Source organism: Muntiacus reevesi, chromosome 2 (assembly GCF_963930625.1).
Source record: "Muntiacus reevesi chromosome 2, mMunRee1.1, whole genome shotgun sequence".
Classification (NCBI taxonomy): Eukaryota; Metazoa; Chordata; class Mammalia; order Artiodactyla; family Cervidae; genus Muntiacus; species Muntiacus reevesi.
The window spans coordinates 182,921,488-183,052,488 of NC_089250.1; the positions used below are offsets into that span (position 1 = coordinate 182,921,488).

General features: G+C 51.3%; 5 protein-coding genes across 13 annotated transcripts; 2 read left to right on the forward strand and 3 right to left on the reverse strand.

Moving 5' to 3' along the window:
- Nucleotides 1-1,543: 1,543 nt before the first annotated feature.
- NMRAL1 (NmrA like redox sensor 1) lies at nucleotides 1,544-13,159 on the reverse strand. Of its 3 annotated transcripts, none has more exons than XM_065924234.1 (6): nucleotides 13,121-13,159; nucleotides 7,331-7,398; nucleotides 6,944-7,182; nucleotides 4,206-4,455; nucleotides 2,862-3,052; nucleotides 1,544-1,835 (listed from the first exon to the last, which is right to left on the reverse strand). In XM_065924234.1, exons 2-6 carry the CDS (start codon nucleotides 7,368-7,370, stop codon nucleotides 1,656-1,658), a joined length of 900 nt encoding a protein of 299 aa, XP_065780306.1. In that variant the 5' UTR covers nucleotides 7,371-7,398; nucleotides 13,121-13,159; the 3' UTR covers nucleotides 1,544-1,655. The 3 variants fall into 3 exon arrangements, with proteins under 3 accessions (XP_065780306.1, XP_065780304.1, XP_065780305.1); XM_065924232.1 differs by lacking the exon at nucleotides 13,121-13,159 and adding an exon at nucleotides 7,565-7,755; XM_065924233.1 differs by lacking the exon at nucleotides 13,121-13,159 and adding an exon at nucleotides 7,528-7,589.
- A 46-nt stretch (nucleotides 13,160-13,205) lies between these two features.
- HMOX2 (heme oxygenase 2) lies at nucleotides 13,206-40,576 on the forward strand. 2 transcript variants are annotated; one of them, XM_065924230.1, is made up of 6 exons: nucleotides 13,206-13,327; nucleotides 36,650-36,760; nucleotides 37,826-37,943; nucleotides 38,288-38,779; nucleotides 39,568-39,748; nucleotides 39,830-40,576. In XM_065924230.1, exons 2-6 carry the CDS (start codon nucleotides 36,675-36,677, stop codon nucleotides 39,955-39,957), a joined length of 1,005 nt encoding a protein of 334 aa, XP_065780302.1. In that variant the 5' UTR covers nucleotides 13,206-13,327; nucleotides 36,650-36,674; the 3' UTR covers nucleotides 39,958-40,576. The 2 variants fall into 2 exon arrangements, with proteins under 2 accessions (XP_065780302.1, XP_065780303.1); XM_065924231.1 differs by lacking the exon at nucleotides 36,650-36,760 and having other exon boundaries at nucleotides 13,212-13,327.
- An 806-nt stretch (nucleotides 40,577-41,382) lies between these two features.
- On the reverse strand, nucleotides 41,383-61,540 carry CDIP1 (cell death inducing p53 target 1). 6 transcript variants are annotated; one of them, XM_065924237.1, is made up of 6 exons: nucleotides 61,421-61,540; nucleotides 44,212-44,294; nucleotides 43,649-43,753; nucleotides 43,390-43,545; nucleotides 42,823-43,096; nucleotides 41,383-42,714 (listed from the first exon to the last, which is right to left on the reverse strand). In XM_065924237.1, the coding sequence occupies exons 3-6, from the start codon at nucleotides 43,731-43,733 to the stop codon at nucleotides 42,603-42,605; spliced, it is 627 nt and encodes a 208-aa protein (XP_065780309.1). In that variant the 5' UTR covers nucleotides 43,734-43,753; nucleotides 44,212-44,294; nucleotides 61,421-61,540; the 3' UTR covers nucleotides 41,383-42,602. The 6 variants fall into 6 exon arrangements, with proteins under 6 accessions (XP_065780309.1, XP_065780313.1, XP_065780308.1 ...); XM_065924241.1 differs by having other exon boundaries at nucleotides 44,168-44,294; nucleotides 61,421-61,534; XM_065924236.1 differs by lacking the exon at nucleotides 61,421-61,540 and adding an exon at nucleotides 61,068-61,207.
- A 17,978-nt stretch (nucleotides 61,541-79,518) lies between these two features.
- Nucleotides 79,519-120,738, forward strand: C2H16orf96 (chromosome 2 C16orf96 homolog). The gene is made up of 18 exons (XM_065919277.1): nucleotides 79,519-79,941; nucleotides 89,235-89,339; nucleotides 90,521-90,601; nucleotides 90,815-90,901; nucleotides 91,011-92,358; nucleotides 96,579-96,664; nucleotides 96,972-97,082; nucleotides 101,508-101,582; nucleotides 103,219-103,383; nucleotides 106,453-106,571; nucleotides 107,282-107,344; nucleotides 109,756-109,848; nucleotides 110,843-111,023; nucleotides 111,127-111,229; nucleotides 114,982-115,062; nucleotides 115,889-116,102; nucleotides 118,565-118,702; nucleotides 120,585-120,738. The coding sequence occupies exons 1-18, from the start codon at nucleotides 79,519-79,521 to the stop codon at nucleotides 120,736-120,738; spliced, it is 3,627 nt and encodes a 1,208-aa protein (XP_065775349.1).
- A 3,151-nt stretch (nucleotides 120,739-123,889) lies between these two features.
- On the reverse strand, nucleotides 123,890-128,796 carry UBALD1 (UBA like domain containing 1). Its single transcript, XM_065924242.1, has 3 exons — nucleotides 128,567-128,796; nucleotides 125,196-125,258; nucleotides 123,890-124,940 (listed from the first exon to the last, which is right to left on the reverse strand). The coding sequence occupies exons 1-3, from the start codon at nucleotides 128,684-128,686 to the stop codon at nucleotides 124,587-124,589; spliced, it is 537 nt and encodes a 178-aa protein (XP_065780314.1). The 5' UTR covers nucleotides 128,687-128,796; the 3' UTR covers nucleotides 123,890-124,586.
- Nucleotides 128,797-131,001: the final 2,205 nt, after the last annotated feature.

The following is a 131,001-nucleotide window of genomic DNA, read 5'->3' on the forward strand; positions in this document are numbered from 1 at the left end:
ATCTGTAGGTTTGGGTCCCCTCGAGGCCTGGCTGGACTGGGTTTGGCTCATTCCCACAGTTAGCTCCTGAGATCTGTCTCCTGACCACCTTGCAGCCTGAGGTGGGGCTAGAGCATGAGCCGAGCCATTTAGAAACACAAGAGAGTGTCTCTAGGCCCCTGGGCCTTTGTGTTTGGGAGGCAAGCACTTGCTGAAGTGCTGGGAGCAGGATGGACAGGGGAAGGCACTGGAGGCTTGCAAGACCTGATCACGAGGGGCCCAGGGAGCTAGACGCTGCTTCTCCCCAGTTCCCCTATGTAGTCGTCACAGCAGCCCGGCCAGAGGGCACCAGGTGAGCAACCCACCCCCAGAGGGCTGGTGAAACGGAGAGCACCGGCTGGAGCCTGCCCCCAGCTCCCTGCAGCTCGCCCTGGAGCCAGCGCAGCGGGCCCTCCCCAGGCTTGGTGCCAACCGAGGGCCACTCCTGGATCCCGACATCATGAGTCAGGGTCCAGCAGGCGAGTCTCCCCTCCAGAGGGCCCACGGCACTTGGGCATCACAGGGCTGGATACGGATGACCTGTTGGGTTCTCCTGCTGATATGGGTGGGCTTGGAAGCCTGGGTCATCACGTCTGTTCCCTCCTACCCTCCTGGGAGGCTGCTCCCTCAGGCTGTCGCTGTGCCCCTGAAGTGGGCCCTCCTCCAGTGTTCTTCATCCCCCCTGCTCCCTGCAGCCTGATGTCGGTCCTGCAGCCATCCCACACATTGGTATCTGGCCCTCCTGCTAAACCAGACTCAAGACACGGTGTATAACTTTCCTGATTAACATTGTATTTAGGATCTAGCACACTGGATAAGTTGTCGACAAAGTACTTATGAATCAACAGATGGAATGAATTTGGCAGCCCTGCTACCCTTTCAGTGCCTCTGCGGGTCCCAAGGCCAGAGCAGGGTAGCAGAGACTGCGGTAGATGACCCACAAGCCCGGAGACACCAGTCTCCCCACCAGCTGTGTCCTCCAGGCCTGCGCTTCTCATCTCTATAGTGAGTGAGAGAGGGAAGCCATCCAAATGCCCGGGGGGCTCTGCCCACCAAGCAGGTCTGGGGGGTCACTTCCCTGGTTTCCCTTCCCTGCCTGTGCTGTGGACAGCATCACCTCTTCTCCACAGTGCTCAGTTCTCATGGCCTGGGGTCCACAGCTCGGTAACGTCCCTTCAAGGGTTTCTTTCTTACCAGCATGTTTTGAGATCACCACATCTCAAGGCTACTGCACACGGGAGCCCAGGAGGCAGGTGAAGAGAGAGGAAGAAGGGGCTGGTCTTTCCGCCCTGAAACTCAGAAGGAACACGCGGATGACCGGATGTTCTGGAGTGGAAGGGTGTGTGTGCAGGGGTGTCAGACGTCGCCCCTGGCTGCAGGGCTGGGTCGGGGGTCCTCTTGGCCCCCGCCACCACTTGGCTGGGCACTTGACGCTTCCTATTGGAATTTTCATGTCCTTGGTGCCCCAGCATCTGCCACCCCTACCCCAAACCATGAAACAAAGCGCTTTTCTTTGGAAGCCATCTGTGAGAACAATGGCCTTTATTTAAAAAATAAACTTTCTTGTAACACAAGAGAGGGTCACTGTGACCGCATCCCCCGTTGTCCCCCAAGACGGGGTTGAGAGGTGGGCAGGGTCACAGCCCTGCAAAGTCCCCTTTGTGCTGCTCTAGCCACTGGTCCAGCGTCCTGGCCTTGGGGTTGAGCTTCAGGGTCAGTTCGATGTTGCGGTCAGGTTTCAGGGCATAAAAACGGAACATGTTGGCCAGGTCCCAGGCGCCGGGGAAGCCAAGCTTCTCGTAGTCCTCGGGGCTTGTCTGCAAGCAGAGGAGCGTCTCTTAGGGTCGGCAGCACCCCGACTACACTGTCGGTACCTCAGCCTCTACTTTGTCCCCCTGAATTCATCTGAAAACCATTGATTACTAAAGAGATGAAACTTCAAAAACCACTGTTCCAGGGCAATTTATATCCTGTTCTTCCAAGATCACGAGGTGAAAACGTCTCAGTCCCTTCCACAGCAGGACTCTGCTTTCATCACTTTCTCGCTTAAAACACCAAAGCTGTTCCCCTTTCCTAACCAAACTGAACCTTAACTCCTTGGCTCCCAAACCCTCCATGACGGCCTCAGGCTTTCTTTGTTTAGATAGTAATACACAGCCATTTAGTGCACATTTTCTAGTGCATTCATTGTGTCAAGGGAGCGTCTACATCAGTTATCCCGTTCAGTCTTCACAGCAGCCCGAGGATGGGATACGTTCCATACACCCACTTTACAGATGAAGAAACCAAGACAGAGAGGGGCCATGGGCTGGGCCTCTGGTTACACACAGGTGGGTGTTAAAGGCTGGGAGCAAAATCTGAGCCCAAAACGTGTCCTGCCCTGGTCTCTCCCCATTTACTGCTCTGTTTGTGTCTGGGAGGCTCTGTGGGTGGTTTCTGTCGTTTAATGAGTCTGAGTATCCCATAATCTCAAACTGAGAAGAAACAACAAACCCAGGGGTCTGGACAGGAGGACAGGGTAGGTGAGGGAAGGAGGGGACTGTGCCCACTCCAGCCTCCTTCCCCTCCACCAAGGAGCCCAAGACACCCTGTGCTCTCCCTCCTTGCTTTGGCCCCTACTGGGCCCTCTTCCTCAAGCCCTTTCTTGCCACTTGGCCCTCTGCCAGAGCCAGACATCTCACCCGGCAGCCACACTTCACTCCTGAGAACCGCACGACGTCAGCCTTCTCTGAGGATGAACTAGGCTTTGTGATGCTCAGAGCGCGGGGCAGCCCAGGATGCCACTCCCCTGCTACCCGCAGAGCCGCTCGGATAGGGCTTCCATGTCCCGCCGGGCCTCTCACCTTGGCGTCGCGCACCGCCTTGCCTGTGTGCTTGGAGAGCAGGGCAGCATACTCCTCCGCCGTGTGCCTGCAGGTGCTGAGCCCGATGTTCCGGCCGACGTACTCCTCTGGGGTCTTTAGCAAGCTGAGCACCACGGGACCCAGGTCGGCCACGGCCATGCCGTCTATGGGCACGTCACCCATGGGCAAGCCTGGGAAGGGGGGAGGGATGTGCTGGCCCCTGTCTCTTGAGGGGTCGGTCTCTACCAGCTGGTTGGCGCACAGGTCAGCACCTGGCCTAACTCAGACACCCCAGGGTCAGCAGCAGAACTGAGTCAGGAAACGGGACATGATGGAGCTCTGCCGCTGGCAGGCCGTTCAAATCCTGGGAGTCGGGCTGGGGAGAACTCCAGGCCTGCCACCCATCAGGCCTGAGACGGGAACAAGCAGAAGGAGGGGAAGGGGCTTTGAAAGGCGCCCTGCCCAAGAATGGGTGCAAACCCCAGTTCCTGACGCGGATGCCCACGGAGGGTGCTCCAAACGCCAACAAGAAAGCTCGGCTGGCCAAGGCTTGGGCCGAGCCCAGAGCAGCGTGGTGGGTGCTGACAAACGTGTTAACAAGTGACTCTACCGGCCACGGTGTGGCTCTGGGGATGGAGAGGCAGAGCTCTGGCTAGATGAGGCACCTGGAGCCCTCCAGCCCTGCCTGTAAAGTTTCCATGGCTGCCCATTCAGACCACCCAGGAGCCTGTGGGGATGGAAATCCAGCTCGGGGATGGAACTCCAGCTCAGTGATGGAACACAGGTGACTCTCTGACGATGGCTCTGCAAACTGTAAAGGGTGGTGTCAGGGTGCCAACACCAGGCCCAGACTCTGCCCAAGGGAGGGTGAGCAGGGATCACGCAGAGGTGAGGAGCCAGGGGAGGGCTCTGACCCCTCCCACTCTGCCTGCCGAGCCTCCCCTGCTGCCCCACCAGCGTCAGGACACAGGCCGGACACGGCGCCCTCCACGCTGTTTGGAGATGTGCAGACGGGCAGAGAAGAAAGTGCTTTCCTACCCCTGGGAAATCAACTGGACCTAGCCCTCCAAACCCTCTCCTCACTGATGAGGCAGAAACAAGAACCATGCTCATTTCTGCAAAGCTCTCCAACAGACAGCACAGCATCCCCGCACTGGGCAGATCTTCCCTGGGGAAGTCCAGGTCATGCCCGTCTCACGGGACAGGACACGGAGGCCTGGCAGGGTCATGGGTCTACTGTGAGAGGGCTGGGGCTCAGACCTGGAGCCCTCGGAGGACAAGCCCACTCTCTGGGTCACCGTGGCTCTGCACGGTGCCAGCAGACGCCCGAGGGAGCACACTCACTCAGCAAGTAGCTCCTTCCATCCGGGGCTTTCTGGGGCAGGAAGTAGGAGAGGAGGTTCTCAAAATAGCAGGGCAGCCGCACGCTGGTCATGGGGACGCCGATGTCCCGGAAATACTCCTCCACCTCCCCTTTGCCGTCAAAGTGTCCCGCTGTCAGTCTCCCCCCGGTTAGCTTCTTGATGTTCTCCAGGCCACTGTAGACCACGTAGCACAGGCCCAGGCGCTTGGCCAGATCGGCCAGCAGCTTTCCCTGGTGGGCAGGCAGGAAGGGAGAAGCCACAAAGCTCAGAGGAAGGGTGTGTGTCCCCATCGAGGCCCTGGCTCTCCCACCCCAGAGGCCACTCTGCCAAGAGCCACAGGCCACTAACCCCTCTGATAAGGCTCCCCCTTTCTTGTGCAGCTCCCACAGCATCACATCCTCTACCCCAGGATTATAGGCCTCCCACCAGCCACACAGCCTTAGCGCCCCTTCTCTAGATCATCCAGGTTGTTCCACCTTCCAGGGTACTAGACCAAAGTCCTCCATGTGCCACCTGGGAGGGGGCACACAGAGGCTTCCCGTCTCTGCCTGTGCTTAGACAGCACCTTGTCCCCGTACTGTGCCGTCTTCCTTGGAGAGCCCCAGCCGTTCCCTAAGGAAGCGCTATGGCTCAGACGTTCAGCACAGAAGACACGCCACGTGGGCTTCAGACTGGCTCTGCAGCGCCCTGGCTCTGCCTTCCAGGACAAAGGGTCTAACTGCTCTGGCCTCGTCGGTTAAATGGGGACCTTGCTGCACAAGGCTGTGTAAGGCGCTGGATGGTGGCCTCCCAAGAGACATGTCCACCTCCCATCCGCCAGAACCTGTGAATGTCACATCGTTTGGGAGAGGGTCTCCGCAGATATTTTTTAAGTTAAAAAACTTGAGATCATCCTGGATTACCCTGGTGGGCCCTCAACCCAATGACAAGTGTTCTTATGAGAGATGGAAGAGGAGACAGGGAGAAAAGGAGAGGCCGGGTGAAGACAGAGGCAGAGCCTGGAGTGACGTGACCCCACGAAGAGCTGGCACCTCCGGACACCAGAAGAGGCAAGCCTCCAGACAGCGCAGGGCAAACACCTTGCTGTTGGACTCCTGGACTTAGAGCTGGGAGAGAATAAATTCCTGCTATTTTAAGCCACGTGGCTTGTGGTCATTTGTTATGGCACAGGCGGTCAGGTTGACAGGATCTGCATGAACCAGAAAAGTTCTCTTTGTCCACCCGCTGAGATGGGCTTCCAGGTAAGACAGCAACTGAAGGCTCGAGGTTAAAAACAAAGAGACCAGTGGTCCAGTCCAGCTTCCCTTTATGGACCAAAGTGGTCCCTTTACATAAGAGGAAAAAGAGACCAGCTCAGGGAAGTCACGTCCACAGCCAAGGCAGTGGGGAGCTGTGGACGAGGCAGGACTGAAAGCCGATGGCCAGGGGTCTCAGCCCCGGAAACTCGGCTGTGCCAGTCATACCTTCTACAAATACCCAAGAGCCTGCTATGTGACAGGCCCACTGCAAGTGTCTCTACCTTCCAGGAGATTTTAAAAAGATACATGTTCGTCTCACATCCCTCCCACGGCAGCCTGGGCTCAACAGCCACCGACCAGAGAGAAGCTGGGTGGAAAACAGAATAAAGAGAAACATGACACATCTAAAAAGGGACATGGCAAATTTGGGGAATGATGGTGATGGATTATACTTTGATTGTTCAGTTGCCAAGCTGTGTCTGATTCTTTGCAACCCCGTGAACTGCAGCATGCCAGGCTTCCCTGTCCATCACCACCATATTTTGATTAGAATGGTAGTTCCATGGGTATGTGTGCTGTGTGTCTGCTAAGTGGCTTCAACTATGTCTGACTCTTTGCGACCCTATGGACTGTAGCCCGCCAGGCTCCTCTGTCCAGGGGATTCTCCAGGCAAGAATACTGGAGTGGGTTGCCATGCCTTCCTCCAGGGGATGTTCCTGACTCAGGGATCGAACCCATGTCTCTTATGTCTCCTGCATTGGCAGGTGGGTTCTTTCCCACTAGCGCCACCTGGAAAGTCAGTTATATGTGTATATTTATCTTCAAATTTCATCAAATTGTACAATTAAAATATGTACCTTTTAAGAAAATTATGGGTCAGCAGGGAGAAGGTAATGGCACCCCACTCCAGTACTCTTGCCTGGAGAATCCCAGGGATGGCGGAGCCTTGGTGGGCTGCCGTCTATGGGGTTGCACAGAGTTGGACACGACTGAAGCGACTTAGCAGCAGCAGCAGCAGCATGGGTCAGCAGAGTTGTTTAGAAAATGTGAAGTCACTGGATGACATAAAGCAGATTGTGGTTGCCTGGGAGGGGGAATGGGGAAGGACTGCCAACAGGTATGGTGTTTTCTTTTGGGGGTGATGAAATGTTCTGGAATTAGTAGTGGTGATGGCGGCCCAACTTTGCAAACAGGTGAAAAAACACTGAACTGTACATGTCAAAAGGGTGAGCAGTATGGTACATGAATGATATCTTAAGTCACTGGATGAAAAAGAAGTCACCTCCTGCCCTTATCAAAGTCTAGGAGGGCTGCATGGAAGAGGAGGAGAAAAGCTGCAGTGTCCGTCATCACAGGCAGGGGACAGCCCCTCTCTGACAAGTCAGAGCTGCCCTGCAAGGAGGCTGGGAGCTCTTTGAAGATGTCCGGCTCCTGCCCTGGCCTCCCCACTCCCTCCCGACGCCCTGCGGCCTGCCCTCACCTGCTTGACCTCCTGCTCCTGGCTGCAGTTCTCCCAGTAGTTGGTCACAATGAAGGTGGCATGAGCGCCGCTCAGGGCCAGCTCCATGCTGGCCTCGTCATCCTGGTCTCCCTGCACTACCTCTGCACCTTGCAGCCCCAGCTGCTTCGCTGCCCTCTGCCCAGGGTCCCGGGTCACCACTCGGACCCTAAATGTCCCATCTTCCAGGAGCGTCCGGGCCACTGAGCCCCCCTGGGCACCTGTGGAGAATCAGAAAGACCTGCAGGGTGGAAGCTGCCTGGGAGGCCTGCCGAGGGTGGCGCCCCTAGCGCTGGGGGGCGGGGCCGGTCGGACCCCCAGGTTGTCCTGGGTGAAGGGTTCAGCGCCTCCTTTGGGGGTTTCGCTTACCTGTGGCTCCAAACACCACCACCAGCTTCTTGTCCGCCATGCGAGCGGGAGGTGTGGTCCCGAGAGGTCTAGGGGCAGTGAGAGGCACACAGTGGGCGAAGGGGCGCGCACGTCGCGTAGGCCCCAAGGGGAGGTCCGGCCGGGAAAGATAGGGACCCCGCCACCCCCGTCCCCTCGGACCGGCTCCCGGGCCCTACCGACACCCCGCTCCCGGGTCCCCCAGACCGGCTGTACCTCCCAGTGGAGGCCTAGGTGTGAAACGGTCCGGGAACTGGGGACCCACTGCTCTGCAGCCGAGTCCACAGCTTGGGGGGATGCAAGCCTACATGTGGCGCCGACCCTCGCCCTTAGCTCCAGTTGCAACCCGGAAAAGCCACGCTTTCCCAGGCATCCTGCGTGAAGGGACCCCAGGCTGGTCTGCTTCCGAATCCCCGCCGTCCGGGCCCTGACTCTGCGCGAAGCGGACATGCCACCCCCCTCCGCGGGCACAGATGGTTCGTCCCAACTCGGGCGAACTCTGCCGAAGGTCTCCAGCCGCCGGCACCGGGCCTACGTAAACCGAATTTGCGTCAATCGGGTCTGACCGAAATGTACTTGCAGACGAGGACTGCACAGGCGAATGCTGGTGGTGACGACTGTGCCAAGCAAAAACGAATAAGTAAATAGTTTTTATTTTGCATGAACATCTGATCTTTTGAAAGACAAATCTATATTCGTAGCTCTTAACACCCAAGGCTCTGTCTCAATTCTTGTATGCCTGACTCATACTTGAGGTTGCTACTACTTGCCCAGGTTTGAATTCTTTTTAATAGAAAAGATCTCTCTCTCTTCTCTTTTTCTTTTTTTTGGGGCCACGCCCCAAAGCATGTGGGATCGTTCTCCGACCAGGGATGGAACAAGTGTCCCCCCGCAGTGGAAGCAAGGAGTCCTAACTGCTGGACAACCTGGGAATTCCGCAAATTACATTGATATATTTCTTTGTTGTTCAACTAAAACTCAAAAATGACCCTCTCACTCCTCTTCTGAAATTTTATTGCTGACTCGGATAAAAGCATTTTTTCCCCCTCCCTTCATTCCAAAATGTGTACTGACCGCTCCAGGAATGTCAGTTTCGTAACAGGAGGCACTTGTCTCTATTCATGGCTGAATTTCCCAGCACCTAAAACAGTACCTGGCACAAATAGTGGCTCAAAAAATATTTGCTGATTGATTGTCTAAACATTTACTAGGCACTGGAGTTACAGGGAAATCAAACTAAAACTGGTGCTATTTTCCCAAATTTAGTGGTGGAAATGACCCACGAAATAATGTGTATTTTATATATGTAAAATAGTCGTCATTATGTATTGTAAGATGCATGTATTTATTTTAATAAATACACATTTGTGTCTACAAGTGAAGGTGTCATCTAAATAGAATGTTTATCTTGCATAAACCTTGCATTGCCTCCTCCACAGTCTATTACGTTATTCTCAGAGCTCAGGCTGTATACCTTCCTCCCACCACCTTAGATAGGGCTAACTCCTACTCATTCCTTAACGCGTCACATACCCATCACTTCCTCCAGGAAGCCCTCTCTGACTCCTAGGCTAGAATAGCTACTATTTCATTCCCATCTCTATTCCACTGGCAACATGGTCTCTACCATATTAGACTGTGGGCTTCCTAAGAGTTGACCCCATGTCTTTTTTATTTCTGTCTCTCTCCCTCCTGGCACAATGTCCAGCATTTAGTAGGAACTCAATAACATACTGAATGGAACCCAAGTGCATATTATTCTGATAAAAGATGAGACTTTTCTTCAACTGTGTGGGTTAAGCCACAAAACTCGATATTCTGAGGTCTCCACTTTAAGGAAATAAATCCAAGCAAGAAGATCCTCAATGGGACCAGCTGCAGAAATCTTTTTTTTTTTTTTCAGCTTCACCCCACAGTATCTGGAATCTTAATTTACAGACCAGGGAACAAACCGTTGTCACATGCAGTGGAAGGGTGTGTCTTAACCACTGGACCACCAGGAAAGTCTCAGGACCAGCTGCATATTGTGTAAGGCTCAGTGCAAAAAAAAAAAAAAAAAAAAAAAAAAGCAGGACCCATTGTTTAAAAATTACAGAGAATTTAAAGACTGTGGTAGCAGAACCTAAACCAAGCCTGGGGACCCAGTATGACTGCTCTAGTTACAAGCCCATGAAGCGGCTCGGCCCTGGTCACTGGGTTTGAGAGGAGCCTCCCACAGTGGGACTTGAACAATGCCCTTTGGCATCACTGAACCCAAAGCTTGGAAATCAGTGCAGACAGTGAGTGGCAGAGAAGAGCATCTCTGCCCTCGGCTTCTGGTCAGTGGTGCTGGTACCAGGGAGCTGTCCCTAAGTGGGTGGGCAGACAGGCAGCCTGGGCAAAGGTCTCGTTTCTTGAAGCCCCAGCTACCCACCTCAGGGGGTTCCCTGAGGCCTAAGGGAAAAGATTTGGCGACTGACTGGCATTAGCTCAGCCATGACTCAGCACCTCCTGTGGGACCTTATATCTGACAAAGGACTTCCTGCAAAGCTCCTGTCAGTCCAGTCAGCCCATGTACTAATGATGATAACAGGGAGAACTCTTCTCTGGGCTTCGTCTACATATCAGACGCAGACTTAGGACCACGTTATCTCATTGGAACTCTTGAGGCAACCCCTCCTCCAATCACTGCGACTCAGTTTAGTTCAATTTTATGTATGCCTGTTTGGGACAGCAGGCAGTCTTAAAATTCATTCTTTTACTTATCTATTTTAAAATATTTGTTTGGCTGTATCAGGTCTTAGTTGCAGCATGTGGGATCTTTCGCAAGGACTTTAGTTGCGGCATGCAGGTTCAGGAGTTTCGTATTAAGGCTTAGTTGCTCTGCTGCATGTGGGATCTTGGTTTCCCAACCAGGGATTGAATCCACGTCCCCTGCAGTGGAAGCTCAGTCTCAATCACTGGACTACCAGCAAAGTCCCAAGATTCATCCTTTTAAATTTGATTTTGCATGACTCAATTATTCATTCTCATAAAAAATTTAAATAGTACAGATACATAGCACAAATGAGCTTTCCCATCCCTCTGTCATTCTAGTGTATAAACCTTCCCTCTTTTGGATGCATTTACACGCCTAAACACAAATGTGTAGAAAGATAACATTTATTTGTTTGTTTTTTAAAGAATGTTATTTAGCTGCACAGGGTCTTAGTTACGGCATGTGGGATCTAGTTCCCTGATTAGGGATCGAACCTGGGCCTTCTGCACTGGGAGGGTGGAGTCTTAGCCAGTGGACCACCAAGAAGCCCCAAAGATAATGTTTTGTAGTTAAAAAAATAAAAACAGAAAAAATTTTAGATATAAAAAAATAAAAGGGATTGTTGACTAAAAAAATTAAACAATGGCCAGTCTAAGAAAGAAATGGAAAATTTTATCCCAGTCAACCTGAGCTCTGAGAACTGTTCTGAAGAGATGAGGGTGTGATTTTGAGAAAAGGTTACAGGTTACAGGCTTCCTACATGGCACTAGTGGTAAAGAACTCACCTGCCAATGCAGGAGACATAAGAGAAGCAGGTTCAATCCCTGAGTTGGGATCCCCTGGAGGAGGGCATGGCAACCCACTCCAGTATTCTTGCCTGGAGAATCCCATGGACAGAGGAGCCCGATGGGCTACAGTACATAGGGTCAAAAAGGGTCAAACACAACTGAAGGGACTTAGCACACATGCACAGGTAATGAAGCACACATCTTGGGAGAAAGTTACTGTTATTCGTGAGGAAAAAATCTTAGTTAATGGTTTTAGTGCATTTCCAAGTATGGGAAGATACAAGAAACTGGGTTCATAAAAATTTCTCCTGAAAATATCTACCTGAGGGCCATTTCTGCCAGTTTTCCTAGAGCACAAAGTGCCTCATCCCGATCTTCACCATTTCAGGGTGTGTTGTAAATCAGTGACTATTGTGACTAATGACTCAATTCCTGTAGAACTGGATGGTGGGCAACATTCTTTATTTTACAATTCCTTCCCTTTTGATCTCAACTTTAAAGTTCAGGAGGCACTTCGTGAACAGTTTGTCTCCCGGTACTAGGAATGCTTATTCTCAGGTCAGAATTTCATCAATAGGCCATTCAATGCGCTATTACTGGACGAGGCCCTATTGGTGTTGTTCAGTCGCCCAGTCATGTCCAACTCTTTGTGACCCCACGGATTGTAGCACGCCAGGCCTCCCAATCCTTCACCATCTCCCAAAGTTTGCCCAAGTTCATGTCCATTCCATCGGTGATGCCATCCAACCATCTCATCCTCAGACGCCCTCTTCTCCTTCTGCTCTCAATCTTTCCCAGATTCAGGGACTTTTCCAATGAGCTGGCCGTTCCCATCAAGTGACCACAATACTGGAGTTTCAGCTTTGGCATCAGTCCTTCCAATGAGTATTCAGGGTTGATTTCCCTTAAGATTAACTAGTTTGATCTCCTTGCTGTTCAAGGGACTCTTAGGAGTCTTCTCCAGCACCACAGTTTGAAGGCATCCATTCTTTGGCGCTCTGCCTTCTTTACAGTCCAGCATGCACAACTGCATGTGACCACAGGGGAGACCATAGCCTTGACCATATGGACCTTTGTTTGGCTACTTTTAACAGGGCCCTTTGTGGGCTGACAAAGGGCCCTGTTAAGAAAAGTCATAAGCTTCTGGACCACCTGTCATACCGTTGGTCATGGTCAGGGAAATGGTTCTCGCTTGCTGCTTCTTCCCATATCTAGAGATACACTATTACAATCACTGATCTCATAGAATCATCTATAAGGTCAATTGTTTCAAGTTGTTTAATTGTCATTAATTTTATCTGAGGCTCAGTCACACATCTGGTAATGCAAGAAACCTCAAGCTGTTTAATTGTCATTAATTTTATCTGAGGCTCAGTCACAGGTCTGGTAATGCGAGAAACCTCAATCTCGTAAAATAGGCAGAATACAGTAGTATATCTAGTAACATTAATAAGGTGCAGCCCAATACTGCCCTAATATATCAACATCCTGACTCCTTACAGGATTGAGAAAGGAATGCTATTATCTCAGGAGTTTCATGGTCAGCGGCAGGAGAAAAATTGATCTTTATGGTTGAGCAGGTATTTCTGCCCCTGGGGAGGTCTGGTCAATGCATAATGCAGATACACAATGCAATATTAGAGGACCACCAGGGAAGTCCTCTGAATGTATTTTTGTATTCTCCTACAACTTTCTTTTCTAATCCCCTTCTACTTGATTGCCTCCCTTAAGGCGGTGTCTGCCCTTCACACCCCCCCCCCCTTTTTTTTTTGCGGGATCCTAGTTCCCACTGGACTGCCAGGGAATACCCTGCCATTCCTTATTATCCGGCACAACTCTTTTGAACAGGGAGATGTGCCTCTGTCAACCAACCATCCCACATTGTCTTTTCATATACGTTCAGGCTCTTTCAAGGTTTTCACCCAAATGCTGTTGCAGTGAACTTGCTTGTTTGTGTCTCTTTGGGTTCTTGCGTTTCTCTAGAAAAAGCTACCCAGAAATGGAAGTACTAGATCAAAGAGAATGCCTATTGCCAATTATAACATTCCCCACACCTTTGCCAATACCGGACAATATCAGTCCTGAAGCCAGTTGGATGGTTAAAGAAATGACAGGAAACCAGTGTGGCTGAAACAGATGGGACAGGAGGAGAACGCGCGAGATAAGCCTGAAGCGGTGGTGATAAAGGGCAAGAAGGGCCCAGAGAGGCGTTCATGAACACCCCCTCTCACGAAGGGAAGAACTCACCCGCCCTCACTTCGACTTCCGCCGCAGACCAGCACGCGAGGACGGCTGCCGCGTGCCCGCCGCAGGGGCGTGTCCTGCGCAGGCCCCGCCCCCGCTGCGTGCGCACGTCGGGCCGCTTGCTAGGCTGCGGCGGTCGCGGCGCCCAAGCGAGTCGCTGAGTGACGCGCGGACGCGGTACTGACGGACGCCGGAGCGGACCCGCGGCGGGTGAGTGTCGGTGCCCTGCCTGGCCTCTCTTGGGGCTCCTCCGCGAGCCTGGCCACCCCCGGCTCTCGGGAACTCCGCTCGGCCGATACGGCCAGCTGTTCCCCTGCGCCCGCCTGAGGAAGCCCGGACGGGCCGGGGCGAAGGGCGGACGGTAGGCGGCGAGCGGGGCAGCAGGGGGCCGGGAGGGAGGACCTCGCTTCCCAGACGGCGTTTCAGAGGCCTGGGGAGGCCTGAGCCGCTCGTTCGCGTCGGTCCTCGTGGGGCACACCCCCCTGCCGGCGTCTCCTGCGCCCCACAGGAGGTGACCCGACCCCCGGGTCGCCGCGGGAGGACTTGGCGTTCCCATCAGGCCTGCAGCCTCTGGCCGCCCAACCCGCACGTCGGTCCACTTTGGGCCGGCGAGGACCCGGACTTGACCCGGCGTCCGAGAGTCGTACCCGGGCTATTGGCGCGGACCGGGTTCTGATCTTCCTCCTCCTGACTCACCTCTGGCTGAAGGGCCCTTTGAGTCACTTCCCGAATTACCCGCGGCCGCCAGGTTGCAAGGGACCAACGTCAGGGGCAGCTGGTTAGTCTGGCAGGGAGTCCACCTGTCACCTCACAAGCGCGGTGCCCTCGGTGTGTTAACTGCCCTGTAAAAGCTGCCAGGACCGCCTTGCACAGTCTTAGCACAAGGCCTGTCTGCGTCTTGTCATTTTAATGACTTCTGGTGACCTGGTTGCTCTGGCCTGTGGCTGTTCATCCTCATCATGTTGTATCGTTGGCTCCCATGTCCCACACCAGGTGGAGCATGTTTGAAAAAAGAGAGACATCCTGTAGTGCTCTAGAGCTCAGGAAGCCCTTTCACTCTCAGCCCCTAACAAAACTGGTGAAATGGGGTTAATGATGAATGGAATTAAGACGCTTAACCTGCCTCCCACAATCAGGAAAAGGGCATAGGTGGTCTTGTACCTGGTTGTCTGCCCCCAGATCCCATGCTTTTTCCTAGAGTATAAATAGATTTATGTTATTTAAACTAGACAGTCTTCCCCCTCCCCCTAAACTGTCCTCCCAAATAGAAGGAAACAGGAACTTACTGGTTTTATGTGTTTGAATTTCTGTTATGGCATTAACCAGGGTATTTTGATTAAAATTTTAACTGCCACATTAAAATTTTTAGTTTTGCTTTTGTGAGGAGGGGGAATAAGGAATATAAATGAGTAAATCTGTGCTTTATTCTTTAGTTTTTTTTTTTTTTTAAAGAAACATCACAAGACAAAACATCGCAAGCTTACCAGAAGCTCACAGTTCAGTTGGTCATTTCCAAGTTTACTTGGTGAAACTGGGAAAAGTTTTCAAATACAGTAGCTAAGCCAAAGGCTTCCCAGGTGGCTCTGTGGTAAACAACCTGCCTGCCAAGGCAGGAGATGCAGGTTCTATCCCTAGTTTGGGAAGATTTCCTGGAGAAGGAAATGGCAACCCACTCCAGTATTCTTGCCTGGGAAAGACCATGGACAGAGGAGCGTGGCAGGCTAATAGATCTTGGAGTTGCAAAGAGTCAGACTTGAATGAGCAAATGAGCACTCAGGCAGATAAGCCAAAACACTGGTGAGGGTGTGGGGATTTGAAGGACACACTCGTTGAGTGACTTCTGATTAGGGATGTGAAGAGGAAGAATCTGTGATTTCCCCATTGTCTGACTGGATTTCCTTTTTTCCTTTGCCTGGGCCAGTAAAATGATAGCCTGTGAGTCTCCAGAGTCAAAAGAGTATGAGCTACTCCAGAAATGACAATGCCAAGGATAAGGTGAAATACAGAAAGTAAAGTATTCATCACCTTTGGTTTACACTCGTTGAGTCTGTCAAAAAGCAAAACAGCCAGGGCCTTTGACTATCTTGATTTTTTGGTTTCTTTTTAAAAGCTGACTCTCTTCAGAGAACAGTTGGGCTGTGTATCAAGTTTGCAGCAAAAACCAAAATACCATTCATCTAGGAGGAAGACATTTTTGAACATTGGAATTGTATATTTCAGCATAGTTCCCTGACCAGGATTGGAATCCATGCCCTCGTCTGTGAAATTGTGTTGTCCTAATCATTGGACCACCAGGGAATTCGCCAGTATAAAATTTAGAATTTAGCTATAACTCCTTGGAGAGAAAAGATGAAAAATTTGAACCATAAATTACCTCCTTGTTTATTACTGGCCATAGTTAACTAAAAATTTTTAAGTACACACTTAATTCAGTCTCTTATTCTGACAGTAGTTAATGGGAGAATTGAGAGATCTGAGTCACATCTCTTTTTGTATTGAACACAGCGAAGGTTATTTGTTTTTTAACTTTATTATATCTGTTAGGTTTGTTTGTGTAAAAGCAGAGGATGAAAACTCTTTTGTTGTAACCTGTCTTTTGTTGTAACCTGAATAGTCTCTCAGGATGTTTTTGCCCTGCTGAGAAGCAGTGCCATTACCAATTAGTTCTTGCCAACAGTGAAGGAGGGGGTGCATATCTTTAATTGGAACAATTAATATAACTGCTTATACTGGGGTCTTTCTGTTTTTTATAGTGAAGATATTTCACTCTGGTGACCATTCAGGTGCTCTGTGATGTTGTTCACTCCAGTTTGGTTTACTTTTTCATATTGACTTCATTTATTTACCATAAAATGTCTCCCATTATATTACACATTGTAAAGCCAGTGAAATTTAGCAGTATTGTTGATGGTCTGGTCTAACAATGTTATATATGTTTACAGAATATGCATTACATTTCTTCATAAATCCTTTCTATATGACCAGCTTCTTTCTATTTAAGAAGAATAATGGTTTTGGAATTGACTGTAGATACTTTAGAGGTGCATAGCTATTGTAAAGGAAGTTCATTTATAGTCAGTCCGTTAGAGGACTACATCTTAATTGTGATCTTGTCTGACTCCAGTGGAGCAAAGGACGCTTTCTGGGTCATCATATCAACCACATCTATAGTCAGACCTTCCTTACAAGATAACATTCTGAACCTTAACTATTTGTTTCAAAACAGCAGTTAAATTCATGAGGCTCTTTTTAGTGAGCAGGCTTTAATGTCACTTTGATGTAATTTTAGAAGACTTTTAGCAAACATGCATTTCCCTATGTGACAGTTTTTTTAAGCAAATATTTTAATAGTAATTCAAGGGCTGTTTCGTCAGTTTGTTGTTGTTCAGTCACTAAATTGTGTCTGACTCTTTGGGACCCCATGGATTGCAACACACCAGTCTTCCCTGAGTCGGTGATGCCATCCAACCATCTCATCCTCTGTTGCCCCCTTCTCCTCCTTCCCTCAGACTTTCCCAGCATCAGGGTCTTTTCCAGTGAATCGGCTCTTGCAACAGGGTGGCCAGAGTATTGGAGCTTCAGCATCAGTCCTTCCAGTGAATAGTTGGCTCATGGAGTAGGAATTGCATCAGAATTGCATGTCTTCTTGCATTCATTGAGGAAGGTTCTTTTTTCAAATATGTGCTTAAGTATCTCTCTGTGAAAGTCTACAGATCCACTGACTTTTTGTTTGCTCTTCAAAATGATTGAATTGTTAAGTACAAAATTGAGCTGATTAATCGATTTGTAACCATTATTTTCACTCATAAACAGCTATTCAGCACTAGATAATGTTTTACATATGCATGTATGTTTTCCAAATACATACGTGTTAATTTATATTAGAAAGAGTGACAAATAAATGGTTCATTTCTCCCCCAAAGGAAGCTGTGGAGTATTTTTGATCATGAGAAAAACATTTAAACCCCTTGATGTGCAGTTTCTGTGTCTGAAAAATGAAGTTAATACTTGATGAGCCTTCAAGTCTTGGGTGCCTAGAATGCTGCTCTTCAGTCTAAGGGGTTTCCAGACCTTTCTGTTTCACTAAATTAGGGGTTGGGAACTTGTGTTTTTAAAATTTCCTGCATGCTTCTTGTTTGGGGCCTCCCTGGACATAAGAGAGAGCAGACTGGCAGGAAGGCAGAGAAGTAGTGACAGGAAAAGGATGGATTGCTGCACACAGTGCCTGCCATCTGCTGTTCTGCCAGAGGCCCAACAAGTGAATGCTCTCTCCTGTCTGTTGTTTAGTTGCTAAGTTGTTTACGACTCTTTGCGACCCTGTGGATGGTAGCCTGCCAGGCTTCTCTGTCTATGGGATTTCCCAGGCACAAATACTGGATTGGGTTGCCATTTCCTTCTCCAGTGCACAACAAGAGCAACACACGAATAGATTTGTTTCCTTCCCAGGAATATCAATAAGTCTAATTATTGTCATAGTTCTCAGTAACTTTAAAAGGGCTTTGGGGAAGAATGGCCTAAAGAGACAAATGTCTAGCACCCTGCCAGCCTGACTTCTGCTAAATACCCTCAGCTTCCAACCATTCTCCCAGTGAGCTCTCTCAGTCTTGGAAGCCTCAGGTTTCACTGTCTTGTATTATGTTCAATTCCACAATTACCTGAGGGCTGTGGGAAGGTGCTGGCATGATTAAAACAATCTGCCATCATGCTTTTAGTTACTCTAGTTGACTGGCCTGCCTCATCAGTCACTGAGGTGATCCTGTTTATTATGACAAACACTGGGACCCATAGTCTAAGCATAGAGGTGTACTGAAGGAGTTGGTGAGACAGGCTATTTGAGTCAGAACAGTCCTAGAAAATCTGGAACATAAACCTCTGTCTTTAGCACCATTTTCTGTAACTGCACAATTAGCATTTATAGTATAACACACCTGTTCTATTATCTTTCTGTTTCTCTTTTTCTCTCTCTCTATTGAAAGCTGCTTAAAATCGCCAACAAGATCTTAGGCCTCTTTGTAGTCAAGGAGCCCCATGAGTATTATAAGTGTTTGTGGATGATAACATGGCATGTCACATGCACAGGCGTGTTCATCCCTTCCTTAGTACTGCATCTGCTGTTCTCTCTGGTAAGACCACTTGGAGCTTCTGTGGAGGAACTGTTGTCACCTGAAACTATTTCCAGAGCAGCTTGGGGGAGGGCAGGCAGAGGAGGGGAAGGATCAGTGAGCAGAACTGAGTTAGAGTGTGAGGGGGTCCTGGGTAGCAGTGTTTGAAGGTGATGAGAAAAGCAAAGACAGTGAAGGGATGGTACAACTTTGCTCCTTCAGTTTTATAGAAGGAGACAAGGGGAGGGTTAGTCTTTTCTTTGCTTAGTAATCGCAGGTGTCCCACAGAAAATAACTTTTAAAACATTCTATTCCTCTACCACACTTGGGTTTTGTCAGCCTCAGAGAAATCTCTTAAGTGTCTGTGCTCAGTGTCATGTTTGTTTTGCTTTGTAACATTTTTTGTGTTTGCAGAAGGTCTTACTGGTGCACCCAAAAGGAACAGTGAGATGATTGGCTGCTCTGGGTTATGCTTTCTTCCCTTTTGCATGTGACTTTTCTGAGACACATGCCCAGATTTAAAGTCAATACGTTCAAGTTCAAATGCTTACAGGTAGAAGGACAGAGAAACAGCGCACTCTCTGCCCACTTGGCATACTTGTATTGCCTCTGTAGTGTGCACTGAGGGGGTTACAAAAACAACAAACCCATGGTCCTTGTTCACCAAGAGTTGGCAGTCACCTTGAGGAGGTGCCAGACAGTAAATTCACTTTGTAAGGTTTGTGATTGTTGTTTTGGCACTCAATATTCTGGGAGGTCAGGGAAGTGAAGAGCTGAGAAATGGAAAAGACAGCCACTTGAACTGAATCCACTGGGTTGCGTAAAAGACAGTAGGAACAGAAGAGCAGGAAGGAGGGGAACCATTGCTTAGTGAATGAGCATTCAGGGAGTTACTGGAAACATGTCACCCACAAAAATGTCTTTCATAAATGGCTCGTCTAGAACAGGGATTCCTGAACTTGAGGGGCCTGTGGGTGCTCTGGAATGGCATAGGTAACATGTATTTATTTATTAATGAATCTGTTCTCTCCAAATTTATTTATTCTGTATCTGCAGAAGTTCAACACAGGAGGCAATAGCCACATGAGGCAATGTTTTTTTAACTTATGATTGTCCTGGAGAGAGAGTCAGAAGCCTTCCTCTGATTTTCAGAAGGGTTTGCAACCTCAAAAGGGTAATGATTATTATAATCTGACAAATAGCTTTGCTACCCATCTTCAGAAGTACACATCTCTGAATTTGTATCTTCAGATGAGGAGGTAACTGGGTGGAAGACTGGAGAGAGAAACCCAAGGATTCCTTTGTAAACAACCTTCTACCCAGCACCAGGTGTCGTGGGACATACATGAGTGCTTGTGCAAAGGACAGCATGTTCCCACATACACAGTGGTCTAATCTGGTTGCCAGGCGTGGCACAGCTAAAGTGTGCTTATTGACTAGCGGGGGTGATACTCAGCTCTGCCCTCGGGGGCCTTATGGTCAAGTGCAGCTGTTTAAAGTGTGTGCCTCTCCACAATACAGAGTTAGAGCCAAGTAGGTGGAGAAGGCAATGGCACCCCACTCCAGTACTCTTGCCATGGATGGAGGAGCCTGGTAGGCTGCAGTCCATGGGGTCGCTGAGTCAGACAGGACTGAGTGACTTCACTTTCACTTTTCACTTTCATGCCTTGGAGAAGGAAATGGCAACCCACTCCAGTGTTCTTGCCTGGAGAATCCCAGGGATGGGGTAGCCTGGTAGGCTGCCATCTACGGGGTCACACGGAGTCGGACACGACTGAAGTGACTTAGCAGCAGCAGCAGCAGCAGGAGTGTTGGGAATGGGGTGAGAAATCATGTGCTTTTTGGAAGGTCAGGTCATTTTTTTCAAAAATGACTGGCCTATTGGAAACAAGATATGAAAGAGGGAGGGAGCCCTGGGCAGGTTCGGGAGTGGTGACTGATTCAGAACCAGGTTCCCTCTGCTTCTTTTGACATACAGCCTGAAAAGACTGTCCCAGAACTGCCGTCACTTAGCACACACAGTGGGACATACAAACCATCTGTTTTAGAGTGAGTGCCTTAGCTCCCCAGAGCTTAGCCAGCCAAGTAGGCCAAGCTTGTACCCCTGCCCCACACCCCGCCCCCCACCACCCTGCTTTAACTGTAGATGGTCCACTGTCCTTTCTTCTGGTATCAGCCTTTTGTTTAGGGTTGGGCTGGGGAAAAGGCGTTCGCATACCTCAAAGCAAGCCCTGGAGCGCATGATTTTCTGCCTTTCTTGTCAGTTGCCCTCCCCATCTTGTCTACCTTTTCCCCTAGTTACTCATTCACTATTGCCTAATCAGGTCCTTAGTCAGCAATAGATGTTCTGGGCCATTTGAATTTCTTCTCAGTAATGATTAGTGCTGACAATGATGTTTGTCATTGCAGTTCTGGAGTTCTGGAGACCTCTTGGGAATTACAGGCACCCACTTCATGTATCTTCATGTATTTCGTGGGGGCTGCCTCATGCACCAGGAAGTTGCTCAGTTTTACAGTGGCAAACTGCTGTTTGTTTTTTTAAATTTTCTTTTTGGTAAACTGGTATTTTTGTAGCATTTTGCTTTCCCTCCTGCAGTAACCATAACAACATATTGCCTTGTTGTATTTCCTCCAAAATGTTCTAAAGACCAGATCTGGGCTTGTTAAGAGAAGCTTGACCCCCCTTCCCTAGAGTAACAGACCTGAGAAGAAAACTGCTGTGAAACCCCTTCCCTAAAGCCAGCTGGGGGAATAAAGGGTTCTCTTAGGTGGACAGCAAGAAGGGCCAGTGCTTTTTGCCTGCATTGGGTGGAGCAGTGCTGGCAAGCATTTGTTACCTGGACTATTAAAATTTTGCCTATCCATTTCTTTCTTTTTTTTACCCCCTTCTTTTTCTCCCTTCCTCACCTCCCAGCCCACAACCTTTCTTTTTTTTTAAAGTACAGCTGTGTCTGCTGCCTCATCCTACACTGCTAGCCTCCTTTTCTTTTTTAAAAATAATTTTTTAAATTTATTCACTTTGGCTGTGCCGAGTCTTCATTGCTGCTCTGGCTTTTTGCCAGTTGTGGTGAGTAGGGCCTACTCTCTAGTTGCGGTGCCTCAGCTTCTCACTTCAGTGGCTTCTCTGGTTGCTGAGCACAGGCTGAGTCAGGCACTTGGGCTTCAGCAGTTGCCGCACACGGGCTCTAGAGCACAGGCTCTTTAGTTGTGATGTACGGGCTAAGTTGCTTCGAGGCATGGCTTCTCCTGGATCAGGGATCAAATATGTGTCTCTGACACTGGCAAGAAGATTCTTTATCACTGAGCCACAAGGGAAGCCCTCCATTTCCTTTAAAAAAAAAAAAAAAAAAGAAAAGGTAAGGCAGTGTTCTGTTCTTAACCAGGCTTTCAGAATCCTTAAAATATAAAAGGTATGTTCTTAATAGCTGTATCTGTGGAATGTGATGGAGGCAGTTGAAAACCATGCAGTGCAACCTTTCTCTTTCAGCCCCTCTACAAGGCCCATGTAACAACCCCCTCACCCGCAACTGCTCATCAGTAGGAATTTTTGTAGTAAATATAGTGCTCAAAGATACTTACTAGCCAGCCAATTTTCTTATGTCTGGGATTCACTTTTAAATGTTCTCTTTGTCATCTACTCTTTGAGAATACCTCGATTTTGAGAATACCTTACATTCTGGAAATCATCCAGTCACTTAACAAACCCTGATTAGGTAGGTACCCTGTGTTGAAGTAAGACACAAAGATAAATGAGCTGTAATCTGGAAAAAAGACATATGTACAAAGACAAATGCTGCAGCAGGATACACGTGCTGTAATAGTTGATGAAAAGCTTGCTTAGGTGGCTCTTAATGTAATATCAGGCCTCCAAGATCATCCAACTCATTGTTATCTGACCTTATTTTTAGAAGCGGCATAACTCCATTTTTGGAGGAGTATGCGGGTTGCTGTGTCTGAAATGGGTGGGGGAAGCCCACGGTCTTTCCTGCTCTACCTTCTGTTAAATGCCATCCTCCCTGCAGCTCCCTGAGAAGTGCCTCTTATTTTATAAATGAGGCTGTTGGAGTTCCAGAACAGTAGTGTTTGTAATACAGCTAGCTGGCGCAGACCTGGTATTAGAGCTTAGTTCTCTTCCTTCTTAGCCTACATGTCAGTCAGACACCAAACTGGTAAACGATGATTAGATTTTCTCCCAGTTCTGTGTTCTATTCCTTCAAGAAGTCAGTGAACATGTTTCTGTCAGGGGCTTCTCCTCTGCCTGGCTTTGTTAACTGAGCCTGCTTGAAAGGTTTTGCCTCCTTGTGATCTAAGTACATATCAGTTCTCTTCCCAGGAAGATACTGTGACCCTTTTCCCTGTCATCTGTGGGTAGTGAGTGCCAGGTTGCCCCACTTACAGCCTCTTTTGTTTTCTGGTGGAAATTCATTTTCCCCAGAAATTGCTGTAAAGGGTATTTGATGAAGGTGTGTGATGAATGGCATGAAGCTTACTGTGAAAACAGACCTCTTCTTGTCTCTCTCTAAACTGACGAAGGAATGAAAGGTTAGAGCAGGGCTTCTCAACCTTAGTGCTCTTGACATTTTAGGCTGAATGATTGGTGGTGGTGGTGGTCTGGTGTGTGTGTTATGTGTGTGTGCACACGTGTGCTTTTGCTTTCTGCGCGTTGTGGGATGTTGAATAGCATTCCTGCCTCTATACACTAGATGCCGGTAGCACAGCCCACCCTCCAGTTTTCACAAGCAGAGATCCCTCTGGGCATGACTGATGTCCCCTTGAAAACCACTGGGTGGGGATTGATTGTCAAGAGAACTAACTGCAAATGAGAGTTATCATATTTATATAAAGTCAAGTTTTCATTTACCTAAACCTTTATTTATAGTGATGAGCTGCTCTGAAGAAACAAAACAATAACATGTCCCATCCTGTATCCTGACCCATCTATAGCATGGAGGGGCCTTCACCTAACTCAGGTTCAGAGGCCCCTGAAAAGAATTTGAACTCCGGAAATGATCTTCCTTTGGGTTCTTTGCAAAACTTATTTTGCTAGATATGCCCAGGTTTTTCTGTTCCTTCATGGTATTAGAAATGTTATCAGAATGAAAACAGGTTCTTCTTAGTGAGCATTCATCTCAGCCTGTGACCCTGGAATAGATTTGATGCTACTTACAGAACCTTTGATAGAGAAAAGGGTTTTCCATTTCTTGATTAAAAATATTCAGAAACATTAGTTAACTTTAAGTGACACTTGCTTTAGTTTACTATTCAGCATCATGTGGCAAGCTAAAAATAATAAATAAATGAAAACAGCAGTTTCATAAATAAACTAAATAATAGACTAAAACAGCAGTTTTATGGTTATCTCATTGAATTGTCACACCTGCCATGCAGAGCTGTTATCACTCCCCTTACAAATGGAGAAACTGAGACTCTGAGAGTAACTGGTCTGAGGACCCTAGTGGGTGTGCAGCAGAACCGGGGCCCGCCCTGCAGTGCCTGACTTGAGCCTGTGCCTTGATCACATGCCTGCGCTGCCTCTCGACCTATGTGGCAGTGGACTCTTGGCCAGTCATAGTTGAGGTCGGGTTTGTTGGGCTCCTACACAAGCTAGCAAAGTAATGCTCAAAATTCTCCAAGCCAGGCTTCAATAGTACGTGAACTTCCACATGTTCAAACTGGATTTAGAAAAGGCAGAGGAACCAAAGATCAAATTGCCAACATCCTCTGGCTCATAGAAAAAGCAAGAGAGTTCCAGAAAAACATCTGCTTTATTGACTATGCCAAAACCTTTGACTGTGTGGATCACAACAAACTGTGGGAAATTCTTAAAGAGATGGGAATACCAGACCACCTGACCTGCCTCTTGAGAAATCTGTATGCAGGTCAAGAAGCAACAGTTAGAACTGAACATGGAACAACAGACTGGTTTCAAATTGGGAAAGGAGTACATCAGAGCTGTATATTGTCACCCTGCTTATTTAACTTATATGTAGAGTACATCATGAGAAATGCTGGGCTGGATGAAGCACAAGCTGGAATCAAGGTTGCTGGGAGAAATATCAATAACCTCAGATATGCAGATGACACCACACTTATGATGGAGGGTGAAGAGGAACTAAAGAGCCTCTTGATGAAAATGAAAGAGGAGAGTGAAAAAGTTGGCTTCAAACTCAACATTCAGAAAACTAAGATCATGGCATCTGGTCCCATCACTTTATGGCAAATAGATGGAGAGACAATGGAAACAGTGACAGATTTTATTTTTTTAGGCTCGAAAATCACTGTCAATGGTGACTGCAGCCAATGAAATTAAAAGACGCTTGTTCCTTGGAAGAAAAGTTATGACCAACCCAGACAGCATATTAAAAAGCAGAGACATTACTTTGCCAACAAAGGCCCGTCTAGTCAATGCTATGGTTTTTCCAGTAGTCATGTATGGATGTGAGAGTTGGGCTATAAAGAAAGCTGAGTGTCAAAGAATTAATGCTTTTGAACTGTGGTGTTGGAGAAGACTCTTGAGAGTCCCTTGGACTGCAAGGAGATCCAACCAGTCCATCCTAAAGGAAATCAGTCCTGAATATTTTTGGAAGGACTGATGCTGAAAGTTGAAACTCCAATACTTTGACCACCTGATGCAAAGAACTGATGTTGGAAAAGACCCTGATGCTGGGAAAGATTGAAGGTGGGAGGAAAAGGTGATGACAGAGGATGAGATGGTTGGATGACATCACTGACTCAATGGACATGAATTTGAGTTTGTGATGGACAGGGAAGCCTGGCGTACCGCAGTCCATGGGGTGGCAAAGAGTCCAAGATGACTGAGCAACTGAACTGAACTGTAGGCCAGCTCTAAAGATGATCACACAATTCAGTCATTGTCTCAGCCCCTTTGGTGTCCAGTCAGCCCATTAGCATTGTGCTGTGCAGGTGGGACTTGTGTATGTGTGGCTGCTGTTAGCCTTGTTGAGTCCATGTTCCAGAAACTTTGAGATGGAGGGATTTGGTCTCCATGTCCTTGAATGTATACTGAAATACAGATACTCATGTTTGTATCTAGATAATGGTCACATTTACACAGATGCTGAGTTACTGCCAGCAACTGCTGCACAGGGAGACTGTGATCTGGGCATCTTGTACTGATGAGGAAACTATACCAGACGGAGTAGTGTGTTCAGTTTGGTTCAGTTGCTCAGTTGTGTCTGACTCTTTGTGACCCCATGAACCACAGCATGCCAGGCCTACCTGTCCATCACCAACTTCTGGAGTCCACCCAAACTGATGTCCATCGAGTCGCTGATGCCATCCAACCATCTCATCCTCTGTCGTCCCCTTCTTCTCCTGCCCTCAATCTTTCCCAACATCAGGGTCTTTTCAAATGAGTCAGCTCTTTGCATCAGGTGGCCAAAATATTGGAGTTTTAGCTTCAACATCAGTCCTTCCAATGAACACCCAGGACTGATCTCTTTTAGGACGAACTGGTTGGATCTCCTTGCAGTCCAAGGGACTCTCAAGAGTCTTCTCCAACACCACAGTTCAAAAGCATCAATTCTTCTGTGCTCAGCTTTCTTTATAGTCCACCTCTCACATCCATACATGACTACTGGAAGAACCATAGCCTTGACTAGACAGACCTTTGTTGCCAAAGTAATGTCCTCTGCTTTTTAATATGCTGTCTAGGTTGGTCATAACTTTCCTTCCAAGGAGTAAGCGTCTTTTAATTTCATGGCTGCAGTCACCATCTGCAGTGATTTTGGAGCCCCCAAAAATAAAGTCTGACACTGTTTCCACTTTTTCCCCCTTTATTTGCCATGAAGTGATGGGACCAGATGCCATGATCTTAGTTTTCTGAATGTTGAGCTTTAAGCCAACTTTTTTTTTTCATTTATTTTTATTAGTTGGAGACTAATTACCTTACAGTATTGTAGTGGATTTTGCCATACATTGACATGAATCAGCCATGGATTTTCATGTGTTCCCCATCCTGAACCCCCCTCCCACCTCCCTCCCCATCCCGTCCCTCTGGGTCATCCCAGTGCACCAGCCCCGAGCACTTGTCTCATGCATCCATCCTGGACTGGCGATCTGTTTCACACTTGATAATATATATGTCTCAATGCTATTCTCTCAGATCATCCCACCCTCGCCATCTCCCATAGAGTCCAAAAGTCTGTTTTATATATCTATGTCTCTTTTTCTGTCTTGCATATAGGGTTATCATTACCATCTTTCTAAATTCCATATATATGCATTAGTATACTGTATTGGTGTTTATCTTTCTGGTTTACTTCACTGTGTATATTGGGCTCCAGTTTCATCCATCTCATTAGAACTGATTCAAATGTATTCTTTTTAATGGCTGAGTAATATTCCATTGTGTATTTGTACCACAGCTTTCTTATCCGTTCATCTGCTGATGGACATCTAGGTTGCTTCCATGTCCTGGCTATTATAAACAGTGCTGCAATGAACAACTTTGTCAGTCTCCTCTTTCACTTTCATCAAGAGGCTCTTTAGTTCTTCTTCACTTTCTGCCATAAGTGTGGTGTCATCTGCATATCTGAGGTTATTTATGTGGTATGTGCTGACCTGTTATCTCTGACCTTGGATCCTAGAAGATTTCAGCGAACAGCTGGAGTGTCTAGAAAGAGAGTTTAAGGGTGTTTTGTTAAGTAATCACTCTGCCACCTTCATTTTTCTGCTTCTCAAGTGTGGTTTCGAGGAGTGTTGCAGGTGGATTGTTGTTGTTCAGTCACTGAGTCTTGTCTGACTCTTTGCGACCCCATAAACAGTAGCACACCAGGCTTCCCTTTCCTTCACTGTACCCCTGAGTTTTACTAACAGTGGAGTCTCTGAATGTTTTGTCTTTTAAGAAAAATCAGTTTTATTGAGTTAAAGATTATCCTTGTAAGTCAGCTTTCACTCTGAGAGGCTTTTTAGAGTGGAAGAGAGGGCTGCTGTCACACCTGACTACTGATACTTTCACATCACCTGCAATGTATTTTCTCTACCTTCCCGCTCCTGGCTACTCCTCAGGGACATTTTCATCCATGTACAAATCAGGCCTGATACACCAAGGGAGGAAGACAGTTGCGCACCCCTATTCCTTGAGCTGTTGCTTTGTTATTAGTACAGGGAACCAGAGAGCAGAGTGGCAGCGGGCTGCCTGCTCTGGGGCCTGACTGCTGCCCCCGGGGAGGCCAGGCCTACGGGGAGCTGGGGGAAGCCGAACCTCTTACTCTCGGAGAAGCCGGTAGCTGTTGCTGCTGGTCTGCTGCCACCACAAACGTGAGTCTGTGAGGACAGGGCAGCCTCTCGGGAGTTACCAGTTCCTGGTCAGGGCTTCTTTCTTTGCACCCACTTCACCCACCCCTCCCCTCTACTGCCAGAGTCTAGGCAGTTGTGAAAAAGTCTGAGAATAACACCTAACTCTGAGACCTGTGGAAGCATGTTAGGGTCCCAAACAGGTCCAAGGTGAGCCAGAGGAGCCGCCTCACTAGATTGACCAGTGCCTTAGCCTGTGGAGTTGCTGGTTTTATAAGACTTTTATGTTGATATGTTTTCTGTCCATCACACTCCTGTTGCCAAGGCAGGGTATATTTTCAGTAGACAGGAAGATTGGACTGAATAGATTTTAGACTCTCAACATGTGGAGGACACGCTTTCAGATTCTTAAAACCAGCTCTTCTGATTCTCTGTAGTTACTATGGTAATAGGTACTATAGCAATCTGCGGGCCTTAGCTGTTGTGACCTCCCCATGGGGTCAGGATGCCCAGAGCCTCGGCTTCAGCATCGGCCAGGACCTGGCAGATCTGGCTGCTTCCCTCCAGGCACCGAGGTGGGAGGGTGGGGCGCCACCCTCCCCCTTGGGACCAGCCGTCTCCAGCCTTGGCCTGCCCTGCTAGTCAACAAAAGCATGGCCCGCCAGAGGACAACCTTCTTGGGTTGCCCTGTAATCTGAGTGAGTCAAGGTGAGTGTGTTACGGGTGGGCGGTATAGTCTTCAAATGGGAACCTGAGCATTTACGTCTCAGAAACCAAAGGATTGAGCTCACTTTTCTTACTAAAAAACAAGTGTCACTCAATGGTTTAGCCAACCCCTCCACTGTGAGCATAAGTGCAATGTAATATAACCTCAGTTTCCATGTGGCTAGTAGTCTTGTCAGTAGACACCATACTAATTTCACCTTTGTGTACCACTGAGGATTGGCTGTGGACACAGGAGGCGTCACCTTGCATTCAGAAGGACTCAAGTTTGGTTCCAGCTCGACTGTTCACTCTGAGTGACATTGGCTGTATTACTTAATTCTCTTGATTTTAGTTCCTTCATAGTCATGGGACCCTGCTCAGAAGTGACTTAACATGGCGTGTCCACATCTGTTAGACTTTAGTTTGGTGGTCTTTCTCTGCATCGCCCTCTTCTGGGTGAACCTGAGGGCCTTTGGTCCCTGCTGGGAGGCTCTATTGAGTCTATATGTAGAGAGGAAAGGGCTCCCAGGTGGCTCAGTGGCAAAAGAATCCATCTGCCAAAGCAGTAGACACCCGAAATGACAGTTTGATCCTTGGGTCGGCAAGATCCCCTGGAGGAGGAAATGGCAACCCACTCAAGTATCCTTGCCGGGAGAATCCTATGGAAGGAGGAGCCTGGCAGGCTACAGTCCATGGGGTCCCAAAGAGTCAGACATGATGCATGTAGAGAGGACACAAGCATGTAAAGAGGAAATCACCTGGAAGTCCATAGCACTTCTAGGTTTTCCAAGGTGGAAATTCGGCAGAAGCATCCTAAGCCCTCACGGTTTCCCGCCACTCCGAACACTGTTTATGTCATCATTTGTGAGAGAAGCTGAGGTCACAGTTGACAGTTGTTGCACCTGAGTGAAAGGAAATGTGACTGAACACTTAATTCATAAGACCTGTGCTTTCAAGATTGTTCCAAAGTTGGAACGATTTTTGCTTGATTGTACCTAGGGGTGACCCACAGTCTCGTCAGAATTTACGCTGTTACAACCAGCCTTGTGGATGTCTGCTGCCTAAGCTTTTGTTCTTATAAAATCCCAGCCTGACTGTTCTAGAATTCAGTCAAGGCTTCAGCCCCCACCCCTCAGGTGCTTCTCATGGGACTAAAAAGCCTTGTCTTCTCAGCCCCAAGACCCAGTGACATTCAGGAGACAGAGCAGGTCTTGTGTTTATTTCATTTGTAGTAGGAAGTGGCGTCTTTGGTGCCAGCAGCCAATGGACTTCCGGCCCATTCTCTGCTCTTTTCAGTGTTCAGGTACCGTCGCAGTGTCTGAATTCTTGCTCAGCTGTATTTGAACATGCTAGAGATGAGCCCACCGCCCCCCAGTGAACACAACCTGCCTGAGAAGTCTTAGACTTCCTGAGTCCAGTTTTTAAAGTTACTAAGCGGTTAGTGCCCTTAGTTGCTTTCTGGTTGCTTGTTGCCAGATATGCAGGTGTGTGTTGAGTAAATGTGACGCCAAGAGCTTTATGTCCCTAGACTCCTCACTTTTCCAAAATTGCTTGTCTGAACTTGCTCTTTGTCAAGAGGTTAATAGTCATCCATTCAATGAGCAGTGGAATTGAATTCACCAGTGACCAAAATGAAAGGGGTGAAGCTTGTGTATAAGAATTCCTGAGTGTCATTCATTCTATAGACTCAGAAAGTGGTGACCTAGAGGATGTGGTCTCCTCAGGGTTTTGGGAGGCCACTCTTCTTCAGTTGCTTTGTTGGGTTAGAGCTGAGTCAGCCCTCTGCACTGCTCCCAACATCCAGCTCAGCGAGCGTCTGGCAGCATCTGCAGTGAGAATTTTCCAGCTGCAGCGGTCACAGGCCTCACCTCAGAAAGAACAGGAATTCCCTTTTCCTGAACTGGCAGACGAAAAGGCCTGAGTCACAAGTCCTCACGTGTAACTGACTGCCGAAAATTACCTGTGGACACATCATATTTCACATCCTTCATCAGTGTTTCAGAATCACCCACCTGTTCACTTTTTCCAACAACTTTGTCAAGAGATCATCAGCACTTTTCAGCCACGTTAGTTTCATGAAGCACTTGTACACATGTTAGTCCTCACAGCACACTCCAGAATGTGGAGTAAAGAGAGTTTTGTTATGCAGTTTTATGGATGTGGAAACTCAGCTTTTAGAATGGTATGCCTTACCACTAGACGTGGAACTACTAAGCATTGGAACTCCAGCCCAAATCTTTCTAACTCTAAAGACCTTGCCCTTTGGGCAGGGCCCAGCTACCTTTCCCTTCCTGAAGGTGAGCTGGGTCTCGAGCAGTAATCAGCAGTAGGTGGGAGCCCGGAAGTGACCCCTGTAAACTGACAGGTTTCCTGAGCTCCCTCCTGCCCCCCAACTTCCAGCCCTCCCTGAGGTCTGGGAGCAGCGCAGAGATGGTCAGGTGGCAATTAAAATTTTTATTGTTTTGTTTGGTATTTTAGAATTTAATCCATAATTTACTGTCACTATCTCACTACCCCCTTTGTTTAGCTAACCTGATCAGTAGGCAATTCATTTAGGCGATGGCATCCATTACAGCTCAGGCTGGAGACTCCCCAGGGCACTGCGCTGTACGTGATTTGGAATGTGCTGTTGGATTTGGAGCAGCTCAGTCTGAGGGAGTCTAGCTCTGTCTTGTAGGATATGCTTCCAGCTTAACAGGGAAAACAGGATGATGACCCTTGTGGCTGTGATGCCAGTTCTAGACTGGAGTGGACTCTGAGCCTCACACAGCCCTCTTGAGGCAGGCAGGGCCTCCAGTGCCCAGTAGGGGCCTTTCTGCAAGAAGGGAGCAGCCCCTCACCTTCCCTCTGGCCGCCATCTCCTCTGTGTACAGGAGACCAGCGCCAGCTCAGGTCGTGGGCCTCCATCCTGTGCTCTGTGGTAGTTGGTGTCTGGTCACCGTCAATTCCAGTAGGCGGGAGAACTGTTCTAATTTCCAGCCGCTGGTCACCCTGCCTTTCCTCACTTCCCCCTTTTTCCTCTCTCGTGCTGGCCAACTCCGCAACCTGCCCCTTGCCCTGGTTGTGGTTTTCCAGGGCAAAGAAAAAATGGGAATGAAGAAAAGAATTGTTACAGCTGAAGTCCCCATTGCGCCTTTGGGGGAGTGACTGGGGGTCACATTTCTGTCTGGCAGTCAGGCTGACTGGCCTGAAGTTTGCTGACATGAGTTTGTAGAGGAGGACTTAACGTCTTTGAACATGTTTGTACTTTAAGAATCCCTAGAGTCTTCAGCCTGTCACTCAACAGGGCAGAGACTTTGTTCTAGATCTGCTGGGCCAGGCCCACCAGAGAGAACACTGGTAATCAGGACAATGTTGCTGTTTCTCTCAGAGCAGGTGTGGGAGTGAAAACCAGTCATGATCAGTGAACAGCTAGGAGTATAGGAGTTACCCGGTCCGGTCGTGGAAGCAGATTTTATAAACAGGGTCACAGTGTTGTTGGGAAGTAGAAGAAGAGGGCCTGACCTCTATAGATAGACGTTCCTGGAATTAGTAGGAGCAAAGTAAAGGGCCCTGGGGACTTCTGGTGACTGGTTGGTACAGCACAGAGACTTAGGTGGTTTGCCCAGTCCTGTTCTGTCTCTCTGTCCCCCTTTCTCCTGCCTGTCCCTCCCCCTTTTCAAAAGACTTTAGCCACTTTACATAGAAGGAGCCAATTGGCTAAAAAGTCCAACAAATAACAAGTATTTATAGTTTTCCAAAGTCCCTTCCTGCCATCACTGGTATACTTAGTTATCCATAGTCCTAGTCAGTGTTTGGGGTCTTTTTTTTTTGTTAAGATTTTTTTGGTTTTGATGTGGATCATTTTAAAAGTTTTTATTGAATTTGTTAACAGTTGCTTCTCTTTTATGTTTTGGTTTTTGCCTGGGAAGCATGTGGGATCTTAGCTTCCTGACTAGGGATTGAGCCCACACCTCTTGTGTTGGAAGGCGAAGTCTCAGTCACTTATTTTAAATAAAGAAGTTGATGCAGACATTTTCATGCATGGGTACTGCCCATCAACTTGTTGCTGTGGTGCCAGGATTCCATTGTTTGCTGCTACTTGAGTAGCCCTGCCCTGTATTGTTAGGCTGGGTGACTTTTTTCAAAGGTTATAGTATAGCTATTTATCATTTTGGTACAGATTACTTACTGTTAATACTTCTTGAAGTATATTTTTCACAGTGGACTATTTGGGGATCTTTTTGTTTTTGTCGGGTGCAGGGTGGGGCAGCTTCTTATGGATTACAAGAGATTGCAGTCTAGAAAGGTTCCATGTTCATGATTTGATCTTTGATTTTCTAGGATTATAGTGGTTCCTGCAAAGAGAAGGGACTGGAGTGTAGAAGTCAGCCTGACCAAGTTTGACCATGAAGCTTTTCAGAGAATGAAGTGAATTCTGTTTCTGACATACTAGGTGGCTCCTGAATGCTGCCAACCACCGCCCCCGCCCCGCCCCCTGTCGGCCACTCCCTCGAGGAATAGTGGCCAGGCCTCCAGGCGGCCCTCTTTCTGGAACTCAGCCTGTGTGGGGTGAATATGCTAAGTGAGCCTTCCTGAGAATGTTCTCCTTCCGGCCAGATGGCACTTTCGGCCTGCGTTGTGTGCATGCTTGCTAAGTTGCTTCAGTCGTGTCCCCGACTCTTTGCCACTCCATGGACTGTAGCCCTCCAGGCTCCTCTGTCCATGGGGTTCTCCAGGCAAGAATTCTGGCATGGGTTGCCCTCCCCTTCTCCGGGGATCTTCCTGACCCAGGGATTGAACCCACGTCTCCTGTGGCTCCTGCATTGCAGGTGGATTCTTTACCACTGAGCCACCAGGGAAGCCCTCAGCCTGCATTTGGGACTCAGTATAATTGCTGCTGGGATGAGAAAACTGGTATCTACCCTTCCTTCAAAGCAAAAGTTTTCAACCCTGTTCTGAGTTTAGAACCTATTGAGGTGGTGGACTGCAGAGTGTGCCTTGCTGTCCACTGGCGCCTACTGTTGGTGGTATGCTTTACAGCATTTCCCGTGTGCCTTCTTTCCTTTGATTTGTTTTCAGCAAGTGTTTGTGGAGAGCCTGTTATTTCCGAGGCCCTGGAGCTACAGCAGTGAAGCAGACAGATGCGGCCCTGTCCCCGTCCCCGAGGCTAGAGTCTGGCCTCCTGGGAGTGGGGAGGTGGGAATTCGGGGCTATTGGGCAGGACCAGTGGAAGAGGGTGGGCGGAGGGTATGCCTGAGGAGGGACTGGCACAAATAAACTGCTGCTGCGGAAAAAAATGCCGAGGTGGGCACTGGTGGGAGCTGGCTTTCTCTTCCTCTGTTTTGAAGAGAAGCAGAAGCCTTGTTGCTTGAGTGACTACACCTCCCAGAGTGCAGTATCATCCAGTAGACCAGTTAATGGTCAGATTGAGTCACTCACACGATCACTGCGTTCACCATGGTGATCAGGTGCTGGAAGTTTACCTGTTACCACAATTGGTAACCTAGGCAACCGGATGACAATTGTTCTGTCTTTGCCTGATACTAGTTTTTCCTGTAAGCAGCCTGGGGCTGCAGGCCTCAGGTGCCTGGGGTGTCCTCAGCATAGCCACATACCTGCCTAGAGCTTCTGGGGCTTTATTGCAGCCTTCTCTCCTCTGTGAAGCCCAGAACTTTCTTCCCAGCATCCTCTCCTCTCTGCATTCTGAGTGCTGAGCAGATGGAGAAAAATTGTGGCTCTTAGGGTCCCTAAGGGAGTGGAGCTCAGATGTTCTTTCTTAAAAGTCTGGGGAATTCCCTAGCAATCCAATGGTTAGAACTCTGAGCTTTCACCTAGGGCCTCGGTTTGATCCCTGACCAGTTAGAGCTAAGATCCCACGAGCTTCGAGGTGTGGGCAAAAAATCAGGTCAGAATGAATGACCTGGGGGAAGCGATGTGGAGCTTACTTCAGGGTTGGCAAAGTCTACCTTGATTCCTAGGAAAGTGGACACATAGAAGGCAGCCTTTCACCTGCTGTGTTGTCCCGTTTCTAGCGTTGTTCATATTCTTCCGAAATCTAGAGGCACTTCATCTCCCCCACCCCAACTCCTGTCTGTCATTGACAGTCTGCACCACACCGTTCACCAGCATTTTTATAGAGGAGAATATATCTGATTTGTCAGGAGAAGGTCCCATTTTCTGTATTCTGCTATTTCTTTTTTTTTGTATTCTGCTATTTCTGTTCCCTCTTTTTTCCAGCATTAGTGAAGTATCATTGACAGTAAAATTGTAATATATTTAAAATGTATAAAAATGGTGATTTGGTATATGTATACATTGTGAAAGGATCCCCACAATTGACTTAACACATCCGTCACCTCACATATTTACCCTTTTAAAGAAGTGAAAACCATTCAAGATCTGTTCTCTTAGCAGATTTCAGTTATGCAGTTCAGTATTATCAACTATAGTCCATATAGTCAAAGCTAGGGTGTTTGCAGTGGTCGTATACAGATGTGAGAGTTGGACCATAAAGAAGACTGAGCGCCAAAGAATTGATGCTTTTGAACTGTGCTGCTAGAGAAGACTCTTGAGAGTCCCTTGGACAGCAAGGAGATCAAACCAGTCAATCCTAAAGGAAATCAACACTGAATATTCATTGGAAGGACTGATGCTTGAAGCTCCAGGACTTTGGCCACTTGATGTGAAGAGCTGACTCATTTGAAAAGACTGTGATGATGGGAAATATTGAAGGCAAAGGATGGGGGCAAAAGAGGGTGAGATGGTTAGATAGCATCACTGACTCAATGAACATAAATCTGAGCAAATTCTGGGAGATAGTGAAGGACAAAGGAGCCTGGAGTCCTGCATTCCATGGGGTCGCAAAGAGTGGGGCATGACTTAGTGACTGAACAACAATTATCAACTATAGTCACCATGGTTTTCATTAGATTTGCAGACCTTATTCACAATATAACTGCAAATTTGTACCATTTTACCAGCCATTCCCATTGCTTCCACTCCCAGGCAATTCCCATTCCATTGTTTTCTCTGAATCGAACCTTTTTTTAAAAAGATTGCACATAGAAATAGTATAATGCCTTGTCTGGCTTATTTTACTCTCTGCTATTTTCTAAGAGTTCCTGGAACAAGTGCACACCATCATATCTAATATTTACTGAGTGCTTACCACGTGGCAGGCACTGTGCTTCTGTGTTCTTACTTAATCCTTCCTATCATTAATTCCATTGTATAAATGCTAAATCTAAAGTTGAGAGAAGTTTCAGAAAGACTGCTGAGTAAAACCAGGCCTTGTAATATCTCCAAAGATAACAAAGGAGATATTATCTAGAGAAAACTCAGAAAGGAAATGTAGTAACATACTAATGGTGGTTATCTGCGGGCTGAGATAGAAGTGGTTTTTTATCCTTTCAGGGACCATTTCTTATACTTCTTTGTCCCCCTAGACACCTGTTTCTGGGCAGAGCTCAGTAACACTCAGTAAGAAGACACTGGTAGAGGTAGAAAGTTCAGGTCTCTTCTATCAGTGATAGTAGCTCTGGTCCTGTGTTACCACTGGTTGTTGGGCAGCTGTGCTGCTGTTCCCAGCAGGACTGGAAAGGCCTAGATGGGCTCTCCCCGTTGCCCCGTCAGGTGGCAGGTGAACCTGTTGTCTTCTAGGAGCCAATCTCCAGGGCTGACAAAGGCAGCGGCAGTGGGCATTGACTGGCTGATGTGTGTCACTTCCTCTAGCTCGGCAGTCTGGAGTGGGCTGGAGGCAGTGTGCCTGCGTGGTGACTCAGCACTGCTGGTGCAGCTTGTCAGACGCTTTTGGAGCTGCCCTGAGGGGGTGCTCTCTGCACAAGGGCGCCCGCCTCTAGCTGGAACCAGCAGGCTAGCTGGTTCCGATCACTCGCTGCCACACTGAGAGCTGCTGCACCGCTGCTTTTTTTATTTAAGTCATATTCCTTTGTTTATGTTTTAGGTAACTTTTAATTTTGATATAATCTCAAAAATACAGAAAAGTTGTAAGAATGGTACGTAGAACCCTTGTGCACGTGTTATCCAGGTTCACCGTCAGCACTGACTCAAGGGCTTCACTTGTATGTCCCCCCCACCACCACCGCAGTGAATGTGCCTGTACACACAGACACGCACACACACTCTGTCTCTGAACCATTTCACAATAAGTTGCAGGTAATATGCCCCATTACTTGTGACTACTTGAGTGTGTGTTTCCTAAAACAAGGACATTCTTGTAAATAACCACAGTGCAGTTATAAAAATCAGTAAGTTCAGCATCAATACAGTGCTGTTACCACTGTCCATATTCACATTTTGTCCAATGCAGATCCAGTCCCCGTGATGGCAGAGCTTTATTTTTATGAAAACGTCCCTGAGGCCTGTGGCGCCTCCTGGTGGTGTTGCTCAGGGGCGAGCAGAACTGGCAGGCGCCTGGGGAGTGACTGCCACGGGTGCCACATCCCCTGCTCCTGTGTCTCCGCAGGACCAGAGGCGTGAGAGCAGCAGCCATGTCAGTGGAACTGGAGACCTCAGAGGGGCTGGATGAGCCGGAGAAAAAGATCTCCGGGGTCCCAGAGCAGAACAACCACACCAGGTGAGCGGTGGCGGCCGTGGTGCAGTCAGGCCGTGCTGCTGGGGCCCAGCCCGCTGCCTCTTCACCCTCCCCCCACGCAGGGAGGCAGGACAGACTGCTCAGTGCCAAGTGGTGGGATTTGATGATGGTCCTGGTCGTTTCTTCTTCCTGGAATTCTGAGCGTTATGTCATCTGGGGTGAGAGAGGGTAATCAGAAGCAAAGCTGGCACCTTTCCAGTGTCTTCCACCCCTCAGATGTGGGAGCAGCTCTTACCTCCAGGGCTTTCCTTACTGGGTTGAGGGCAATTCACTCGAAGCCTCCAGTCACCCAGGCCTGTTCTTCATTGTTCTCAGCCTCTCCTTATAGCCCTGTCATTGGCAAAGTTCTCTTTTTACATCTTGGAATAATTGTTGAAAATAAACTATTGGCAGCACGTGAGTGATATGAGCCAGTCTCCTAAGGAGGCCAGCAGAGACTGGGCCATGGGAGGACAAGCTTTTCTCACTCGCGTCGACAGTTGTGTGGATGCACACAAGTCCCTGCCCAGCACCTTCTCTGCCTTGTCTGGTGCTCGCACCTGTCACTTGATTTTGTTTAGCAGCACAGGCCTCGGTCCTGGCTCTAGCCTCCCCAGCCTTGCTCTCACTGCCATCCTCTTGTGCCGGGTCCCAGCCTCATGTCGTCCTCGGGCTGTGGGTTCAAGGTGGGAGGAAGGCAGCTGGGCCACCCCAGGAGCTGCACGGCTGGTTCTTCTCCAGGGTGTGGATCCTGGGAGACACGTTCCCCAAAGTCGTCTGTGCCCTGAAATCAGCACACACTGTGGTAGGATCAGAGGTGTGCGTTTCTTCACGCGGGCACAGAAGCCAAGCGTCACTCATTTGGGTGGTTCAGAGAGACCCGGACACAGTGGAGGAGTGGGTAGGGTTATCCAGAGTGTCGCCTGAGTCCGGGAGCAGACCCATGTCTGCCTGTGCTCTGCTCCCTGCTGAGAGGCTGGAATCACATTTCTGAGCAGCCTCTGCCTCGAGCTCAGTGAGTGGTCAGCCTGGAGTTGGAAGGCTAACTCACACATGCTCTCTCCATAGGATGGCAGACCTTTCTGAGCTCCTGAAGGAAGGCACCAAGGAATCACATGACCGGGCGGAAAACACCCAGTTTGTCAAGGACTTCTTGAAAGGCAACATCAGGAAGGAGCTATTTAAGGTTTGTGCCCTTGATCATGAAATGGGTCGGGCTGAGGGCCCTTAGTCCCACAGGGTTGACCCCCCCACCCCCCTAGCCTTCCTCCACGCCCCATGTTTTCTCAGCATCAGGCTGTGGTTTAATGTCTTAAAAGGAATAAGGTAGTGATGTAAAGGAAGTGATCCGTGTTCCAAAGAATTCACCCTGTCATTCCTTTAAGAAACAAACACTTCCTGCGCACGTGAAATAACTCACTGTATGAAAGTGGGGAATGGAGGGGGTGCTCAGGAGTGTGGGCAGTGGGCTTGGGAGTTGCTCGCCCAGGCCCTGGCCCTCTCTCACGGTCTCCCCATCGCCCTTGGCAGCTGGCCACCACCGCACTGTACTTCACATACTCGGCCTTGGAGGAGGAGATCGACCGGAACAAGGACCACCCAGCCTTTGCCCCCTTGTACTTCCCCATGGAGCTACACCGGAAGAAGGCACTGATCAGGGACATGGAGTATCTCTATGGCGAGCACTGGGAGGAGCAGGCGAAGTGCTCCGAGGCCACCCGGAAGTATGTGGAGCGGATCCACGAGGTGGGGCAGAATGAACCAGAGCTGCTGGTGGCCCACGCCTACACCCGCTACATGGGGGACCTCTCGGGGGGCCAGGTGCTGAAGAAGGTGGCCCAGCGGGCCCTGAAACTCCCCAGCACAGGGGAAGGGACCCAGTTCTACCTGTTTGAGAATGTGGACAACGCACAGCAGTTCAAGCAGTTGTACCGGGCCAGGATGAATGCCCTCGACCTGAACCTGGAGACCAAAGAGAAGATCGTGGAGGAGGCCAACAAGGCCTTCGAGTTCAACATGCAGGTACTGCCAGGGCCAGGTAGGAAGGGCCTCTGCCGGCAGGGCCGTCCCAGAGCCACTTGAAGGGGCAGCAGTTCCGTCAGACAGATAGGCTGCCCGAGGGCAAGTCTAGCAACTAGACAGGCCATCGGGCATGACCCCACTCAGGGTTCCACCCTGTTTGATCAATAACCTGTGTGTGGTGCTTTGAGAAGGCGACACCCCGGCACGTTGAAGGGTCGGGAAGGTGGGAGTTATCTCCGTCCTTCTCACCCCAGGCTTCTGGTCTGAAGGAATGTGGAGTTCCCCCTATTTAGCAAGGGTTGCTGTGAAAAGTCCTGCTTGGTAAGTTCGGGGAGAGAACCAAAGAGAGAATGATTCAGTTTACAAGTAGCTGTTAGACAGGCCCGAGTCTGGCAGGCTAGTTCTGTGTCAAGCCCAGGCCCTGCCCTCCACTCCAGGGAAGTGCTGGCCTGAGCACAGGCCTGAGGGCCCCTCAGGACCAGTCAGCCCTGCCAGGGCTGCCTCCTCCCACGTCCCTCATTTTCTCCTGTTTCTTGCTAGAAATACCCAGCACCTGCAAACAGGGACGTGCTGGGGATCCCACGGGGTGGAGGGCAGTGCTTTCTGCTTTGTCCTGTCCACCCCCTGGGGGTGTCCACCTGGGCTCTCAGCCTGGGCAGCACAGATGCAGCCACACGTCCCAGAGCTCCCCCTAGGGGAGGTGTCCGCCCTGTACACTCCCGCCCCTGCCTGCTCGGCCCCTCTGGGGACACACGCCGGTGACGGCTGTCGATCCTCTGCACCTGCAGGTATTCAATGAACTGGACCAGGCTGGCTCCTTGCTGGCCAAAGAGACCCTGGAGGATGGGCTCCCTGCGCATGATGGGCTTCCCACACACAGCAGACTTCCCACGCAGGACGGGCTTCCCGTGCACGACGGGAAAGGAGACGTGCGGAAGTGCCCCTACTACGCTGCCCAGCTGGACAAAGGTAGGCCTCACGTGTCCTGTGCACCCAGGGCGGGTATGTCGGCCCCCACTCATGGCGTGTCCCCTCGGTGCTGCCGTGCAGGTGCCCTGGAAGGCAGCAGCTGCCCCTTTGGAGCAGCCCTGGCCATGCTGCGAAGGCCCAGCCTCCAGTTCCTGCTGGCTGCCAGCGTGGCCCTGGCCGCTGGCCTCCTGGCCTGGTACTCCATGTGAAGGACCCACCGTTCCACGCTGCGCCATCTCCCGTCCACCGGCCTGCCCCACCTCCACCCACGACCAAACTACCACCTCAGGTGACTTTTCTAATGCTGGGCTTGAGAAAACAAGCAACCAATAAAAGTCAGAGACTAAAGCCTTTGCCTGTCAGCATCCTGCCTGCAGGCCAAACACTGAACTGGGTGCAGGCCCACCCGAGCCCCCGGCCCCAGCAGCAGGAGCAGTCCGCAAGCTGGCCTAGGCCTCTGGGACCAGCGCTGCTGCTGGGGCCCCCGCACCTCTGACCCAAGGCTCGCTCGCTCCCCGCTTCCTTGTTGCGTCCACTTAGCTGGGTGTCTTTCCCGTGCTGGGAGTGGATTGCCACCAAGTTCAGGCCCCAGCGCTGTGGGAGGGTGGGGGTCTCCCCAGATGGCGCTGCTCTTTCTCTGGACTTCTCCTGGGGTGGGAGCCATAAGTCGGGCTTTCGCCTCACCTCAGAGGTCCTGGAGCTCCGTCCTGGGCAGCCAGTCCTCACGCCTCTCAAGCAGACACCCAAATCGGGGTCAGTTTGGCCGTGGCCTGTCTCCTCTGACCTATGAAAACGCTTCTGCACTCAATAAAGTGGATTCTGCTCGTCGCCTCCCTCCTTTTTGGTGTGACGTTGTCCTTGTCAGTGCCTGGCAATCCCTCGCGCTCCCAACACTGCCTGGTCCCTGCCCAGCACCCTCCTTCCAGGGAGTCAGTGAGCCACCTCTCAGGGACCTGGACATCCATGTGGTCTCTCAGTTTTCTAGTTCTCAGAGTGCTTTAGTTTTCCTGCTTTTTTTTTTTTTAAATACCTAAGATAAAAGAGCATATACTTGCATTATGTAATAATTCATTGTCTAAAACAGAAATGAACTTAAGTATTTATTTTAATAAGAGTTTATTACCTATTCTATATATTGAGAATCTGTGAAAGTGTTACTTAAAAAAAGAATTAAATGGTGGGAACACTTTTCAGTAACTGACCAACCCCACCCGCCTTCACAAGTCAGATGAGGGGTGGGGGCCCAGCTTGCCTGCCCGCCCCAGCAGCCTGCAGACCCGATGCCTCAGCCCTGGTGGCTCTACCCTCCTCAAGGGAGTGAGGGTACCTCCCCACAGGGTTGATGACCCCAAGCTCTGGCTGGGGGGTGTCTCCAGGTTTGCAGACCCCATGGGCAGGTGTGTGCTGTGGAGACAGGTGACATTATCAGTAAGGAAGCCTGATAGTGCAGTCACAGTTGGGCTCCGGTGGGTTTAACCAGGGACTGAGACACCATCATCGTCCTTGGGTAGTGGGTTCAGCAGAAGCACTGAGACCCTGAGGTCTTGACCCCCTGCCTTCCAACTACCTGCAGGCCCCCCACCCTCTTTCCCTCACAAAAGAAGGAAGCCAGGCAAGAGAGCAGAGGCCTCAGGCAGGGGAGTGAAAGGGCCAATTTAATGAGGAACTATCAACTGAGACTGGCCACGGTTCACAGTGACAGGAGGCCATGCAGTGGCCGTGCAAGACCAGGAGAGGGCGGCAGGATACAGCGGTCCACGGGAGCAAGTTCACAGACAAACCCTTCAGGAAACAGTGTGTGCTCAGGCCCAGGGCAGGGCTGGTGGCCACCGGGGCACCTCTGCCACTTGTGGCTGCTCCTTCATTGTCCCTAGCCTGTCCCCAGTCCAGCGCCACGGCTGCTCCTGCTGCAGCGCCTGTGGTTGGAGTGAGAGCAGTGATGGCGAACCAGCCGGGGTGCAGGGCCCTGTGGGCACTGGGAGGGCCCGTGGAGCGTGCAATGCAGAACCCAGAGGGCCTGCAGGGAAGCCCCACTCTGTCATCTCTGGTCCCACCTGGCACCAGGCAGAGGCTGTGCCCACATGTGGCAAGGACACGGTATATAGCCAGATGGCTGGGCTCCTGGGCATTCCTTCCAGCCCCAGCAAAGGCCGGGCTTCACAACAGTGTGGATGAAAGGCAGCTGGGCAGGGGCCAAGGAGAATCCCTGCTTGGCAAGCTAGGGTCCAGTCCCTCACCCCATGGCCTGCAGGTGTGCTGACCTCTATTTACCCCAGGTGATTCCTGGGCACAGTTAAGAATTCCTGAGTTCTGAGGGCCAGAGTCATTCCTTCTGACCATCATGCCTGCCTCTAGCATCCACAAACTCAGGCCTGCCTGGGTCCATCCGCTACTCTCAGCCCAGCAGATCATAAACGACAGTGGCTATGGGCTAAGCCCCACCGCAGGCCCTGGTCTGGGGAACCAGCTGCGGCTCTGGCTGCTTTTGGTCCCAGGGAGACTCTGGACCGAACCTGTACCTGGTACAGAAATGGAGGAAGAGACCCCAGCAGGGAGGACCATGTGAGGAGACCACTCCCTCTTGTCTTCTTGATCACAAATACCTAGCACGCCAGCAGCACACAAGCTCAGTGCCAGCCCCCACCACTCGCTGACCCTTGGCCTGAAATCCAACAGAATTTTTGCCACAAGAGTCAGATGCTCAGGGAAGGGCAAGGCGAAGAGGACAAAGACTTCCAGGGGAGGACCAGTGGAACGGCTTCCACCCCCAAGTGGGAGCAGGGAGGTGAGCCACTGAGTGCGGGGGGCGAAGCACGGGGGCCAGACGGACAGCGGGGAGTCCAGGCCCAGCCCGTCAGCACAGGCGCTTGTACGTGTAGATGTAGGCCTTGCAGCTAGGGCACGTGTGCGTCACATCCTTGAAGTCGTTGATGAGGCAGGGGATCAGGCAGCAGCCCAGGTCACACCTGCATCAGGAGAGATGGAGGCCTGAAGAGCAGGGGCTGAGAGCTGGGCCCCCTCCAGGGCAGTAGAGGTAGGCGCGGCCCCACCCCGCGGGTGCCTACACCACCTACCCCATGAAGCAGCAGAAGAACCCCAGCACGAAGTTCATCAGACCGATCTCGTAGGAGATCTTGGTGGTGATGGCCTGCTGGCAGTGGGGACACACCGTCTGCACCGGCGCTCCCTCGAAGATCTCTCCCTGCAGCACTGTCACGGTGGTGGCAGCCCCTGAGGGGACGAGGACCGTGGCCGTGTGGCCCCCAGGGCCAGCGTAGGGCCCAGGTGGGTAGGGCCCCGGTGGGTAGTAGCCCATGGGTGGATGGGGACCCGGAGGAGGGTAGAAACCTGGAAACAGAAGACGGAGCAAAGGCGGGTCACTGGCGGGCTGGGCCGCTGGCCCCACGGAAAGGTGAGCACAAAGCCCCGAGCCTTCAGCACCCAAGGACATGGGCTTGGAGACAAGGCCCTGGGCCCGAGTGACCATCGTCCTCCCAGCCTTTCCTGGTCTCTGTCCCAGAGGACAGAGAAGCTCCCTGTACCGTGCTCTTGGGCGCCTTCCCGTGTTTCTGACCTTAATTAAACACCCTCACAGCCTGCCCGCTGAAAGCACAAACTAGCCAGGTTCCTTTCCGTCTTACCTGGAGGCATGTAGGTGCCATCCACGTTCACGTGTGGAGGGATGAAGCCGGGCTGGGGTGTCGGGTGACCGGGCGGCTCGTAGGGAGGGGGGCCGATGTCTGCAGGGGGCAGCGACATGCCTGGCGGGGGCTGCATCACAGCTGGGGAGGTGCGGCCTGGACGGGGCGGGGGGTGGGGGGGGAGCGCAGAGGCTTAGTTGTTGGAGGGGCGCTGCTCCAGGTGCAGCTCCCAGCAGCTGGCAAGGGCATGGGACCCTACCTGGTGTGGGTGGAGCACCACTTTTCTCCTCCAGAAGGGGGGCTGTGGGGCCCCCAGGATAAGGAGGGGGAGGATCATTCGACATCTTCGCTGCTTCTCCTGGGCCTGGAGGAGAAACCAGGGTGCAGGCTGGGCTCCAAGCTACCCCCTCCCCCCGGACACAGAGCCTTCCGTGGCTCCTCCCGCAGGCGTCCCTTGCTTTTGGCCTCAGGTCACCTTCACTCGTCTCCTCCCCACACAGATCTCGTTGCTTGGCATGGGCCGGGGCCAATCCTTCGGCAGCACAGACTCAGCTGCCCCCAGGTCCTGGAGATGCCCCACCACAGCCCAGAGCCACCATCCTGCAACCTCCAGAAACACCATCCTCAGGAGTCACCCACACTTCTGTGTGGGAGCAAGGGCAGGGGCGTGGCCTGGTGAAGGGGGCAGAACCCAGCAGCTTGGGAACCTCATCTAGGGTGTCTCAAGGGGAAGCCGCCTGGGTCCTTGCCACCCCTCCCGAGGGAGCACCAGGCTGACCTCCACGCCAGGGCCTGCCTGTGGAGGGCTGGGCGACACTGTACCTCTGATCCCAGGTACTCAGAGGAGACAGGCAGCTGAGGCTCCTTCCACCGCCGGCCTGGGCGAACACGCAGGGCTCTGGGAGCTGTTTTGGGGGGAGACCCACAAGCAGTGCCCTCAGCAGCGGGGCAGAGCTGGCCCTGGGCACCTGGCCCCATGCAGCCACACTGCCCTGGCACCGCTGCCCAACTCGGTGCCATCCCATGTCCCTACCCATGCCCAAGCTCCCCTTCCCCTCCCCACAGATACTGTCCCCCCAGGACCACGGCCGGTCCTCCATCCTCTCTCCACCAGCCCAAAGCAGCCCCCGCACGTCCACATGCCCTGCAGGAAGCAATGAAAACCGAGGGCATCTCTCCACAGCAGTGGCGCGGTGGTGTGGTCAGGGAGGATGGTGAGAAGGAAGGAGGCGCTGTCGGTCTGGGGACATACTCTCCCTCATTTCCTGTGCAAAGTTCACTAAAAGCACCTGCTGCTGGAGAAGCAGGCCAGCTTCCCGCCCTGGGTCTGCATTGTCTCCTTTAGTAAGACACATCCTTCAACTCTCTTCAACAGCATGAAAGCTCCTAAATTAGCAGCATTTTAAAGTGAGACTTATTATTTTTTTTAATTGAAATAATGTGAACTAGGAAAAAGAGCTACAGGAATAGGGGGTCCACAATATTGTCACCCTGCTTATTTAACTTATACACAGAGTACATCATGAGAAACGCTGGGCTGGAAGAAGCACAAGCTGGAATCAAGATTGCCGGGAGAAATATCAATAACCTCAGATAAGCAGACGACACCACACTTATGACGGAGGGTGAAGAGGAACTAAAAAGCCTCTTGATGAAAGTGAAGGAGGAGAGTGAAAAAGTTGGTTTAAAGCTCAACATTCAGAAAACTAAGATCATGGCATCTGGTCCCATCACTTCATGGCAAACAGATGGGGAAACAGTGGCTGACTTTATTTTTTGGAGCTCCAAAATCACTGCAGATGGTGACTGCAGCCATGAAATTAAAAGACGCTTACTCCTTGGAAGGAAAGTTATGACCAACCTAGACAGCATATTTAAAACCAGAGACATTACTTTGCAAACAAAGGTCCATCTATCTAGTCAAGGCTATGGTTTTTCCAGTGGTCATGTATGGATGTGAGAGTTGGACGGTGAAGAAAGCTGAGCACCAAAGAATTGATGCTTTTGAATTGTGGTGTTGGAGAAGACTCTTGAGAGTCCCTTGGACTGCAAGGAGATCCAACGAGTCCATCCTAAAGGAGATCAGTCCTGGGTGTTCATTGGAAGGACTGATGTTGAAGCTGAAACTCCAATCCTTTGGCTACCTCATGCAAAGAGTTGACTCACTGAAAAAGACCCTGATGGTGGGAAGGATTGGGGGCAGGAGGAGAATGGGGACGACAGAAGATGAGATGGCTGGATGGCATCACTGACTCAATGGACATGGGTTTGCGTAGACTCCAGGAGTTGGTGATGGATAGGGAGGCCTGGTGTGCTGCGATTCATGGGGTCGCAAAGAGTCGGACACGACTGAGCAACTGAACTGAACAATCCTGCTGAGGGAGAGGAGTCAGTCAGTTTAAATATTAAATGTAACAAACCAGTGGCAGGGCCAGAAGGACTGAGTCCAAGCAACAAAAGTGAAAAAAGATAAAATCAGTTTCATCAAAATGTAAGATTTGTGCTTCTAAGGACACCATCAAGAAAGTGGGAAGACAGCCCACACAATGTAGAACAATTCTTTCAAATCAAGTATCTTAGGGACCTGCACCATTTAGAATACATAAAGAACTTTTCTAACTCATTAACAGAAAAAATGACTCAGTTTTTTAAAATGGGCAAAAGGATGGGAACAAACATTTCTCCAAAGATAAACAAATGCTCAATAAGCACATGAAAAGAACCTGAACACTGTGAGCCAAAAGGCAAATCAAAACTACAAGGTACCGCTTCCTACCTACTGGGATGGCTAATATGAAAAGGACAGTAATGAGTATCATGTAGAGAAACTGGAACCTCTCCCCCACCCCACTGCTGGTGTAGCTGCTCTGGAAGAGAGTCTGGCAGTTCTTCAAGAGTTACCCAGCAATTCCACTCCTAGGTATATACCCCAAAGAACTGAAAACTCATGTCCACACAAAAACCTGTGCAAGAATGTTCAGAGCAGAATTACTAATAATAGCCAAAACATGTAAACAACTCAAGTGTCCATCAACGGATGTTGTAAAACTGGAATGACGGTTGCATGATTCTGTGACTATACTAAAACCCACTGAATTGCACACTTTAAAATTTTTCAGCTGAGGCATGATCTTAATTCTCTGACCAGGAGTTGAACCTATTCCCCCTTGCACTTGGAGCATGGAGTTTTAACACTGGATTGCCAGGGAAGTCCCTGAGTTGCACACTTTAAATGGGGAAATCATATGGTATGCAGATTATTGTACGTCCATAAAACTTATTAAACTGAAGGAAAACACAGCTGCCCAACCTTATCACCCTAATGCAGCCAGTCTCTGCCTGTCCCTGCCAGTCTGCACAGGCAGCTAGGTTTTTATACAGTTGCTGTTGTGACAAAGTTAAATCCTTTTAACACTGTGTCACGTATATTTCCTCTATCCTGTAAGACTCCATGTTCATAGATTTTAGTATTTCCAAAAAGGGGCCCATCCTTGTTTACTTGACCAATCCCTATTAAGTCATTTAGAAGGTTCCTTGTTACTGTCATAAAAACACAGCAACACCTTTGACTAGCGCTCTTTCCCTTTCTTGGATTATTTCTTCGGCCTAAACACACCAGAAGTGAAATTATTAGGTCAAAAAATACATTTCATACCTTCTGGTGAAGGATAATACTGACTTACAGTGCACACTTTGAATACTGTTAATCACTGATCTGTAATGTTAAGATGACACTTGGTTTCGTTTGTCTCCTGCATCAGTAAGAAGGAAGACACGGCCCCCGCCGTCACCAACACCGAACCTGGGGCAGGCACTGCTTCCCCCCAGGCCCCGCCGCTCCTGTCTCCTCTCCTCTCCACACCCACCCTGCAGCTGCCTTTCTAAGCCATGGCAGAGCCTGGGGGGCAGGCCCCTCTGCACCTATGACCAACACAACCTAGCACAGAATATTTCAGTCACCTTAAAGTTAGATTCCCCAGTGGCTCAGCGGGTAAAGAATCTGCCTGTGATGCAGGAAACGCTGGGGACGCAGGTTTGACCTGTGAGTCAACCAGATCCCCTGGAGAAGGATATGGTAACCCGCTCCAGTATTCTTGTCTGGGAAATCCCATGGACAGAGGAGCTTGGTGGGCTACAATGCATGGGGTCCAAAACAGTCAGACACATCTGAGCGCACGCACACACAGTGGGATGAAGCCCATCTCCATGTCTGTCTGTCTTTGGACCCATTTCCTGCTGCAGTCTCATCTCGTCTTCCCCAGAACAGCAGGTGCTGGGGGCCTCTGGGGTGGGACACAGGGCCAGGCACTTTCTGCAGAGCCCAGTCTCCCTACACCCCTGCACAAGACTTCTGGCCCCGGGAAGCAGCCCTGGCGTCCTCCTCTGCTCCCAGCTCCTCCTCATTCACTGCAGCGCGCGCAGCTGTTGAGCCAGGGCCAGGGCCTGGCCAACTGGCAGCAGCCAGAGGCAGCCTGGGGTCTCCCCGAGGAAGCCGGGAGGGTCTGGGCCCGGGCCAGCAGGATGCTCTCCTCCTTGGCTCCATCCCCTGCTGGAAACTCCATTCTGTAGTCTGAGCCGACAGTATGAGCACTCTGCACGGGGAGGGTGCTAACCCTGCCTCCGGGGCCCCCACCCCACACAGGACCTGCTGAGGAAACGCCAACACCATCTTCTGGAGGAAGGCAGGGAGGGCAGCGTGGGGCTGAGCTCCGTCCACGCACACACGCAGGTTCCTGGAGGATGAGGAAGGGCATGGGGCTGAGACAGAGACAAGGGGGAGCGCGGTGGCCAGACGGAGGACGTTCTGACATCAGCTCCGCCAGGGTCGGCTGCAACAGCCGTTCTCAAGTTTTTTGGTCTCAGGACCCCTTAACCCTCAATTACTAAGGACACCAAAAAGATTTTGTGGATTATACCTAACAATACTTACCTTATTAGAAACCAAAAATGAAGAACTGTTAAAAGTATTTGTTCATTAAAGAGATTAACTCATTACATGTTAACAAAAATTTAAAATAACTACTTTCCAAAACAAGATTTAAGAAGAAGACTGGCATTGTTTTACATTTCTGCAAACCCTTTACAAGTCTGGCTTAACATCATTAGAAAGTCTACAGGTAACAAATACTGGAGAGGATGCGAAGAAAAGGGAACCCTCCTACACTGCTGGTGGGAATGTAAATTGGAGCAACCACTATGGAACAGTATGTAGGGTCCTCAAAAAGTGAAAAATAAAGTTGCTAAATGAAAGAAGAAAAAAATAAAGCTGCTAAATGATCTAGCAATCCCACTCCTAGGCATATATCTGGACAAAACTATAATTCAAAAAGATGCATGCACCCCCATGTTCACAGCAGCACTGTTCACAACAGTCAAGACATGGAAACAGCCTAAACCTCCACTGACAGATGAGTGAATGGACAAAATGTGGTGCATATGCACAATGGAATACTACTCAGCCATAAAAAAGAATGAAGTCATGCGATCTGCAGCAACATGAATGGACTGAGAGATGATGGCACTAAAGGAAGTGAGGATAAATACCTCACTTATATGGTATCACTTATATGTGGAATCTAAGTGAAAGTCGCTAAGTCGTGTCTGACTCTTTGTGACCCCATGGGCTTTACAGTCCATGGAATTCTCCAGGCCAGAATACTGGAGTGGGTAGCCTTTCCCTTCTCCAGGGGATCTTTCAAACCCAGATCTCCCGCACTGCAGATAGATTCTTTACCTGCTGAGCCGCTGGGGCATCTAAAATATGACACAAATGAACTTACCTATGAAACACAAGCAGACTTACAGACAGACAGAACATACTTGTGGATGCCGGGGGAGGGGGGCCAAGAAGGACTGAGAGTTTGGATTAGCAGATGCAGACTATATAGAAGGGATAAACAACAAGGTCCTACTGTAGCACAGGAACTATATTCAATAGCCTGTGATGAGCCAAAGAATATGAAAAATAATGAATATGTATGTATAACTGAATCACTGCTGGACAGCAAAAATTAACAGTGTTATAAATTAACTATGCTTCTATAAAATAAAAAAGTCTTGCTTAAGAGAGGGCAGCTGGATGCCTGTATCTGCTTCTCCATCCAATCTGTTGTGATGTTTTGGATGAAGTATGAGAAAACCCAGCCTCCTACAGTAAGCAGCTGGAAAGGAGGGAGGGACTGAATAGTCTTTTCAGCTTATTGTGGATATTCTTCAACACCACACCCAAACTTGACAGTTCTTATAGATTATCTGCAATATGCCTGGGTCATTTGGAAAATTCTGGTCCACATTTATGAGCCTGATTATGTAGACGTGGCAATGTTAAGGCATCTCACTATATGCCCCTCTCAAAAAAAAAAAAATCACATTGTTAGTATCACCACCAATCCCATCAGAAAAGTCTTTACTACTGGGAAGTTGTCAAGCTCACAGCAGCAAAAACAAGTTCTACAAGATTTTAACATTTTCACTTGAAAGCCCAAATTTTATCACTGGCAACAAATACAAAAACAAAAGGTCAGTTGTTTTCCTTGTAGGCTCACCTTGTCGGCTGAATCCCCAAGTCTGAATAACTGGAGTCTGTGTCAGCTGTTATTTTAAGTAAGTGTGGAGCGCCATGAAAACACCCGCTGAGTGGCTGGGCTCACAGCTCCAACAGCTGCACCCGTGCTTCCCGAGGGACCCAGCATGCTGCATGCGCCTCCTCTCATTTCACCACACAAAACATTAACAACGTGCACCCAAGGGTCCAGCTAATACACTCAAGTCATTTTTACTGCTGCTTCTTCAGTGAAGCCTGCAGGAACACAACCACAACAATCGCTGGCACAGCAGGTACCACACCTTGAGCTAAGTCCCACTGCTGCAGCACCACCCCTTCGAATGCCAACACGATGGAAACAGGCAGAATAACTTATAACCTCCAAGTGTCCTTATAAACACAGCTCTGACCTTCAGCCCCTGGAAGATCTCAGGAAGCCTCCAGGCGACTGCAAGTCACTCTTCAAGAGCTGCTGGGCAAGAGGAGCCCCCAGCAGGTAAGAGGGTACCTGCAGGCAGAGCAGGTCAGGGCTCCACAGCCAGAGGGACCGAGAGGGGACCGTCCCAGGGGGCCTCCGAGCGGGTGCTCCAGGGATGTGCCTGCTGCCACACGCACCAGACTAGTTCAGACGCAGCTCTCCCACTGTGCAGCGGTGTGACCTCAGTGAGCCTCAGTTTCCTGTCTGTAACCACACCTACCACTCAGGGCTGGAGCAAGTTTTATAGTAAAGACATGCGAACTGCCCAGAGCAGTATCTTGAGGCCTCGCACACAAGAACACTGAATAAATGACCCTGGTTATCGGGGTTGATTACTGTGAACAACATCCAACAGGAAGGAAAACAACACAGGCACTGCCGCCTCTGCCATAGCAGCCTCTGGTCCCCAGCATCGCGGGCACCGGTGAGCCAGTCCAGCCTTAGGGCCTGGCCCGCAGAGGTCACTGAGGCCTGGCAAGTGGAGGCCAACCTCGGGGCCCCTGAGACGCCTTCTGGAAAGGAAGACAGCCCAGCAGTCCTCCTGAAGGGCCAGCGCTCTTTCCCAGCAGCTGCCCTGGCACTCCATGGCTGCAGTGCCCAGGGAAGGGTACTGGGCCTGGACCCTGGCATCCACCTGGAGCCCTGGAGGCAGCAGCTGCAGGGCCGAGTTTCCCAGAGCTGGGCTGGCCTGCCGGCTGCTCCAGGAGCTCAGCCCACAGCTCCCACAGCCACCGCACCATGATGCCAGCTGGCCCTGGAGGGCTCCTCTGTCCCCGGGAGGCAGGTTCTAGGCAGCTGGCCAGAAGGGCTTGGGGCTTTGCCGGGAAAACAGAGAGGCAGCTTTATGCCTTGTCTTCAGCTCCTACCTGCTGAACCAAGGAGGCGCCCACTGCTCTGTGAGGGGTAGAGGCCCACGGTGAAAGCCAAGCACCCGGCTAGGGGGGGCCCGGGGTCCGAGGATGGAAGCACTCGGGCCCTGTGAGCAAGCAGACCTTCCTGGAGCCCTGACCCACGCTGTCCACACACCCCCCCCCCCGCCTCAGTGGGGGCGTCCCTCTGCCCAAAGGCTGCTCACCAGGGATGGCCACTGGCTCCCGGGGCAACGCCACGTAACCCTCCTGTTCTCGCAAGTCCCGAGGGGCAGGCTGAAGGACAATCTGTATGGTGGCCACTTAACAGAAGCCCCTGGAGGGGATGATCCTTCTTTTGGGAATAACCAGCGGTCTGTTGGTGCTGACTGCTGTGTAGCGCCTACTTCACGCTGGGCACAGGCTGGGAAGTGGGAGGGAGTGAGAGGCTTGGTCCTGCCTTCCAGAAGCTCACAACTGAGTTAAGGAGACTGGAGTCAAAGACACACCCCAAACCCCAACCCCAAGGACACAGCGAAGACCAGTGGTGCATGAGAAAGTATTCTGTGAAAGTATAGGCGGACCAGACTCTTTCCAGGGATCAGGAGACATCTCTCCAAGTGAGCCGGGTGAGGGGAGGAGGTGGGGTCAATGCGGGCCGAGGCGGGGACAGGGACAGTGGCAGGACAGTGTCACAGGCCTCAGGAAGGAGGCTGTACTGGGGTGGGCAGCCAGACAGCGGCCTGGAGCTGTCAAGTCTCAGGGCAGCCTCAGAAGCACAGGCCCAGGGGCTGCCCTGCAGCGCTCAGACCTGGGAGCCGCTGAGGAGCAGGGCAGCAGTGCCTGTATGAATTTGCTCTCAGCCCTTCTAACGATGGGTGCCCACGTGGCTCAGTTCTGGCCAATGAGTCACACAGGTCACAGACCTTCTTGGAAGGTGCCGAAAGGGAGCCGCCTCACCAGGAGATGGACCCTGTGCCCTCCGGCCCTCCTCCTGCCTGCCGCCAGAAGGCTGAAGGCTACAGCCCCGCAGCCACACTGACCACGAGACCACCTCGGGAATGGAAGCCGTGCTGAGGACAACTGAAGGTGCCCGGGCCCCGGACGACCATGGAGACAGCATCCCGGCACTGACCGCTTCCCCTACCCTGCAGTGAGAAAGAAGCGCACTTGTTTTCACCAGTCATTTTGGGTTTCTGAGTAAATGCAGCCAGACACAACCTCAGTATCGAAGGGAAACAGAGAAGTTGGTTTACAGCAATTCTCAACCTACAGCAGCCAGAATCTACTCGTGACTGGTACATTTCCAGTTGATTATTTTAACAGGGAAGGAAAACAAGTACTATTAACAATAAACAGTGCTCCCTGGGCCTGAGGCTTTGTAAACAAGAGGTCCCTCCCTGAAAAGCTCCCACAAGGACTTCCGGAGGCCTTGGCTTCCTCTAGCCCACACTGCCTTACTGAGCAGGCCCCGGGGCCACCAAGTTCAGCACCAGTGGGACTGGAAATCCGGAACTCTGCCCCTTTTCCATTGTCCTTCCTGACAGAGGCAGGACAGAGAGACAGCCCAGACAGCATCACTGGTGGCTGCGAACCATTTCTTCATCTTTACACTTGAACATGGGTGTATCTGATGCCTTTGGAATTCTAAACACTTCAAAACGGGCTAAAGACATGGAAAGGACTAGAGAGCAGATCTGGTTTTCCCATCTGGCTGCTCTCCTCACCAGCCCCACACGCTCCTCTGGGATGAATATCACAGCTTCACAGAGCTGATACATCAGCCTAAGCCAATGGCCCCAAATACCACAGCCTGGGCCCTTCCCGGGGGAGGCTGGAGCCCTGATGGCACAGGTCAAGTTGAAAGTGCAAACGCCTCACCTGCTAGTGCCCAGGCACTAGGTCCTCCCCATCTGGCCTTCAGAGGCCTTCAGAGTCTCAGTCTTCCCATCTGTGAAATGGCAGTAGCCACCCCAGACCCACAGGGTTTTGTCAATGAGGTCGTGATGAGAAGAGCAGGCAGCACTGTGTCCCACAAACACAAACAATGCTTTGCATACATACAAACAGCTGTATTTATGGAGCCTCAGCAGAGCATGGGCAAGGAAGTATACAATTAAACAGAAAAGAGAGAATATGCTGGTTGCTCTTCATTGGAAGGAAAATCAAATGGCAGACAGGACTCCAAGAACGGTCTGGGCTAAAAAAGCTGTAAGACTTCTAGGAACCATCATGATGATGACAATAATAAGCACACGGTGTCCGCCACTCTGAAGCTGGTTGGAGCCGAGGCAAACCAGTCTGACCCCCCGGGACAGAGGCACGGGGACCTGGGCCACGGCAGATCAGATCGGTGCACACAGCTTTTCTGGAGGATGTACCTGTACCTTCTCCCACATTCAGTCCATTTCGAGGCACCTGTCCTCGAGGCAAACGCAAGGACGGGCTGCCCCCCACTCATGAGCTGGAGCCTCTACTTCAGTTTTGTAGGAATTTGGTAACACCAGTCAGTTCTCTGTGCCAAGTCCCTTCCCAGTGCTCTAGTGAAACTGGGGGGATCCAGACCCATGAAGTTGGGACACGAAGACCATCCAAGGTAGTTCCAGGTGGCACTGGTGGTAAAGAATCTGCCTGCCAAGGGACTTCCCGGGAGCCCAGGGGTTAAGACAGCGCTCCCAATGTAGGCAACATGAGTTCGATCTGTGGTCGGGGAACTAAGATCCCATATGGTGCACAGTGAGGCCAAGTACCCGCCTGCCAACGCAGGAGACATTAAGAGATGTGCATTTGATCCTGGGTGGGGAAGATCCCCTGGAGGAGGGCATGGCAACCCCCTCCAGTATTCCTGCCTGCGGAATCCCCACAGTCAGAGGAGCCTGGCAGGCTATAGGTGGTTCCAGCCTCGGACACCCTGCCTGGAGAGCCAGCAGAAGGTCACCTGGCAGAGGGGGCGGGTGAGAAAATCCCAACAGACAGATGCACGAGCAAACTGAGACAGGCCTGCCTGAGACATGAGCGGAGCGATCTCCTCCTGCCCCCGAGCCCCCCACCCCCACCCCCCAGCAGGACCAGGCTCAGGAGCTCGGTTTCTGTTTCTACTGCTGGCACCGAGGAGGAAGTACAGACAGGAGGGAATGAGGAGCCAGGGCCAAAAACAGATGCAGCTGCAACCACGACTGAGTAAACAGGACAGCCGCACCTGCTGGATAGGCAGGGCTCGGTAACCAGAAGGCGGACTAATTTTAGAAATGCGATGAGTCTAAAGAACCAATGCTTAGGCAATCAGAGTGGAACCTTAATGGAAGTCAGCTCTGTGCCTCACCATACCACCACGGTGAGCTGATGCAAAACGGACAGCCTTGGGGTTGACTCCTATTTTCATTGGTTATCTCAGATCAAGACACCAGCCCAATCCAGGAAACAAGTTCTAGGCCCTGAAGTGCAGCCCAGCCACATGGCCACTACAAGGTCCCCTGGCTGTTAAGAGCCTTATTTTGGACACAAATGCCTGCTGGCCTCACCAGCCCAGGCGAGAAGCTCGGCCTGCAGCCAGACCTTGCCCAGGTCCCCCTATTCCATCGGGGAGAAGTGGATCTCTATACTCCCGAGAGAAGGCTTTGCCTTTCTGCCCTCATGAGCTCTAAGGTCCTATATGCACCCCTCGGGAGCATCTCTGCGTCACCCAAGTCCCTGTGTTGCAGGAAGTCTCACTTCTCACACTGGGCACTGCTGGGAGGAGAACGTCTGCCTCACTCAGTCCAGCGTGGCATGCTTCTAGAGGTCACCTGGATGGAGTCAGTGAAAAGAAAAAAGCCCAAAGCCAGCAGACTAGTAATTATTCCCAGGGTGGGACCTCACCGCTCCAGTGGTAAACAGCCTCTGAAAGGGCATGCGGTGAGAAGCTGTGTGTACACAGCAGTCCAGGGACACACTCTCCAGGGGAGACATCCCTACATGCAGCAAGGGGCGCCCACACGGCCGGCACTGACAATCCCCAGGGGCTAGTGTCTAGGACAAGGACACGATGTCCACAGAGGTGAAGGGGAAAGCGGGAAAAGCACTCTAGGAAATGTGAGTGGGGGGCAAATGTAACCAGCATTTGAAATTACACTCCATGAAATAGTACATGGAAGCTTAACTAAATTCCTGTCACTCTAAATGGATATCTGACCTGAAGAGCTGACCCGAGGCATTTGGAACAAAATTATTTTGGATCTTCTCTTTGAGGAACTGGGAACTCATGTTATATCTGGGGTTGCCTTATTTTTGGCCATGTGTGTACTCATGCATCTAGGTCACCTTTCAGGCCGGAAGTGTCTCTAGGGATCACCAAGTCCAAGGTATCAGCTGACATACATCGGGTCTTCAGACATTACTAAGCGCCCACAAAGGCAAGCCTGGACTACTCATCAGGCTCTTTTCTAAGGCCTGAAGATGAGGAAACAGCTGTCGACAAACTAGTGGGGGAGGGGCCATAAAACACAGAAACTGGTAAAATACATTAGTAGGTCGGCTGGTGAGGCCTGCCATGGTGGAAGGATAAGCAGGGAAGGGAGGGCTTTTCTGAGGCGAATCTTCAAGCAAAGACAGGACTGAGGTGAGAAAAGAGCCTCCCCCAGGGCTGGCCCTCATAGCTCAGCTTGTAAAGAATCTGCCTGCCGTGTGGGAGACCTGGGTTTGATCCCGGGGTTGGGAAGATCCCCTGGAGGAGGGCACGGCAACCCACTCCAGTACTCTTGCCTGAAGAGTCCCGTGGACAGAGGAGCCTGGCAGGCCACAGTCCACCGGGTCACAGGGTCAGACGCGACTGAGAGACCAAGCACCAGAGCGGCTCCACGCAGAGGACCGGAGCCCCACACAGCCGCGCAAGGGGGTGAGGTGGGGGGTCCCTGCACTGTCTGGGAAGCGAACGTGGGTCCCCAAGTCCTGAACCCTACAGCTTGGCCCCCACCTCCAGCAGGCGCAGGTTCTGTTTGGCCAGTGTGACTGGGACCACAGAGAAACGGGTCCCAGTGTGGCCCCCACGCTCTCCAGGAGGGGCAGGCAGACAGATGACCTGAGCTCAGAAACCAAGGCCAACCCCGAGTACCAGAGCTGAGAAGTGGTCACATGAACAACACGGAATTCCTCTGGTTCTGGGATTAGCCAACTGTATTCAGCAGAGCCATTACTACCCAAGTTTGTTTATTCTTTCTTTCAAGTGACAGCCTGCTTGAAAAGACTTAAGATTCTTTACTCTTTAATTCAGCCAACACTTCACAGGCCTCTCCATGGAGGCCACTCACTGCCCTGGTCCCTGTCCTCAGAGAACTGCAGATGGAGGCAAGCTCGCACTTGAGAAAAACTTACAAAAGATACTCAGCAAAACCCAAGGAGACCTGTGACGGCAGGTGCTCCAGGTGAGAGAAGGGTCGGTCTGTGGTGAGGGCCCTGGGAAGGCTTCGAGAACCAGATGAGCCCTAGGTAGGCCCTGCAAGGTAGTGGGCTGGGCTTCCAAGACTGGAACTAAGAATCACTAGGAGGAAAGAACTGTGGTCAAGGGCCCAGCCTCCCCAGGCAGGCCGGCAGCTCCTGGAAGGCCAGGGTAGTGCCAAGGGTCAGTCTCTCCACGGCCCCAGGAAGCACATCGAGTATCAGCTAACAAAGTGACACTCCAGGCAGGAGCTCTGCCCCAAGCCCTGCTTCAGGGAGCAGCACCCCAGGCCCCAAGATGGATGTCTGGGAGGTGTCCCAGAGCTGTCTGTGCCCCTAAACCCTGATCTGTAGGCAAGCCAAGTGAACACCAAGGTTCAAAGAACTCTCAGATCTTATCTACTGGTCAAGGTTTAAGATCAAGATTCACAGGGAAGTCTGGACTTGGCCATGTGTTCCAGATCTCTTTATCACACTACACTCCAGACACCCCTGACTGTAGCTCACTCTCTTCCAAACAAACCAAACCTTGCCCCCACCAAAGACCCATCCCTCAGCCTCCAAACCCTCTTTCCAGAAAACTGAGCCTCTCCTGTACCTCCCTGCGGAGGGATCCCCTGTCCCTCACTCTTGGGGCCCCACTGGAGAACACCTCATTGCGCGGGGCGCAACTCAGCCCCTGGCACAGCGGTGCTGAACAAGCAAGTCGGTGAGGGAAGGCTTCCCACGGGCCTAACCCAGCCCACAGGGCCAGAGCACAGCCTCCATTGAGAAGGCCCGCGCTGGCTCTCCAATGAGTGTGTCAAATATCCAGACGAGAAAAGAAACCTTTTTCTTGAGTCAGTCAGGTCCACAAAGCCATGCTCACAGGGGAGCCCCCATTTCCCTTCAGGCCTGCCGTCTCAGGACTGCTGGGTTTGGGACCCTCCTGTCATTACGTGGCGACCCTGGGCAAGTCACTTGGTCCTCTGGACGCGTCCTCAGCCGGGGGAAGCAGAGGCGCCTGAGCTAGGTCTGCAGCACTGGCACTGAGTACGATGACCAAACACAGGTGAGGGTTCAGCCAGGTGGGCAAGAGCACATACCAAGGGCACACACCACAGACAGAACTTCACTCCTGCTGCCCCCCAAGCTGGCAAGGCTGCTGCTCTTAAGGTTCACTTGAACTGTGACAACTGTCTCACTTCTTCCTGAAGTGATAACGTGTTGGAATTCTCCTCAAACCCCACCCAGGGCAACTCTTCCACCCTTCTCGACCTACTTCCACTTCCACTTTCCCTGGCCTGTTTTCTCCTTGAAGGAAAGACACAGACAACAGAGCAGATTTGAGTTTGGACTGAATCAAAACTTATTGGACATGTCAACTACAAACTGGCACTTACCAAGAGCACTGCCACCAAGTGAACAACAAAGACATTTGCCATCTGCCTCTACTGAGACTGAACCCCATGCTGCTATACAACAACCCCTGAGGGAGTTCAGGGTGGAGTGAGGCACTCTGTGCTCCAGGGAATCTGGTGGGACAGGTCCTTAGATAGTTGCTTGTTTTTTGGAACAGATTTTATGACCTCAATCCTTGCATCTCCTCATATCTAGAGAAGCATTAAATCCCTTCTTGATGACATCAGATCCTTATGACTAACAAAAAACCTTCTGTAAATTGAGTGCTTCATGGTGTTGAACTCCCCCTTCACCAAAACCTTATATATTGACTTTCCTCCACTGCCGCTTTGGAGCAGTCTCTCAGAGCTATCTGAGATGCTGCCTCCCAGGCTTCAGTCCTCATTTTGCCCCAAATAAAACTTAACTCACAATTCTCAAGTTGTATATCTTTTTTGTTTTAGTCGACAGACACAACACGGACCCAGCACGTTCACAGTTTTTCCTGGCCCCTCATGACACCTCCTTGGAGTAAGAATGGATGGTCTGAACCACCCAGTGAACAAACCAAGTGAGAGCTCATAGCACCCACAGATCAGGAGCACCAGAAAAAGTGATGAGACATGTTTTCTGGAAAAATGAAGCTCTAGAAAGGCAGATGCTTTGTAGCTTGGAAGTGACAAAAAGGCCTCCAGTGTGGGCTGTGGAGTGCAGACAGTGCTGGTCCCAGGACCCTAGCATCGTCACCGGAGACTGATGACCCAGAGAAGGAGAAGCAGTAGGTTCACAGGCTCAGGAGCTGACAGATCCTGCATCTCCTCACGTGGGTGGCCCTCCCAGGGAGAGAGGCTCTGCCTACCAGAGGTCTCCGGCTAGGTGCCCCCTGCCCTCTGCAGCAACAAGTTACACCACAGCCTCTACCACCTTCAGGGGAGATGTGTCTTGAAGGATCCAGTCTATGCAGGGAGGAAGAGACTGCAGGCCTTTGTGGGATCCTAGAAACCAACCCATTTCCATGCCGTGCACTCCACTTCCAAGTCTCTTTGTGGGGGCACAATAAGCCTCGTGCCACCGCTGCCAGCCTCACTCTCCTCCTCTCTCCTCCCCACTGAGGGCCAGTGTCCTCTGCAGTGCTGCCATCGCATGCTGGCTGCTCACTGGCACAGCTGCTTCCCTCCTCATGAGGGCAGAGACGTCAACATATGATGCCACGACATTAACTGGCACGCCTCCCTGTGTCCTAGAGGAGTAAGACTATGTCTGTGCCCTTTTAGTAGTATTTCTGAGAGTGGAAATGAATTTTCACAGGCCCTGTCTCTTCTCGCCCCTTCAGATCACTGAAGAGGGAGGGTTAGGGTTGGTGTCTATGGCTGTGGAATAAAGTACCTGGGCCCAAGGGACTCAGAGGCTACACAGCCCTGTGCCCCTCGGGCATCAGGAAATACACCAAACCAGCAGGTTCAAACAGAGCAAGAGAGCAGGAACGACTTCCAAGCTGACCACCAGCATCAGTTCCTAACAAGTCTGTCTGAGGGACAGCCGGGCCACAGGGACACCTTCCATTAGCTCCCCTTCAAAACAGTTCTGTTCCCTGAAGTAGCATTCACACAGTCCATGCGTTTGCCCTTAGGGTGATTCTAGAACCACCACGGCCTGTTGTGTTTTTTCAAATCTTTGCAAGAGCACACATGAAGTTCTTTCATTGTTCCAGAGGCCCATCCAGGGTCCTCAGGTCCTCTGGGATGGAAAACAGAAAGACTTCCAAGTATGCGGACAGTTAAAAAACAAGGGGAAGAATTCCACGACTACTGAATGCTATGCATGCTTAACCATCTGGGAGGAAACAGATATCCTCAACTCACCCCATGCGGCGGGATGGTTAGAATGGTGATAAAATATAATAAAATACTGGACATTCTAGATGGTGTTCTATGGGCGTTCACTGTAAAATTTCTTCAACTTTCCTGTACCTTTGGAATTTTTCAAAATTAAACGTCTGGCAAGGCAGAGCTGGTGGGCCTCTCCCCATCCAACTCTTATCTTAGATCAGCCCTGAGGAAAGGAACAAAGCAATAGAAGCGAGGTCACACTTGCCAGGCATTGCCCCGCCCAGCAGCCCACAGGAAACACACAAAACTGGGGAAGACACTATGCTCAAGGTCCTCCACCCTCCTCACTCTAAGACAAAGGTTCTCAGCCCCAAGGGAGCCCGAGAATTATCTGAGGAACTTATTAAGAAGAGTCCTGGGGCACAGCTCATAACTGCTATATCTGAACCTCTGGGGGTGGGTCCCCAATCAGTCTTTTGAGCAAAGGCCCCAGTGACTGACGCAGAGGACTTTAGGCCCACAATGGAGAAACTTACAGCCCCTTGCTCCTTACCTGACACCTGTTGAGAGAATACCTGGGAACATTTCTAAGAAAGCAGAAACATGCCTACTCTTAAATAAGTCAAGGGTCCAAACCCAGGCTCGCATGATGCTGTGAGTTCAACTACAACAAGGTCTTCAATGGCATGAGGCCGGGCCCAAAGCCAGGCCAGGTCACTGCCTCCACCCCCAACCCCTAGCACCAGCATGTGTGGCCGAGGGCGGGCGCAGAGATTTACAGATGCAGGCGGGCCGGGGAAGACCGGGGAGGCAGAGACGCGCGGGGCCTGGCGGGCCTGCCAAGGTCACCACGAAGCCTAGCAGAGGCTTCTTTGTCACCGAGACCCTCCGCCCGAGCCCCTCTCCTTGAAGAAACAGCCCCTGTAGAAAACTGGGGATGGGACTTCCCCAAGCTTGCCTGCAAGGATGTGGGAGGCATGATGGCGGGACCCCAGGGGCGGGCCGGCAGCCCCTGGTGCATCGAGCCCGCCGCCCGTCCGGGCCTGGCTAAGGTGTCACCGCAGCCCCGCGGGTGGCCAGCCAGCCTAAACGACGGTACAACGTCAAAACCCCAAAGCCGCTCTGGATCGCATCGGGGTCCTGGGAGGAGGCTCCTGGCCCGCTGCGCCGCCCCCGGGTCCCTTTACCTCGACAAGCCGACCTCCTCAGGCCCAGAGAACGCAGAGACAGCCCGGGTCCAGGCTCTCGGAGGACAGGACCCTCAGCCCCGCGGGGCTTTGCGCACACACCGCACCACCCCCCGCCCGCCCAAAGGCCTCTGGGAGATGTAGTCCGTCCAGGCCCTTCAGACGCGCTCTGCTGGCCAGCGGGGACCACAGTGGCCAGCGGGGACCACAGTGCCCGGCGTGCACCGCGCGGGCGCCGCGGGCGGGGGCGGAGAGGGGGCTTCGCGGTCGGCGGTCGTCCCTAGCCGCAAGCGCCCAGCCCTGCTCCCTAGGGACTCCGCGGGAAGCCGTCTAGAATGGTCGGGGCGACTCACCGTCACCGCGGCACCGGCGGCGGCCTCAATACCGAGAACGACCGCCTCCGCTGCTCGCAGTTGGGCGTCTGTCAGAAGGACGCGGGTAGGCTTTGGGGCAGGGCCGAGGCCCGCGGCGTCACGATGAGGGCGGGGCCGTGAGGTCATCTCGGGGGCGTGGCCTCTAGACCGCACGTGACTAGCCCTGCGGGCCTCAGGCGAGCGCTAGCGCTTCGGCCCAGGAGAGGCACGTGGCAGGACCTGGGGGTCGTCAGATGAGGTGACTTTGTCAGGTGAGGTGACTGGAAAATCAAGGGAGGTTTCCCTCCCGGTGCACCAGTCCCGCCTCTACACTGCCCCTCCAACTCCCATATCTGCCACAGCAAAACGCACCAGCTGTCCTTCCAGGCACTTTTCCACAAGTATTTATTGTGTAGGCAATGGCCGTTATGTGGACAAGCCCAGGTGGGAACGATGGTGGTTGCGTGATACGGAGATACGAAGCAGAGCTTAAATGAGACAACACTCCGTCTTCTCCTTTCAGCTCTCATACCGTTAAGTGTTTTGTTATTGTTCAGCGTGTTAGTAGGCATTTTTAAACATTAATTAATTATTATTATTATTATTTTTTTTTTGCTCGCCCTGTGAGGCGTGTGGGATTTTAGTTCCCTGACCAGGGATCCAACTGGTGCCCCTGCATTGGAAGCGTGAAGTCCCAATCACTGGACCGCCAGGGAAGTTCTAGAGGGCATATTTAATGCCATATTCACATTTTTGTGCTTTTGATTGGTTCTGCTTTTTAACATGGCCCCCAAGCATGGTATTGATGTGCTGTTCAGTTTTTCTGAGTACCAGAAGCTCTTACACAGAAAATACTTGTGTTAGGTCAGCTGTGCAAACATGAGTTATAGTGTTGTTGGCCTTGAGTTCAGTGTTATTGAGTGAAATGTATATTAAATGAAGTATTTTTAAACAGAAACACTCAAAACATGGTTATGTGTTAATTAATTGATGCAAATATTGTGACAAGTAGCTGACAGGAATCTTACCCTGCATTTCCCTGGGAGCAGTGTTTCAGTACAGTAAGTCCCCTACATACAAACAAGTTCCATTCTGAGAATGAGTTAGTAAGTCCAATTTGTTCCTTAAGTCCAACAAAGTTAGCCTAGGTACCCAACTGACACGATTGGCTGTACAGTACTGTACTGTAACAGGTTTGCAGTACTTTTCACACAAATAATAGATGAAAAACACAAAATTAAAGAACACATTTTTAATCTTACAGGACAGTAGCTTGAAAAGTACTGTAGTACACTATTTAACAGCTGACATACAGGGGCCGGCATCGAGTGAACAGGCAAGAAGGGTTACTGACTGGAGGAGGGCGGGGGGTGGGAGATAGGAGAGCTGATGGATCATCAGCAATAGGAGACGGAGGGCAAGCTGCAGTTTGACTCACGCCTGACATAGATGGCACAGGTTCTGGATCCTTGCTGGATTCAATTCTATCTACCCTCCTGAGAAAACAATCCAATGATGTCTGGGTACTAACTCTTTTTTTTGTCATCATAGATGACACGGTAGCACTGGATTGTATTCTGAATGGCTGCTGCAACCTTTGTGTGCCTTTCTATGTCCAGGTTCTGTGCCTCAAACACTTAACAGTGCTTCCTCAAATAAGAAAATCCCCGTACCATTTCCTGCATCATGACCCTCTTCTGTTCTTCAGTTACTTCTTCCTCTGTTGCTCCACTCAATTATTTTCACTTTTGTTTCTATCATTATCACTTGGTGCTTCTTAGCAGTAACAGCTACATCACTGCTGCTTTTGCACTTGCTTCTGGACATCCTGGGCTTGAGATAAACATTCTGTACTAGTGTGCTTGTACAGTAAAGCACAACCACTTGGAGAGGATGCAGGCGTGTGACAGCATTTGCCAGACACGTGAACTGATGTACGTGACTGAACATGCAAACACACATTCACATCTTTGAAAGTATAAAACTTGAATTTTCATATGTAGGGGACTTACTGTATTCACTATTTCAGGATTTACAGTGACTTTTTAAAGAATTTTTATTTTCTTTTTTTCTTAATCAGGTAATTAGGGGCTTAGATATAGTTTATGGTTAATATTTAAGTTTTTGGTCAGTTTTAATTTACCCAGATGATGTTCCTGCTTTCTTTTTTCTTTTTTTCCCACTCAGAATTGCTTGCAGAATCTTAGTTCCCTGACCAGGGATTGAACTGGGACCCCAGCAGAGAAAGCACTGATCCTAACCACTGAACCACCAAGGAATTCCCACCACTTTTTTAAAAAATTGAAGTTTAGTTGATTTTCAATGTTGTTTTCATTTCTGATGTACAGCAAAGTGATTCGGTTATACAGTATATTCTTTTTCATATTCTTTTCCATTATGGTATATTACAAGATATTGAATGTAGTTCCCTGTGCTATTCCATAGGACCTTGTTATTTATATGTTTTACATATAGTACTTTATTTCTGCTAATCCCAACTTCCTAATTTATACCCCCCCACCCTCTTTCCCCTTTAGTGACCATGAGCCTGTGAGTTTTCTATGTTTATTTTACTTTTAAACTTTTGTTTATGGCTGTGCCTCACAACTTGCTGGATCTTAGTTAACTGATGAGAGATTGAATGCACACCATTGGCAGTGAAAGCACGGAGTCCTAATTCTCTGGACTGCCAAGGAATTCCCAGTTTGTGTCATATTTTAGATTTCACATATAAGTAATATCGTATGATATTTGTTTTTCTTTTTTTAAAATAGTTATTAATTTATTTGACCAGGTCTTAGTTGTGTGGCATGTGGGATCTTTGATCATTGCAACACATAGGATCTAGTTCCCTGATCAGGGATCAAACCCAGGCCCCCTGCACTGGGAGTGGGGAGTTCTAGCCACTGGACCACCAGGGAAGTCCCTGATACTTGTTTTTCTAACTTACTCAATATGATCATCCCTAGGTCTCTCCATGTTTCTGCAAATGGCATTATTTCATTCCTTTTTATGACTGGGAAGTTGCAGCGGCTTTATAGAACATAAATACCACTAACAATGAGACTCAACTGTATATGATTTGATTGACTTTTTTAAAAATTATTCTGATTGTTGTGTGGAGCACGGTTTAGACCAAGAAGCAATTAGGAAGTTAGGAGATTAGCACGCATGTAGTTTTTAAAGTCTCTACTAATTATGTTTAAAAGGTAAAAAGAAACAGATGAGATTAACTCTATTTAACCCAATATATGCAAAATATTGGGCTTCCCAGGTGGCTCGGTGGTAAAGAATCCACCTGCCAATGAAGGAAACACAAGACATTTGGATTCCATCCCTGGGTCAGGAAGATCCCCTGGAGTAGGAGGAAATAGCAATCCACTCCAGTATTCTTGCCTGGAAAATTCTGTGGACAGAGGAGCCTGGTGGGTTACACCCCATGGGGTCGCAAAAAGTTGGACACGACTGAGCACACACACACAACACAATACAAAATATTATTGTTTCAATATTTAATCAACATAAAAAATTATCAGTGAGATATTTTGCACTCTTATTTTTCTCACACCAAGTCTTCAAAATCCAGTGTATTTTATACTTATTTTACACATCTCCGATTAGTTCAGCTGCATCTCATAGTCTCAATAGCCACATGCAGCTTGTAGCTATTGTATGAGATAGTGCAGATATCAAACATTTATTCATTTACTCATTCAACCAAGCAAGATCTTGTTCCAGGCCTGGAAATACACAGAATGGAATAAAGCCCAGTCTCTGTTCTCAAAGTGCACAGTCCAGCTAGGGAGGCTAATATAGTAGCTTGTGTTGAAGACTGCTAGACCAAGTGCTTTGCGAAGTTAGGGAGGAAGCACTCAAATGGAGAAAGCTTCAGAGAGGAGATAGACATTGAATAAGTTGGGACTTGACGGATGTGTGACAGATCCCCAGGTGGAAGAAGTGGGGAAGGGCACTTGGGCGGTGAGAACTGCTCCTGCAAAGTCCCAGAGAAGCGATGACAAGAATCTCTGGGAAAATGCAAGCAGTTCTTCACAGCTGGAGTGTAGGATATGAAATGGGAGGGTACTGGTCGAGGAAAGACTTGTCTTCTGAACCAGTCTATGGCAAGTAGCACTGACCCTGCTTGGTGGTAGTGGAGAATGTTGAGGATTTTAAGCTGAGTGATGTGACCAGATCTGTGCTTTAAACAAAGCATTCTGGCAGTGTGGAAGGGGCAGAGACTGGAGGCAGGAAGACCCATTAGGAAGGGAGAGGGCTCTAGGATGGGTCCAGAGGGAAGAATTGTGGAGACTGAGAAGGGTCAGAGAGGAGGGAGGTCAAGGGTGGTCCAGAGTGTCCCGTGCAGGAGAACAGTACAGGCAAACCTTACCATGCCAGAGGCTGGTGAGGATTTGCTGATCCTCCAGAGTCCACCAAACAGCAAAGGGAGACCCAGGTTCGATCCCTGGGCCAGGAAGATACCCTGGAGAAGGAAATGGCAACCCACTCCAGTATTCTTACCTGGAGAATTCCATGGACAGAGGAGCCTGGCAGGCTACAGTTCATGGCATCGCAGAGTCTGACATGACTGAGCAACTAACACTTTCGCTCTCACTTTCAGCACCACTGAAAGCCTAAGTTTATTAAGATGGAACTGGGTTCAAGTCTTGGACTGTACGGCCATGTGGCCTTGTTCAAAGTACTTAATTTTTCCAACCACAAGATGGGATTGAATATAAGACCAGCTTCATGGGGCTGTTGTGAGGATGGACTGGCTTGCTGTAGTTAGGTCACTTTGCATGGATCTTGGCACTTACTGACACTCGATACAAATGGAAGCTGTTAGTATCTGCTGTCCTTTCAATGCCCTGGACCTCTATTCCTTCACTCACAAAAATGAAATTGCCATTTCCCCTTGCTATTAAAGGAATCAAGGAATAAATGAGGTGATTGAATTGTATCTGACTTAAAACTAAAGGCAAGTGTTCATCAAAAGATTAAATATAAGGTCACCCTAAGAATATACCCAAGAGAAATGAAAAATACATCCACATGAAAACACATACACTAATGTCCATAGCATTTGTTCATACTCATAGCATGAATGTTCGTGTTCACTGTAAGCAAAAGAGTGGAAACAACCCATCAACTAATAGAGGGTTTCACTGATGGTCCAATGGCTAAGACTCTGTGTTCCCAGTGCAGGGGGCCTGGGTTCAGTCCCTGGTCAGGAAACTAGATCCCACATGCCTCAACCAAAGAGTTTGCATGGTGCAACTAAGATCTGGTGCAGCCAAATATGTAAATAAATATTTTTTTTAAAGTATATGAAAACAGAGCATTGAGGACAGGATCACTTAAACCAACAAACCACAAAAAAGCTTTCAGCCGGGAAAAAAAATTCAGACACATAGAGAGGTGATAAGACGAGAATCATGAACTCTGATATACCCACCGTGTAGATTTATTTATTATTAACATGTTGCTACATCCAACCATCACAGGAGGTGGCAAGAGCTGTCATTAGCTGTCCTGCAGGATATCTGCCTGTCTTACCCTTTCGTAGGGAGCATTCACTTTCTGCAGACCCGTCCCTCCTCCCTAATGCACCCAAACCTACCTTCCCCACCTGCCACCGACCTCTCACCTGAACTTAGAAGCCATCCGCCCTTTATTCTTTGGACTTCCCTGGTGCCTCAGATGGTAAAAGCGTCTGCCTACAAAGTGGGAGACCCGGATTCAATCCCTGCGTCGGGAAGATCCCCTGGAGAAGGAAATGGCAACCCACTCCAGTATTCTGGCCTGGAGAATCCCATGGATGGAGGAACCTGGTAGGCTACAGTCCATGGGGTCACAGAGTCAGACACGACTGAGCGACTTCACTTTATTTTTAGTCCTGATTTTACCCTAACTGGGGCAGCTGGGGTCCTAAAGGAAATCAGTCCTAAACATTCATCAGAAGGATGATTCTGAAGCTGAGACTCCAATACTTTGGCCGCCTCTTGCAAATAACTGACTCATTTGAAAAGACCCTGATGCTGGGAAAGATTGAAGGCAGGAGGAGAAAGGGACAACAGGAGATGATATGGTTGGATGGCATCACCGACTCGATGGACATGAGTTTGAGTAAGTTCCGGGAGTTGGTGATCAACAGGGAACCCTGGCGTGCAGCAATCCACGGGGTTGCAAAGAGTTGGACACGACTGAGCGACTGAACTGAACTGAACTGGGGCAGCTGGAGTGCCTCAGGGCCAGCACGCCTTCGGCCACGGGTGCCTTTCAGCCCCTGCCATTAGGTCATCCTGCCTCTAGATGAACCCCTGTCGGCCTTCAACTGGGCGGCCCATGGGATTCCAGATAACCTTTCTGTTTGCTTCCCAGGTTGTGCAGAAAATAGCCCATAGTAGGGAAAATCAGAGCGCCTCCATCCTCTCTAAACTAGCGCCCTCTGCTGGCAGAATGATGACACACGTGGGGAAGTGGCTTCGTCTGTGGCCTGTCTTTCCTGACTTGGAGCCAGCATTATAGAACAAGGGGGCCAGGATAGTGTTTGGCCTTCTTTGTTTAGTTTTCTTAGGCCAGAGCTAAAATTGGACTCGATTCTGACGTTGAGACCCAAAAGAAAGGTGCACATCTTAAGTATTGAGCTTGATGCATTTTCACGAACCTCACTCAAGACACAGAGCGTGACCTCTTCTCCCCAGCAGCCTCCTTGTGCCCTAGTCCACTCACTGTCACCCCGCAGGAGGAAGCCACCAGCCCAGTTTCTCTGAATAAATTCATCTTGCCTGTTTTTTTATCTTCTGTTACAGGTTGGAGGCAACTGGAGTGAATTGAGTACAGCTGTGTAACGCTCCAGGTAGCTAGAGGGTTTGGCTCATTGGAGAAGAGCCTGAGCCCCTGTGGGTGCCTCTCCCCTCCCACAGTCCTCAACATCCTCCTTACCACCCCGCCTCCACCCCCCAGGCTGATGCACGCTGGCTTGAAAGCCTCAAACACAATCTTGTGATCATTTCGAGAGATGCAACGAACAGCACTGAGTACTTTCTTGGCACCAGGTATCACTCTAGGCTCTTTTGGCCACAGCACACGGCTTGTGGGATCTTAGTGTCCTGTCTAAGGATCGAACCTGGGCCCCCTGCCTTGGAAGCTCAGAGTCTTTTTTTTTTAAGATGTATTTATTTTTTTGGTAAATTTTTTGGCTGTGGTGGGTCTTCGTGCACAAAATTTCTCCACTTTTGGTGAATGGGGGCTATTGTTGGTTGTGGTGCTCAGGCTTCTCTTGTCATGGAGCATGGGCTCTAGGTGTGCAGGCTGCAGCTTCCAGGCTCTAGAGCGCTGGCTGAGTAGTTGTGGCCCACTGGTTTTGTTGCTCCATACCGTGTGGGTTCTTCCCAGACCAGGGATTGAACTGATGTCCCTTGCATTGCAAGGTGGATTCTGAGCCACCAGACCACCAGGGAAGTCCCCAGGCTAAGCTCTTTACGCACATTCCTCCCTCCATCCTCACAAGGATCCTGTGTGAGTTTACCTAAGTTGAGCAGAGAGGTGGTGTGCTCAGAGTTTTGGAGCCAGTGGCTAGCAGATCCAGCTCCTATGGCTCTAGGCTGGTTCCCCAGCACCCTTGCTGCCCTCCACAGGTAATGAGAGCCAGCACGAAGGGGCGAGAGAGGAAGCCGTCAGACGCAGGCCCACGCTTTGCACGGGACAGGAAGGGAAACCGCAACCCCTGTGGTATCTACACTGTTGCGTGATGGGATTGTTTGAGTCATTGCAGGTTCCCAGACCTTTGACACAGAAAAGAGCAGGGTGCAGTACAATGCGTTTCCACAAACCAAGCCTGCCAATGGGCCCTGCTCCCAGCGACCTGACTTGCGCTCCCTTCCAAGCACGAGGTCACCTTGGGGTCACCACGCTCCTGATTTCTAGCAGCAAAGATTAGCTTCTTCCTTTCTGTAATTTTTATAGAAATGGATTCATGTAATGTGAGCTCTTCACTATGGCTTCTTTGGCTCAGTCTTGCGCCTGTGAGTCACACAGCTCTCAGTGTTCACTCTCACAGTCGTGTGATAGTCCATTGTGTGAATAGACCAAAGTTCGTTCTGCTGCTCGTGGGCGTCCAGGTAATTCCCTGGTGGGAATGTCTGGCTGTTCTCACAGTGTTGTCACAAGCTTTCTAGTACATGGCATGAGTATAATTCTGTCAGGTGCCCAGTGAGGGGGTGGCTGGGCCATAGGGCGCCCCTTTGTTCAGCTTTGTAGATCCTGGGACAAGGTTTCCCAAAGTCCTTCTGCTAACTTATACTCCACCAGAGCACCAGGGTTCTGCTGGTCATATCGAGAATACTCAGTATTGCCAGACCATCCAATCTAAATGATTCTAAATGGACACATGAATGATTTCAATGTTAATATCTATTTTGTTACATTTCTGTCATTAATATGGCCCATGAGAGTTAACAGATCTTTTTCACATGTCATCCCCTTTGCACCTGTCATCCAATTTAGCAAGCACCCACCTGTCTACTCTGGTTGTGGGTGTGCATTTGTGCTCAGTCGTGTCTGACTCTTTGCCACCTCGTGGACTATATCCCATCAGGCTCCTCTGTCCATGGAATTTTCCAGACAAGAATATAGAGCAAATTGCCATTTCCTCCTCCAGGGGATCTTCCCGACCCAGGGATCAAACCCGTATCTCTTATGTCTCTTGAATTGGCAGGCAAACTCTTTACCACTAGTGCTTTGGGCCTCAGTTTCTTTATCTGTCGAATAGCTAGCTGGTCATTTGTTGAAAACCATGCCAAGCATTTAATAAATACCATTTGATTCCTTTAGTAATCCTTCTTTTATATTGCCATTCCACTGCCCACCCCCAACCCCATCCACTGGACAGATGAAGAAACCAAGGCTCACACCCAGAGGGAAATTAAAGGTTCGCCCAAGTTCACCCGGCCATCTGACTCCATGCTTCATCCCCTGTGCTGATCCCAGGCTAGGACACAGAGAACAGGCCCTGGTGCGAGGAAGTGACTGCTCATTTTTATGACTAAGGAAGCTCACAGGGCAGATCTAGAATTCAGTCCTCTGATTTCCAGTCTTCTGATCCAGTGGCTCCTCTATCACACTGTGTTCTAGTCCCTCTCCTCAAGGATTTGATCTCTGGCAATGCAGAGAATTGGGAGAGCAAGAATAGAAGCCTTAAGAAGATAGCAGCAAATTACTGATGCTTGATTAAAGGGGACAGGAGCTGGTTTTACTAGAAGGAAGAAATGGCAACCCACTCCAGTACTCTTGCCTGGAGAATCCCATGGACGGAGGAGCCTGGTAGGCTACAGACTAAGCAGTCGCAAAGAGTCAGACGCGACTGAGCAACTGCAGTTTCAGTTTCTATTCTGGTGTTTGGAGTCCGCCTGCCAATGCAGGGGACAAAGGTTTGATCCCTGGCCCAGGAAGATCCCACAGGCTGCAGAGCAACTAAGCCATGCGCCACAGCTACTGAGCCCTCACGCTGGAACTAGAGAGTCTGCGCTGCTTGAAAGATCCCGCATGACACAACAAACAGCCAAAGTGCCCCAACCAAGACCCGCCGCAGCCAAATAAATAAATAAAATATAAAAGAAGACATACAGACGGCCAACATGCACGTAGAAAGATGCTCATCATCCCTAATTGTTGTTGTTCAGTCGCCAAGTCCTGTCCGACTCTCTGCGACCCCATGAACAGCAGCACACCAGGCTTCCCTGTCCTTCACTATCTCCCTGAGTTTGCTCATTAGGGAAATACAAAGTCAAAACCCCAGTGAGATATTACCTCTCATGTATTAGAATGCCTGGGCTTCCCAAGTGGCTCTAGTGGTAAAAAAAACAAAAAAACAAAACCCACCTGCCAATGCAGGAGACACAGGAGATGCAGTTTCGATCCCTGAGTTGGGAAGATCCCCTGGAGGAGAGCATGGCAACCCACTCCAGTATTCTTGCCCGGAGAATCCCATGGACAGAGGAGCCTGGCTGGCTGCAGTCCATGGGGTCGCAAAGAGTCGGGATGACTGAAGCGACTCAGCAGCAGCAGCATTAGAATGGTTATAATCAGAAAAGCAGAAAACGGCACGTTGTGGTGTGGATGCAGAGAAATCGGAACCTTTGTGAATTGCTGCTGGGGGTGTAAGATGATGCAACACAGTATGGCAGTTCCTCAAAAAGCTAACCATGCAATTACTATATGATTCAACACCTTCATTTTTGGGTATATACCGAAGAGAACTGAAAGCAGAAACTTGAACAGATATTTCAAATACACCTATGTTCACAGCAGCATTATTCACTATAGCCAAAATATGGAAACAGCCCAAGTGTCCATTGTCCATCAAGGGATGGGTGGATAAGCAACGTGTGGCTTACACATACGGTGGAATATTATTCAGCCTTAAGAAGGAAGGAGGGTGTTCCCTAATGGCTCCGTGGTAAAGAATCCACCTGCCAGTGCAGGAGATACAGCTTTGATCCCTGATCCAAGAAGACCCCGAACGCCACAGAGCAGCTCAGCCTGGGCGCCACAACTATTGAGCCTGTGTTCTAGAGCCCTCGAGCCACAACTTCAGGGCCCATGTGCCTCAACTGCTGAAGCCTGCGGGTCCTAGAGCCCATGCTCCACAACAAGAGAAGCCACTCCAATAAGAAGCCTGCGTCCCACAGCGACAGAGAGCAGCCCCTGCTCACCGCAATTAGAGAAAAGCTTGTGAAGCAACGAAGACCCAGCACAGCCAGAAATTCATTCATTCATTCATTTTAAAAAAAGAAGGAAGGAAATTCTGACACATGCTACCATCTGGATAAACCTTGAGGACTTTATGCTCAGTGAAATAAGCCAGTGACAAAAGAACAAATACTGTATGAAGTACCTTGATTCCTCAAACTGACAGAGACAAAAAGTAAAAGGATAGTTGCCAGGGCCTGGAGAAGAAAGGATGAGGAGTTACTTGATTGTTTACTGGGGATAGAGTTACATTTGGGAGGATGAGAAAAGTTCTAGAGACGGATGATTGTAATGATGATCACACGACAGTGTGAAGGTACTTAATGTCACTGAAAGTGAAAGTCGTTCAGTCGTGTTGGACTCTTTGCAACCCCATGGATGATACAATCCATGGAATTCTCCAGGCAAGAATACTGGAGTGCATAGCCGTTCCCTTCTCCAGGGGGTCTTCCCAACCCAAGAATTGAACCCAGGTCTCCCACATTGCAGGCAAATTCTTTACCAGCTGAGCCACCAGGGAACTGTGTACTTAAAATGCTGAGATTAAGGCTGTATGTATTTTATCACAATTGAAAAAAAAAGAAAAAATTAATGTGCTGTAATCAGAGAACAGAGAGAACTGCTATGTGTAGAGACCAAAGAGGTGGGGGAGAATTCCCTGGTGGTTTAGTGATTAGGACTAACCAAGCTTCTACTGCAGGGGGCACAGGTTCGATCCCTGGTGGGGGAACTAAGATCCCTCATGCCACATGGTGTGGCAAAAAAGAAAAGAGCCTTGAATCCAGCCTTGAACCCTGTAGATGAGTGGTCCCCAGCCTTTTTAGCACCAGGGACCAGTTTCATGGAAGACAATTTTTCTATGGATGGGGTAGTAGGTCAGGGATGGTTTGGGGCTGATTCAAGCACATTACATTTATTTTACACTTTATTTCTGTCATTATTACTTCAGCTCCACCTCAGATCATCAGGAGTGAGATCCTGGAGGTCGAGGGGACCATGTCAAGTACTTTTGGTCTTTGTCATAAGCACAAGACCACAGGGCTGGCCATGGACAAGGAGGGAAGTGGATAGAATTGGGAAGTATTTAGGAAGGAAAGTCAGTAAGGTTGATGAAGGACATGATGTGGATGACTAGCGCAGTGTGGGGGGATGGCATCTAGAAGGTCTCTGGGCTTCTCCCTCAAGTCCCTGGAAACCTCTGTCTGAAGTCTTGTTAAGAGAGCTGGACAGTGCCTTATCCAAATCCCAGTGTACGAATGTACACTTATATTTTATCTCCCCCAAGAAGATATGTGGACCCTGCAGCCCCTACTCCCCGATGGATGTGTTCTCCTGCATCGGGGGCATCATGAGACCCAGCAAGTATAGGCTCAGATTGGCTGTAGCCTCCCCTAGACACCCAGCTGCCCCTCCCCACCAAGTTCAATTTGAAGTTTTCTTATGTTCAGCCAGTCTCACAAATGAGCACTTCAGACCAGTTGGAGGTTCTTAGCTGCAAGCAACAGAAACTGACTCACATTACATAAGCAGAAAAAGATTTGATTGTAAGGTCCCCATCACTTATGAACCAATGTTCCTGGCTGGGAACCCAGCTCAAATGAGAACCAGGAAGCTGGGCCTGGCCAAGATGCCACTCCAGACAGCCTGGTGAGGGTGCTTAGCCTGCCATTACCCGGTGACCCAGCCATGGGACCTTCACCTACAGTGCAGTATCCTTAAACAAAACCCCTTTCCCTGTCCGTTAGCCCTTCATCCTGGTGAGATAAGGAGGAGATGAGAAAGCTGAGGCTTGGGGAGGCAGGTGGCCTGCCTGAGATCAGGTATCCACCCAACATGGTTAGGAGGCGCGGAGTCACTGCAATCCCAGAGACCATCCCAGATCAGTGCTTAGCCCACAGCTTCCTGTGGGTTAGGCCAGAGCTGATTTACATTGAAAGAGGTTTTTTAAAACATTGGGATCGCGGACTTCCCTGGTAGTCCAGTGGGAAAGAATCTGCCTGCCAATACAGGGGACATGGGTTCAATCCCTGGTCCAAGAAGATTCCACATGCTGAGGGGCAACTAAGCCCGTGCACTGCAACTACTGAAGCCCACAACACCTAGAGCCTGTGCTCCACAGGCAGTGAGAAGCCAAGGCATAGCAACTAGAAAAAGCCTGTGGGCTGCAATGAACACCCAGTGCAGCAAAAAATTAAAAAATAAATAAATATAAAATAAAATAAAATATTGGTCTCAAAATTCAGGACCAGAGACAGCAGTTGCCTTGTTGATTTTTCACATCTAACTACAAAGGAGACCTCGTGGGTGGAGTGAAATCTCCAGTGCTTTTTTTTCTTTTGCTGCACCCTGCAACTTGCAGGATCTCAGTTCCTTTACCAGGGACTGGACCTGGGCCATGGCAGTGGAAGCCCTGAATCCTATTCACTAGGCCACCAGAGAACTCCCAGACCTTCAGCTTCTGAGCAGGGGGCAGCTCGTCTGCACCTGTCCTGAGATTCCCCACCTTCCCCCCACCCCTAATAAGCAGAATGTCCAGATACCCGGCAGCCAGAAGGTGCAGACGTTCACCACAAGCTCTAATCCTCCACCAGTGACCCAAGTCTTTCCTCCTTTGGGTTCTTCCCAGAGCAAGAGCAGAAAGGACTGTTATAGATAAGACTAGTTACCATTATCTGTTTATCCAGTGAGAAAAATGGCTTGTCTGGGCAAAGCAGAAGAACGAAACTTTACAGAACTGATTTAATCATCGACCTCAATTTATTTGGGAGGAAAAAAGTTCCTGTTTGATTCAAATCATGTTGATTGACTTCTGGCTCTGACCAGCCGCTCAGAGAATGTCTCAGCGACAAGTCTGAAATGAAATTGTCTGAGTTAGGGTTCTGCCACCAACTCTGAGTGGTGCCAGCTCAGAGCCACTGCGTGCTGACCAAAGGGTAGTGTGCCTCTTGGGTAGGGTCCCTGGGGACCGCAGACCCTCTAGGAAGCTGAGCGCACCCTGTGAAGTGGCCTCTTCCCCACCAGCAGCCACATCTTTGAGTCTCTCATTTTTTAACCAAAAGTTTTATTTTCAGACCAAAAATGACATTACTTTTTTAAAAACTTTATTAACGGATAGTTGATGTACAGTGTTGTGTTGATTTCTGCAGTACAGTGAAGCGACTCAGTTATACATATGCACAGTGTTCTTTTTCATATTCTTTTCTGTTATGGTTTATCACAGGATATCAAGTATAGTTCCCTGTGCTATACAGTAGGACTTGTTTATCCATCCTACACATAGTAGTTTGCATCTGCTAATCCCAAACGCCCAATCCTCCCCTCCCCCACCACCCCTTTGACAGTATCAGTCTGTTCTCTGTGTCTGTGAATCTGTTTCTGTTTTGTCATAAGTTCAGTTGTGTCATATTTTAGATTCCACAAATGAATGATATCATCTGGTATTTAACACACTTCACTTAGTATGATAATCTCTAGGTCCAGCCATGTTGCTGCAAAAAGCATTATTTCATTCCTTTTGGGCTGAGTAATATTCCATTGTATATATGTACCTCAGCGTGTTCATCCATCCATCTTTCAATGGACATTTAGGCTGTTTCCTTGTCTTGACTACTGTAAATAGTGTTGCTATGAGCATAGGGGTGCATGTATCTTTTCAAATTATAGTTTTGTCCAGATATATGCCCAGGAGCAGGATTGCTGGATCATTTGGCAACTTTATTTTTCATTTTTTGAGGAACCTCTGTACTGTTTGCCAAGTGGCTGTATCAGCTTACATTCTCACCAGCAGTGTATGAGAGTTCTATTTTCTCCACACCCTTTTCGGCATTTATTATTTGTAGACTTTTTGATATTGGCCATTTTGACCAGTGTGGTACCTCATTGTGGTTTTAATTTACAATTTTCTAATAATTAGCAATGTTGAGCATCTTTTCATTGTGCCTAGTGGACATTTTATGTCTTCTTTGGAAACATGTCTATTTAGGTATTCTGCCCATTTTTCACTTGGGTTGTTTTTTTGTTCCTGAGTTGTGTGATCTGTTCGTATATTTTGGAAATTAAGCCCTTGTCGGTTGCATCATTTTCAAATGTTTTCTCCCAGTCCATAAGTTGTCTTTTCCTTCTGTTTATGGTTTCCTTTGCTGTGCAAAAGTTTGTAAGTTTGATTAGCTCCCATTTATATATTTTTGTTTTTATTTCTATTGCCTTGGGAGACTGACCTAAGAAAACATTGCTGTGATTTATGTCAGAGAATGTTTTGCCTGTGTTCTCTTCTAGGAATTTTATGGTGAATGACACGATTTTTATTTTATTTTTAACATTCATTATTTATTTGGCTGTGCCAGGTCTTAGTTGCAGCACGAAGGATCTTTGATCTCCACTGTGGCTTGCAGGATCTTTAGTTATAGTACAGGAGTTTTAGTTATGGCAGGTGAACTCTTAGGTGGGCTTGTCTGGCAGGGAATTGAGGACCCTCAGACTGAGTGTGGGCTGGAGTGCAGCTGATCCGGCTCAAGGGGGATCTAGCAGGGTGAGGGGGTGCTTTCCTGCTGGGTGGGAGTACGTCTGATGAGAGCAGGGGAAACCAAGGAGCCTATGAGACCAAGGATGTCAAGGTAGGTAGCACCTGAACTGTTAGTCTATGGGGAGTTCCCTGGCGGTCCAGTGGTTAGGATTCGGTGCTTTCACTGACATGGCCCAGGTTCAATCCCTGGTTGGAGGACTGAGATCCCATCAGCTGCACACATGGCCAAATTAAATAGAAATCTTGGTCTCACCTCATAGTGGGGACCCCTGGGGCATCTCACAGAAAGGCTAAGGCAGAAGGACTTGTCCTGGAACTCGGCCCTTGTCGGGCAATGTGGGGAGTGTTATCATGTGGTTGGGGTGAGCTGGCGCTTTTGGGAAGCAGGGAGTTCTGTGACTGGTGTTTTAACCAGTCTTATCTCGAAGGCTGGAGGAACGAAGCCAGTCTAATGGTCTAACTGGTCAAGAGGCAGTCACTCGGCTCAGCCAGGACAGGGGCCATGTGGTTGTTACTAAGCCCAAGCTCTTTCTGCTCACCACACGACAGGCCAGTAAATCAGGAGCTGAGTTGTTGGAACAAGGAATGGTGACTTAAATTGGAAACCTAGCAGACAGAGAGCCTTCCCAGGTGGTGCCAGTGGTATGGAACCTGCCTGCCAGTGCAGGAGACATCAGAGACACGGGTTTGATCCCTGGGTTGCAAAGATGCTGGAGGAGGGCATGGCAACCCACTCCAGTGTTCTTGCCTTAGAGAATCCCATGGACAGAGGAACCTGATGGGCTACAGCCCCTAGGGTTGCAGTGTTGGACACAGCTGAGCGAATGAGCACATGTAGCAGACTGAGAAGATGGCAGACTGGTGTCTCAAAAACACCATCTTCCCTCAGTGGAAATCCGGCTCCTGTTGTATACGGGAGGGAGCGGGGCCCACTGCGGCACCAACCAGTGGTGAGCAGGACCACTGATGGTTGCTGGTAGACCATATCGAGTGCTCAATGTCGAGAAGCTTACTCGGGGGAGGGGCCCACTGCGGCACCAACCAATGGCTGAGCAGGGCTGCTGAGGTGGCTCGTGCCTGGTGGGTATTACACCCTGAGCAGGAAGGTCCAGGTCTGAAGAAGTACCAGCCAGATACCGTGGTGGCCACTCGGAGGCAGCTGAACCCACCGTTACCGGGACCTCCATCTGAGGCTGCAGGTGTCATGGGCTCAGCACGCTGCTGGCTTCAAGGGTCAGTTCTTGACTGATGAGGTGGCCTGGGAGCGGGAGTCCCCAGCGTGCAGCTCCTGCATGCCTGCTTATGCAGTGGGTGCATGGGGGGTCCGGTGGGCTGAGCGTGGCCGGCCCTGTGAGGAGAAGTTCAGTGGAGCGGCCCCTGGCTTAAGGGCATGTGGCCCCTGCCAGAGAGGGAGGAGGGAAGAGCCCATCACGCCTTGGGTTGGGACCGGGGAGTCTGCTGTTACACGTGGTCATGTTTGTAGTTTGGATGACACTGAGTTCTTGGCTAAGTTCAGACACGACCGGGACTGGTCTTGTTAGATCTTGAGCCCATCACGGGGCACAGCAGCCTTGTCAGTCAGGGCTCCTGGGAAGTTACTGTCACGGGAGTGAACAGAGCCCCACCCCGTGGGGCCAGTTCCCTCTCCAAGCTGCCTCTCCCCTTTTGCACCCCCTTGTAGCCACGGGAGGCTGGCGTCAACCCCAGGATGCTCATCTCGGTACCTAGAGAGAAGCGTGCTGGGAAGGAGGTCATTAGCTGGACTGTGTGTGGTTAGACCTCCTGCTTTCGTACATGTGAGCTGTCTGGTCCTCTCACTGAGCAGACACTGCACTTCAGGCTTTGGACAGCAGACATCACACACCACAATGCAACTGGTTGTCAGAAACAAAATGGGCTGTTCATTCTGGTACCAGATCCTGAGGATAGAGACCTTGATTGCCAAACCCAGACCATGAAAACCACCCCAGAGTCAGGCTGGTCCTTCCCTAGAGACCCCATTGACCTTTTTTTTTGGAGGCCCATCATGAGCTGCATACTTGACTGATGGTGTATGTGAAATTTACACTGGTGCTACAAAAAGTGTCTGCTCCAACATGAATTCTCTTCAGTTACACAAGGAGAAATTCAGGCCTTACTTTGGTATCTGCTATTGAACTGACATTTACTCAGTTTGTTGGGCTCCCAGAGCAGGAACCTAGGGTTTCCTAACTCCGAGGAGGAGTCCTGATTCTAGAAGCTTCCGAGGAGTGAGGTGCTTCTCTGTCACCCGCCTGCCTGCTTCCCAGAAGGGGTCATCGGCTCTTACATAACTGAAAGACTTGAATTAAGTCAGCCTGGGGACTTGCCTGGAGGTCCAGTGGTTAAGAATCTGCCTCCTAAAGCAGGGGACGCAGGTTCCATCCCGGGTCAGGGAACCAAGATCCCACATGCCACAAGGGCAACTAAGCCCACCCGCCCCAACTACCGAAACCTGCACATCTCAACTGGAGAGACGCCCCAGCGACTTAGCACGCACAGCGTATTTATAAAAGATGGCCCACGGGCCTGTCAGAACATTCCTCAGCGACTAACTGAGCAGCTACCCTGCCCACCCTAGGCTCTCAGAAGCTCACCCACATGCCCACGTTCTCTGGTGTCCTAGCAACTGGAAAGTGATCTGAGCTCCGACTGGGGCAGAGGCCATTCTCTCCCTGACCACTGTGACTTGCAGGCCCCCCAGGAGCCTGAGGACCTGTCCGTACCACCCGAGGGTCCACTGAAAGCCACCGCTTGTCCCCACGCATGCCCAGAAGGCCGGCCAGGGCCAGCCCATGACCCTGGCAAGATGAGCTTCTCACTCAAGTTCTCAGAGCTGGTCAACATCGCCATCCCGCAGTGTGGGGTGGTGAACTTCAAGGCCCTGCACTTCCTGCTCCATGGGATCCTGGAGCACATCCACATGGCGGAGCTCGAGAAGGATCTCTCAGGGGATGAGGACTTCCTCCAAGCCTCTATGTCAGTCACGTTCCCGCCACGGGAAGGGGACGCCCAGCCCACCCTCAGCCCCCTGAAGAGGCTCGGCAACATCTTCGACCACCTGGTGAGCCGCGTGGACATGCTGGAGAGCCAGCTGGCCGCCCTGAGGGACGTGCCGTCCACCGCCCAGCTGCTGGAGAGCAGCCAGGGCACCAGGCAGCCCGCCCAGGAGCTGTGGAACCTGATCAGGCTCCGGAAGAAAGTGGAGGGCAACGAGGAGGCTGTTGCCAAGGTAAGCCGCCCAGTCTCCAGACACGGCCCTTCCCCTTGACTCTCCTGCCCCGGCGTTCACCCCTACCCCCCCCCCACCCCCGATGAGAGGCCCTTCCCTTAAACAGGGGGAGGGATTCAGCTTTGGACTCAGGTGGAACCTGACTTAGCAACCTGAGTGGCCAGGCTGGCGTCCCTCATCAGCGTAGAGGAAAGAAGGCCACAGTGTCCGGAGGGGGCGCATGCACAGAGACAGAGAGCAGATGAGCGGCTGCCAGCGGCTGGAGGGAGCGGGGGTGGGAGGGACTGCCTGGTGGCTACGGGGCTTCCTTTTGGGGGTGATGACGAGGTTTTGGAACCACAAAGAGCTGGCGATTGCACCGCATTGTGAATGCCCTAAATGCATTCTCTGAACAATACGCTTTCAAACGGTATATTATGTGAATCTCACCTCAGTGGGAAAAAAAAATAATCGAAGACCTATAGGATCTGCAGGTGAGGAAACGGAAAGTGTTAGTTGCTCAGTCATATCTGACTCTTTGCGACCCCATGGACTGTAGCCCCCAGGCTCCTCTGTCTATGGGATTCTCCAGGCAAGAATACCGGAGTGGGTTGCCATTTCCTTCTCTGAGGGTCTTCCCGACCCAGGATCAAACCCTGGTCTTCTGAATCACTGGCGGATTCTTTACCATCTGAGCCCCCTGGGAAGCATAGGACGTCCAGGCAAGGAAACTTGCCAGCCAGAAATGCTCATGGTTGGCTGAGAGTGCAGAGCCTCTGACGGTGGGGCAGGCGGCGAGCCGAGGCCTCCTGTTTCAGGACCCACCTTGGACCACTCGCTCGCCTGCCTCCCACCCCCCACACAGTTATCCATCCGGAGCTGTAGCCTTGGGGAAGAGTTGGATCCTGGGGAATAAATACCCTGGCTCCTCTCTCCTCCCTTCCTCCCATTGGTCACACAGTAGGGCCAGAAGTCAGAGCACCCCGAGGTGTGGAGGGCACAGTACCTGCGGGTCAGCTTCTGGGGGCACTGAGCGGGGGCGGAGGATGGATTTGTGGGGGCACCAGAGGACATCTGTCACACGGAGGGATCATTTCAGGATGTCTTAGGTTAACACTCTTGTGTTTACATTTATTTTTATTTTAAAAAATATTTTTATATTTGTTTGGCAGCTCGGGTCTTGGTTACGGCATGTGGGATCTAGTCCCCTGACCCAGGGATGGGACCTGGGCCCCCTGCATAGAGAGCACAGAGTCTTAGCCCCTGGACCACCAGGGAACTCCCCAACACTCTTCTTTTTTAAATTGAGGTGCAAGTCGCATAGCACATAGTGAACAACTGCGTGGCATTTTGGCTCATTGATAATGTAATACGAGCACCACCCCGTCCCCTTCTAAAGCGTTTCCGTGGCTCCAAAAGGAACCCTGTGTCCTTGTCACTCCCCACCCCACCCCCCCGACAAGACCTATCTGCTCTCTGGCTCTAAAGATTTACCAAGTCTGGGCATTTCGCATAAATGGAATCATACAATATGTGGCCTTTTGTGTCTGGCTTCTCTGTCTGAGCACCAGATGTCCCAGGTTCACCCACATTGTAGCCTGGGTCTGTGCTTCACCCCCTTTTATGGCTGAATAATATTCTGTTGTAGGGCCAGACAACATTGGGTTTAACCACTCACCTGTTGATGGGCATTTGGGTTGAGATTCTTTTTAAACAAAGGAGTGTATTATTTGAAGGACACAGGGGTTTCTCAGCAGCAGCAGCAAAAAAGGAAGAAGTAGGTAGGCGGGCCTGATAGGGCGGGCCTGATAGCCTTCACAGACCTGCATCTTGAATATGACTTTAACCCGTCTCAAAAAAAAAAAAAAAAAAAAAAAAACCCGTCTCAGCTTCCAGCTGCCAGTCTCCAGGTTTTCTGATTATAATTTTGGGGTAAGAGAATGAGACAGCACACCTGGGATCAGGCATCCACTCCTGGCCAGACAGGCAGGGTGGTGCCTAAGAATTAGAGCCCCTGGGGGCCTGTTCCCACTGCCTGGAGTAGCAGGCATCCCAGACGGTATCCACACACAGGGGCCACTGGGCTTTACATCTAAGCTGAGAAAGATGGGAGCCCCGGTGCCAGTGTTTTGGAGAGAAGTCAGAAACAGACAAACCTAACTCCCTTCCTAGAACCCAGAGTCGCTGGGCCACGAGAAGCACAGGCCAGAGTCCACCAGCCTGACTGCTGGGGCTCACGCCCCTTCTCCTCACTTCCCTTTCGCCCTTGCTCCCTGACTGGCCCCATCCCCCGGGGGAATGAGCTTGAGAATAAGAGCTCACCGCGTGCCAGGTGAGCCGGGCGCTACATCTATTCCTCTGTCAATCTTCTTATTGACTCTAAGAGGCAGGTACTATCATTATCCTGAGCTTACAGATGAGGAAATGGAGGTGCAGAGAGGTCAGGGTTAGAAAACAGGGAACCAGTGTCAGCCTGTGCCAAGTGGGCAAGCGGAAGGCATAGGAATGTGGACGCTGAGATGCCCCGCCACTTATCACCCGGAAGGGGTGAGGGGTGGCCGTGGCTTCCTCCTTCCAAGATTGTTAAAACAATTAAGCAAGATAAAGTGTGGGAACTGCTCAGCACAAAGCTGGCTGTCTGTTCTGGCCAAGGTGACCTGATGAGAGGAGGGGCAAAGCGGCACAGCGTGAACCGTAAATCCCGTGCTCAGTGAGAGCCTCTGGGCACAGAAGGCCACACCGTGCACGACTCTGTTCACAGGCAGTCTGCCCGGAATAGGCCAGTCTGTGGTGACAGAAAGTGGCGGTTGCCAGGGGCTGGGGGTTGAGTGCTGTTGGGAACGGGGTTTCTTTTGGGGGTGATGAAAATGTTCTGGAACACTAAACAGTGGTGATGGTCGTACACACTTGTGAATGTGCCGAATGCCGCCCAGTTGTGCACTTTAGTATTGTTTTGTGTGTTTTACCATATGTGCAAAAAGCAGGGGTTGGCAGAATCAGTTAAAAGAAAGAAAGAAAAAAACACATCATCTAACCCATATGCTGTCTCCAAGAGACACACTTTGATTCAAAGACAAACAGGTTGAAAATAAAAGGGTAGAAAAAGATATTGCACACAAGTAACAGCCCGAAGAGAGCCAGAGTGACTGTACTAACCACAGACAGATAGACCTTAAGATAAGAATTGTTACTAGACACACAGCAGGCTGCAGGGGTGACTGAGGGCAGGTTACGCAGGCCTCGGAGCTGGATGGTGTCTGAGGTGTCAGCCCCTCCAGAGCAGCCTGCCTTGATGGATGAAGGCTTTTAGAAATCACGATTACCCAGAATGTCTCAGCCAGCTCACACAGCGGACTGGTGGAGAGGTTCGGAACTGGTCACGCCGCCCTCAGAGGACTGCTTGTGCACCTAGGAATATCCCCACCACTGTTACAGAATGTCACCAAGTCCCAGCCTGGCTGAGGGTGCTGGGGTTGCCACGGTGACCCATTGTCAGGGTTGCCATGGTAGCGGGTTCTAGGGCGGTGCAGGTTGCTTAACTAAGAGTCTGCAAGCTACCCCCACCATCCTCCCCACCTCCGCCTGCATCAGTCAGTCTGGCAGACCAAATGCCACCCTTTATGGGGAAAGACAAGCCTGCCAGCCCCAGCATCCATCCCAGACAGGGTGAATGGCGCCCTGGAGACTAAGGCAGGCACCGAGGGGATGCCTGGAGAGACAGCTTGGGAGGGCCTACAGGCATGGCATGTGGGTGGGTGCCCCTGGTCAGCACACTGCCGGGTTTGGGGACTCGGGGGAGGGACAGCAGGGCCTCACTAAGCAGGCTTAGATTGCAGTTTCTAACCCTCGGCATGGTTGACATCTGGGGCCAGAGGATTCTCTGTGGTGGAGACTGTCCCGTGCACTGAGGGACACTACGCAGCATCCTTGGCCTCCAACCACCAGAGGACAGGGGCACCCCTAAGTCATGACAACCAGAAATGTCTCCAGACTTGGCCAGATGCCCGCTGGGGGCCAGATTGCCCCACTGAGAACTGCTGAGTTAGAAAGCATGGGCTCCTGGCTCACTGTGCATCGTCTCCATGACTTCCATGGAGGTGCCAACCCAGACTTTCGGCACCAGGGAGTCTTCCAGAATCGCAGGTTCCCAGGCCCCGCCCACACCTCCCAGGCAGCCCTGACCAGGAGCTTTAGAAAGTTGTTTAGAAGCCCCTGCCTGTCTCCTTGAGGCCTCGGTTATCTCATCTGTGATGATAACTCCTGCTGGCTGGCCACCAGCCTCACAGGGGAAAATGAGGGGCCATTGTTTGTTGTTTAATATTAAGATTGTTCGGGCTCACCCTGTTTCCATAAATACACTCATGGGTCCCACTGTGCATGCTAAGTTGCTTCAGTCATTTCCAACTCTTTGTGACACTAAGAACTGTAGCCCGCCAGGCTCCTCTGTCCCTGGGAGTCTCCAGGCAAGGATACTGGAGTGGGTTGCCATGCCTTCCTCTAGGGGATCTTCCCAATGCAAGAAACGAACCCACGTCTCCTGAGTCTCCTGCATTGCAGGTGGATTCTTTACCGCTGAGCCTTTGAGACAGCGCCTCTTGAGAAGTCTTCCTTCTCTCTGGTGCAGCCCTTGCCCGCAGGGCAGCCAGGCCGTCTTTTCTGGGTTTGCCCTGCACTTCCCCATGGGAGGGAGTTTGATACTTGCTCAGGTAACTTGGTGCCCCGGTTGCACCTGGAGAGACAGGGGGAGGGGGAGGAGTCCTACATAGATGGGGGACCTGGTCCTTGTAGATTTCTCTGAAAAGCGTTTTTCCTCCTACAGCAGATAAGGCCTTGGAAAACCGGTCTCTTCATACCATATCACTCCCAGCAAAATTAACAATAACTCATGAATACTATCCAATAGACAGTGTTGACAGTTTCCCCCAGGTAAAACAAAAATGCTAATTTTTAAAGCTTTATTGAGATATATTCCACATAACAGAGAGTTCATCCATTTAAAGTGTATGGCAATGTTATATACCAATTATACTCAATTTATTTAAGTTTGTTTTTTTTTTAACCATTTTTAAAGTCCTTACTGAAGTTGTTAGCAAACTGCTTCAGTTTCATGTTTTGGTTTTTTGGCTGCGAGGCAGGTGGGTCTTAGCTCCCAGGACAGAGATCAGACCTGCACCCACTGCACTGGAAGGCGAGGCCTTGAGCACGGGACTGCCAGGGAAGGAAGTCCTTATACCTCAGTTTAAAAGGAAGTGTACAATGCAGTGGGCTTCCTAGGTGGTGCTTGATGTAAGGAACCTGCCAGCCAGTGCAGGAGACACAAGAGACATGGGTTCAGTCCCTGGGTTGGGAAGATCCCCTGGAGGAGGGCATGGCAACTCACTCCAGTATTCTTGCCTGGAGAACCCCGTGGACAGGGGAGCCCAGTGGGCTATAGTCCATGGGGTCTCAAAGAGTCAGACATGACTGAAACGACTTAGCATATGCACACGTACAATGCAGTGATTTTAGTATACTCACACGTGCAACTTTCACAGTCAGTTTTGGGACATTTCCAACAACCCGGAAAGAACCCACTTAAACCATTAGCTGTCATTTTCCATTCCTGTGCCTCCTTGAGCCCCATTCCTCACTTACTATAATATCTTTAGGTTTATCTATAGCATGTATCAGTAATTTTTTTTTTTTTTTTGCTAAATAATTGTATTTATCAATTGTATGGGCTGCAGTCCATGGGGTTGCAAAGAGTCAGACACAACTGAGCGACTATCACTAATGATGTTGAACATCTTTTCTTGTGCTTATTGGTCATTTGTATATCATAGTTGGAGAAATGTCTGTTCAGATCTTTGCCCATTTTTAATTGGATTATTTGTCTTATATGTTTATGGGGTCAGTTGCTAGCATTTTGTTGAGGAGTTTTGCATCCATATTGTAGTTTTCCTGTGGTGTCTTTGATTTTTATCAGTGCAATACTGGCCTCATAGAATAACTTTGGAATTCCTCTGTTTTTGGAAAAGTCTGGGGTTGTTTTTTTTCTTACCAGATCTATTATTTACTTATTCATTTTTGGCTGCACTACATCTTCATTGCTGTGCACAGACTATCTCTAGTTGCAGTGAGTGGGGGGCTACTCTTCGTTGTGGTGTGTGGGCTTCTCATTGCAGTGGCTTCTCTTGTTGCTGAGCACGGGCTCTAGGCGAGTGGTCTTCACTAGTTGTGGCGTGTGGCCCATAATAGTTGTGGCGCATGGGCTTTGTTGCTCTGTGGCATGTGGGGTCTTCCTGGACCAGGGATCAAACCTGCATGCCCTCCATTGGCAGGTGGATTCTTAACCACTGGACCACCAGGGAAGTCCCTGGGAAAGTTTGTTAACACATTACTGATCCAGGGATTTTTGCAGAAACTAACACCGGTAGTGTTAATACGTCTCTAGTCAATAATGTGTTAAGAGTTGGTATTAATTCTCCTTTAAAGGTTTGATAAAAGTCATCGGTGGAGCCACCAGGGCTTGGCCTTTTTTCATGTGTTGCTTTTGTTTTGATAATTCAATCCTTTTACTTGTTTTAGGTCTATTCAGATTATCTATTTTTTTCTTGAGTCAGCTTTGGAAGTTTATGTCTTTCTAGGAATTTGTCCATTTTATCCAACTTTTCTAATCTCTTGGCATACAACTGTTCATAGTATTCCTTTATAATTCTTTCTATTTCTGTAGGGTCAATAGCAATGTTCCCTATTTCATTTCTCATTCTAGTAATTGGAATCTTCTCTTTTTCTCTTGGTCAATCTAGCAAAAGGTTTATTGTTGACCTTTTCAAAGAACCAGCTTTTAGTTTCATTGATTTCCTGTGTTATTCTTCATTTTCTCTTTCATTAATTTCCACTCCAATCTTTATCATTTTATTTTTCCTACCCCCTTTAGGTTTATTTTGATCTACTTTCCCCAGTATCTTAAGGTTAATGGCTAGACTGTTGATTTGAGATCTTTCTTCTTTGTTAATATAGTCACTTCCAGTTAAAATTTCTCTTTAAACACTGTTTTAGCTACATCCCATAAGTTTTGGTGTGTTTGTGTTTTCATTTTATTTATTTTTTAAAAAGTTATTTATTTATTTATTTATTTACTTATTTATTTATTTGGCTGTACTGGGTCTTGGGGCTTCCCTGGTGGCTCAGAGGGTTAAGCGTCTGCCTGCAATGTGGGAGACCGGGGTTCGATCCCTGTATCGGGAAGATCCCCTGGAGAAGGAAATGGCAACCCACTCCAGTATTCTTGCCTGGAAAATCCCATGGATGGAGGAGCCTGGTGGGCTACAGTCCACGGGGTTGCACAGAGTCGGACACGACTTCACTTTCACTTTCACTGGGTCTTAGTTGCTGCACTCAGGATCTTTAGTTGTGGCGTGCAGATTCATAGTTGCAGCATGTGGGCTCTAGTTCCAAGACCAGAGACCAAACCTAGGCCTGCTGCGTTGGGAGCAGGGAGTCTTAACACCTGGATCTCTAGGTAAGTCATAGTATTTTCATTTTAATTCATCTCAAAGCGTTTCTTATTTCCTTTGCAATTTCTTCTTTGACCCATTGTTTAGTTAGGACAGGGCTGTTTATTTTCCATATATTTGTGAACTTTCAAATTCCAAATCAGATGCTACTGATCTCTAATTCCTTTGTTATATATTTTTGTTATACAAAAGTCATACATTTTGTGTGACTTCAATCCTTTTTAAATTTATTGAGTTTTGTTTTATGGCCTTAGTATAGGCTATCCTGTAGAATGTCCTGTGTGTATTCTGCCGCTGTTGAGTGGAGTATCCTGTAGATATCTGTTATATACATTTGGTCTATAGTGATGTTCAAATCTCCTGTTTCCTTGATGATCTTCTGTCTAGCTGTTTTATCCATTATTGAAAATGGGATATTGAAGTTCTCAACTATTTCTCCTTTCCATTCTCTCAGATTTTGCCACATATATTTTTAGGGCTTCACTACTAGGTGTATATACGTTTATAATTGTTATATCTTAGGACTTCGCTGATGTCCAGTGGCTGAGACTCTGCATTCCCAATGCACTACCCTACCTCGCCCAGGTTCAATCTCTGGTCAGGGAACTAGATCCCACATGGCACAACTAAGGATCCTGCACACCACAACTAGATGATCCCTAGTTGGAGAACTGAGATCCCACATGCTGCACAACACAGCCTAAAATTAATAAATAGATAATAAAATGTGAATCTTTTAGATGGTATGAGGTTGGATCATATTTGCTTATCTATTCTGCCAATCTGTGCCTTTTAATGTTTACATTTACATTTAATGTAATTACCCATGGACAGAGGAGCCTGACAGGTTATATAGTCCATGGGGTCACAAGAATCAGACATGACTTAACAACTAGACCACCACCACTACCACCACCGATAAGAAGGACTTCTGCCATTTCACTGTTTGTTATTTTTGTTATCTGAATGCCTAACTATGCACTATACCCTCTATGTACATTATCACATTTTTTCATACCCATTTAATGATTGCTGCTGCTGCTGCTAAGTCGCTGCAGTCATGTCCGACTCTGTGTGACCCCATAGATGGCAGCCCACCAGGTTCCCCCGTCCCTGGGATTCTCCAGGCAAGAACACTGGAGTGGGTTGCCATTTCCTTCTCCAGTACATGAAACTGAAAAGTGAAAGTGAGGTCGCCTTAGTCGTGTCCGACTCTTAGCAACCCCATGGACTGCAGCCTACCAGGGTCCTCCATCCATGGGATTTTCCAGGCAAGAGTACTGGAGTGGGTTGCCATTGCCTTCTCCGTTTAATGATTGAGGACTTCAAAATCTAGGAAAATGCTGTAACAGCCCCAGTCATTGGTAGAGCTGAGCTATAAGATTAGTACTGCACCCATCAGCTCTTGCTTTGAAGTTTCCTCCCTCCTCATCTGGCTTTTCCCTTTACCCTCCCAGGGTCAATCTACACATGCAGCCATAAGAACCCTTTAAAAATGTAAATCCAGTAACTGCTTTGTTGATCCTCCAATGGTTCTCATTAAAGGGCATGTGATGCTTCATGATGAATGACTCCTGCTTACTGAACACATTCAAACCCAGGGCTGCCCCCTTCCCACTTAGGGCCCCTGAGAGCTCAGAGCAAGATTAACTTCAGTGTCATTTTATGACCTCTGGATATGTTTCAGCCTAGGCCTTGGAAGAGCCAAGAAGACTTCTAGAACCATGACCACCACCAGAGAGCTTCCACATTTAACTTGTCTTTTCCGCTAACTACACTCAACTTCACATTTTCCTTTCCTCTTCCCGTCTTCAGTCCATAAGAACCCTGCAGGATTTGCTCACGGACATTTATGCACTGAAGGTCTCCGTTGAAACCCTCAGGAAGGAGGTGGCCATGCTGAAAGACGTGTTTGAGAAGGTAGACCCTCCCCAGCATCCCTCACAGTGGTCATGCTGCTTGGACCTCTGGTGGTTGGGATGACCAGATAAACTCAAGAAGCCTGTTCTTAGTCAAAGAATATAGCCATGGGGGCAAGAGAAGGGGACTGACATGGCCCAGCCACTTGGCCCATCCCACTGAACTCTCTGCAGTTTCCACCACGATCCTTACCCTACTGTGAAAAGACATTTCTGAGTGACAAAAACCTAGTTCATTCTGCCTTAGGCAAAATAATTTATTGTTTCATTTACTAAAAATGTCAGGAATGCTGTCAGGTACAGCTGGATCAAGGTTCTCATACCACGTCAAAGTTTCTCCTTCAGTGGTACTTCCCTCTGGGTTGGGTTTGTTCTCAGGTAGGTACTTCTCAAGTTCTGGCAGCTCCAGACTTAAAGTCCATCAACTTAGCAGAAAGAGAATACTTATTATTTGTCTGGAAAAGTTTGTTCACACTGAAAAGTAGAGTAAACCTAGCATAGGCATATATTCTAGCTCCTTCTGTAGCCATAAGGATATCACCCCAGACATTGCATGATGTGAAAGGATATAGAATCCCTGAAATGTAAGGTCACAGCTGGTGAGTCAGATCTGGGCTCAAAAGCTAGGCCTCCACACCCTCCAGCTAGTTTTTTGGCTGAGGTTTTACAACTTGCCCCCAGATAACATTATTTACCTTATCATCCCTAATGTACAGGTCAGTGTACACATTTGGTCATCATGGCAACTCTGAGAACTTCATTCTTGGGCTGGGTAGCTCCCCTCTGTAGCAGCAAGGGGACCATCAGGAAACTGTATTATGAAACGCTAAATAGGATCCTTGGTCAAATCTGTTTGGCAACAATGCCTTCTCAACCTGCTTCTTGGAGACTTTTTTTTCCCTTGGAGATTCTTAATGTACTTTGGTCCACTGAAGGCTCCACAATGTCCTACAGTACAGAAACCCCTTACATGATTTTTAAGCCTAGCATTTCCCAAACTTATTTGCCCAAGGAACCCTTTCCCACTCCATGGGAAGCACTTGTTTTGGAAACTGTTCTTCCCTCTCGGTTTCTCAGTCTAAGGTCTTGCATTTGGGGAGAATGCAAGAATGCACTGGGGGAGAAACTGGGCCGGGACCAGACCCTGTACACTCTGGCTCACAGGCTTGGCTCATTTGACAGATCAGTCCACAAAGAATAGACGCCTTCTCAGAAGATTTGAGAGGGCAGAAACGGAAGATGAGTGTGCTGCAGCGGGAAGTGGTGAGGGCCCGGCCCCATCCTCCCACCCCAGATCCACGCCCTCCAGGCCCAGGGATGCACGGCGGTGGGGAGGGGGGAGGAGGAGAACAGTCTGGAAAGGCCCCTCTATTTGCAAGTGTGGAGGGCAGCTGTGGAGGAGGAAGCCACTGAGAGCACCGCACCCTCTGGGTTCACAACCCTTGTTCCCCACCTCCTTCCCCATCCCACCCGCAGACTTCTCTCCAGAGCAAGGTGACCGCCATCCCCAAACCTGAGGACCTGGTGCTCTGGAGCAGTCTCCACGAGGCCATGTTCATCCCGGTAAGTGAAGGACGTGGTGGAGGGGGACCAGGGTCGGGGAGGGACGGGTGACAGGGTGACCATGAGCTGGTCTGGAGCAGCCCCACCAGCCCAGCCCCACATCCCACAGGGAGCTGCTCCACAACTGCTGGGAGACTCCGACCTGTGGCGGATCTCAGAGCTCACCTCGGAGACCACCGTTGCTCAGACAGCCGAGGACCACGGAGGAGGGGGTCTCAGCCACTTCTCAGAGGCCATCCAGCACCCCAGGTTCCTGGAGACCATCTGGCAGTACCAGGTGCCAGGGCAGATGCTGGAGGAGGAGTCTGCCCAAGCAGCTCTGCTCCTTGGGGCTGAGGGGCCAGACCAGCCCCAAGTGCTAGAGCCTGGGCCTGGGCCTGGGTCTGTGTTGGGACCCAGGCCTGTGCCTGGACCTGGGCCTGGGCCTGGGCCTGCGTTTGGACCCAGGCCTGCACCTGGACCTGGGCCTTCATCCGAAGCTGGGCCTGAGTTCGAACCCGGGCCTGCTCCTGGGCCTGGGCCTGCGTTGGGACCTGGGCCTGCACCTGGACGTGGGCCTTCATCCGAACTTGGGCCTGCGTTCGGACCCGGGCCTGCCCCTGAACTGGAACCTGCCCCAGGCCTTCAACCCACACCATCAGGATCCTGGACTGTACCACCGCAAGGCTGGCCTCCTCCCAGAGGCTTTCCCGGGACCAGCCCTTGGCCTTTCTGGGGCTTCCAGCCTGGCCTAGGCCCAATGGGCTTCCCGCCTGCCAGGTTCCGGGGCCTCAGGGCTCCACCCCCAGCCATGGAGCTGGGCTCAGCTTGGCCTCGTTTGCAGCGGTCCATGTACCGCCAGGGAGACATGTCCAAGCTCTCAGCTCTCTCAGAAATGGAGGAATACTCCTCCATGGAAAGGGGAGGCCCTCGGGACAGAGCCCTGAGAGCTGAGGTCCCCACAGGAGGCCTCCCTAAGGGATTCCGGTCTGCCGTTCAGCAGATGAAACCCAGCGCTGCCCTCACGGCCGCGGCCGCTGCCTCCTACACCTCTGATGTGGCCGCATCGGCGGCCCGGGCAGCCAAGGCCGCTGCCAAGCTAATCAAGGACGCCCCCGCCACCAAACTGGCCACTGTAGCAACAGCCGCAGCCTCAGCCGGGCCCTTAGGGGTCCTTGCAGAGTTTCTGGGTGCGGGGCCCTCGCATGGGGCCTTCCCTGGGGACAAGATGGAAGACTTGCTGGAGGTGGAGCATGAGGACTTGCTTTCTCCTGCATACTCTTCTGTCGTTGTCCCTCCCGACACGGCCCTGTCCCAGGCCATGCTGGCTGCCAAACATGCCACGACCCCCGAAGACAAGAAGAAGGCTGTCAGGTATTCCATGAGCCACATAGCCCAGATGCCCGTTAGACACGACACCCTGAAAGAAGAGTTTGCCCAGCTGTCATCTAACCTGCAGCAGCGTATGACTTATCTAGGTAGGCCCGACCTGACTCCTGGAAGGGTAACGAGGGCTCAGGCCCTCCCTGTGGCCTTTGAGAAGTCCCTCCTCTCCATTTAGCTACCCAACAAAATGTAACCATTTGGCTAATACCACCATTAGCCATTCATTCCTTTGGTTTAAGCATTAACCTCTTACTAGTCTATTTTCTTACAATGAATGTACAGTGAGGTCTTATCTTAAGGGAGAGGGCTGGTTACAGTCTAAAGTTGGTGCTTAAGGGGGAAAAGCACAAGTCAGAATTACTCTTGGAAATTCCCTTTAAATTGTCCATAAAACAGTACTGCTGTACAGTGTTTTGATAAGTTCAGATCAACCAGTTAGTAGCACTGAACAGACCCCAGATGATGTGGTCAACTTGGGATTAGGAAAAATAGCTGAGCAGACATATATTTCCTTAAAGGCCACAGTCATGTTCTAGGGGGCAGTAGGACCAATAGGGGGCTTCCTAGGTGGTACTGGTGGTAAAGAACCCGCTTGCCAATACAGGAGGCGCAAGAGACACAGGTTCCATCCCTGGGTCAGGAAGATCCTTTGGAATAGGAAATGGCAACCCACTCCAGTATTCTTACCTGGAGAATCCCCCTGGACAGAAAAGCCTGGTGGGCTATAGGCCATGGGGCTGTGAAGAGTTGGACAGGACTGAACACACAGGACCAATAAACTTATGCTCCCAGTTCATGCCCACTTTGAGCATATGTTCACTGTGGGAAATGGAGGGTAGGGAGTGGCCTACCCTAGAAGTTCTGAACTGTAAGCTTGCCTCAGCATCCCTGGGTGTCTTGGTAAGTCACAGACTGCTGGGCCCAGCCCCAGATCTGGCTTGTTGATCTGGGTAGGACCCTGGACTTTCTCTTTATAACCCATTCCAGGGGATGCTGCTTATGCTGCTGGTGACCCAGGGAACCCACTTTGAGATCCACTGTCCTCTCCTCTTTGAATCATTATCTTGCTTTTGTGCTCTTTGCCAAGTGTAATAGTTGAATTAGCCCAAGTCGAATCCATATGTGGCACCACCCTTGATGGGCAGGTGCGGTCCCACGGATCTTGAAAAAGTAGAACTTTGAGCAGCCAAAAAGATCCATGTCAATTTCTGAATCCTAGGGCACAGCTCAGGTTATGACAGTCATGAATTTAAATATAAAACATAAAGTAAAAAAAAAAACCATAAAGTCGTAGTAGCCCAAACTCTACTTCTGACCAGCTGCCACTTTTGTTAAGAAAACTAAAGATAGCTTGTAAATGTGTCTTGGCTGCAGTTTCTCATACCCTCCTAGCTATGCCCTGAACATCACGTTTTGGCCTCTCCTCTGAAACTGGATATAGGGTACTTTTTGTCACCCCACTCCTTTTTTGTTAAACCTGTCTTTGCATCTTGTTGTGGGATAATACATTTCATGAACTCCCACAAGTAAACACTCCATAGTTTTTCTCAGGACCATTTCTGGAAGGGCAATAAATTCCAGAGAGGTTTCCCTAGGCCTGAGCTGTCTAGTAGGATACCACAAGACTGTCAAATATCTGAAATGGGGCAAGTTCAAGTTCTCATGTGGTCCAAATCAAAGTGCACACCAGGGACTTCCCTGTGGTCCAGTGGTTAAGACTTGGCCTTCCAATACAGGGGGCACGGGTTTGATCCCTGGTCAGGAAGCTAAGATCCCACATACCTCGTGACCAAAAAAACAAAAACATAATACAGAAGCAACATTGTATGAAATTCAATGAAGACTTTAAAATGATCCACATTAAAAAAAAAATCTAAAAGTGCACATTGGATGTTGAGGGCTTACTATGAAAATAGGAATGTGAAATTATTGTTAATCATTTTGTTGATCACATGTTAAAATGATGCTTTTTTTTTTTTGCGCTACGGCTCCTGGGACCTTCATTCCCCATCCAGGGATTGAACCCATGCCCTCAGCAATGAATGCATGGAATCCTAACCACTGGACTGCCAGGGAATTCCCAAAATGATACTATTTTGGATTTAGTTCAGTTCAGTTGCTCAGTCGTGTCCGACTCTTTGTGACCCCATGGACTGCAGCACACTAGGCTTCCCTGTCTATTATAAACTCCCGGAGCTTACTCAAACTCATGTCCATCGAGTCGATGATGTCATCCAACCATCTCATCCTCTGTCGTCCCCTTTTCCTCCTGCCTTCAATCTTTCCCAGCATCAGGGTCTTTTCAAATGAGTCAGTTCTTCAAATCAGGTGGCCAAAGTATTGGAGCTTCAGCTTCAGCATCAATCCTTCCAATGAATATTCAGCATTTATTTCCTTTAGGATGGACTGGTTGGATCTCCTTGCAGTCCAAGGGACTCTCAAGAGTCTTCTCCAACACCACAACTCAGAAGCATCAATTCTTCAGCGCTTAGCTTTCTTTATAGTCCAACTCTCACATCCATACATAACTACTGGAAAAACCAAAGCTTTGACTAGACAGACCTTTGTTGGCAAAGTAATGTCTCTGCTTTTTAATATGCTGTCTAGATTGGTCATAACTTTTCTTCCAAGGAGCAAGTGTCTTTTAATTTCATGGCTCCAGTCACCATCTGCAGTGATTTCGGAGCCCCCAAAAATAAAGTCTATCACTGTTTCCACTGTTTCCCCATCTATTTGCCATGAAGTGATGGGATTGGATGCCATGATCTTAGTTTTCTGAATGTTGGGTTTGAAGCCAACTTTTTCACTCTCCTCTTTCATTTTCATCAAGAGGCTCTTTAGTTCCTCTTCACCCTCCATCATAAGTGTGGTGTCATCTGCATATCTGAGGTTATTGATATTTCTCCCAGCAACCTTGATTCCAGCTTGTGCTTCATCCAGCCCAGCATTTCTCATGATGTACTCTGCATATAAGTTAAATAAGCAGAGTGACAATATACAGCCTTGATATACTCCTTTCCCAATTTTGAACCAGTTTGTTGTTCCATGTCTGGTTCTAACTGTTGCTCCTTGACCTGCATACAGATTTCTCAGGAGGCAGGTCAGGTGGTCTGGTATTCCCATCTTTTTAAGAATTTTCCACAGTTTGTTGTGATCCACACAGTCAAAGGCTTTGGCATAGTCAGTAAAGCAGAAGTAGATGTTTTTTCTGGAACTCTCTCGATTTTTCAATGATCCAACGGATGTTGGCAGTTTGATCTCTGGTTCCCCTGCCTTTTCTAAACCTAGCTTGAACATCTGGAAGTTCGCGGTTCACGTACTCTTGAAGCCTGGCTTGGAGAATTTTGAGCATTACTTTGCTAGCGTGTAAGATGAATGCAATTGTGCAATAGCTTGAGCATTCTTTGGCATTTCCTTTCTTTGGGATTGGAATGAAAACTGACCTTTTCCAGTCCTGTGGCCACTGCTGAGTTTTCCAAATTTGCTGGCATATTGAGCGCAGCACTTTCAAAGCATCATCTTTCAGGATTTGAAATAGCTCAACTGGAATTCCATCACCTCCACTAGCTTTGTTTGTAGTGATGCTCCTAAGGCCCTCTTGACTTCGCATTCCAGGATGTCTGGCTCTAGGTGAGTGATCACACCATCGTGATTATCTGGGTCATGAAGATCTTTTTTGTATAGTTCTTCTGTGTATTCTTGCCACCTCTTCTCAATATCTTCTGCTTCTTTTAGGTCCATACCATTTCTGTCCTTTATTGTGTCCATCTTTGCATGAAATGTTCCCTTGGTATCTCTAATTTTCTTGGTATTTCTAATTTTCTCTAATTTACAGATCTCTAGTCTTTCCCATTGTATTGTTTTCCTCTATTTCTTTGCATTGGTCATTGAGGAAGGCTTTCTTATCTCTCCTTGCTATTCTTTGGAACTCTGCATTTAAATGGGTGTATCTTTCCTTTTCTCCTTTGCCTTTCACTTCTTTTCACAGCTATTTGTAAGGTCTCCTCAGACAATCATTTTGCCTTTTTGCATTTGTTTTTCTTGGGGATGGTCTTGATCACTGCCTCCTGTACAATTTTGGATTAGAGTGGGTTAAAAAGAGTTTTTAAATTAATTTCATCTGCTTATTTTTAGATTTTTCTTTTAAAAGATGTCACTAGAAAATTTTAAATGACCTCAAAGGCCCCCAAGCTCACAGCTTCCTTCTATTTGAAGACATCATCTTAGATACTTCATAGCAGAAGCAGATAGAGCTCTAGAAGCATCTTTCCCCATCCCTGTCCCCGACAGCCACCCACTCCTTTGCTTTCAGCTAACATGGGAGCCTCTTCCAAGCTTGGGTCAACAGTGGACATCTTGCAAGAAAAGATTGGCAACCTCCAGAAATCCAGGATGAAGGTCAGTGTCCTGGGCAGAAAAGGCATTGAGAAGATGATGGCTTGAGGTGACAGCAGAGTCCATGGCCAGAGCCAGGGCAGATCCTGCCCTTCCAGATGAAGAAGCACCATCTGTCCTGTAGCCGAAAGGAGGCCGATCTGCTCTGGCTGGGGCGGGGCTGGGTGGGCGGCTGTACGGTTCCCCCAACAAGGGTTTAGGAGGCTGTGGGCTGGCAGGTACCCCGGGCTAGTACCCTCTTCAAGTCCCTTCCCGGCCGTGGCGACCTCAAGAGAAGAGGCCTCAGATGTCTGTGTCTCCTCCTCTGTAGGAGGAGGAACTTGAGAGAGTTTGGGGCCACCAGATCGAGATGATAAAGGACCATCATGTCGTGCTGGACAGGGCAGTGAACAGGCTACAGATTCGCCTGGATGAGTTAAAGGTCTGGAGGTCTGGGAGGCCCAGAGTGGGGAGGATTCCTCATCGGGACATTGAGACTCTTCCCAGAGGTTTCACAGATACCCCGAAGGCAGAGGAACCAGGGACGCTCTGCTGGCATTTCACTGTGTGTGAAGTAGACAGCCACAGAAAGCAAACCAACCCGCCACCCCACCCCCACACATACACCAGAGCACCTGGACAGGGTCTGTCTTGTTCACCACTGGGGTCACCCACCTGGCGCCGAGTGAAGGCTCAGTGGGCTGAACTAATCAGTGAATGAATAAGAGAACTTCTGGCACCAGCTGTGCATGTCTGTAACCTTTCCCCTAAACTGGCTTTTCGTCTGAGCTCTCATGCCACAACGACTGGATGGAACAGCGGCATCTGACATGAGAAATGTGAGGACCCTGAAAAGCACCTCCCAGGGGTCACTCGCCAGACTTTTCCTCCTGTGGGCTGGCTGGGCTGCCCTGACCACCCCAGCCTGATGGTCCTCGGTACCATTCCGGTCTGAGTCTTGTCCCGGAGGCATCCCAGATCTTCAGAGAAAAGATCACAGTCCTTCCCAGTGGGGAGGTGACCTTTTCCCCCGGGGTGTAATGAGACAAAATCCCAAGCAGAACCACCTGAGGTGGTTCCCATGGAGGCTTTGGATTCCAAGTCAGGGGCTATTGGTGGGACGCACTAGGATATGGGGAGCAAGAGGGGAGGGCAGAGCTCCCCTGTCAAGGTCATCACATGGAGTGACCAGGCCAGTGTGCACAGGGCAAGTTGGACGGGAGGAAAGCTTATCAAAGGCGAGCCGATGCCCAGCCCGAGCGGGGAGGAAGGGAGCGCCCGGGCTGTGTGTGGGCATAGGATACACAGTCTTGGGCTGAGACTCTTGCAAGTACCAGGATCAGGAAGTGCACCATCTCCTGCCAGCCCCGGCTCTTGTTTAGCTACTGCTTTTCAGAGAGGCTGGGATGCCATGTCCTAGGGACCTACTGGAGCCCTTCCTGGTCGGAGAACGGGCCAATTCATCTGGCACGTCTGATGTGGGTCCAGCACCACGTCCCACTCAGCTTGGGGGAGGAGGAGGAGGGCACAGGATCTGCCTCCAGAAAGCCATCAGTGGTCCCTCGTTGAGAGAAGCTCAAGAGGAGTTTGGCCCAACAGGCTGAATGGACCAAGTCAGCCTTTGTCTGGACTTCCTTCCTGCCCCTCATGCCAGCAAGAGCTAATTGCTTCTAAAAGTGGACCCTGGAAGGATCTGGAGCGGGGCTTTGTATACAGCACACTTCATCAAATAGTTCTTAAATGAACACGGGCTGCGAATCAGCAGCAGCCCCATGGAGCCCTTCCAGCAGAGGGAAGAGGGAGGCAGACACCCACCCCGTTCTGTTATAGCAGGGGGCTAGTGAAGAAACGCCGCCGACACGGCCTTCTACCTGGAAAGCTGAAGGAAAACCTTCTGTACGTAATAGGTGGCACGAGAAGCCCCCATCACCCCTGCATCATTCGGCCCACGTGACTGAGCCTTCACTCCGCACCAGGCGCCCTTCCAGGGCCCCGAGATACAGCAGTCAAGAAGAGGGCCAACACTCCGGCCCTTCTGTATTTCTCATGGGGGAATGATAGCATTTGTTTGTCTTTAATCGAAGCATGATTTACACACAGTAAAATGCCCAGGCTTGAAGCATAGACACTCAACTTATTTTTGCCTCTTTGTACAGCCATGTCAGCACCATCCCGATGGAAGCATTTCCATCGCCTCAGACTGCTTCTTTTGGAGTGTTTCTCACAAAGAACGCAGCAGGAAAATGAATGAGGACAGAAGTCTTTCTTACTGACTCAGTGTGGAAATGTGAGAACACTATTTGCCCTTTGCAAATGGGCAGGTATCTTTTATAAGCTACAGGCCGCATTCCAGGACCTCTTTTTTTTTTTTTCTTTTTTGATGTGGACCATTTTAAAAGTCTTTATTGAATTTGTTGCAGTATTGCTTGTTTTATGTTGTGGTGTTTTTGGCCAAAAAACATATGGGACCATTAGCTCCCCAACCAGGAATCAAACCACACTCCCCTGCGTTGGAAGGTGAAGTCTTCACCACGGGACCAACAGGGGAATCCCCAAAACCATTCTTTTTATTTTCTTTTTTAAAAATTCCTGTTGGAGTATAGTTGATTTATAATATTGTGTTAGTTTCTGCTGTACAGCCAAGTGAATCAGTTATACATCCAGAGCCGTTCTTGGAACAAACAGCAATATCCAGGGCTCTGGTTTGGTGCAGGAGAGGACTGATACAAGAGCTGACGTAATATCGAATGCTAACTCTTCTAGGAAGATGCCATTTCTAGTTCCCTCGGCTTCCTCACCGCAGGAGTGATATTAATGCCATTTGAACGAGGAGGAAACAGATTCAGGCAGAGTAACCAGCTGGTTGGGAGGCGGCCTGCCATTGTGGTTAGATACACCGGGGTTTCAATCCCGATTCTGCCACTTACTGGGCATTTCTGTGGCTGCTGGAACAGGTAACCACACACCATGTGACTTAAAACTAGAGACATGTACTCTTCCCAATTCTTGGAGGCTGAAAGCCCTGAATCAAGGTGCTGGCGGGCCCTCACGCTGTCTGAAGGCTTCGGGGGGATCGTTCCTGGCCTCTCCCAGCTTCTAGCAGCTCCAGGTGTTCTTGGCTTGTAGATGCATCGCTCTGAGTCTCTGCCTCTGTTGTCACGTGACTTTCTTCTCTGTGTGTGCTTTGTGTCTTCATGTGGCCTCCTCATCCATGTGTTCCGCCCTAATCCAGTGTGACCACATCTTAACTGATTACACCTGCGAAGAGCCATTTTCAAATAAGGCCATGTTCACAGGTTCTGGGAAGGCGTGAATTCTGGGAAGGACCTTAGTCAGCCCCGTGCACCCCATCACCCCTGTGTCATTTGGCCCACGTTACTGAGCCTTCACTCGGTACCAGGCGCCCTTCCAGGGCCCCGCTATACAGCGGTCAAGAAGACGGACAACGCCCAAGCCCTTCTGGCAGTGGAAGTTAGAGGGTCCCGGCTTCTCTGAATTTCTAGATTTTAATCGGGAACAGCCAAGTGGGGCTTTAAGTGTTCCTGTCGGGCCTGATGACTCCAAAAGGTCAGCTCCCCGCTAACGTGAGGTTGGAGGAAGCAGCCTGACTTGAGGCCGAAGCAGGAGTCCCTTCCTCACCTCCACCACCTATACTAGACCTTGAGACCTGGGGGCAGGGTGGATGTGAAGGAGCTTTGCATTAATTAGAATTAGGTTTGTCTTCAAATAACATAAAACCCCCAAATAGCTGACTTAAACAAGGCCTAAGTGTATTTCTCTTTTGTTTTTGTTGTTCTTAGTCGCTCAGTCATGTCTGACTGTTTGTGACCCCATGTAGCCCGCCAAGTTTCTGTTCATGGCATTTCCCAGGCAAGAATTTTGGAGTGGATTGCCATTTCCTTCTCCAGGGGATCTTCCTGACCCAGGAATGGAGCCTGTGCCTCCTGCCTTGGCAGGCGGATTCTTTACCGTTGAACCACCAGGGAAACCCCATATTTCTCTTTTACGTTCAGGAAACTCAGAGCTGGTATAGAGCTCCTTGGTGTGTGACTTCTGTTCACAAGGTCACCTCATGGTCCAAGACAGCTGCTGGTGCTCCAACAATTTAACTCTGAGTCTAAGCCAGCAGTGAAGAGAACACCTACCCACTTCCATTTATACTTCAGTGGTCACATCAAGCTAAAAAGGAGGCTGTGGAATACAGTTGTGATTCTGGGTGGCCAGATGCCAGCTGGAAGATGGGTGTTCTGTTTCTCAGAGTGAAAGGAAGGCCAGATATGAAGGGAGAAGTAGAAGCCTGTTTCCAGTTTTGGAGGGAGCGTGACCTCCCCCACTGCTGGAGACATGGCCCAGTAGATCGAGGCTCTTCCCAAGCAGGAAAGCTGGCTGCTCCTGTCATGGGGAGGGTCCAGTCAGTGGAGACAGGGCAGAATTGATGCAGGGAATTGGTTCTTTGTGGAGTCATGGGGGCGGGAAGTGAGGGTTTTCGCTTGTCACAGGGCACAGTGTGTGCTGCACGTAAGTGCTAGGTTGATGTAGAGACTCCATTACAGATCAGAGGAGATGCGCTTGCCTCAAACATCTAGAGACACAGAGCATCAGCACTGGTTTGTGCGTTCCTTCCTCCGGTCTTCCTTCCTCTCCTGTGTAGCAAAGTTCTATGATGCCACCCCCAAGGGGACAGCTTGTCCCGAGCCCCCCATTCCTTCCCTTCTGATCTGGAAACCTGGAGCCCAAGCCTTTCACTGTGCCACCCCGCCTGCTGTCCTCCCGGCCCCACTCGTCCCTTCCTAGGGTGGAGGCCGAAGGCAGAGGCGGTCCTCAGGATGTCCGAGGATGACTGACATCCCTCCGCCTCTGTTCTTAGGTTGTCTATGCTCAGCTAAGAAACCTAGAAATGTACAAGGCAGACAGAAATGAGATGGAGCAGGAGTTGAAAGAGGTGAGTGAGCAGAGACTCCTCTCCCCCACCTTATCCCCCACTCTGAGCTCGGCTCTCCCACTGAGGGAAATGGAATCATCCAGCCAGGACGAAGCCAGGCAGACAGACTTCCCAAGCTTCCTTCCACCTTTATCATATAGAAAGTCCGGGGGAAGTTCTCAAAAGTTGTCCCATCAATTCTTATAGTCGGTGACTCAGGATTAGTGACAATTTTTTAAACTGAAGTATAGTTGTTTTACAATGTTAATTACTGCTGTACGGCAAAGTGATATACACAGTGAAAGTATGAGTCACTCAGTCGTGTCTGTCTCTTTGTGACCCCGTGGACTGTCGCCCACCAGGCTCCTCTGTCCATGGAATTCGCCAGGCAAGAATACTGGAGTGGGTTGCCATACCCTTCTGCAAGGGATCCTCCCAACTCAGGGACTGAACCCAGACCTCCTGCATTGCAGGCGAATTCTTTAGCATCTAAGCCACCAGGGAAGCCCAATGTACACAGTATATATACATATATATGCATTCTTTTTTAAATATTCTTTCCCATTATGGTTTATCACAGGATATTGAGTATAGTTCTCTGTGCTATATGGTAGAACCTTGTTGTTTATCCATCCTGTATCTAAAAGCTTACATCTGCTAACTCCAACCTCCAACTCCATCTTTCTCCCAACCCCCTCCCCCCAGCAACCACCAGTCTTTTCCCTGTGTCTGTGATTCTGTTTCTGTTTCACAGACAGGTTCATTTGTGTCATGTCCTAGATTCCACATATGAATGATATCATACGGCACATGTCCTTCTGTTTCTAACTTAATTCATTTAGTATGATGATCTCTAGCTGTATCCATGTTGCTGCAAATGACATTATTTTGTTCTTCTTTATGGTCAAGTCATATTCCATGCCACACACACTATGTCTTTGTCCATTCATCTGTCGATTTTGGTTGTTCATTCTAGTTGTTTCTGTCTTGGCTATTGTGAATAGTACTGCTATGAACACAGGACTGCATGTATCTTTCTGAATTATAGTTTGTGTCAATTTGTTCAGTTCAGTTCAGTCACTCAGTCATGTCCGACTCTTTGCAACCCTGTGAAAGGCAGCATGCAAGGCCTCCCTGTCCATCACCAACTCCCGGAGTCTACCCAAACCCATGTCCATCGAGTCGGTGATGTCATCCAACCATCTCATCCTCTGTCGTCCCCTTCTCCTCCTGCCCCCAATCCCTCCCAGCATCAGGGTCTTTTCCAATGAGTCAACTCTTCGCATGAGGTGGCCAAAGTATTGGAGTTTCAGCTTCAGCATCAGTCCTTCCGGTGAACACCCGGGAATGTTTTCCTTTAGGATGGACTGATTGGATCTTCTTGCAGTCCAAGGGATTCTCAAGAGTCTTCTCCAACACCACAATTCAAAAGCATCAGTTCTGAACTTAAAACCATGCCTCAATTTCTCCATCACAGGAAAACCCTGGCTTTGATCTAATAGCTGTGTTTGAGCCGGACCCCAGGGTCGAATTTAAGCCAAGGCTGGGTATCCAGGGTCCCAAACTAGAACAACTGACCAAAGTGATCTGACCTCCCCAAGATCCCCTCTGCTCCCACCCCCACAGCCCTGCCTCCCTGAGTCCCATCTCTCCCCAGAAGGCCGACAAGAGCTCCCTGGCAGGCAAGGCAAGCCGGGCTGACCTGGACACAGTGGCCATGCAGCTGAATGAATTGATTCAGGGCATGCTGTTCAGGGTGGTTGCCAATGAGGATGACTGGAAGAAGGCTGTGGAGCAGTTGGACAAAGACGTACGTACTAAGGTGAGGAGCTCTGTATTAATCACCACCTTCTGCATAACAAACTACCCTGAAATTTAGTGCCTTAAGACAGCGAAGTTCACAGTTTCTGAGGGTCAAGAATTTGGAAGCAGCTTAGCTGGGTGGCTCAGGGCCTCCCACAAGGCTGCAGACAGGGTGTCGTCCAGGGCCTTTGTCGTCCAGAGGCTTGACTGGGGCTAGAAGAGCCACTTCCAAGATAGCGCCCTCACGTGGCTGTGAGCAAGACTTGGCACTTCCTCATCACACGGTGGGCTCCTTAGGGCTGCTTGAGCAGCCTCACAACATGGCAACAAGTGTTCCCCCCCAGGAGCACATGATCCAAGAGAGCAAGACAGAAGCTGCAATGTCCTCTCTGACTTAGCCACGGAAGTCACACTCCATCACTTCTGTAATATCCTGTTGGTTACTCAGGTCAGCCCTGTTCAGTGTGATAGTCAGGAGTGTCTGGGACGTTGACCACCGTAGTGCTTCTCTCTGGACAAGCAAAGGGACATGGCGGGCAGAGGGGGCGTCCTGCTGGTCATTTATTTATCCATTCATCATTTAATGGCCACCTGTGTTGAGCCAGACCCTGGGGAAACGTTGATAAGGAGTCATAGCCTTCATTTACACCGTCCAATAGAGAGACAGGAACAGTCAGGCCAAGCCCTTGCGTGCTGTGGTTCCTGCAGCTGGTGTGACTGGTGTGGATAAAAGCACTGGGGTTTAGAATCAGGCACTCGGGGTCTGAGCCCCAACTCCACCGTGCTCAGTATTGTGCCCTGAGTTAGAGAACCTGTTCAAGTCTCGGTTTCCTCATCTGTAAAGTGAGGATTTATTCACTCATCCTCCACCTATTGGGTACCTCTGGTTAATGAGGATATGAGGTTAAGCAAAACAGATCCGGGACACAATTGTCATAAAAATTATACAAATCAATGCAGAACTACAGCTGAAGTAACTCAGTTATCTGCAGAACCACTGGCCTGTTTTTCTCCCATAATTTCATGGCAGAGTGAAAAAAAGTGGGACAGAAACTGTTCTAGATTAAAAGAGTCTCAGGAGTCACAACAACCGAATGCAATACACGAGGAGACTTCCCTTGTTTCAGTTGCTCCAACTCTGAAAATTAGCTGGAAATTAGATCAAATTCAGGAATGAGTGCTCATTATGTTAGATGGGATAATGGTATTGCAGTCATGTAAGAAAATCACTAAAATATTTAGGTAGAATGTTGTGATTTCTGTAACTTAAAAAAAAACAAACAAACACTGCATCAATTCCTTGGAGGTCCAGTGGTTAGGACTCTGTACTTCCACTGTAGGGATTCGATCCCTGGTCTGAGGACTAAGAGCCTGCAAGCTGCACAGCACAGCTGGAAAAAGAGAGAGAGAAAAAAAATCAGATGGAGCAATATGTTAATAATGATTAAATCTACATAGCAGATATTTCAGGGTTCATGATTCTAGTCTTTTCTCCTCTCTATGTGTCTAAATTTTTTTCCTGATTGAAAGCTTTTTTGTTGTTTGTTGGTTTAAGTGATCCTGTCCTCATTGCTCTCCTTTGCTTTGTGTATTTTTCATTGTGGGAAAATTCACATGACATAAAATTAACCATTATCAATTTTAAGGTGATGAATTCAATGGCATTTGTTACATTCACAGTGTTGTGTTAGCACCACCTCTCTCTGGTTCTGGAGCATTTCCATCCCCCCAAAAGGAGATCCCAGACCCATGAAGCAATCACCCCTCGCTCCCCCTTCCCCCAGCCCCTGGCAACCACTAATCTACCCTCTAGATTGGCCAATTTTGGACACTTCATATAAATGAATCACACAGCATGTGACCTTTAGTGTCTGGTTTCTTGCACTGAGCATCATGTTTTCAAGGTTCATCCATGTTGTAACATGGGCTTCCCTGATGGCTTAGATGGTAAAGAATCTGCCTGCTATGCCAGAGACCCGGGTTTGATCCCAGGATCAGGAAGATCCCCCGGAGAGGGGAATGGCAACCCACTCCAACTCCATTCTTGCCTGGAGAATCCCATGAACAGACGAGCCTTGCAGGCTACAGTCCATGGGGTCACAAAGAGTTAGACATGACTGAGTAACTAACACAGACATGTTGTCACATAAATCAGAAGTTAATTTTTTTCCATGACTGAATAACATGGTCAGACAGATAGGCCACATTTTGTTTGTTCATCTGCTGACGAACACTTGGATTAAATATTTCCACCTTTGGACTCTTGTGAATAATGCTGCTGTGAACATTCATGAGCAAGTTTTTGTTTGAAGACCTGTTTTCTGTGACTCTGGGTAGATACCCAGGAGTGGTCATTTATTTATCCATTCATCATTTAATGATCACCTGCATTCATTTACTGACCACCAGGAGTGGAATTGCTGGGTCGTATGGTAATTCTATGTTTAACTTTTTGTAGGGGTAATATATTGTGATGTCTGTGATTATTCTCAGATGATTCAGAAAACAAACACATACATACATATGGACAGATAAAGAAGACATTGTGAAATGTTAAGAATTGGTGAATTTAAGTGGATATAGGAGTGTCCTTTGGACTATTCTTGCAACTTGTGTGTAGTTTTGGTCTCTGTGTGTGTGTAGTTTTAAAAGACTGTAGTTGGTCTTGGTTGCAGCACTCAGCATCTTCATCACATCATATGAGATCTTTCATTGTGGTGCACAGATTCCCTAGGTGTGGCTTGCAGGCTTAGTTGCTTAGCTGCCCCCTGGCATGCGGGATCTTAGTTTCCTGACCAGGGATCGAACCTGCATCCCCTGCATTGCAAGGTGGATTCTTAACCACTGGACCACCTCGCTTTTCTTGGTTAATCTTATTTGTTGTTTAGTCGCTGAGTCATGTCCAACTCTTTTGCAACCCTGTGGACTGTAGCCCTCCAGGCTCCTCTGTCCTTGGGATTTCCCAGATAGGAATACTAGAGTGGGTTGCCATCAATCTTGTTACTCTCTATATAACTTTGCAGATTGCTGGAGGGAGGCGGAGTGTTTACTTACTTGACTAAACACTCTTCCCTTTGGCTTCTGGCAGCTAGTTCCCAGCGATTTGGATGATCTGAAGAAAGACATGGACGAGGTCTGGAAAGTTGTCAGGAAGCTGCTGACTGAAGGCCTCCACTTTGACCCCGACAATGCTGCCGGCTTTAGGAGGTGAGTCCCTCTGGGGGTGGGGTCCCCTGCAGCCCTTGCAGCTCCCAGAGGCTGCACGGCCCTCCCTCCAGAGAGGAAATGAAAGAGGTATCCCAGTGGATTCTGGACTCTGGGAGGAAGGGCTCCAGACCTGTGAACCCCGGGAGGGGGGACATGGGACTTCCCAGTGGAGGGGAAGATGAGGCAGAGAGCACCAGAGCTCAGAGGTGGGCCGCCCTGGCCTTGGCTCCATGTTCTTTCATGAGGAAATGGAGGCTCAGAGAGGGAGGGGGCCCCTGCGAGGCCACACAGGGAGCTTGGGCAGACCTGGAACTAGAGCCAGGCCCCCACCCCATCCAGACAGAGCCCCCAGCAGAGAGACCCGATCTTACTGGGGGCTCCTGTCCTCAGATAACCCCTCGTGCCCTCCACTGTCCACCGTGAAGTGTAGCTCTTCCTGGTTATGAAGGCCTCCATTGTGTTTGGGGTGAGGAGGGGAACTACGCCCACTTTTAACCCCCACTGCTGCCCCAAGTGGCCCCACGTGGCAGTCCGCAGGGACCAGAGGACTTAAGCTGAGCCAGGCCGGGCCAGCGGGAGTGGGCTCTGGGGGGAAGCCCTGGCCCTGAAGCACGGATGGACCTGTAGCCTCCCCCAAGCACTGCCCGGGGCGGGGATGGCCTCGTGGGGCCCAGCCGGGGCAGCGCCTGACAGAGCCGGATGTCTTCCAGGAAACTGTTTGAGCGGGTGAAATGCATCTCCTGCGACCGGCCCGTGGAGATGATGACCAGCCCGTGAGTACTGCGGGGGTGGTCGGGGACGGGAACATCCGTATACACCGTTTTGTGCATACGATCCCGTTAGCTTCCGACCTGGGCAGCACTGTGCCCCTCCCTTCCCCAGTCCTGTCTGCTGCCCGCTGTGTCCAGGAACAGGGTGGACTCCAGAGGAAAAGGGTAAGAGGAAACTCGGGGAAAGCTGAACCCTGTGGGACTTCCCTGCACGTGTTTTTATAGTCTAATACTTTATGTATGGAGCTGAAATTCACATACAAAATCAGTCATTTTAAAGTGGAAAACTCAGTGGCATTTAGTGCACGTGTGTGCATGCTAAGTGGCTTCAGTCATGTCCGACTCTTTGCGACCCTGTGGACTGTAACCCACCGAGGTCTTCTGTCCATGGGATTTTCCAGGCAAGAATACGGGAGTGGGTTACCTCCTCCAGCGGATCTTCTCAACCCAGGAATCTAACCCTGGTCTCATGTCTCCTGCATTGGTAGGCGGGTTCTTTACCACTAGGGCCACCTGGGAAACCCCAAATGAAAGTGCGAGTCTCTCAGTCGTTTCTGACTCTGTGACCACATGGACTGTAGCCCGCCAGGCTCCTCTGTCCATCGAATTCTCCAGGCAAGAAGACTGGAGTAGGTAGCCATTCCCTTCTCTAGGGAATCTTCCTGACCCAGGGATCAAACTGGGGTCTCCTGTATTGCAGGAGGATTCTTTACCATCTGAGCCACCAGGGAAGCCCATTCACCTCAGATTCCAAAATATTTTCATCTCCCCACCACTCAGATCAAGATGTAGAGTAGTTCCAGCTCCTCAGAAGGCTGATGCTTTAATTTTTTGTAATGAGGTCAAATACACGTAATATAAATTAACCGTTTTATTTTTTTTTTAATTTTTTTATTTTTCAGTGGGTTTTGTCATACATTGATATGAATCAGCCATAGAGTTACACGTATTCCCCATCCCGATCTCCCCTCCCACCTCCGTCTCCACCCAATTCCTCTGGGTCTTCCCAGCCCACCAGGCCCGAGCACCTGTCTCATGCATCCCACCTGGGCTGGTGATCTGTTTCACCACAGATAATATACATGCTGTTCTTTCGAAACATCCCACCCTCACCTTCTCCCACAGAGTTCAAAAGTCTGTTCTGTACTTCTGCGTCTCTTCTTCTGCCCTACATATAGGGCCATCGTTACCATCTTTCTAAATTCCGTATATATGTGTTAGTATGCTGTAATGTTCTTTATCTTTCTGGCTTACTTCACTCTGTATAATGGGCTCCAGTTTCATCCATCTCATTAGAACTGATTCAAATGAATTCTTTTTAATGGCTGAGTAATATTCCATGGTGTATATGTACCACAGCTTCCTTATCCATTCATCTGCTGATGGGCATCTAGGTTGCTTCCATGTCCTGGCTATTATAAACAGTGCTGCGATGAACATTGGGGTGCATGTGTCTCTTTCAGATCTGGATTCCTCAGTGTGTATGCCCAGAAGTGGTATTGCTGGGTCATATGGCAGTTCTATTTCCAGTTTTTTAAGAAATCTCCACACTGTTTTCCATAGTGGCTGTACTAGTTTGCATTCCCACCAACAGTGTAAGAGGGTTCCCTTTTCTCCACACCCTCTCCAGCATTTGTTGCTTGTAGACTTTTGGATAGCAGCCATCCTGACTGGCGTGTAATGGTACCTCACTGTGGTTTTGATTTGCATTTCTCTGATAATGAGTGATGTTGAGCATCTTTTCATGTGTTTGTTAGCCATCTGTATGTCTTCTTTGGAGAAATGTCTGTTTAGTTCTTTGGCCCATTTTTTGATTGGGTCATTTGTTTTTCTGGAATTGAGCTTCAGGAGTTGCTTGTATATTTTTGAAATTAATCCTTTGTCTGTTTCCTCATTTGCTATTATTTTCTCCCAATCTGAGAAATTAACCGTTTTAAAGTGAACAGTTCAGGGATGTCCCTGGCTATCCAGTGGTTAAGATTCCTTGCTTCCATTACAGGGAAGGGTCACAAATTTGATCCCAGGTCGAGGAATTAAGATCCCACATGCTGGGTGGTGTGGCCTAAAAAAAAAAGAAAGAAAGAAAGTGAACAGTTCAGGGACATTTAGTACATTGACAACATGGCCCAACCCCAAAAGGAAACCCCGTGCCCATCAGCAGTCACTCTCCATTCTCCTCCGCCGAGCCCATGGCACCCTCCAACCCACGTTCCATTTCTAGGACTCACCTGTTCTGGGTTTTCCTTTTGTCATCAGAACAGTTGTTCTCGATTACCTATGAAGAGGATGGTGGTCCCACACTGTGGATCTTTCTGGAGGAAAGGCCACGTTTGAGGGCGGGCTTCCAGGAGGAGGTGGGAGCCGGGCCCTCTGCTGGCCACGTTCGCCCCCCACTTTGCTCTTGTCCTCCACAGGCAACTCATCACCATTCGCAACACCCACGTGCTGCCAGGGCTGCGGCCGGCCAGCGCCAATAGCTACGAGTACCTGCAGCGCCAGCAGATGAGGTGAGCAGGTGGGGGATCCGGGCGCAAACTGCAGTACGGAGACTCAAAGACTGTCCAGGGCACCGCAGCCATCTGCGAGGGATGCTGTCCTGGGCGGTGAGGCTGTAGACGGGCACGTGAGGTGCTCATGCGGAGAGGAACGAGCAGGTTATCAGGCATCTGTCGTGGACCAAGAACTGTTAGGGGAGGGAGGGTCTCAAACCTCACACGCCCCTGTGAATGAGGGTTGACAGGCCAGCTTCCTGCTGAAAGAAGTAGTCATGACCCCTCGCCGAGGGGCTTGCTGTGGCCGGGCAGGCTCTGTGCTGAGTGCTCTGACAGCGCTGACCTCGTTGAAACCTTACACCGTCCCTTTGAGGTCATTCTGCTGTCATCCTAGCTGAAGAAACTGAGGCTCAGAGAGTTGCAGCAACTGGCCTGAGATCACAGCTAGTGTATGGCAGGCCTGGCGCCTCAGCCTTCGTGTTTCCCTGGCTCCCGGCCGGCACCCTAGACCCCAGCCCCGCTCCTCAGCCCCTGACCCCCCTATGGCTTCATGGGTGCTTCTGACACCCAGGCCCCCAGGCTCGAGGGTAGGGAGTGATGGCTGAACAGCAGCCACGGCCACGTGAAGGTGAGGGACCTGGAGCCTGGACCTGATGCCCCCCTCCCTCGCCTGACTCTCTTTTGAGATGAGAGGTTAAGAGGGACGGGTGGTCCACTGATTAAGACTTAGCCCTCCCAATGCCGGGGGCTTGGGTTTGATCCCTGGTCCAAGAACTAAGATCCCACCTGCCCCATGGTGTGATCAAAAAAAAAAAAAGAGAGACAGAGGTTAAAATCCTGCTCTTGGCAGGCCAGACCTGCGGAACATGGCTCTCAATTTCTGCTCTCTGCCCCAGACAGGTCTGTCCAGAGTTCCCCAGCTACTGGCCAGGCCCTGGGACCCAACCTGAGGCTCCTCTGGGGCAGAGGTGCCTCCAGGTGGCTGCTGACCCCCCTGTACTGCCCCCAGGGAACAACAGCAGCTGCAGAAACTCCGGAACCTCGGAGCCCCTGAGGGGAGCCTGGACTCACTGGGCCCCCCGCAAGACTGGGGTGACGGCCCCAGAAATGACGCCAACCTCGAGTTCAAGCCATACGGCTTGTCGACACTCTACCCCTATGGGGACCCTGAGCTGTTGGACTATGACTCCGTGAGTCAGGCCAGGGCCCCTGGAGGTGGGTGACCCCAGGGGAGGCGGGCCCTGCTGCCTCTGTGGACAGTCCCTGACCTGGGGCCTGGGATGCCTTAACCAGGCCGAGGTGGACCTCCTGGGAGTGGACGGGATCCTCTACAAGGGCCGAATGACTGGCAAGGACAGGGCGCGGCCGCTGACCGGCGCAGAGAAGGAGGTGGCAGGTGAGGAGCGTCAGCCTGCCTGGGCACCCTGCCCGGGGTCCTGCCTTTGCTGTGCAGTATGAGGCCCCGTGTGAGGCAGGTGGGACCCAGAGCTGGCAGCACCTGTGACGGGGGGGTCCTCACACAGCCACTGGCAAATGTGAGCTCCTCCTGTGTGCCAGGCGCGGTACTGGGGAGTGGCTGGGAGGAGGGGGCACCAGAGGGCCTCCCTGGAGTGCCGGGTGTGATGGGAGAGTTGTGACCAGGGACGCTGGTCCTCAGATGGTCCAAGGGAGAGGTCCAGGGCTGCTGTCCTGAGGCCTCTGAAAAGGGAAGAGGGCTTTGCTGGATGAAGGAGTCAGCTGGGAGAAGAGTGCTCTGGGGAGGGAGCACGGGCAATAGCAGGTGTAAATGCGCTGTGCTGGGTGGGAGGCAGACCCGCTGGGAACTCGGGAAGATGAGTCTACCTGGGCTGGGGTTGGGCGTGATGAGGAGGAGACAAGGACAGGCCGGGAGGGCTGGGCCCGAGGGAGGCGGGGAATGAGTCACTCTGGTTGCTGCACGGAATGGCTCTGGCTCCTGCTGGCTCCAGCTGGGGACCCTGGGGACTCAGCTCCAGCACTGGGCCGGAAGCACCCAAAGAGGCGCCTTCTCTGCGCCTTTGAGGTCCCCCCGTCTGGGAAGAGGGGCTCCACACCCTGCCCTAGTGGGGTTGGTCCAGGAGCCACAGAGTCCCAGCGTGGTGTCCCCCATCACCCGCTTTGCCTCCACTGACTTGAGAACAAGCACCAGACGCCTAAGCACTGGTGTGCGGGGGAAGACAGCGGCCTGCTTTAGTGCCCTGGGGCCGCGACAGATGACCACCAGCTGGGCGCCTGGAGACGACAGCAATGAGCTCTCTCAGTTCAGGAGGCCAGAAATTCCAAATCAAGGCATGGGTAGGGCCGTGTGCCCTCCTAAGGCCCTAGTGGAGGGTCCCTCCTGCCTCTTCCAGCTTCTGCCTCTTCCATTCCTGGGCCTGTGGCTGCGCCACTCCCATCTCTGCCTCTGTCTTCGAGTGGCTTCTCCCCATGTCTCTTCCTCTTCTGTCTCTTAACTCAGATGGCCTCACCTCAAGAAGTATGTGTGTGCTCAGGTGCTCAGTCATGTCCATCCAACTCTTTGCAACCCTCTCCAGGCTCCTCTGTCCATGGGATTTTCCAGGCAAGAATACTGGAGCGGGTTGCCATTTCGTCCCCCCATATCAAGATCCTTCACTTATTTATATCTGCAGGCATCTTTTCTTTAAACAAGGTCACATTCTCAGGTTCCGGGGGACATGTCTTTTGGGGGGCTGCCATTCAACCCACTGCAGGCCCCTGCCCTGATCCAGTGGAGCAGGACACCATCTCAAGCCCTGTATTCCCCTGGAGCACGGATGTCACCCTTTGGTGTTAACAACTCCGCGTGGATGAGGTTTGGCCGCTCCAGGCCCCCAGGGAGGGATGCTGTTGGAAAGAGACTCAGGCCGGGCCTCTAGGCGGCCTCTAGGCCACTAGGCAGGATGACAGCAATGGTGGCCAACACTGAATGAGCTCAACTTCTTTCTTTTTAAAAATATTTTTATTTATTCTTTTTGGCCATTCCACATGGCCTGCGGGATCTTAGTTCCCTGACCATGGATCAAACCCACGCCTCCTGCAGTGGAAGCGCAGAGTCTTAACCACTGAACTGCCAGGGAAGTCTCTGATGAATCCAACTCCTTGCCACTCCCTGCACTGCCTCCTTTCATCCCGCAAGAGCCAGGGAAGCACTGCACGAACGAGCGAGTGAGGGCTGCTTGCCTGGAGGGCACCTTTGGTGGAGGGGCCAGAGGGACATACAGACCCCACTCTTGTTCCCTGTCATCAGCCAGACGGCGACCCCCTCCACCCAGCTCGCCCAGGCTGTCACCCGGAGCAAGGAGCTTTTCTCCCCAGCATGTGTTCGTTCTCCAGTTCCACGCAAGAAAGCAGGACTGAACCAGGACGTCTCATTGCTTTATCCTGCTTGGGGGCCACAAAGTCTAACTGGCAATTGGGATCACTTTAAAACCTGCCTGTGGCCCAATTTTTTGACCAGTTTGTCTTATTGCTCGTTTGTTACTTGAAAGAATATTTGGGCATGTTAAGTCACTTCAGTCATGTCTAACTGTGCCTCACTATGGGCTGTAGCCCGCCAGGGTCCTCTGTCCGTGGGACTCTACAGGCAGGAATACTGGAGTGGGTTGCTGTGCCCTCCTCCAGGGGATCTTCCTGACCTAGGATCAAATCCATGTCTCTTACATCTCCTGCATTGGCAGGGGGGTTCTTTACCACTAGCGCCACCTGGGAAGCTCAATCCAAGGCACACTCAGTATCTAAACTAGCTGATGCGAACCCTGCCCAGGTCCAGCCTGGTCTCATGGATCCATCTGTCCTTTGCCCGCAAGGCCACTGAGGGCCATCCCTCCAACCTGTGCCCTCCCCTCCAATGCCCACACTGTGGCCTGGATCTCAGGTGAGCCAGAGCAACCCCAGGTGCCTAGCGAACAGTGCCCCCAGCAGGAGGCTGGACTTCCAGAGGTCTCAGTGCAAGGAGGGCTGAGGCAGGTGGAGGCATCCGGGTCACAGATGGGGGCGGAGGTGCCTCACCAGTCTGGCTGCCGTCCCCAGCAGCCCTGGGTGAATGGCCGTCGGTGACCCTTCCCCTCATTTTTCCTGCCCCTTCACTCTCACGGCCTTTTTTCCCCGCACGTTCCCACCTCATGCACTGGCCTCTAGTCTAGGTGGCCGGCCATGGAGATTCTTGGCTGGACCCCCGTCCAGAAAGGGTGACCCTGGGTTCAGAAGTGAAGGATGGAGCCAGACCCCAAAGGCCGTGTATTGTGCGATGCCCTCCTATGAAATGTCCAGAACAGGCAGATCGTGAGATGGAAAGTAGGTTCGTGGTCGCCAGGAGCTTGGAGGAGGGGAGAATGGGGGTGACTGGCTCATGGGTACCAACCTCTTTTGGGGGTGATGAGATGTTTGAGAACTGGATGGGTATGGCGGTCACACAGCCTTGTGAATGAACTTGATGCTACCGAAGTGTTCACTTTGAATAATTAATTTTATGTGCATTTTACTTCAAAAAAAGGGCTTCCCAGGTAGTGCTAGTGGTAAAGAATCCACCTGCAATGCAGGAGACCTAAGAGACGTGGGTTTGATCCCTGGGTCTGAAAGATTCCCTGGAGGAGGAAACGGCAACCCACCCTAGTATTCTTGCCTGGAGAATCCCACGGACAGAGGAGCCTGGCGGTCTATAGTCCATGGGGTTGCAAAGAGTTGGACACAACTGAAGTGACTTAGCAGGCACGTACCTTAAAAAAAAGAAGTGCACACACAGAATATGAAGGACAGGGAGGTGGAGTGGGGCATTGTGGTGGCTGGCCCTGCTAGGAATCGCTGAGAACTAGCAGGCCGACCAGCACACCACCTGTATCTTTCTGTGCTAGAATAAGGTCTCTATCCTCCCTGGCTTTGAGTTACTTTCAGAAAGGGTTTTCCTAACACCTGCGTCTTGAGAAGGGGAGGCAGGGAGGGAGGAAGGGGCTTCCGTGCACGAGTAGGTGGGGGTTGGGTTTGTGAAGAGGCGGGGTGTGGGCAGCAGGGCAGCTCCTGCCGGAGTGAAGGGCCTTTGCGGGTGCCAGAGGACAGGACGTGGGCCTCCAGGTGGGCAGAGCCCTGGGGGTGCCCCCACCCACGCCTGTCTCTTCCCCTTTCTTCTCTGCTAAGCTGTGAAGGTCCCACATCCCCCGGCCAGAAGCCCGTATGAGGGTGTGCGCCCGAGCACCCTATTTGGTGCCATCTACTCCGGTGAGTAGCTGCCCCACAAGTTCCTGGCCCAGCTGGGGTTCCAGCAGCATGTCTGGGCCCCCAGTCCCAGCCAGAGGCTCTCCGGCTCCACCTCACCCATCTCTCCCCAGCCCAGCCCAGACCCGGAGGGCCAGAGACGGTCCCTCGAGTAACTGCCTTCTGGCACCCAGTGCCCTGAGCACGTGCTCCCAGCCATCCAGGGCTCCAGCTTCACCCTCCAGCCAGGCCTCCTGGTCCAGGCGCCATCCCTGGGGCCTAGGGCTGGTGTCTATATTCCCGGAGTTCAGCTGGCTGCAAGGGTGGGATAAGGGAGCCTGTTCATTCCTTTGGGCCTCTCCGCTGGGGGACCGAGAGCCAAGTATGTGGGGGGGCAGCTGAGGTCACGACTCCTCGGGTCTCATCACCAACCTGAGCGCGTTTTACAGCATACAGAGCACTTCCGTCCCCTCTCACCTTGCCCAGTCCTCATCTCATACTGTCCCAGCTGGGGAGGGCCTACAGCCGGGGAGCTGAGGCACAGCGACTTTGAACTGGGGGATCCTGGGCTCCAAGCCCCGCTTTCTCTGGGTTGCCTGCTCCATGTCCTTGTCCACCTCTGGTTTCACTGATCTTGGATGGATAGATGAAACTGTCCATCTGCCAGGATGGATACTCCCACTCCCACCCAGGAAGTGTCAGATGCCTGGGCTGGGTGATCGATCAGAGGTGAACACTTCCAGTCTTGGGGGTTTTCTTTTCCTTAGTGGGGATGGCCCCGTTGAGCCAGCTTTTCTCCAGAATGTTCTTGGGACACATCGTGGGTCTCTCCTGCCCCCCGCCCCCGCAGCCCTGCCTCCCCGCGCCAGCATGGGCTCAGCCACCTCGGGCCCTCCACCTACGATGCCTGCTCGGCCTCCGTCTCCCCCGGCCATGCTGCTGCTGCCACCGCTGATGCCATCTCTGCAGGACCCCCAGCCAGCCCCCGGGTCTGCCAGACACCCACGGTTCCTGCACCTGGAGTCCCGAGCCAGCCTGCAGTCCGCCAAGGAGCCCAGCAACCTGTGAGTCCTGCGCCCACCCGCTCCCCACCAGCATCTCCACCCTCCCCCCAACCCCGAGGCAGAGACACTGCCCTGCGCTAGGTGCGGGCTTCCTGGGCTTAAGGGAGGGGTCTCCATAAGGGACTCATTTTGATCCAGTAGCTGCTTTTAACTTGCCCATGGATACACACAACACAATCCATCTCATGCTATGTTTCCTGGAGAACACAGCTTTCTTGCTAGACTGAATTTTCCACTAAATCAATTTAATTCCTTGACCCATTTTCAATACAGCACAGTTACAGTGGTTTTTAAAAAACAATCACTTCCCTTTTTTATTTTGCTGAAATGATTTCATCAGAATGCGTTCCAATTACAGCCAATGCCGCTGTCCATTTTCTTTAGCGAGCGTTGTTTCTACCAGGACCTGTTTTCTCATGGGAACCAGATTTTACTGCATGCGTGCTTTTTTACTGTCTGCTGATTGTTTCCACCAGTAATCACTGTTATGAGTTGGGTATTTAAAGAATCTGATTGTTTGTATTTACTTCTGGCTAATCCACGAGGCACTTAGAGCAAAAGCCCTGGAATCACCACTCCAGGACTGCTCCATCCTGTTTGGCATCTTGCTGGTTCTTTGGGTCACATGCTCACTGTCTTTTGCTGACTGACCAACAAAGCATGCTCATCTGGGGTTCCGTGACTGGCCCCGGGGCGAAGAGCGGAGCACTCATCCCTGCCTGGTGGGCCCCTCAGCCCGAGTGGTTTCTGCCCCTTGGATGGTTTTGTGAGTGTGTGACCGCATCACAGGGCTTGGGAAATCTTAGTTACCCAACCAGGGATCGAACCCCTGCCCCCTGCATTGGAAGCGCAGAGTCTTAACCACTGGACCACCAGGGAAATCCCTGGATGGTTTATTGGTCCCCCTTCTCCCTCTCGGGCTTCCCTGGTGGTTCAGCGGTAAAGATTCCACCTGCAATGCAGGAGATGTACGAGACACAAGTTCAACCCCTGGGTCGGGAAGATCTCCTGGAGGAGGTCACAGCAACCCACTCCAGTATTCTTGCCTGGAGAATCCCATGGACAGAGGAGCCTGGCAGGCTACAGTCCAGAGGGTCGAAGAGTTAGACACGACTGAAGCGAGAGGGTCGAAGAGTTAGACACGACTGAAGCGACTGAGCGCGCATGCTTCTTCCTCTCAGGCTGGCTCTTTCTCCCTTTCCACCCCTAGGCTGTCCAGTTGCACCCCCTACCCTTTGTATGCTTCCTGACACTTCTGTCACGTTCCACAAAGACTAAAAAAAAAACTTCCTTCTGCCTGGTTTTGGGGCACACCTCTCCCTAGCATCCACCAGGGGCCCCTGGGGTGGTAGAGCGAGGCAGGGAGTGGGGTGGGGGGTGAGCTGCCCCGGGGATCCACCCTGGGGGCGTCAGGGTGCTGGCATGGCGGAGGGTCCTCTGGACCTGTGGCCAAAGGCGTCCTGGGTGCTGCGTGCCTACCCCCCCCCACCCCAGTGGCCCCCCAGCCCTGCCTCCCCTCCCACACACCCCCTCCTGGACCTGAGCTCTCTTTTCTTTCTCCGAGGACTGCGTCCAAATGAAGCCGAACATTTCCTGAGCCCCATGACCTACACCGCCTTGGGGGATACCGGCCAGTGCAGCCCTGGCCCCATCCCTGTAGCAGAGATGAGTATTTTTATCAGCTTCTCCCCAGAATAAAACCTTTTACTTTTCGGACTGTGGATGAGGGTGACTGGCCCCATGCCCTCTGCGGCGGCTGGCGTTGCCCGTCCCACGGGTGGGTGGGCCTGTCAGCCCCGCTCCGGCCACCACCCCGCTGGGGCAGAGAATCATGGCAACCCTCCCCTGCCCCATCACACACGGCTCCGCGGCACAGTGCCCCATGCAGCCCCGGCCCTGAGTGGTGGGCAGAGCGGGGCCCCAGGCAGAGGCCGTGGTGTGACTTACCCGGGCTCACACGATAAGGCCGTGCTTCCTGGGTGCTGGACGCCAGTGTGAGGAGTCCAACTTCCAACACCTCTCACGTGTGGCCCAGGCTCGGGCCAGAGGAGAGGTGGGGGCCCCAGGGAAGCACCTGAGCCAGGCGCGGTCAGGCTTATGTCCTGCTGCCTCGAATTCACAGCAGCCGAGCCCTGCTCTCTCAGTCCCTGGTAGCTGCCTTCCAGCCCGTTTTTCCCAATTTACCGATGGAGTCAGTGCTTGAGTGGGCTCCTGCTTGAGTGGAGGGGTGGGTCAGGTAGGGCCCTGAGTAACCGCGTGCCCAGGGACAGATCTCCTGGGTGCTTGGGAAGGAGGGGGGCGGTGAGCCCCCCTGCAGCCAGCCGGGAGCAGTCTTGAAGATGACAGTTCTGTCCCCTGTGGGGGCTGGTGGGGAAGCCAGCCTTTGGCCTGATCCCAGGCGGGCGTCGGAGGCAGAATCCTTACCAAGGAGAAGGGCAGAAACCCCCTCTCCCCTGTTCCAGCCCCCGGAGGTGGGGGGACCTGCTGGCCTTGGCAGCTGGAAGGGCGGTGCTGCACCTCCTCCTGGGACTGATGCTCAGCAGGATGCCCGCTCCCCAGCAGGAGGAGGTGCTTGGGGAGTGGGTGAAACCGGGGCTGGGGTCAGTAGAGGAGTCACTTTTGAAGGCCCTGGGTCCCACCTCCTCCTCTGCTGGGGGACCACAGTTCCTGGCTGGGCCAGGCTGCACAAAGAGTAGCATGACTGACTGTCCTCGTCTGCCTTCGAGTGAAGGGGGATCCCTGGAATTTTCTGTTTTAAGGCTCAGATGAGGGGATTCCCTGGCGGACCAGTGGGTGGGTCTCCAGGCTTTCACTGACAAAAGCCTGGATTCAATCCCTCCTTAGGGAACTTAAGATTCCACAAGCTGTGTGGCGCAGCAAAACAAAAAGAAAAATTTGTTTACAAAAACATTTGCTAGGTTTCAATGTTTCAGGAATGCAAATTCCCCATAATGGCTATTTTATTCGTGTTGTTGCTGTTAAAAAAAGCACATTAAAACTTGCCTCCCTGGAGGTCCAGTGGTTAGGACTCCAGGCTTTCACTGCCAAAGGTTCCAGGTTCAATCCCTGGTCGGGGAACTAAGATCCCCAAAGCCTTGAGGCGCGGCAAAAAAAAAAAAAAAAGACAAATGAATCAGCCCTGTGGAGAGGGAGGTATGTGGGCTGGCCTGGCATGAGGGGCACAGATGAGATGGCTCTGGCCAAGCAGAGGGTCCTATGTCGGGGTGTTGCATGGTGACTGCTCTGCACACCAAACCCAGCCCACAACCCACCAATGCAAATGAAAGGGTCACTGAACGTTTTCTTCCTTTCAAAGACCACAGACTCATTAACCCTAAGGTATGCACAACTGACGACAACAAACGTGTGTCCTGAACAAGATGGTCTGCCTTGGAAAAGGCACCACCAGGACCCCCCCTTGTGGCTCAGCTGGTAAAGACTCCGCCTGCAACGTGGGAGACCTGGATTCAATCCCTGGGTTGAGAAGATCCCCTGGAGAAGGGAAAGGCTACTAACTCCTGTATTCTGGCCTGGAGAATTCCATAGACTGTATAGTCCATGGGGTCGCAAAGAGTCAGACACAACTGAGGGATTTTCGCTTTCAGGACCCCAAAGCAGGCTGTCAGGGGGCACTGGAGGGAAGGCCTTCTGTGCAAGGATGTCTTAGGGGCACATGGGTCTCCCTGGCACCACTCCCTTGGCTGGCTTGAGCCCTGACTTTCCATGGATTCGAGAGCTCTAGACAGAGACCCTCCAAACACACACAACCTCCAGAGAAGGGCTTCTCTTCTCTCTCCCCTTCCTCTTGCTCTCAACTTTCCCTAGATTCATAGAAAATGAGCCCCCAAACATCTGCACCTCATATTTCCCAGGAGATGAGAAATGGCCAGAAAGCCAAGCAGAACTCTGCCAGCAGGCTCCTGGTGCCTCGTGCTGGGTTGCCGACAGGCCTTGGCCATCCAGGGATTGGGCCCTCCCTCACCCTCCCCAGCAGGACCCAGCACCTTTACACCCCTAAAAGAGCTGCGTTCTTCTAAGACTTACTTGAAATACTTATATTTCCCAAACATCAACTGTGGCTAAGCAACCGGAGACCTTTCCAAATGCAGGAACTGGAAATAGCCCTTGCCTCAAAAGATCTCCTTTTGGCCAACCCGGGCGGCCTCCCCAACACAGACACCAGGAGGAACTGGAGTCAAAGCCCTCATCTGTCCTCAGAGGAGTCCGGCTATGAAAAGACCCTCAGAGACCTCCAGGGCCACAGCGGCCCCGCCAGCCGCCGGGCTGGGGGGCAGTCTTGGGAGCCGCGTGGTTTTCTGCTTCGGCCACAGTGTGTTCTCAGGGGCCCTGAGTGTCTGCCTCCATCCAGGGGAGTCTCAGAACAAGCCCTTCTCTTCACAGCTCTGAAGGAGGCGCCCCGCCTGCCCGCAGAAAGCATTTCAACGCCTCCATTCACCCCTCCGTTCCCCCCTGACCCCACAGTGCAGGACATCTACTTTCACAGATGCTCCTGGGGAAGAGCAAACCTCCTTCAGAGATGCCAGCAGACTTGAGGTGCGAGACGGATGCAGCCGCCATGGTGGCCAGAGGAGTGGCTGGCCAGCCAGGGCCAGGCTGGGAGGCGTCCCCGCTGTGATGGGTCAACTTCTACCAGCTGTGGCCTTAAGGGAACTTGGGCCAGATGTGACAAACATCCAAGGTAGGCCGGAAGTGGAGCTTTTCATGTAAACTGATTTTAGAGTGCTGGCAGACAAACCAAGCCCAACGGCACACACCAGGGGCCTCCAAGTCTGCAAACCCCTAAGATGGCCGTGCCCAATCATTTAACGGGCTTCTCAGGAGGTGCTATTGATAAAGAACCCACCTACCAATGCAGGAGACATGAGTGACGTGGGTTTGATCCCTGAGTCGGAAGATCCCCTGGAGGAAGGCATGACAACCCACTCCAGTATTCTTGCCTGGAGAGTCCCATGGACAGAGGAGCCTGGTGGGCTAGAGTCCATAGGGTTGCAGAGTTGGACACGACTGAAGTGACTTTGCACGTGTGCACAATCATTGAACAACAGGGCCCACCCACATCAAGTCACATGGGGAGGCCAGGCCTCCTTGCCCATCTGCAGTCGCGTCCCCTCTTCAGAAAGGAGCTCCAGTCACATTCTTCCCAGGAAACTCTGGGATGCAAATGGTGTTTTCAGAGTGGAATTTTTGGAAACAAAGTGATGGAGCTCAAGTCTGGTGGTCAGGTGGGTGGTGATGAAGCCCAGAGGCTGGTCTTCTCCATGTGTTGTTGAGGCGGCTCCCAGGAAGTGCTGAAAGGGACAGCTAAGAATGGCTGTAAATGTGACTCTGTTCCGTTTGTACCTCATCTTTGCATTTTAGCCAGTTTACACTTGAATGTGTGGTAGGAGGTGGTTACTGACTCCTCCGGTTTTGCTTCTGAGCCTCCAGGCTTGGGGAAGTTGAAGTTTCAGATTCTGTGTTGCCCTTGAGTTCCATCCACGGTGCTTGACATCTACATGGGCCCACCTCTGCCTCCTCTCGCGTTTCCCACCCCCTTTTGCAGCCCTTTGCCTGTCTGGGAGATGCTCAGCTGCAGAGGAGGGAGGGTGTGCGTGGGGCTTCCAGCACACCTAGCAGGGCCCGGGCACTGCATGAAAGCTCAACCCCGCCCTCTGCTCCCTCCTGCTCTGGTTCCCATCGTGTCCCGGGCCCTTGTTAGAAATCAGATTCCTTGCCTCAAGCATCCAGGGGACACTTGTGCTCTACAGGCTGGAGGGTCACAAGTCTAGTGGGCTCCCAGTTGCCATGAGGGGCTTGTGTTCCATCATTTATTTTCCATCAGTCACCTGAAAGCTGCTCAAGAACAGCTAGGACATAAGTGACGTGCTGTAATTTACCCTTTTAAAGTGTATGATTAAAAAAATAATGAAGTGTATGACTGAGTGGTTTTTAGCACATTCACAAGTTGATCACTAATGCCCTAGCGAATCTTTAAAACTGTATTGTCAGGACCCACCCCAGAGACCAATGCTGTGGGACCCCAGGGGGCTGCGCGGAGGCCCTGCGGCTCTCTGCTGGGGCGACTTTGCCTGCAGACACTTCTGGTTGTCCTAACTGGGTGCTGCTACTGGTTCCAACTCGTGGGAAGGGGTCAGGGGTGCTGCACAGGATGCCCCAGTGTCCAGAATGCCCACGCTGGAAAAGCTGCATCTACAGGAAACTTTTAAGTCTTTCCAGGACCTCCTCCTGGGGCCTCCAGTGGCCTCTGGAGACAGAAGTGGGCTTGGTCAGGTTGGGACATTCTCACCCTTGAATGTCCACGGGGCACATGAGGATCCTCTTCAAAGCAGATTCTGATTCAGGTCTGGGCTAGGATTAGAGAGGAGGTCCCGCATCTCTGACAAGCTCCCATGGGACGTGGCTGGTCTGGTGACCACACTTTTGAGGAGTGAGGGTGTGGTTCCCACAGGCCACTCCGAGGCCTGCCTGGGGGGGAGCCTGAGTGGACATTCTGGGAACTCACACTCACCCCCAGAATCACTTCCTTGCCTCTACATGTTTTTCCTACACTGGGAAGGGGGTGTGGCAGCTTCCTGAGAACTGTCTTCCCTCCAAAAGGGTGAAAGAGCTGCAGTGAAGGTTCAGGAACTCAGGAAAGCCTCCTCCCTCTCCCCATAGGCACCCTGTGCCACCTGCCCGCCCGAAGGCCATTAGAAGGGTGGGCTTCAAGGTGAGGACACGAGCAACAGCTGCAGTGGGGGTGCTGCAGTCAGTCCTGTGACCAGTGGGGGCCTCCAGTGGTCTATAAAGGCTGTCCAGACCCCGGCAGGGCAGCAATGGGCTGTGTGGCAACCCCAGGGAGCGGGAGCGGGGCTGCCGTTGGCAGGTTCTGAAGCGCCTGCCAGGCAGACCTTCCAGAACAGAACTCTCCACCCCAGGCACCATCCAGTGGGCCGAGTGGGGTAGGCCTCCTGACTAGGGAGTCAGGCCACTGGTGACCATCTGCAGGGGCCCACACTCCCTTGCTCCCCCAAGTTCTAGCTCCTCACCAAAGGGTGCAAGATCTAGGCTGCCTTCACCCAAAGCTGCCCCAGGGATGCTCACCCTTCCCTGGTACAGGCTGTCCAGGGCAGTCGTGCCCAGCTTCTCCCTTAAGAGGAGTAGGTGCCTGCCCAGCCTGGCGTGGGAGCAGCTGGGGATCCACTGTCTGTTGCCCCTGAGTGGTTTGTCTCCTTGGCAACCAAAGATTTGAGCTGCAGCTTGGACTCTGCCCAGCCTCATCCGGTCCCTGTTGCTGGCCCACAGGCTCTGCATCCATGCCTGCTATCTTACCACGGGGGCTGTGGCCTGCACCTCCCCCAGAGAAGGGCCCTGCCCCACCTACTGTGGCTGCCGGAGGTGGGGCTGAGGGTCCAGCCTGCAACTGACCACTGGGGCCCTAAAGACAGCGAGAAAAGTCCTTGTGTGAAACCTAGGCAGACCGGAAGGCAGCTGTTAGCCCTGAAGGTCGGGACCTGTCCAGTTGGACAGGGGGAAGGGTAAGCAGACAGAGGCAGGGGTTCTGGGAACACAGGGCAGGAACTAACTTCATGGGAAAAGCCTGGGGTGGGCAGGAAGATTCCGGAGCACGTTGTAGTTGAAAAGACAGCGACAGACAGGAGTGGTGTGGAGCCAAGCGGGACTGGGGGGGTGGCCTCTGCTCTGGGCTCGGCTGGCACCCTCCCCCTCCACGTGGAGCCAGCTGGCAGCAAAGTTCAGGATACGAGGCACGACCACAGAGCCTGGTGGTGGTTTGGAACTCTTTCTTCTCCTTTGTTAAAAGAGGGAAAGGAACTGGGGAGGGGTACCCCCGGGCTCTGGGGAGGCATGCAGGCAGCCCCAGCAGGCAGGCGCTGGGGGATGGGTGGGAAGAGTCCTGGAGTTTCCCACAATCCTTTTCTCTGCAGGGAAGAGCAAGGCTGGCTGCCCAGGGAGCAGGGGAGAGGCGCAGGGCCCTGGGGGGAGGGGCGGCGGGCGAGGGGGGGCTCACTCTAACATGCAAAGTCCAGCTGCCCCATAAACTAGGTTGCTTCTTGAAGAGCGACATACGTATAAATACACAGACACAGCTACACGCACACATGCGGAGTAGGCTCTGCGTTCCCGAGGGTGGAGATCTAGGCCCGCCGGCCCCGGGGAGCTCCAAGGCAGGAGCCGGCCGAGGCAGGGCGGGTGAGTCCTCTGGGGAAGACTGCTTGTTCTCCGAGCTTCTGTCCACCAGCACCCAGGTGACTCGGAACCGAATCCACGGAAGCGGGGCGCCGCAGGCCTGCGCCGCCGGGCACGCGTGCAGGCAGCCTGTGGGCTGGCCTGAGGGTCCGGTCTCTCCCTTCCAGGGCTCCGGGGAAAGGGGGTGCAGACAGAGAAGGGTGAAGGGGGCCCGCAGAGACGTCCTCTCCCCCGCCCCACGGGGTCCTGGCCTCCGGGAGGGGGGAGGGGCCTCCCTTATCTCTCGGCCTCCATGGCGGGGTGGGCCCTGGGTTCCGAGGCGGCCTGTTGGGGGGCCAGTGGCGGCCAGTCTGACGCCGGGGAAGGGGGGGCCGGAGTCCACAGGGGCGGCTGCGGCGGCTGGTGGTGCTGTGCGCCCCCTGGGGGTGAGGCCGTGGCCGGCCAGCCGGGCGCCGCGAAGCTGCCGGTGGCGGTGAGCGGGAAGTGCGGAGGCGGCGACGTAGCCGTGGTGGCCATCGGGCTGCCGCTGCCTCCGCTGTGGAAGCTCTCGGAGGCCTTGAGGCGGGAGAACATGGTGAGGGCGTCGGGGAAGTTGGGGGGCGTGGCGGGGGTGTTGGCGGGAGTGCACATCTGTGGGGGGAAAGGGAGGGGGGTGAGTGCCCCTGCAGAAGGGCCCCTTCCCCAGGGCACCCCACCCCCAGGCGGCCCACCAGCCCGGAGCTCACACGGGAGCAGAGCGGTGCCCACCTGGGCTGGCCCACGCCGCCTGCTGCCCGGCTCCCAGGAGTCCTTCCTCAGGTCTGGGCGGCTGCCGCCCGCTCCCCGCTCCCCCCAACCTGGTAAGAGTCCCACACGGATGCCCTTGGGGCTGCAAGGAACACTTACCATCTGGTGGTGATGGTGGCTGTAGGGGATGTTGGTCTCTTGGAAAAAGGCGCTGAGAGCCGTCTGTAGGAACAGAGGACTGCGCTTACCCTCAGAACCCCAGTGGCCCTAGCCTGGCCTTCCTCGACTCTCACCACCCCCCAGAGAGGTGCTGTGGAGCCCTGGGCAGCTGGGCAGGAAGGACCCTCAGGACACTGCCTGCAAGCTGGCTGCCAGGTGCTTCCAACTTACCTGGTTTCGTCACCATGAGCAACCTGAGGGCCTCACGGGGAGATTCTGGCCCTACGGTCACCAACTCCATGGGCGGTGGCAAGTCCCTACTCCTTTCTGAGTTTCAGTTTCCTTGTCTATGAGCCAGAGGATGGCAAAGGCACCCCAATGCTGAGAGCCTGTAACCTACCGCTCCTCTCCTGGACTAGCCAAGGGATGCTGCCCTGACTCAGTTTCTCTTTCTGCACCAAAGGGACATGGGACTAGGAGGCTGGCAGCCTCCCTCCCTGGCAGCAGTGGACCTGGCCAGGATTAAGTAGTGTGTTGTGGGTTTCAGACTCCTATCCAGTCGTCACCCTCCTGCAAAGTGGTGGAGCAAGAGGAAGGCGGCAGTGGGGTTCCCGCCTAGGACTGTGAGAAGTGGGTGGGAAAGGTGGCGGCGGCTCGGGGTCAAACCAGCTCCTCCAGTGGCCCTGGGGGGCTGGGGGGAGGGGCCCCCAGGGTGGTGGCCTCTGGTACTGGTGTGTCCTGGTTCGGCCCCTTGCAGGACAGGCGTCCAGGAAAATAACGGAACCAGCTGCTCTTGCGAAAGTGCAGGGTGAGGGAGCCCGTCAAGTATGTGAAGGGTCTGCGGGCAGCTCTGCCCTCCATGCTCCCCACCACCTCACCCCATGCCTCGGGCTCCCCGCCCACCATGGCCCAGCGCTGTCAGCCCCCTCCCCCACTCCCAACACACCCAGAAACCCAGCCTGGCTCCCAGGCTTACCCTAGGGGTTTTATTACTAGAATAAATGCAAATGAATTATTCTGGGAATTTCCTGCTGGAGACGCCCTACCCCAAAGTCCCCAAACAGGGGTGTGAGAGCTGGGGGTGGGGGTGGGGAGAATGCCTCAGTCTCTAAGCACCTCCTTGTGACACCTCCCTGGCCAGGAGCCCCAAGGGACACCAACCCATTCCTCCCCCAGCAGCAGCTCCACAGGCAGCTACAGTGTGTGAGCATTCCAGGGAGAGGCGGCTGCCCTTTTCCTGCCTTCCTAGAGCACCCCCAAACTTAAAGCATGCAGGTCCCCCTCCCCCAGCAGCCTTCTGTCCCCATTAACACCTGAATCACAGAGAATATGACCCAAAAACAGGCCTCCTTCTGGGCCAGCCCTCAGCCCAAGTGGCTGCCAGCGGGGTGGGGGTGGGGGGGTGGAGGGCACAGAGTGGGGGGTGGAGGCAAGGAACCCCACTCACTCCCAGAAAGACCTAAGGGTTGGATGTTCATACCCCATTTTTACCCTAAGTGAACCTCCCTACTAACCACGTCCCCATTTTACACATGGTGAAGCTGAGATTCGGGGAGCCCAGGACTTGTACCGTGGGGGCCATCAAAGCCCCCCCAGCCTGCAAGCTGTTCCTGCCCATCCTGAGATTAGAGTTTCCCCAGGCATTTTAATCTTCAAAGACACATTTTCAATTCCAGTGACCAGGAGACACCAACCCCGAGTGACTGCTGGCCTGTGCCAGGGTCTGTGGACAGGGCCGCTTCCCACCGGACACCTGCCGGCCCAATCCAAGCCCGGCGGCGGGGGGTGGGGGTGGGGGGAGGAACAGGACATGTATGCAGATGTGGGACTCCAACAAACTACCATGAATGTGGTTTTGCAAGTTTTGCCACATCCAGCTCTAGATTAGGAAGCTTCCTGCAGGGTGGGGCTGCTGGGGTGGGAAGGGGGGCTGCCCATGCACTCCTCGGAGGTCAGCTCATGGCCCCCAGGTACAGCGAAGGAAACTGAGTGAGGCCGCAGGGTGGGACCTGCCCAGAGAGAGCGAGCAGTGTCCCATCTTGTGATATGAGGACCACCCCAGGATTAGCTCTCAGATCCCCGACATCTCTGGTGGGAAAGTGAACAAGGATTCCTTTGAATGGACAGGCCACTGCCTCCCCAGATGGTCCCAACCTTGGGGTAGGATTTACGATCTACGTCCCACCCCCCAGGAAGCTGAACTCCACAGCCCCCAGGCTCCCTATCCCTCCTCTGGCCGGAGTACCTTCCCTGAGCTGGCTTCTCATCTAGAAACCAGGCTTCCCAGCCCAGGCTGGGCACGGACTCTGCAGACTGTGACTGTGACCTTACACCTGAGAGGGGTGGAGCTCAAGGGGCTCTGGCCTCGTCCCTAGATGCCATCCCGGGTTATTTCTGGGGCAGCTGAGTTGGGAAGGCCAGATGGCCTTTTGGCAGCACAAGCCCTGGGCGCTAGTGCTCTATGGGTCAGGGAGGCCTGAGGAGGTGGGGGCCAGGCTGGGGCAGCCCCACCTCCCGCCCAGCTGGCCGAAAGCTACTGAACCGTGTACACCAAGCCGTGGGCTGTGCAGGCAGATTCGGCAGCCAGCACAGGAGGGCACCTGGATACGCCTCCGGAGCGGGGTACACAGATCACACCCTTAGTTGTCGTGTGGGGCTCTGACACACCACCTGGACACCGTCTGCAAAACGGTGACCTATGTGTACACGAAGCGCACACAGCCCGCACCCGCGCCGCGGGGTGGACTGCGTGTTTACACACACAGACGCCAACATGCCCACACGAAGCGTGGCGCGTACGTAAATACAAATGCACAAGTACGTGGACACGAGCCGCCGAGCTGCCCACCGGGCACGCAGACCCTCAGACCCACACACACCGGACGGCTTCCCGGCGGGCACAGGGCTTCCAAGGCGTGGGCGGCGCCGGCCCAGTTCGGCCCAGGCCACGGGCGTCCTCCTTCCGGCTGCCGGGCCGACTGGCCGTCGGGGCCTCAGCGCCGCCCCGCCCTGGCCGTTACCGAACAAAAAAGGGGGCCTCCGGAACCCCATCGCCCGGGTAATCTGGGGGGTGGGGGGCGGGGACTCCGGGCCCGGCGAGGGCAGGCCGCCCCTCCCGCCCACCACGCGCGGGAGGCGTTTCCGGGGGCCGCGTAATCGCGGCCGCGCCGCTGGGCCTGACCCGCACGCCGCGTGTGCGCGCCGGGGCCCGGCCGCCGGGGCACGCGGCCGCCGGGACACCGGGGCCGAGAGCGCGGGCCCGGCCCCGGCGGAGCGCGCCGCGGCACGTGTCCACACCCGCCCGCACAGCCCCCACAGCACGCGCCGCCACGCGGGACGGACACCCCGCACCCCGGGCCCCGGCCGCGCACCTCGAACTGCCAGTGGGCCGCCTGCAGCAACTGCTTCGCCTGGTCGGCCGCGCAGCCGGCCGTCAGCACGAACTGGTTGATCATAACCTGGTGCTTGAGCTCGTCCATGTTCACGGACATGGCGCCGCCGCCGCCTGCCCGCTCCAGCCTCCCGCCACGGCGCTCTCCTCCGCCTCACGCGTCCACCATTAGCGAGCCGGCTCCGGCTAATACAAATATTTACTGTGCGGCTCTGACTCACCCAGCCTCGCCTCGCTCCGGGCCGCGGGCGGCATGCTGGGAGATGTAGTCCCGCGCTGTTTCCGCCGCGCTCGGCCGGGCAGGCGGACCGGGCTGGGCCCGAGGGTGTGTCCTGAGTGTTAGGCGCCTACTTAGTGTGCTGGACGGGCGCGTGCCCAGGCCGTGACTGCACCGATTTGGGTGGCGGGGGTGGCCAGGAAGCGGGGCCTACAGACCGTGCACGGGTGCAAACGCTGGCTGCGGGTTGTTTGCCAAGAATCCAGGGTCCCGAACCCCAGTATGGCTGGCATCCCCCGTGTTGACTAGGCGCCCTATTTTTGCACAAGTTATCAACACGAAGGCTGTAGGCCCCGAAAGCCTGGCACACTCAGTTCAGTCGCTCAGTCGTGTTCGCCTCTTTGCGACCCCACGGACTGCAGCATGCCAGGCCTCCCTGTCCATTAGGCGCCTACAAATACTTGTTCAGTGATGAATGAATCTGCCCTTTAGGGTTCTACTCCGAGTCACCGCCTCCAGGGAGCCTTACAAGTCTTCCCCAACACCCGTGGACTGGAAGCCTGCATCTCCCACTTGTGCTGGTCCCTCCGTCCCTGGCCCGACGGTGAGCCAGGCACAGGAGGCCTGAAGAACGCTGGAGGAAGGACTGAGGGCTGGGACTGACAGGGGAGGTTTGGAGCCCCGAGGTACCCCTCCGCGCGACACTCTCACTTTCCCACGCAAAATCTCGTGCGCTTGGCCGGAAATCTCGACTCTTAGTGTGCGGGCGCTAGGACCGCTCGGAGCCAGTTCCGGGGCGGCCCCCGAACTTCCATTCCCAGGATGCCCCGGTTTATTTGCATCTTTCAGTCCCAAGTGACGTAAAGTGAGTGAGGCCGCTCCTTGGCCAATGGATGGCCGCGAGGTGTTAGGACCTGGCCATATAAGGTAAACAAAGCTGGCTGCCCAATGAGGCAGCGGCGGGGGCGGGCACTGGGTAGGGGCGGGCGGGGGCGCATCACGTGGAGGGCGGGGGCGGGGCTGAAGAGCGCGGGGGGTTGGGGGGGATGCGGGCTGTGTTTACAGCTCCGCACACGCCGTTTCCGGTTGAGGTCGCGGGTTGTCGGGGGGGGGGGGGGGGGGGGGGTGTGCCCAGCGTATTTGGAACTGGGCCAGGGGGCTCGGTCGCCCCGGCTCTGATTGACCTTATTCCGGTTCCCCGCGCTGCCTGGACCCCGGTTTCTTTACTTGAGCAACTCTTTATTGGGCCCTTACTCTGTGTCTGGCTCTCAACTGGCCCCAAGCGTGCAGAGAACAAACTCTAGTAGGATTGGATGGTGCCTAGGGTGGAGTGGGACGTGTGTCGAAAATCCCTAGGACTGGTGTAGAATTTGCAAGTGTGGAAAGTGCCTTCAGGAAGCAAGGACAGGCCCTGGAGATGGCGGGTTAAAGGCCACTGAAGAGTTTTGGTACATCTGATCCCTTGTCCGCGTTAGAATCACTGTGGCTGAACAGTATGGAGACCAAATGGTGGTAGACAGGTCCCGTATGGTGAGGTGATGTTCTGGGTGTTAATCTGGTTCCAGGGAAGCCCGCCCCTGCCCAGGGCCTTGTTGCACAATTGGACTGAATGGAGGGCTCTGAGCTTGTTTCCTCATTTGTACAATCCTCATAGCTCTCCCAGGACTGCTCTGGGGCATCTGGACAACTGTAGGAAACCCATGCCCCATTTTAGAGATAAGGAAACTGAGGCTGGGATCCAGACCTCCTTACACTCTTGACAGTGTTCAGAGCCAGTGTAAAAGACCAGGCACCCAGTGGGCCAGCAAGGTGTGTTCTTGGCACAGGAGGGTGGGCGCTGTCCTGGCAGGGCCCACTGGGGACTTTTCTTGCTTAGAGAGGTAAGAATTACCTTCCAGCACGTCCCTCACCCTCATTTGAGCACCATTCGGGTACCTGCCCAGACTTGCCCAGCCCAGAAGGCACTTTTCCAGGCCAGCCCGCTGGCTGGGGTGGGGCAGGTGGGGACAGTAGGAGCAAAGGTCACCCTTCTGCCCCCTGTGGCCCCTGGTTCTGCCTGCTGTGGCCCCCCAGCCAACTTGTTTTCCAAGGGGCAGCAGGGAAGAGAAAAAAACAACCTTGTTTTCAGCCAGGATCAGACTGGCTAGAGAGTGGACTTTGGATTTCTTAGCAGGCTCAGATGGGGCCTGACAGCTGGG

Excerpts from the sequence above, each read along its gene's own strand:
- NMRAL1 (XM_065924234.1), bottom strand. The coding sequence starts at position 7,370 with ATGGCGGACAAGAAGCTGGTGGTGGTGTTTGGAGCCACAG. Across the intron at positions 4,456-6,943 it reads AGGAGCAGGAGGTCAAGCAG|GGAAAGCTGCTGGCCGATCT; the intron begins GTGAGGGCAGGC and ends CCTGCCCACCAG. Across the intron at positions 1,836-2,861 it reads AGGCGGTGCGCGACGCCAAG|ACAAGCCCCGAGGACTACGA; the intron begins GTGAGAGGCCCG and ends CTCTGCTTGCAG.
- HMOX2 (XM_065924230.1), top strand. The coding sequence starts at position 36,675 with ATGTCAGTGGAACTGGAGACCTCAGAGGGGCTGGATGAGCCGGAGAAA. Across the intron at positions 36,761-37,825 it reads GAGCAGAACAACCACACCAG|GATGGCAGACCTTTCTGAGC; the intron begins GTGAGCGGTGGC and ends CTCTCTCCATAG. Across the intron at positions 39,749-39,829 it reads CGCTGCCCAGCTGGACAAAG|GTGCCCTGGAAGGCAGCAGC; the intron begins GTAGGCCTCACG and ends GCTGCCGTGCAG.
- CDIP1 (XM_065924237.1), bottom strand. The coding sequence starts at position 43,733 with ATGTCGAATGATCCTCCCCCTCCTTATCCTGGGGGCCCCACAGCCCCC. Across the intron at positions 43,546-43,648 it reads TGGTGCTCCACCCACACCAG|GCCGCACCTCCCCAGCTGTG; the intron begins GTAGGGTCCCAT and ends CGCCCCGTCCAG. Across the intron at positions 42,715-42,822 it reads TTCTTCTGCTGCTTCATGGG|GTGTGACCTGGGCTGCTGCC; the intron begins GTAGGTGGTGTA and ends CTCCTGATGCAG.
- C2H16orf96 (XM_065919277.1), top strand. The coding sequence starts at position 79,519 with ATGAGCTTCTCACTCAAGTTCTCAGAGCTGGTCAACATCGCCATCCCG. Across the intron at positions 103,384-106,452 it reads ACAAAGACGTACGTACTAAG|CTAGTTCCCAGCGATTTGGA; the intron begins GTGAGGAGCTCT and ends GGCTTCTGGCAG. Across the intron at positions 111,024-111,126 it reads AGCTGTTGGACTATGACTCC|GCCGAGGTGGACCTCCTGGG; the intron begins GTGAGTCAGGCC and ends TGCCTTAACCAG.
- UBALD1 (XM_065924242.1), bottom strand. The coding sequence starts at position 128,686 with ATGTCCGTGAACATGGACGAGCTCAAGCACCAGGTTATGATCAACCAG. Across the intron at positions 125,259-128,566 it reads CGGCCCACTGGCAGTTCGAG|ACGGCTCTCAGCGCCTTTTT; the intron begins GTGCGCGGCCGG and ends CTGTTCCTACAG. Across the intron at positions 124,941-125,195 it reads GCCACCATCACCACCAGATG|ATGTGCACTCCCGCCAACAC; the intron begins GTAAGTGTTCCT and ends TTCCCCCCACAG.